This window comes from Periplaneta americana, chromosome 14 (genome assembly GCF_040183065.1).
Source record: "Periplaneta americana isolate PAMFEO1 chromosome 14, P.americana_PAMFEO1_priV1, whole genome shotgun sequence".
Lineage (NCBI taxonomy): Eukaryota > Metazoa > Arthropoda > Insecta > Blattodea > Blattidae > Periplaneta > Periplaneta americana.
In genome coordinates this window covers 149227547-149346354 of record NC_091130.1, presented here as the reverse complement: position 1 = coordinate 149346354, position 118808 = coordinate 149227547, and the positions used below count along the sequence as shown (strand labels likewise).

The window sequence follows — 118808 nt, the reverse complement described above, 5'->3', positions numbered from 1 at the left end:
CTAATCTACCTAAATATTATCATGAAATGCAAAAGTTTAAATCATTCATTTTAAACCAATATGTATGGAAACTTAAACACAAATAGCTAGCGGTACATTTTTTAAGTGATAACTTAATTACGCTATGCTTATCACTGAATAATCAGAAAGTTTCAAATTGTGATTTAGATTAATTTGCATTCCTGTTTCATAATGTCATGTTTAATTTATTAATCTCTTAGGAGAATTAATACTTTATTTCCATTTGTGTAATTTCCTTTATAATTGGATACAACACTTTACTACTACTACTGTACGTGCATATAACATTTTCCCTTAAATAAATATGGAATGCAGAATGAGAGTTAAAGGAAGTATGTAGGCCTAGTCTTGTTTAAAATCATTTCCTCTTCAACATTATATAACGAGACATAAATTACCTCAAAAAAAGAAAGATTTGGTCTCCCACAACAGTCTGTCAACAGTACAACCTTCTTTAATATCTATGTAAGTGACTTAATCTATAGACTTAAGAATATAAAAGTATGTTATATGCAACTCTGTTCAGTACAGGTGTATGTTAAATATTAGACAATAATTTTTAATATTTACAGTAGTTATAAATCTCTAAGATGTAAAAAACTGACGAAACTATGGAAAATTGTGTTCCTTGTAAATAAATTGTTTACCTATCCAAGATGGGCAACCAGACTTCTAACGACTTCTAACTGTACATCTGAATAAACCCCTACTGTACATGTATTATTATTTGGTTGTCTCACCCATTAAATTGAAAAGACTGGAATGGGCTGGACACATCCACAGGATGGAAGAGCAAATCAGTTGGAACACCCAAGAACAGGTGAATGGATGTAATGACAACTGACTCCAGAAATTTCCTGGGAACTGCAGCCTGGAGGAGAATGGCACTTGACAGATAGAAATGGAGGAAGAAGATAGAGGAGGCTAGGGCCCAACATTGGGCTGTTACGCCATTGTAGTAATGGTAGTAGTATTTGAGCCTCAAAAGTGTCATAGAGGATCCAACCAGTATGAAATGTGGGAATGGATGTTGAGTCATCACCTCACAATCTGCTGAATTGTCCAGGTTTAAGCCATATCAGGCATCGATATCTCCGGAAACATATGTCATCTCCTGAGGGAATTCAGGAAATCAAACTCAGCAGCATTGTGAAGCTGATAACCCGGTGCGGTGTTCTGGGATGATTTCAGTTCAAGGACACACAATGGCTATTTGTGCTTCTGTAGCTATCTATGCTCTCAGTTAAGAAGAAGAAGAAGACGAAGAAGAAGAAGAACAACAACAACAACAACAAGAATACTACCTACCTACAGTATCTATGTAAATCATTGTCATTATTTAATGGACCATCATAACTCATACAAATAAAATGGCTTACTTGTATTATTTTATTAATTTGTTATTACAATTATTTTTATTTTTTTTAAATATTTACCCTGGAAGGTCACAACTTTCAATTACTTGTACTAATTTATATTTTGAATGTTAAATGTTATGTTTTATTTAACGACGCTCGCAACTGCAGAGGTTATATCAGCGTCGCTGGATGTGCCGGAATTTTGTCCCGCAGGAGTTCTTTTACATGCCAGTAAATCTACTGACATGAGCCTGTCGGATTTAAGCACACTTAAATGCCATCGACCTGGCCCAGGATTGAACCCGCAACCTTGGGCATAGAAGGCCACCGCTATACCAACTCGCCAACCAGGTCAACTTATATTTTGAAATTATATGTAGAGTAATAATTGTGTTATTGTTATTGTTGTTTATTCAACTGTCTGAAGACAGGTCTGAACCTCTCAAGTGATACCACTTATGAGACGACTAGGCCAGGAGATAATGGAGTAGGGTGGCCAGTTCCTTTCCCCCTCCATTGCATACATCGCCGACTAGCTACATATTACACTAGTCAGACTTCAGATGTATACAAACAATAATTGTTCTTTCTCTGACACATATTGTCAAGTGAGATGTACTGTCTGATAATAGCTGATGTACATATCAGCTAGAGCCAGAACCTCAATCAAAGGATAATTATTTTGTAGTCAACTGTAATTGACTTTCGAATTTTGTAAAGTTGAAGTCGTCACTTGCGATTGTGAGTAACATGCAATATTTAAAGTAAAATTTTTATCCGACTCCTTTTTTCAGTAGCTACCACTATGTTCATATCTTTGGCTATTATTTTTCACCAAAAATTGTTATCTTGTAAAACCTTGACTTGTTCCACATCTTAAAGCTTCAATGCTAATGTAAGATCTATGGAATACAATAAATGAAATGGAATGAAGATGAAATAAGGCACAGACCACAAAGGACATTTATTTTTCATATTGTTTATGAGTTATGACTAAAATAATGTATTACTTGTACAATTTCCTACAAGGGCATGACATATGTTCGGTATTATAGTCTTTAAAGTGTTGGAGATATTCTTTATTACACCAAAGATCCTTGAGAGAGAAAGATTTGCTAAATCAACTATTCAGTGAGAATAACTACAAGGATCCTGCTTACAGAATAGCTATTACGTTTTTAAAAGTCATAAATTAATAAAAAAAAAAAAAATAGGATTTGGAATTCAGTTGATGCCAAATTGCCATATGAACAAAATTATTTTTCTTGAAAAATAATATAAGGGAGATGATCTGGAAAGGGATGGCTGCCCTATAACAAGTGGTCTCATTTGGTTACAGCCATGTAATTAAGTGCTTTAAATAGGATACAAAAAAATATTTCTATATAGTTGAGTTTTTATCTTTTTTTTTCCTTTGTTCTTTAACAGCTATCCCTATAACCGATTTGTTTATTTATTTATTTTAAAAACTGTACAAATGGTGAGTTACAATTTCACAAAGAGAAATTAAAAATTCAGCCACTCAACCATCTGAAGTGAACGAAGAGAAAAAGAAAATCTACGAGCCCACGATTCAGTACCTATCGGCGAAATACAACATAGAAAAAATCACAGTTACCGGTCTCTTCTTCGGAGCGAGAGGCACCATCCCGAAAGCCTTTGTAAAGTGGAGGGAAAAATACAAGCTGACGAGAGATCTTCAAGATGCCATCGTCACCACCATAATAAAATTTTCTGTAGCGATATTTCGTCAGCATCTTTATGGCGTACATTCAATTTAAATTACACTTGGTTCTATTTTTTTTTCTTATGTCTTATTCACTTTTGTCTGAAACCTATTTATATAATTTTTCATTTTAAATTTTATTGTGAGCTATTCTGTGTAGCAGGGCAAACCCAGAATATTGGGTCAGACTACTAAATTAAAATATCCTGGAGATTTGTTGTTATTGTTGTTGTTTAGTCAACTACCCGAACACAGATCTGAACCTCATAAGTGACACCAATAAGGCATCAATCAAGAGGCAACTAAACCAGGAGATAATAGGGTAGGGTGGCCAGTTCCTTTCCCCTTCCATTGCATACATCGCTGACTAGATATATATTACACTGATCAGACGAGTTTTGATGTATCAATATGAAATCTGTGAGAAAAAATTACACAAAATTTTGAAATAGTTCCTTGTGGCCCAAACAATAAACCCAATCACCTCCCAGCGATTTTCAAGGTACTATGTTGTATTTTCTTTTAGATATTTGAAGCCTCCTTTTTTCCACGATCTACTTCTTTGCTCTGTGTATCTCTTTTTTTTTTTCAAAACATACTGTTGGGTCGATAACAAAGCTAATGTTCATCTTCCTGTCGATTGCAATGATATCAGCATGTTTGTTGGAATTTTCGGCTGAGATACACGTATTTCTTCATAGATTTCAAAATTTTCTAAGCCATTTGGCAATGTTACTCCTCACCGTGCCGTGTCTGTTATTTCTTAATAGTGGATAATGTATAAGGAGTCCGTAAGAATACGATGTTTTGTATTCCCAAGCCTTTGAATTTTTATTTCAATAATAGTTGGCAGATAGTCTATAGAAGGGAACTTCTTGCTCTAAATAACATACTTGTACTTGGGAGTTTGCAGTTGTACAACGTTCAGTGGTTCATCAGTGTGACGTAATTGTGTACGTGCCAAAGAGCTGTGACGTCATGACGTGCGCGATTTAATAGGCGGGAACATTAAAAGCGTACCACATTTTGTACTATATCTTTAGTTTATCCTTTTTGAAAAGTGCTTAATTTGTGTGATTTATAAAGCTTGTGCCGTCGGGCGTGTGTGTGAGTGTTAGTAGAATGTGTTATTCGTTTTAAAGTTTCATAAAGAACCATTATTATTTTCATTTTTATCCAAGAGGGTTATGATGCCCGTATATTTAGGCCTACTATTGACTGTTATGTCTCTATGGATAATCAAGATCGATAACGACTGTGTTCTTCCAAGATTTAAAGTAATCCTGTCCTCTGACTTCTCTAACAAGATAAATCCAGGTAATAGTAGCTTCTTTCTACCACTGATTACAGGGAAGTCTATGGATAAAATAATACTCTGTAAACCCAACATTAAGTATAGCATCGCTCAGTACTGCAAAAATAAAAACTAAATAAATAAAAAAAAATACATTCTCAGACAGTATTTTAATCCTTTGTTGTTTTGGAGAGCGTAAAAACATAGTAATGGACTATATACCATCCCATCTGATCAGTGGCCGATCCAGATTCCCTAAAAGAAGGGGGACTATTTTTTTTTTCCTACTATTGTCGCCTCTCGCCAGTCCAGGCAAGGACTAGTCCACTTGTTAATATTCAAGGGGTGTACGCTCACCCCTAGCAAATGTTTGACGTATGTACGTATGTAAGGCAGAAATAAAAGTGTTGGGTTTCATTTCATCAAAGTAAAATAACTCCGTAAACTAAAATATAACTATCGTTAAATAGGCTCAAGGGGGTACCGGTATGTGGCTAAAGTCCTCCTTAGCCCCTCTGTATAGCTGCCTAGCATCTGACTTAGGAAATCTGTAAAAATCCATTATCATTTCTTCCATATGTGTCTAGGCTTGCCTTATCTTTTGTATGAAGTAATACGTTATAAATAAAGTCGTAATTGTTATTTTTAAGATTGAAGTTAAAACGTTGTATAAATAAGATATTTTACGAAAACTTTTTTTAATTCATTGCGTAGGCCTATTTTATTAACATGTTCCATGCACCTACAGGTATCCTATTTATACAAACATAAAATTACACTATTTCTGTTGTTACATTATCAGAAGTTCGACAGCAGTAATAAAACATTATCTTTTTAAAAATGATGGGAAATAGCAAAGTTCACAAGCACATCTGCATTCATGTGACCATATATGATTTGAGATTTTCACTAGGATCAACGTTAAATTATTGATGCTATATCCAGAGTGCACCTCATATGATGAATCTTTATTACATTCATAACAAATGAAGATTATGATGGACAATTGTCGGGATATCACAGGGGAACCAGAATACCCGTGTGTTGCCTGGACCATGGGCTTGTCCAACACAAGTTATAATTCAGGATAGAGAGGGATTTGAACCCGGGCCCCTGGCTTATAAGTCCAGCCCTCTAGCATTGAGTCACCATGACTGTATTGTTACAACTATATTCTGCAGAGATACTTTGTTAAAAACACACACACACTGGGTAACCATCATTGTAGAGCTTCAATTTGAACCCACTTAACAAGATGCTGACCCTCTATTACCTGTGATTAACACTGATTCAGTGGTTTCCGTTTAAAAATCAGATGCTTTTTTAGTTTATGTATATCAGAAATTTAAAAATCCTCTAGACATAGAGAATGTTTTGATTATGTAGAATGCTTAGGCCTACTGGATAGAACTCTACATGAATAAATTAGATAAAAATCTCTTACTGGTACCTCTAATGAAGACCAAGTGAAAAAGAAATTACAATGGGATCTAGCTTCTTGAAGAGAAACATTGCTAAAAGACGAAGCAAAATACCAGCTTGAAGACATTGAGGTGATTGGTCTTCTTATTGGAGCTCATGGTGTGATTCCCAAGTTCTTTGAAAGCTTCAGGAGGACTTTTGAACTACCACAGATACTTACTGCTGACATCATAACTTCAGTTTTGAAACGCTCTTGCCAAATTCTGAGTCATCATATTCACTCTGTTTAATTTTTTTTTCTTCACTTTATAATTCATATATGTTTATTTTAATTTTCTTTCTACAAAATTTATGTAAACATTTAATATTGTAAAATTCATGTACGAGAGTATACTGAGTCCTTCTGGGCTACCTCAATGGGAGGCAGTTATTATCTTATCTTATGGATTGTACACTAATGGTCTTACTAATAAAAACTCTTTATACAGATGTTTAACTGTCTTATACTTATACAACGAGTAGCTCATTTATACGTCGTGTGTAAATTCCTTACTAATAATCACTCCATACATCGTGTATAACAGTATAACTGTTACACAGCTACGTCATAGTTTCGTCATTACTTCGTTACGAAAGGTAATAGAATATTTGAGGTTCTCTACTGGATCCGGTAGAGCGCTCTAGTGTGGCGTATTAAATATCGATAGTACAACTGGCTCTAATCGATTACCACACTACATTTTGGTCAAAGAGTACAAGCTACAGCAATATTATTCTAATAATTCTATGATCTTTGGTTTGTTCTTCTGTGGTTACAAGGTAAACATCATCATAAAATCACAGTCGATACGAACAGCTGTTAAAGGGGCGGCCATTTTTTTCCTATATACAACGCTTAAACAAGGGGTTTCGTGTATATAACTACTGCAAAGCAATTCCCATTGTATAATTATAGCCTGTTTATACGTCCATAGCTTATTCACGGTTTATTAGTAACGTTTTCTGTCTCAACTCTGCATAAGTCTCGTATAAAAACTATACACGGTTTATTAGTAAGACTGTAAAAGGAAAGGTAGATTTGTCAGTGATAAAGAATCTAAGAAGACCATCTCTGCCAATTGTTGGTTGTGTTCGAAATTTTTTTTCTACTGAAAAGAGCAGATTTTGTGCTTGAATATTCGTCCCTTGCAGGCACAAAGACATAGAAGTCACAAATTTGCTCACTTGTTACTGAGAAAGGAAAGGAAATGAGTTGCTGGCAGTTAAAAGAAAAAGAGCAAATCTCAGGGTGCATGAATTTTTTTTAACATTTTTATAATATACGTATATGCCCAAGTATAACATCAAACCTGTCCCAGCATTTGTATACAGAACTAACTTATATTCAAGAACTACAGTATGCCTAAGAAGGATCAGTAGCTTACTCAGGATGCAAACAGTAGGACCTATTGCAGTGCTGCAGATAAAATACTGCTGGCGAGCGAATGGAAAGCTCATAAAGTAAGCTTTTGTGAATTAGTATTCAACAAAATGAAAGAAGGCAGTGACATTTGACATAGGGCAACAACTTTTGATCTGCAAGCAATATTGTCTGTTGTATTTGCAGATGATGCTCAAATTTGTTATAGAAGGAAGCTACTTAAGTTTAATTGTAACATATGTATTTTATGATTCCTGCCAAGAAGAAAGGGACGATGGACACTGCTATGTCTGGGATGGAACAAATAGTGGTAAAAAGTCGTCAGAGAGAGAAACATTTGGACTACTTATTCTACTAACGTATGCTAGCTATAACTGCTGGGGGGGGGGGGATCATCATGCTAACCACACGATACCTCCATTCTGGTTGGATGATCGTCCACCTCTGCTTTGGCATGTGGGCATGAGGCCAGCAGCCGGCTGGTCGGTCTAGGCCCTTCACGGGCTGTAGCGCCACGGATTATTATTATTCTACTAACGTGTCTGAAAGTGTCACACATTTTTCCATTTTCTCTGACACCTGCGGTGGACAAAATATAAATCAGTCCACTTCTGCAGTTTTACTTTATGCTGTGAACAAGAGTGAAGAAGAGTCGAAATTTACAAGTGTTTGGCAGCCTATTAAATTCATGGTAAGTGTAAGTTCCTGCCTGAAAGCAGACGGAATGCATGTAGTAAAGAAATAAAAAATTATTTACACGACCAGAGTATGAGGTTTTCTTATTCAGGTGATATTATAATGTGGTGCACTTGAAGTGTAATGATATCAATGATTTGTAGACATTTGCCTCTGGAATAGTGTTCAATACAAAAACAGATGGTGAAGACAATATTCTCAGTTTTTCAAGATCAGGTGGCTGAGATTTGCAAAGGGCCACATATTCACAATTAAATTTAAATATAATCTTTACGATCTCAATTTTAAGGAAATTAAACTCCCACAAAACAGGATAAAAGAGGAAATAATTTCAAGGGACACCATCAATTTTACCACAAAACATTCAAAGAGGCTGTGTCTCTGAGAGCAAGAAAAAGGTTTGGTCTATCTACTTGAAAATGGAGTCATTTCTTCTGAATGTAAGCACTTCATTAACCTTCTACACTTATCTGAGGTCTTTTCTGACACCACACCATATTTTATGGTTAATATACTACATCCATATACTCCGAAACATTCCAGTAAGCTAGATATGCTTTCCTTGGTTATTTTAGTTTTCTTTACAATTAAAATTATTATTTCATAAATATTCTTTTTTTTTCATGTTTATTGCTTGGGTTCGTGAAGACCCCAGCTATAGAATACGTCTTTATTTTCTAGTTAGAATTATTTTGCAGTGATAGAGTTTTTTTGTAAACAAAGTGAACATGTACTTTGAAAAATGAACAAATGAAATAAATACAGCATAAACTGGCATGTAGGCTATGGGTAAAATGTTGTAGGTTCAAGAGTAATGATTTGTATTTGTAAATTTAGCTTCTTGTTCTTTCTACTGCAGGAGATGATGAGACTAAATTAATTAATGAGGAATAAATTATTCTCGTATTTTATGAGAGGTTGAAACATACTGTACAATGTTTGGCACTAACATGTGTACGAAAATTTACAAGCACAGACATTGTATTTGCAAGAGAAGTTAGTTTTAACATTCATGCATCATTGATTAATGCCTTTCAATAATTCCTCAGTTACATTACAGGTTATGAATCAGTAAGTAAATTTAGCCCAATAACAATCTTGAATTATTAAGTTATCAATAGTACACATTACAATGTTTTTTAATATAAACACACATGATACAATGACATTGTCTTCAGCCCTCTCCTTCCTTATCAACATCTATTGACTTCTTAGCAGGAGAATGTCTTTAACCCTCGCAAATTAGCTGGTCTAGAATTTCATGCTACTTATCTCGGGTTTCTTTTGACTCTAAGAATATTTGTTGTTAATAATTAGGATATTTGATAGATTAATACATTTTTGTAAATAGTGTAAGCAAATTGAAAGTTTTTTATGGCACTTATGTTTAAACAATCAATGAATTAATTTATTTAATTACTTCGGAATTTCTATGATAATAACTTTCTTGTGTTAAATATTATTAACGTACCTTGTTAACATGTTTCGACCTATTTTTCGGTCATCTTCGGAACTGGTCGTTGTTGGTCTTGGCGCCTCTTGTTTCCTGTGTGGGTGCGTTCGTAGTGTAGAGTCAAAGAATGTATGTGTTTTGAAATTGAGTTGTGTGTTGAGAATATCGTTGGGGTGTGTTTCCGTGTGTCTGTATATTTCATATTGTTCTAGTGTGTTGAGTTTCTGGCTTTTTGGTTGGATGTGCAGTATTTCCATGTCTGTGTTGATGTCTCTATAGGTGTGGTTAGCATTTGTGATGTGTTCTGCATATGTGAAGGTGTTTTGCAATTTTGTTGTGGCTGTGATGTGTTCTTTGTATCGTGTTTGAAATGATTTGCCTGTCTGTCCTATGTAGAAGTTGTTGCAGGTATTGCATTTGAGTTTGTATATGCCTGTGTGGTTGTATTTGTTTGTTTGTGTTGTTTGTGTGTTGAGATGTTTTTATAGAGTGTTATTAAGTTCTGTATGCGATGTTATAGTTTAATTTCTTGAAAACCCAGGTTCAAATCCCGGCGCCGGAGGGAATTTTTCTCCATTCCATTACTCTTTCATCGTTCTTGAATGAGGTTGCAATTTTATGTGTGTTTTTGTTCTCGTGTGTTAGTGTGATGTATTTTTTGTGTTCTTGTGTTTGTGTTGTATTCTTCTGTTTTTTGTGGTTTTGTCTTGTCTTATGTATTATGTTGTCTATTATGTTGGGGTTGTATCCGTTTTCTTGTGCTATGTATTTGATTGTGTTTAGTTCTTCGTTATAATCCTGTTGGTTCATTGGTATGTTGAGTAGTCTGTGTACCATTGTTCGGAATGCAGCTTATTTGTGTTGTGTGGCGTGGTTGGATGTGTTGTGTATGTATGTTGTTGTGTGTGTTTATCTAATGCTCTGGATTTAACAATGAAGTCATCATCCTTCTTGCTTCCCAATATTTTGATGGAAGGTCCACAAATGTCCTAAGAGTTTCACAATTAGCCAGGTGCTCCATCTCCAATGTGTGTGTTGTTGTTGTTGTTGTTGTGGGTTTTCTGTATACTTTGAATGTGTGTTTGTTGTCTACTTTTGTTATTGTGATGTCTAGAAAATTTATGGATTTGTTGTTTTCAATTTCTAATGTGTAGTGTAGCTTTGGGTGTATTTTGTTTATATGTTGATGCAGGTTTGGATCTGTCTTTTGTTTCCTTTGTGTAGTATTAGTATGTCATCTACGTATCTGTTCCAATATATGATGTTGACTGCGTGTTTGTTGTTGTCTATGTTTAGTATGTATGTCTGTTCTATGTGGTGTAAGAATATTTCTGCTAGTATGCTGGAAATGGGTGATCCCATGGGTAGGGCTTTGGTTTGTGTGTAATATTTGTTATTGTATGTGAAGTAGTTTTGTTTTGTGATGATGTCTGTGGTGTGGTGTGTTAAAAGTTGTGTAATCAAGATATATTATTTAATTAGTTTAAAGGCAGACTTATTCTCTATCTGTGCTTTTATTTTTTCAGTTATCAGAGAACACATTCACTTTCCATGAAATATAATACAAAACGAAAATTCTTATTCTATCAAGTGTTAATTATTATTATTATTATTATTATTATTATTATTATATTTAGACATAACATTATGTTATGTGGGCAGAAAAAAATGTTAATAATAATAATAATAATAATAATAATAATAATAATCATCATCATCATCATTAGCATGACGATCAATGTCACAATCACCACCAGCATCGTCACCATCACCATGACCACTACTTTATCATCAACATTATCACTACATCATCATCAACAACAATAACGTGACCAACGTTTCTCTTGTACAGAAGTAGGGTAAATTAGGGTCGACAGTAGGGCATGTTGGACACTTTGTAGCCCCACTCGTGGCTACTTCCGTCATTGACTTCTAGCAGACTGTGGTGTCCACAAGTGGCGAGGTAACACGTTAAAGTACAAAGTGTCCAACATGCCCGACTGTCCAACAGATCCTAATTTACCCTATAGTGAAAGCACCGACAATGCAAAAATCTAAACACATGGTTCTGGTGTTTAATTTTTAATAAACTGTATAGAACACACTTTAAAAGCATTAACTGAAAACATTAAGACCAAACACTTGCTTCTCTTCCTATCTGTAAAGGATTAATGAAAGTGCGAAACCTTCAATTTAAATGGTAAACTGTAAACTATGGGCCTAATACGAAATCAAGAATGTTAATACTGTTTAAATTCGATATCACCCCATATATTACGGTATTTTATTTATTTAAAAATTTGATTTTTCGGTGAATTAAAGTGCAATATTTATTATTATTATTATTGTTGTTATAATAATAATAATAATAATAATAATAATAATAATAATAATTATTATTATTATTATTATTATTATTATTATTATCGTCATAATTAAATTACATAAGTTAGGTCAGATGCAACAGTGTTCATGAGTAGAATAGTTATATACAATAAAAGTAATTTGATACAGTTGTATACAAATGTATCAAATTACTTTTATTGTATATAACTATCGTCATAATCATTATCATTATTAATCGGTTAATAGAAAGAGCTTTGGAAGGAATTGTCCCCTCATTTATCTAAAGAAACTGTTGTAAGAAAAACCACGAAAATTTCAGTCTAGATAGACGACCACTGAAATCGAATTCTGATCTTAATTGTGAAGATTACGTACATTGTTTTATCTTTATATAATAATTATTTCCAATGTGGTTGTGAGGTCAATTTAATGCCAACTTAGTGAACCTGTGTCCCATCAATCGGGGAATTGGACCAGAAAATAGGATAGGGCTGCTTTGTCATAGCTTAATATAGCCTGACGAAAAACTACTATTAAAACAGAAAATTGTGGATAACAAATCTTACTGTCTTATAATGTTTTGGGGTCTATTTTTGTGTGCTAACTTGTCAACCAAAATAGGATTTTACGGAGAAAAGGAATGACAATAAAGTTTGATTCTAGTGTTGTTACAGTTTCAATATCTGCCGCCAGATAGCAGAATATACTTTGATATTGGATGAAGTTTTATCTGTTTGGTTGCCAGATGGCGGCACAAACTTGGTGGAAACTTCTGTGAAGAACAATTTTCTCACACATGTAGTCCTACCGTATATACTGGTAGAAGATGACATTGTATTTTTATTTTGTCTCGTTTGTAACATTATTCAGATGTGGTCCCATTACGAGGGGTATGACAGACTAAAAAGAATGTTAATGGAAGTTCCCCCACTGCGTTGAAAGAAGTGTGTGATCCTGACCTTAGAAGAAAGTCAAGGTCGTGTTATTTACAGAACCTTTTTCACACATGACTTGTGAGATTTATTGCTATGTGTAGATTCCATCGAAATACAGAAGTTGAAAAGAAATAATAATTGTAAAAGACTGTTATTTTAATAAGCCAACATCGCTATACGAACCGGAAAAATTATTCCATTCGTTTTAATTCGGCATTTAAATCATTATAACCTTTGGGGAGGCCGAGACTTAGATGAGAGGATAATATTAAAATGGATTTGAGGGAGGTGGGATATGATGATAGGGACTGGATTAATCTTGCTCAGGACAGGAACCGATGGTGGGCTTATGTGAGGGCGGCAATGAACCTGCAGGTTCCTTAAAAGCCATTTGTAAGTATATAAGTAAGTAATTTAAATCATTATATGCAGGGCCATGTTTTTCGGTGAAAACTTTTAAACTTCTTCGTGAAAAAAAAATAGGCCTCTATCGTACATCTGGTTGAAAATATGACAGTAATCACGTGTTTATTTTTTTTTCGCCGTGTAATGTCATACACTTATACACAACCTTAAGCAATAATCTTTTAGACGGCATTATATTTGCAACATTCATGGCGAAACAAAGTTGTTAATAATAATAATAATAATAATAATAATAATAATAATAATAATAATAATAATTTTTAATTTATACATAGGCCTAGATTTCTAATGTTTACACATCTTTCTGTGCCTAAAGTCTCAATAATAATAATAATAATAATAATAATAATAATAATAATAATAATAATAATAATAATAATAATAATAATATATTATCAGAGCTTGAGGTCAAACCTGTACTTGACAAACTGTATCTCTATAGGAAGAACTGGAGATCAAATATGGGAAGAATGAAGGGAGCTAGACTACCAAATTTAATTTCAAAACATCAACCAACAGGTCGTTCGCTTTGAAGATTCTAGATGAACAATGATATCGGAACACACCACTGGACCTAAATCTTCGATTTGTTTGATGATGATGATGATGATGATGATGATGATGATGATGATAATGAGTGCACTCTTTGTAAATCAGCCTTAATTAACTCAGTTTTACACATAAGCTTTGGAAATCGTCAGCTCCTTTTAATATTTGGGAACCATTATCAACAATAATAATGAAGAACCTAAGAAAATTAAAGCCAGAATAATGGCTGCTAATAAGGGAAAGCATTTTTAAGAATAAAATCTTATTTTCTAAAATAAAGATAAGAATTTATAAATTACCAGTGAAGCAGTCTTATATGGAAGCGAGTCTTGGACGATGAATTACACTGAATACAGAAGAAAGGTTATGTGATTGTTTGAAAGGAAAACTCTCAGAAAAATCTACGAACCGATAAATAGAAATGGAACATGACGATGGTGTATCAGACATAATGAATAATTATCTCTTTCTTATCAGGATTTTTCTACAATACAGTAATTATCCTTTACCCAAATAAATGTTCCTCCTCACAAATCTTTATCCTCAGCATCTTATTCAGTAAGATCTCTTCTAGACTCCTTCTGACGTCATCCATCCATTGTTTTGGTTTTTCTCTTCTCCTTCTCTACGCACTCCACTCCAGCAACATCTTCGGTATTCTTCCATTTTTCATTCTCTTCATGTACCCAAACCATTTCAGTCTTCTGTCTTCAATAACGTTCTTTTATACCTCCATAATTTCTCCAATTCTTTGATTTCTAATTTTTTCCCGTCTTGATTTTCTTGCTGCTCTCCGCCAGAAGTCCATTTCCGTAGCCAATAATTTGTTTTCATGTGTGACCGCAGAAACATCTGAATCAAATACATTAATCTCAACACCAGAGTACAGAATTTTCTGGACTTACATTGAATGATCACTGAAATTTTATGTCATTTTTTCCTGAATCACTGATACGTGCTTCTCTCTTCCGGCTAAAAATCATATTACTGACTTGATTGAATATGCTCCTGAAGAAATCTGACATAAAATATCTCAGAATTGGATATGTAGGGACTTACACTGATTGGCTTCTTTATAATGGACGATTTTTAAAATTGCGTAACCTTTTTTCACATTTATTTCTCTTCAAAGGACGCCGAAAATTGTGCATTTTGTAAGATGTTTGTGTGATATCGTTACCGTATTCTGTTTCATTTATTGTTTGTTGTTTATTTATTGTTGTCTGTGATTAAAATGTCGTACATACTGCCTCAGGTATTTCTAGAGAAACAATAATGGCGGTTAAACCCCATCGTTGCCACACAAATGACATTTCAGAGAGAATACTGGGTGCGCATTCCTCATGAGAGAGAAACAATACTGGCCAAGTAAGGAAATAGGAAACAACAGGATCTTCGTTGAACGAAACTGGCAAGCAAACTGTCTGCTAAAATATGCACTAGAAGAAATAGTGAACGGGTGAACTTGGGCAGAAAACTATGAATGAATTATTTTTGGAATATCTATCTATCTATCTATCTATCTATCTATCTATCTATCTATCTATCTATCTATCTATCTATCTATCTATCTATCTATCTATCTATCTATCTATCTATCTATCTATCTATCTATCTATCTATCTATCTATCTATCCACCTATCTATCTATCTATCTATCTATCTATCTATCTATCTATCTATCTATCTATCTATCTATCTATCTATCTATCTATCTATCTATCTATCTATCTATCTATCTATCTATCTGTCTATCTGTCTGTCTGTCTGTCTGTCTGTCTGTCTGTCCGTCCGTCCGTCCATCCATCCATCTATTATTATTATTATTATTATTATTATTATTATTATTATTATTATTATTATTATATGGTGTTCTCAACACAAGCAATATTTTTAATATTTTTAGTAGATGTAAAGACAAAAAACGGAATCCACTCATGATCTCAGCCATCTGTGAATACAGAAGTCCAGACAGTGCAAGACGTTACGCATTTGTCACTTCCTCAGTGCGTTGCCTTGTACCCTATCGTATTTGTACATAAGGTTGATCATGATGATGAATTATATGTATAATACAGCCTTACTGGTACTGAAAGTATGGTCTCTTCAGGAAAACAACTTTGCCGTACTGCTCTTTTTATTGCAAGATCATCTCCGCACCCTTGAATTCATTAGATTCGTAATAGCATTATGTCATCGTCGATGACTGCATTCTTCGCTAGAAATACAGTTTCTGGTAATGGTCAATCATCTGAAATTGCGTGGCGTAAGATGACACTGTAAAAGCGTGCATTAATTTTGATTAATTCAACCAAATTTGCTTTTTGATACAGAAACAGAATTCAATTAACGGCGCCAAATTATATCAGCTGCGAAAGCGTTATGCTGAAGATCTCAAGGTCCTTGTTCAATTCCGGGTTTCGGCAGGTTAATTTTCTTCTGTTTTGTAATGAAATAGAATAAGGGAAAAGCTACTCGTGGAAACAACAACGGAGCCGAAATAGCTCAGTTGGGAGAGCGTTAGACTGAAGATCTAAAGGTCCCTGGTTCAATCCCGGGTTTCGGTAGGTTAGTTTTCTTGTATTTTGTAATGAAATAGAAAAACGGAAAAGCTACTCGCGGAAGCAAGAATGGCGCCGAAATAGCTCAGTTGGGAGAGCGTCAGACTGAAGATCTGAAGGTCCCTGGTTCAATCCCGGGCTTCGGCAGGTTAATTTTCTTGTATTTTGTAATGAAATAGAATAAGGGAAAAGCTACTCGTGGAAAGAACAACGGCGCCGATATAGCTGAGTTGGGAGAGCGTTAGACTGAAGATCTAAAGATCCCTGGTTCAATCCCGGGTTTCGGCAGGTTAATTTTCTTGTATTTTGTAAAGAAATAGAATAAGGGAAAAGCTACTCGTGGAAGCAAGAATGGCGCCGAAATAGCTCAGTTGGGAGAGCGTTAGACTGAAGATCTAAAGGTCCCTGGTTCAATCCCGGGTTTCGGCATGTTAATTTTCTTCTGTTTTCTAACGAAATAGAATAAGGAAAAAGCTACTCGTAGAAACAACAACGGCGCCGAAATAGCTCAGTTGGGAGAGCGTTAGACTAAAGGTCCCTGGTTCAATCCAGGGTTTCGGCATGTTAATTTTCTTGTATTTTGTAAAGAAATATAATAAGGGAAAAGCTACTCGTGGAAACAACAACGGCGCCGAAATAGCTCAGTTGGGAGAGCGAGATCTAAAGGTCCCTGGTTCAATCCCGGGTTTCGGCAGGTTAATTTTCTTGTATTTTGTAATGAAATAGAATAAGGGAAAAGCTACTCGTGGAAGCAAGAATGGCGCCGAAATAGCTCAGTTGGGAGAGCGTTAGACTGAAGATCTAAAGGTCCCTGGTTCAATCCCCGGTTTCGGCAGGTTAATTTTCTTGTATTTTGTAAAGAAATAGAATAAGGGAAAAGCTACTCGTAGAAACAACAACGGCGCCGAAATAGCTTAGTTGGGAGAGCGTTAGACTGAAGATCTAAAGGTCCCTGGTTCAATCCCGGGTTTCGGCAGGTTAATTTTCTTGTATTTTGTAATGAAATAGAAAAACGGAAAAGCTACTCGCCGAAGCAAGAATGGCGCCGAAATAGCTCAGTTGGGAGAGCGTCAGACTGAAGATCTAAAGGTCCCTAGTTCAATCCCGAGTTTCGGCAGGTTAATTTTCTTGTATTTTGTAATGAAATAGAATAAGGGAAAAGCTACTCCTAGAAACAACAACGGCGCCGAAATAGCTCAGTTGGGAGAGCGTTAGACTGAAGATCTAAAGGTCCCTGGTTCAATCCCGGGTTTCGGCAGGTTAATTTTCTTGTATTTTGTAATGAAATAGAATAACGGAAAAGCTACTCGCGGAAGCAAGAATGGTTCCGAAATAGCTCAGTTGGGAGAGCGTTAGACTGAAGATCTAAAGGTCCCTGGTTCAATCCCGGGTTTCGGCAGGTTTATTTTCTTCTGTTTTCTAACGAAATAGAATAAGGGAAAAGCTACTCGCGGAAACAACAACGGCGCCGGAATAGCTCAGTTGGGAGAGCGTTATACTGAAGATCTAAAGGTCCCTGGTTCAATCCAGGGTTTCGGCAGGTTAATTTTCTTGTATTTTGTAATGAAATAGAAAAACGGAAAAGCTACTCGCCGAAGCAAGAATGGCGCCGAAATAGCTCAGTTGGGAGAGCGTCAGACTGAAGATCTAAAGGTCCCTAGTTCAATCCCGAGTTTCGGCAGGTTAATTTTCTTGTATTTTGTAATGAAATAGAATAAGGGAAAAGCTACTCCTAGAAACAACAACGGCGCCGAAATAGCTCAGTTGGGAGAGCGTTAGACTGAAGATCTAAAGGTCCCTGGTTCAATCCCGGGTTTCGGCAGGTTAATTTTCTTGTATTTTGTAATGAAATAGAATAACGGAAAAGCTACTCGCGGAAGCAAGAATGGTTCCGAAATAGCTCAGTTGGGAGAGCGTTAGACTGAAGATCTAAAGGTCCCTGGTTCAATCCCGGGTTTCGGCAGGTTTATTTTCTTCTGTTTTCTAACGAAATAGAATAAGGGAAAAGCTACTCGCGGAAACAACAACGGCGCCGGAATAGCTCAGTTGGGAGAGCGTTATACTGAAGATCTAAAGGTCCCTGGTTCAATCCAGGGTTTCGGCATGTTAATTTTTTTGTATGTTGTAATGAAATAGAAAAACGGAAAAGCTACTCGCGGAAGCAAGAATGGCGCCGAAATAGCTCAGTTGGGAGAGCGTTAGACTAAAGGTCCCTGGTTCAATCCAGGGTTTCGGCAGGTTAATTTTCTTGTATTTTTTTCTAATGAAATAGAATAACGGAAAATCTACTCGTGGAAGCAAGAATGGCGCCGAAATAGCTCAGTTGGGAGAGCGTTAGACTGAAGATCTAAAGGGCCCTGGTTCAATCCCGGGTTTCAGCAGGTTAATTTTCTTGTATTTTGTGAAGAAATAGAATAAGGGAAAAGCTACTCGTAGAAACAACAACGGCGCCCAAATAGCTCAGTTGGGAGAGCGTTAGACTGAAGATGTAAAGGTCCCTGGTTCAATCCCGGGTTTCGGCATGTTAATTTTCTTCTGTTTTCTAACGAAATAGAATAAGGAAAAAGCTACTTGTAGAAACAACAACGGCGCCGAAATAGCTCAGTTGGGAGAGCGTTAGACTAAAGGTCCCTGGTTCAATCCAGGGTTTCGGCATGTTAATTTTCTTGTATTTTGTAAAGAAATATAATAAGGGAAAAGCTACTCGTGGAAACAACAACGGCGCCGAAATAGCTCAGTTGGGAGAGCGAGATCTAAAGGTCCCTGGTTCAATCCCGGGTTTCGGCAGGTTAATTTTCTTGTATTTTGTAATGAAATAGAATAAGGGAAAAGCTACTCGTGGAAGCAAGAATGGCGCCGAAGTAGCTCAGTTGGGAGAGCGTTAGACTGAAGATCTAAAGGTCCCTGGTTCAATCCCCGGTTTCGGCAGGTTAATTTTCTTGTATTTTGTAAAGAAATAGAATAAGGGAAAAGCTACTCGTGGAAAGAACAACGGCGCCGATATAGCTCAGTTGGGAGAGCGTTAGACTGAAGATCTAAAGGTCCTTGGTTCAATCCCGGGTTTCGGCAGGTTAATTTTCTTGTATTTTGTAAAGAAATAGAATAAGGGAAAAGCTACTCGTGGAAATAACAACTGTGCCGAAACAGCTCAGTTGGGAGATCGTTAGACTGAAGATCTAAAGGTCCGTGGTTCAATCCTGGGTTGCGGCAGGTTAATTTTCTTGTATTTTGTAAAGAAATATAATAAGGGAATAGCTACTCGTGGAAACAACAACGGCGCCAAAATAGCTCAGTTGGGAGAGCATTAGACTGAAGATCTAAAGGTTCCTGGTTCAATCCCGGGTTTCGGAAAGTTAATTTTCTTGTATTTTGTAAAGAAATAGAATAAGGGAAAAGCTACTGGTGGAAATAACAACGGCGCCGAAATAGCTCAGTTGGGAGAGCGTTAGACTGAAGATCTAAAGGTCCCTGGTTCAATCCCGGGTTTTGGCAGGTTAGTTTTCTTCTGTTTTGTAATGAAGTAGAATAAGGGAAATCTACTCGTGGAAAGAACAACGGCGCCGAAATAGTTCAGTTGGGAGAGCGTTAGACTGAAGATCTAAAGGTCCCTGGTTCAATCCCGGGTTTCGGCAGGATAATTTTCTTGTATTTTGTAAGGAAATAGAATAAGGGAAAAGCTAGTCGTGGAAACAACAACGGCGCCGAAATAGCTCAGTTGGGAGAGCGTTAGACTAAAGGTCCCTGGTTCAATCCCGGGTTTCGGCAGTTAAATTTTCTTGTATTTTGTAATGAAATAGAAAAAGGGAAAAGCTACTCGTAGAAATAGTAACGGCGCCGAAATAGCTCAGTTGGGAGAGCGTTAGACGTAAGATAGAATGCCGGATTTAGGCAGGTGTAATATTTACTCGTATATGCTTTAAAATTTGGAATGACTTTTCAATGACCTGATACGTTGTGTTGAAGGACACGTGTACCGTAATGGTTAATGCGCTACGGTACAAAGCCGAAGGTTGCGGATTCGTTTCTCGACTGAATAGTGCATTTTCCAATTGATTTAATCCTTTTTGACTGCACTATGGCCTAGGAAACGAGTCAACCTTTAACAGAAATAAGTACCATGGTGTTTGCTTGGGGATAAATGCGGCAAACATGTAGAACTGACATCGCTACAGCTACTAATATCTGTAAAGTTGCAAGGTATCCTATGTATCTCCATGGTCTATAATAGGGGTGGAACACAAGCCCTTCTGAGATCCCCTTAAGGGGAATCTGTACTGCCTATCCCAGCAATGTAAATTTCATCTAATTTAGGTGCACTTTTCTCAGGACTTACATAAGATACACATTTGAAATTTTTAGGGGTTATTCTTCAAGTATTATTGTATGTAACAGACTAAAATTACGGTCTTCATCTTTTATTAAAACACATTTTCAATTTTTTTTTTCAGAGTACAGACTCCCCTTAATATGGAAATGTAATTTGAAAAGCCCCTGCGTAAAAATGCATATCTTGCTTTCAATTGATGATTTCTTGAAAGTAAAATATACTTTCCAGTAAAAAATGTGTGTAATTTTAATATGTTTCTGCATTTAGATTGAATGAAATGTAATAAAAGTAACTTATTATCAAGGCTGAAGTGCGTTTAAATTTTTATGCTGAATTTCAATTAATATAGGCCTATACTTCGAGCCTTTCTGAAAATCACCTGAAGTATTACACAAAAATATTTTATCTTTTACACATCAGAACGTAGGCAACGAGACATTCCCTAAAATCTCTTTGGTGCAACAATAATATATTAATTTAATTCATGTGAGAAGTGAAGACAGCCTTATCCTGAAATAAGAAAATGGCTATCGCGTGATACACGCAATGAAAAGTTATCCGTTATGACATGAGTAATTCTGACAACTTACTTCCTGTATCCGATCAGGAGGAGATTACGCTGTGAGTAATGCTGTGACACACGAGCAGAAACAATTTTTAATGTCATTATAGATTTCCTTAATTTTGATCTGAAAATAGTTCATTGCACAAGTCATTGTTACGAGGTTACGTGGAAGTCTGCAAGCAAGATTATCGGAGCTAGAACCCAGAGCATTGTACTAGTCCATTGCTTTCCGTGCTATCTTAGCTTAGCTGTTCAATATTAAAAGTATTTATTTCAGTCACTGACTTCACAGCATGTATTTAAGATGTTAAACCTTTGCATTAAATGTTTAAAAGACGTATGAACGTTTTCGTTGGACTACGCCAAGATCATCAGATACGACGTACATTTCAGCAATATCAATAATCTCTAGATAATCTCTACAAATACAAAACATATTTAGTGGCATGCAAAATAAAATATACTAAAACCAACATGGTTATGATACGCATTGACATTCTTGTATGACTGCCCTTATTGTCAAATTAATTAAAATGGGTTTTGGGCAAAGCTTTTAGGGTTGGTATTGAAGGATTCATGTTTATATGTTTATTAACTTCTGATTCTGGAATGATATGTGATGCTGACTTTAATGCTGTTCTAATTTGTTTTTGGTAAGAGCCCGTTGGGTCCTGTTTTATTTCTTCAATTTTGGATTTTACTAGAAAGTCTGTAGTTTTCTCATTATATTGTTCTTTAGTCATAATTACAATTGCGTTATTTTAACTGCCTTTACGTGGATCAAATTACTTTCTTTTAATTTCCGCTTTAATTTTGTTATCTTGCTTTTCAGCTTCTTTGGACCCAACGGACTCTTACCAAAAACAAATTAGAACAGCATTAAAGTCAGCATCACATATCATTCCAGAATCAGAAGTTAATAAATATATAAACATGAATCCTTCAATACCAATCCTAAAAGCTTTGCCCAAAACCCATTTTAATTAATTTGACAATGAGGGCAGTCATACAAGAATGTCACTGCGTATCATAACCATGTTGGTTTTTAGTATATTTTATTTTGCATGCCACTAAATATGTTTTGTATTTGTAGAGATTATCTAGAGATTATTGATATTGTTAAAATGTACGTCGTATCTGATGATGTTGGCGTAGTCCAACGAAAACGTTCATACGTCTTTTAAACATGTAATGCAAAGGTTTAACATCTTAAACACATGCTGTGAAGTCAGTGACTGAAATAAATACTTTTAATATACAATACAGACTTCTCTGAAAACTATAAAAATGAATTGCAAAATATTAGCTGTTCAAGGTACTTTCAAAAGTGTAACAGGTTGCTGTAATGTCCTCAACCTGGTTAAAGAAATAATTATGTGAAGCATTCTCTTGCAAAAGGTTGTCTTTCTTTCATCAAATACAACTTGATAATAATCATTAAATTATGCTGTAAGGACGTTTGGGATTTGAAATAAAATTGCAATGAATAATGTCATTATAGACAATATTGGATTCATTTGGAAATTAGTACAGCAGTTTAAGACCTTAGAATTAGACTATATTTTAGCGTCGATGGAATTGATGATAATGAAATGGTATTGGGCGAGGTGAAGCCGAGGATTCACCATACGACTACCTGACATTCGCTTTACAGTTGTGGAACCAGGTAATCAGACAAAGCGAGAATCGAACCCACGCCCGAGGTCATCTCCGGATCAGTAGACAAATACGCTACCACCTGAGCTACGCTGGTGACTAGACTATGTTAAATGAGTTATTTCTGTCTCTACATTCCCAGCATTTATTGATTCCTCCGCTTGTGTACGAAGACTAATTTTCATTAAATTAAAATTAAGTTGAATATATTTTTATGTTTACTATACATATTTATAGTCTGATCGAAACAGTGCAGCTCTTATCGCTTGCATGATTTAGCGCACTTTGATGACGTCACCTTATTGATAGAAAGTGTGACCAGATTTATCGAATGTCAAACTCATAAACGTTTCGAGTGAAACATGAAGGAACTTTAGGTAAATAAGTATAAGCATATATGTAACAGATAACTCATCGCTATGTTAAAATCGGCAGCATTTTGAAGCGAACAACCGCCAGGATCGCCACCCGTCCGCCGTAAACGAACACGAGATGGCAGTACATTCGCTAATGCAATTCAAATGGGAATTATGACGTGACTCCTTATGTAACAACTAGATGACAGCGTAGTAAATCTGACAAAAGTTGTTAACGTCAAAGCCTATAAGTATTAGTATCATCAATGTGAATGTTATAGAAAATCGAAAATGATAAGAGAGTAGTTTATTTTGTATGACGATTCGCTAAGCAAACATATAAACTGAAGACTTGTATCGTTATAATAACTCTGATTTTCAAGATGTTATACTAAGACACTATCTTTTAAAATGAACGTAAGCCATTATATGACAGTATGTTAAAAATAAGAGTTTAAAATGTTACGTCAGAACTGACAATTGAAGACTTCGGGGGGTAAATAATGGTAACCCACATATTCAAATTGCATAGGTACATTTTTTAATTTTTACTGCTAACACAAGAGGATTGCCATATTTTTCAAGCAGCGTAATCCAATCATTTTTAGCATATTTACATAATTATTTAACCAAAATAAAGATAATGTGGCCTATAGGCTGTTAACAACCAGAAAACTCTCAATCTCAATTATGAGGGTTATTACTTTTACCCCAGAGGTTTTCAATTTACTAAAGGAATGACTAACATTCATTTTCCCCTGCTTTTAAAAAATTCCGAGAGGATGGAGAATAAATGTTTCCCAAAGACGGAAATTCCATTCAACCGTCCCTTTGAATTCATAACAGGGTATAAGTAACAAAAGGGGATCTATAGTCTGTTGGTGAGTCAGTATCAAAGGGTACGTCACTTTCTGATCAAGTATTCTACTTGAAGGTGGAGATAGAATTCGACATTCCTTTGAATAATTCATATTACATTATTTAGCCAAAGTCCAGTACACAACAAACAGTAAGCAGAATTATGCCGAGTTCGTGTCTGATATCACGGAATAGCTGACTCGGAGAATAGCTTAGTGGTGTTTCCGGCAAACGTGTTCTCTTTCACGAACTCCAGTTTTAAGAGTAAATCAGGTCGAGACGGCAGGACTTTCTCTTTCCGTGTTGAGCTCTGTGAACATCGCATGAAGCCCTGTATTAACCATACGACTACACTACTAGCACTGCTTCAGTATTTGTGCATGAAATATGCAAATGTAGGGTTCAGAGCCATAGTGGGCCAAGCGCTATTTATTAAAAACGGAGAAAGAAAGGGTTAAAGTTTAGTAAATACCATAGTTTAATGAAAGTTGACATATCATTTAGTTTTAATGTATATACTCTACATTACTTGATGTATGTTTCCATGGAATTATGGTAATAATTTCATTTTAACCCTTGTTTCCTACGGTGTTAATAAATGGCGCTTGGCCCACTATGGTTCTGAACCCTTCAAATATTCTGCATTACTATTTTCATTTCCCATTAAAATGAATGTTTTATTTATAATCATTAACCAATTCATTGACCAATTTAAAGGGGATGGTATGACGCGTAGATAACAAGGCCCAACACTAGTTCTTTGTAATCGTCAGAACTTGTAAAAGTAAGACAGTTTCCTTTGGAGTATATAATTATTTCACAAAGAACTGGGTTATCTGGGTTCTTTCCAGAGGCGTCATTTAGGGGGAGAGTAGCGTAGGGCAGTTGCTCTCCTCCCTTTGAGTATGAGATTAAAAAAATAATAATTCAGTAGTACTACTAAACAAAAAAATGTGAAAACTGTATCTTTAATATTAAAATATTCCACTTCATTTATTCTAATCCAGAAATATAAATGATCACAAGGGTCCTGAAATTAAAATACATGAATAGTATATTGAGGTAGAGCATTCCAGAGGAGTTTAGTTATGGGTAATGTAATGCTGCAGTTATACTATCATATTTTCAGCTACGTTATACATACACATTAAACATAAATTCCTTCTGAATGCTTGCTTATTTTCGCTCTTTGGAGATATTCTGAGTATTTACTTACGAAAATATCATTTACTGTTCGTTCATTTAGTTTATTTTTATTTGCAAAGCTCATTGGACACTCTTATAATGTGTCTTTCCTTTTGTTTCAGGTAAGAATCTACATCAAGAAGTGGTCAGAAGAGGGCTAATAGGTGGAAGAAACCGAAAATTAAGTACATTTTTATGTTATGCATTTAAAAGTAAACGAAGGTATCGTGTTTCAAAATAACGATAATACTTTCATATGTGGCTGTTGTGTGTAAAGTGAAATAAGTGAAGGAATTTTGCTATTACTCTTGAACATACCGGTACTGTAAATGTCTGTGACGTATTACATTATGGGGTAATACTCTGCTACTATCAATGAATGACGTAATTGAATAAGGCAATGATAATAGATAAAGTCAAAATTGAAATATCCGCCTAATGCTCGGTCCCTGTGATTACGTGGTTTGCATGCACTTCCTTTAAGAGCGTCTTGTCGGGATTTTACAATAAGAGGATAGAAAAGTAATGCACAACAAATTTTTGTGGTAACGTATGTAATAGGTAAGCAAAACGAAATAATGCAGAAAAAAGCTACGGGTTTTACCTATTTTTCAATACAGGAACCAAATCTCTCGACACATTTCCCTCATCGTGACACCAGATTCAGTACACTTCGTTAATAAAATTCCGTTTTCTGGGCGTATAACCACCTGCGCACGACTGATTTCACTTCTCATCCGAACCAAAGCGTTGGCACCTTAAGAATTTTTTCATTGGTTCGAAGAGGTGAAACTCAGACGGTGCGAGGTCTGGACTGTAGGGCGGATGACTGCCGCCTCAATGCCTCTGACATTGGGTGGTGTTGCAGCGGTCACTGGTCGGTCGGAACGTGCTTCGTCGGTAAGATTTACTCGGCCCTCTTCGAAGAACCTCCACCACCTGGAGATGTTACTACGGTCCAGACAATCAGCACCATACACCTCCAACATTTCTCTGTGGATTTCACTCGGACTTTTTTGTTTTGCTCAGAAAAAACGGACTACACCTCGCAGCTCTTCACAAGTACCTGTAGACGATGCTAGCACACGTTCCATCTTTATTCAGCAGTTACCGCTCGTTCCGCCAGGGTGACACCTAATCGAGCCATTGCTGTCTGTAGCGCAAGATTCAAACCAACCCCGGGCCATAAGCTTGAAACGGTGGAACCAAAAAGGTGTACTAGTATGGCCGTCAAATCACCCATAGTTCATATCTTTTTTCTGGTGTGTTTATCAGCTCTTTTGTTCATATTATTACGATTAAAAATTGTTTCGTGTTGTGAATATTTCAAAAGTGTAGTCAAGTTCAGCAGGTGTTATTCTTTTATAAATAAGCTAATATTCTGTTCGGCTCAACTGTAGAATATGTCCGTTGATATGTCCCCCTATGCTTTAACATATGAAGGAATGCCAACATCCTTCTTGATAAGAGAAAGAATGTGGAAATGAAGTGTTCAGTCCATGTCACAACCATAACACTTTTAATAAATATATAGTGAAACATACATTGATATAATAATCTGCTAGTAATCCTGTTACCTCGAGATCCATTCTGATCCGTTTACGTATGACCAAAACCGATAGCAGCAATTTAATATTTGGCAATTGGCGGTATTTCGCGGTGGATTATAGGGCGTAAAGAGTATAGGTTGACGTCATATCCGTCGCACCGATTTCAAGCGTATTTGCCTTTAAGTACTCACTCCTTTCTTTTTATCCTCTCAGATTCAAACTATCTGCCAACTCTGAACGTCTTAACCAAAATAGTACACCGTACCGTAAATAAATTGTTGTGCTTTACTTTCCGATCCTCCCTTATAATAATAATAATAATAATAATAATAATAATAATAATAATAATAATAATAATAATAATAATAATAATCTATACTAATAATAAATCTGTAGCCAAAATTTTTCTGGTAATTTTCGATTTTCCAAAAATAATTGGTGTTTACATGTATAATTAACCATCCTGAAACCGAAAATCGCTTTTTTGAAATTTTTGTTTGTATGTCTGTCTGTCTGTCTGTCTGTCTGGATTTTTGTTACCTTTTCATGCGATAATGGCTGAACCGATTTATATGAAAATTGGAATATAAATTAAGTTCGTTGTAACTTAGATTTTAGGCTATATGGCATTCAAAATACTTCATTTAAAAGGGGGGTTATAAGGGGGCCTGAATTAAATCGAAATATCTCGCTTATTATTGACTTTCATGAAAAATATTACATAATAAAAGTTTCTTTAAAAATAATTTCCGATAAGTTTTATTCTACACAAAAGTTTAATAGGACTGGTATTTAATGAGATAAATGGGTTTTAAAATTACAATAACAACGCCATCTAAGGCGCTGTACTGAAATAAAAACAAATGACTTCGTCTATAAGGGGCCTAGGACAACAACAATCGAAAGCTATTAAACGTAGCCTAAGGGAATGTTTCTGTGTTTGTATGAAGTAATATCGGAAGCTAATTAATTGTTTAATTATTATTTCACCATTGGAAAGTGTAGTTTCTCTAGATGGACATAATTCTACAATGTTATTACAGTAACTTCTGAAACATATAGCAAGTAATATAAAGTATACACATTAAAACTAAATGATATGTCATTCTTCATTAAACTATGGTTGCATGTAATAACAATTAAGAAACATGTTAAAGGAATTGTCATTGCACCAAATGATTGATCTCTGGACCAAAATGACCGCATTTTAATTATTTAAATACATTTTAAATTAAGTAACATATTAAACGATTTATCCTTCTATCAAACACGAATGTTCCCTGGATCAAACGTCCTATTTTAATTATGTAATTACTTTATATTTATTACTAACGGGTGCAGCGGAGCGCACGGGTACGGCTAGTAATAATAATAATAATAATAATAATAATAATAATAATAATAATAATAATAATAATAAACTTTTCGCGAAGCGTCCTGTTACTATTTTATTTTATTTACGGGTCAAGGTGTCTTTTGTGTACGTAACTGTATTGCTCGTAGCCAATATTTTTTTACTTTCTCATTCGTTTGGAGCAGCATTTTCCGCTTAAGATGCATCGCCTTCAGCGGGATTGAACTCGCTCATCTCGCACCCGGAGTGAAGTGCGCCATGCGGTGACTACTAGATCAGAATTGTGATACAGTACTCACCATTAAACACTCTTGTAAATGATGTAACGGTAACAGCTAAGCTAAGCTTCTATAGAAGGAAACGGAGGTATCGACAACATTGAAGACCCCATTCCGGAAACGGCCTAAAATGCAAGAAGCTTGTTTGACACTTCCGACCTATACCGAGGTCGCTTCCCTTTGAGGATCAGCAGCGGCCACACACAGTCCACCAGGGGTGACCAGGCAAAGCATCCGGGTTCATCTTTCGACACGGAAGTCTCGAGACCGTTGAGGAATTACAGTTGATTCTTAAAAGACGGTAGCGGAACTTGAACTAGAGTAGGCCTAACAGTACATTCGTGTTTATGTGTCATTGTCACTCGAGTTGACGTGTACTAGTAGTGTCCTTAAATGTACGAACTTGAGAGAGGCAAGACATTACAAACTTCGTCTCATTTCATATTAAAACTAATCGCAAGATAAGTGCTCAAATCCTTAAGCGGTTTAAAATAGTGTCCTGCAATGTTTGAACATGAAGGCAACTAAGACATAACAAACTTCATCTCATTTCATATTAAAACTAATCGCAAGATATGTGTTCAAATCCTTAAGCGGTTTAAAATAGTGTCCTGCAATGTTTGAACATGAAGGCAACTAAGACATAACAAACTTCATCTCATTTCATATTAAAACTAATCGCAAGATATGTGTTCAAATCCTTAAGCGGTTTAAAATAGTGTCCTGCAATGTTTGAACATGAAGGCAACTAAGACATAACAAACTTCATCTCATTTCATATTAAAACTAATCGCAAGATTAATCTTATTTTAATATATTTTATTAATTTGTCCTACAGAATTTATCTGTAATATTGACAATTAATATTTTAGGAGAAAAATTCGCTCCGGCGCCGGGGATCGAACCCGGGTCCTTGGTTCTATGTACCAAGCGCTCTGACCACTGAGTTTCGCCGAATTCAAACCACAGCACCGGATCGAACTTTCCTCCTTCGATGTTTCCCTTTGTGGCCTGACTCCAAGTTAGGCATATATGTTGACGTGTATCCAATGTCAACTGCCTTTATACTAGGAGCGCACTCAGATGACTGACTTGTTGGCCGGGAATCCGCAGTTATTATGCACTGCTAGCTGAGAGAATATTTCATTAATTTGTCCTACAGAATTTATCTGTAATATTTCATATTAAAACTAATATCGATCCGGTACTGTGGATTGAATTCGGCGTCGGGGCGAATTTTTCTCCTAAAATATTAAATTATCTTAACATGTTTTGATCGAGAAAATTTAAGGGGAAATTTCCAGCTTAATTAGAATGAAAACTACGTAAATGTATTTTTTCATTTTTTCAAGTCTCCTTTATTGAATTAAGATTAACATTTACGAGGTTATTATTCACATCTTCATTTACAGGAGTCACTACTTAATTTTAAAAAAATCCATAGGCCTATTTTAAATTTTCGAAATGTTGGCAATTTTCTAATACAACGAATAACCGTTTCCCTTTTAGCTCCACGATTTTAAAATTGTTATAATCCCTTTTGTCTCGCCTATTCCAAAAGGTTGTGGCAACAACGTGAATCAATATCATTAAATTATTTGCAGCGTAAGTAGTAGGCCTAATTCCCCCCCCCCCTGAAAATTTTGACTCAGAGATAATTTATATATATTTTCTGTTAATAAGTCAATAAGACAAATATGTTTTTATTTCACATTGTATATCATGACATAGTCTATACAATAACCATGCAAAATTCCATACAATATTACCTTTAATAATTTTTTAGTTCTGAGAGGAAATGTTTTGAAAATTTTAAATTTTGGAAAACGAGCGACAAACTTACCATTACGCAGTGCTGTCTATACTCTCCTGGTGCATATTTTAAGCCATAAGTTGGAAACTAATCCAGATATTTAGAATTTTTTCACAGATAAAAAGGGGAAATTCTATACCTTCTCCGGATTTCAGACAAAATAAAAAATCTACTTTTTTTGGACCAGTTGAGCTGTATGTTCCCACTTAAATGATTCAACACTATGTGTAGAACGCTTTTACATAATGTTATCTATTTTATTTGCATTTTCACTGCAATAATAATTAATAGTGTCCTGCGCCGTAGCGTCGTGGTCTAAGATATAATGCGTTACGGATGAGCGCTGGTTCAAGTCCTCCTGGAGAAGGAATTTTTTCATGCAATTTCGGTCAGTTTATGGAACCGGTGTCCACCCAGCATCATGATGAATTTGGGGAGCTGCGATAGGTAGATGAGGGGGTCATCGTGCTGAGCACACGTTACTCCCATTCTAGTTGGATGATCGTTCAGCTCTGGTGAGGCAAGTGAACGTGAGGCCAGTGGGCCCTGGCTCTTCATGGGCTATCACGCCACGGATTCTTAACAATTAGGCCTATTATTGTAATAAAGGTGATTGACTGTCGAAGAGATTTTCTTGCAACTATCTTGCGGGCCGCACAAAGGGAACAGGCAGCGCAACTGCGGACAATTTAGCTTGCAGAATGTCACTTACTGTTAGCAGGAAGGAAATAAAACTGGCGTACTGTAATCTATAAGCATTTAAAATAGAACAATTTTAACGTCATTTAATGTTCGGCATTTAATTGGAGAGGATGGTATAATTTGAGTTTTTTTTCCTAATTGACGCACTTTTTTTTGTATATAGAAGTACCACTGCTGCAACAACTTCAATTTGAATTCATTTTTTTATATTTTGGGGCCCAAATTTTGAAAAAGAAAGAAAGTAAGGAAGACTATCAGGATACAGCAATTAATTGAAATTGTTATATCTCAGCCATTTGTGAAGATAAATTCAAAGTTTTTATAACATTTTACTTCCAAAAGTAGATTCTTTAAAATGTATGTAGCACAATTCTGATATTCGCTTCCCTAATTTTAAGATAAAAATTGCATTTAAAATATAATAATAATAATAATAATAATAATAATAATAATAATAATAATAATAATAATGGTTTATTTTAACTGGCAGAGTTAAGGCCATTCGGCCTTCTCTTCCACTCAACCAGTATGATAGAAAATTACTACATTGCTATGAATATAACATAATTAATACAATACAATACAGTACAATACAATTGAATACAATACTACAATACAAGACAATTTAATACATAATTAATATAATATAATGACAATTCTTTTTATCTTCACAACACCAATAAAATAATTATGTAATAATAATAATAATAATAATAATAATAATAATAATAATAATAATGATAATAATAGTAATAGTAATAATAGTCATACCTAAATTAAATTAAATTATTAAACTCGATCACAATTATAACTTCAATTTGACTGCGCCCGTAAGAAATCGTTTAGCCTTTTCTCGAAAGTGGTTATTGTCTGGCAGCCGCTAATCTTCTGACGCAGAGAATTCCATTCACGGGGGACTGAGACAGTAAAAGAGGATGAATAGTAGGATAGCTATCCTAAGAATGAATTTTAGAGATACTTTTACAGAAATATGGACACATATTTTTCAAGTGCAACAAAATAACACATTTATCTTACTGAGAGAATTTTCCTAACAGCCTAAAGAATGCGTTTCAAATATCAAGCATTTAGTAGTAATAGTGCCGAAGATAACTTTCTGTATGAGAATAAAGCAAAAGATTAAAGTTATGGCAAATTGCAACCAAAGTTTAGTGCCATTTAAACAGTTTTCATACCAGAGCTTCAAAAATTTGCATAACAGCAACTAACAAGACCATAAATGTGCATAAAATGTTATGTACTTAAATATTATTTTAAAGCATTTTTTTTAATTTACTGGTTTACCACTATATTTAACCCTCATTTCTCCTTAAAACCCTGTGCACCAGAGCCTTTAAAATGGAGTCGAGGCAGGTGACAAGGCCATAAGTGCGTATTAAATTACATGTAACCTATTTTGCACATATCAAAGTATATTTCAAGGCAATTTTTTTTTAATTCACTTGTTTTACACCAGATAAAAACCATCTCCTCCTCTTGAAGTTGAAAAAACTTAATACTCTGCTAAAATGTACAGAACTCGGAATTTAACCAATAAGAAACATGTGTTGCGGCTTCTTTGAAACGACTTAAAAATAATCGTCTGAAGGCGACCTCCGTGAAGGTTTGTTAACGAAGTGCACGTGCCTTTACAGACCTTCTTTGTAAGAACTGCCTCGTTGAGAGCTGTGAGGTATGCAGGGCACATAATTGAAAGCAGACCGTTCACAGATTACAATTATCTACATTTGAAAGCAACGTAGTTATGCAATCTTAGCGAATAATAGTTGCACTATTTCTAAAAAAAATACTAGTTAAATACAAATTCTGGAACAAGGAAAGTTGCTACGGAATAAATTTAGGTTTACATATGAAGAGTTCGCGGGAAAAACGATGAATGTCACAATTTTGTTCAGGTTGATGTCATTATCTAATTCAATGGATCACTTACTTACTTACTGGCTTTTAAGGAACCCGGGGGTTCATTGCCGCCCTCACATAAGCCCGCCATTGGTCCCTATCCTGAGCAATATTAATCCAGTCTCTATCATCATATCCTACCTCCCTAAAATCCATTTTAATATTATCTTCCCATCTACGTCTCGGCCTCCCCAAAGGTCTTTTGCCCTCCGGCCTTCCAACTAACACTCTATATGCATTTCTGGATTCGCCCATACGTGCTACATGTCCTGCCCATCTTAAACGTCTGGATTTTAAGTTCCTAATTATGTCAGGTGAAGAATACAATGCGTGCAGCTCTGTGTTGTGTAACTTTCTCCATTCTCCTGTAACTTCATCCCTCTTAGCCCCAAATATTTTTCTAAGAACCTTATTCTCAAACACCCTTAATCTCTGTTCCTCTCTCAAAGTGAGAGTCCAAGTTTCACAGCCATACAGAACAACCGGTAATATAACTGTTTTATAAATTCTAACTTTCAGATTTTTTGACAGAACTAGATGAGAAAAGCTTCTCAACCGAATAATAACAGGCATTTCCCATATTTATTCTGCGTTTAATTTCCTCCCGAGTGCCATTTATGTTTGTTACTGTTGATCCAAGATATGGATCACTACGAAATTTAATGTTGTTCTTATGGAAAATGGTAAAAAGGAGAATTATCACCACGAATACAGTAATCCTTTCCTTTTTATTCTATAGAAACAGCACTACAGTCCATGAGGATTTACTTGTCTAGTCCCTTTTAGAAAGAGAAAGAATACTCACCATCTCTCTCTACCCTCATTTATGGTGACGGCGGTATGGTCGACACTCCTTCCAGCGACCAGGAGTTAGCAGCGGCGGCACTCTCTTCCTCTTCAAATTCTGACTCCTCTCCGCCAGAAAGTTCCTCGTCCGTGTCCGTGTCATCCAAATTTATTACGAATCGATCGCTAATTTCGTCTACTAGTCCGTCCTTCTCCCAATAAAATTGTTCGACTTTTTCCACGTGTTCACAGGCCTTTCTCCAATTATCTTCCGTCACTTTTGCAAGAGCGCTCTCAAACAACAATTTCACATCTTTACTTTTGAACGAAATATTACGCTTCGCAACGTCATTTTTAACCTGCCCCCATATTAATTCTATCGCGTTTAAATCACAATGGTATGGTGGCTGTCTCACTACAGTATGGGAGTGCATTGTCGCAATTTGGTCGATTTCGTATGTTTTGAAATTATCTTTTTTAGTTTTTACAAGTTCATATAATACAGGTTTCGTGGATCGTAAATCAAATTCAATGTTATTGTTACGAAGCCAGGACTGCATTTCAGATTTCGGTGTTGATGAAATTGGTGCCTTATTGAGTTCTGTTGAATGATAGGGGGCATTGTCCATTACAATGATGCTATTGAGAGGAATGTTTGGTAATAATTGATTAATGAACCAGTTCTTAAATACAGTGCTGTCCATCTCCTCGTGGTAGTCTTTAGTTGATTTAGATTTGAAAGTTAGAAGCGCGTTTGGAATGAAACCTGTCGAACATCCGGCGTGTAAAATAATAAACCGTTGACCTTTTCCTATTGGGGTTTGAAGTGGGAAGTCAATTTCGTGATCATCGCTTTTCCAAACTTTGCTTTTCGTATGGTTCACATTAACCCAAGTTTCGTCTAGATAAACAACGGCGCGTCCAGTGGCGCGTAATTCTTTCATTTTTCTTAAGAATTTAAATCTCTTTAAAATAACATCTGACCTTTCCATTAAAAATTTTCTGCCTTGAGTATTTTTAACATACCTAAATTTCATTTTTTTAAGAATTTCTCTCAAACTCCATATGCTTCCAGTGAATAAGCTTTCCTTAATTAATGCGTCATTTATATCCTTCAAACTAGGCAAAAAATCAGTCCGATACAAAGAATAAATTACTCGTCTTATAGCGGCGGCAGAAAATGAGTCAATTGCAGTTTTCTGAGGGGTCCTGTTTGGGCGTTTCTTTCCTGGAGTTCGCAGAACACTTCCACTTTCTAGTGCCTCCCTTTGTTTTTTTAAAATCCTGCTAACACTACGAGACGATATACCTGTCGCTGTAGCAGTTCTTTCGATAACACTCGACACAGATATTGTTTGCTTTCCGCGTTTCAGTGCCTCATATTCTTCAGTAAAGAATTTGTGTACATTAATAACCATGTTCATACTGTCCGACTTCAAGGCTTTCCCGCGTTTTCCCATATTGCCTACCATGATTATTAAAAACAAGAGCACAACACACATTACAATGTTTAAGATAACAGGGAAACCATGCAATTCCGAAAACATTTTGTTTAAATTGTGAATTATTGTATATTATATTATATTATATTATATTATATTATAGTATATTATATTAAATTGACACAACGAGACACACACTTACTTCACTATTCACTAAACACTACTGAATAAATGAACTCGAACAACGCCAAGACGCCACTGAGAGACCCACTAATTGGATTTGCAAAAGTGTGTTCTAGAAGGGCCAAGGGAGAAGGAGGGAAGGGAATTCCAAGAATTCTACAAAAGAAAACCTTTCCCCCCTTACATCTGTTGACAGTCGATAGACAAGGACCGCAGACAAGGATAGTAGAAATCACGCCAACTTAACCCTCATGCACTGTACATCTTGCAGTTATAGACTCAATTAGATCATTATCTAATCCTTAACAGAAATGTGACATTCATCGTTTTTCCCGCGAACTCTTCATAACGAAACTGTTGTTTAAAAATTGTTTCGTTAATGCGTTTCCGCTTTCAGTAAATACAGGTAGACTAATTCGGAAAAAAAAATCATCGGTTACCGCACATATTACAATGTACTTAACGAGATGGTCTTTTGATTCTATTTTCAGCATTCGTAATGCTAAAAAAGAGACTTTCGGCATACCACTATATGCCAGTTTTATACAGCCTTATTCGTAAAACTGCAATGAAAGAATTTTCATAATATAGGGCCTAGATGTTCCGACTACGAGAACGAAACAGCTGACCAGAATAAACCAAGGAGAAAAACAAAACTGAGGCAGATAGAAGATACTGCTGACGAAGGATTATGGAAACAGCTGGAAGTGTCTGAGGCCAGGAACATAGACAAGACTAACGGAAGAAATGAAAGAGAAGACATGATAAGAACGAGCAAAGGAACGAAGCAACTACCAGATAGGCTTACTCTAACAATGACGCTATCCCTAGTTCTTCCAAGATGTATTATCTTTAAGCTCCCATTTTCAGTAACCAGCAGTCCGTCCCATTAACTCATTTCTGATGTGTGTGTGTGTTTCTTTGTAGGGCGTGCAATTGGCCAAAGCAAGCCTAAGTGCAAAGATAAGCAAAAAAAATAGAACCTGTCGAAACGTATGACTGCACAATAAATATTCTAGATCTACCAACTGAGCTATTTCGGCTTGTTTGTGAATAGGCTATTTTCGTCTTCTTATTCTATTGTGAAATAAAAACTGCCGAAACCCGGGATCGAACCAGTGACCTTTAGATCTTCAGTATAACGTTCTGCCAGCTGAGCTATTTCGGCTCGTTGATTTCAAACTGCAATGTATTTCCTCTGTTACTGTGATGTAATATAGAATTGAAATAAAAACTGCCGAGAACAGGGATTGAACCAGGGACCTTTACATCTTCAGTCTAACGCTCTCCCAACTGAGCTATTTCGGCTTGCTGGTTTGTAGTTGCAATGCATTTCCTCTGTTACTGTGATGTAATGTAGAAATTAAATAAAAACTGCCGAACCCCAGGGACCTTTAGATCTTCAGTCTAACGCTCTCCCAACTGAGCTATTTCGACTTGTTGATTTGTAACTGCAATGTATTTCCTCTGTTACTGTGATGTAATATAGAAATGAAATAAAAACTGCCGAAACCCGGGATTGAACCAGGGACCTTTAGATCTTCAGTCTAACGCTCTCCCAACTGAGCTATTTCGGCTTGTTGACTTCTAATTGCAATGTATTTCCTCTATTACTGTGATGCAATATAGAAATTAAATAAAAATTGCCGAAACCCGGGATTGAACCAGGGACCTTTAGATCTTCAGTCTAACGCTCTCCCAACTGAGCTATTTCGGCTTGTTGACTTCTAATTGCAATGTATTTCCTCTATTACTGTAATGCAATATAGAAATTAAATAAAAATTGCCGAAACCCGGGATTGAACCAGGGACCTTTAGATCTTCAGTCTAACGCTCTCCCAACTGAGCTATTTCGGCTTGTTGATTTCTAACTGCAAAGTATTTCCTCTGTTACTGTGATGTAATATAGAAATGAAATAAAAACTGCCGAAACCCGGGAGTGAACCAGGGACCTTTAGATCTTCAGTCTAACGCTATCCCAACTGAGCTATTTCGGCTTGTTGATTTCTAATTCCAGTGTATTTCCTCTGTTACTGTGATGTAATATAGAAATAAAATAAAAACTGCCGAAACCCGGGATTGAACCAGGGTCCTTTAGATCTTCAGTTTAACGCTCTCCCAGCTGAGCTATTTCAGCTTGCTGGTTTGTAGTTGCAATGCATTTCCTCTGTTACTGTGATGTAATATAGAAATGAAATAAAAACTGCCGAAACCCGGGACCTTTAGATCTTCTGTCTAACGCTCTCCCAAATGAGCTATTTTGGCTTATTGATTTTTAATTCCAATGTATTTCCTCTGTTACTGTGATGCAATATTGAAATGAAATAAAAGCTGCAGAAACCCGGGATTGAACCAGGGACTTTTAGATCTTCAGTTTAACGCTCTCCCAAATGAGCTATTTCGGTTTGTCGATTTGTAATTCCAATGTATTTCCTCTGTTACTGTGATATAATATAGAAATGAAATAAAAACTGCCGAAACCCGGGATTGAACCAGGGACCTTTAGATCTTCAGTCTAACGCTCTCCCAACTGAGCTATTTCGGCTTGTTGATTTCTAACTGCAATGTATTTCCTCTGTTACTGTGATGTAATATAGAAATGAAATAAAAATTGCAGAATTCCGGGATTGAACCAGGGACCTTTAGATCTTCAGTCTAACGCTCTCCCAAATGAGCTATTTCGGCTTGTTGGTTTCCAACTGCAATGTATTTCCTCTGTTACTGTGATGTAATATAGAAATGAAATAAAAACTGCCGAAACCCGGGACCTTTAGATCTTCAATCTAACGCTCTCCCAACTGAGCTATTTCGGCTTGTTGATTTCTAATTCCAGTGTATTTCCTCTGTTACTGTGATGTAATATAGAAATAAAATAAAAACTGCCGAAACCCGGGATTGAACCAGGGACCTTTAGATCTTCAGTCTAACGCCCTCCCAACTGAGCTATTTCGGCTTGTTGAATTCTAACTGCAATGCATTTCGTCTGTTACTGTGATGTAATATAGAAATGAAATAAAAACTGCCGAAACCCGGGGCCCTTAGATCTTCAGTCTAACGTTTTTCCAACTGCGCAATTTCGGCCTGTTTATTTGTAGCTGCAATGTACTATCTGTTACTGTGATATAATATAGAAGTGGAATATATTATGTACTTCGGTACATCATAGACCCTAGTAATATCAGCCTTACCAAATTTTGTATAGAATAAAAGTTATCGGAAATCGTTTTTAAAGAAACTTTTGTTATGTAACATTTGTCAAAAAATTAGTAATAAGCGAGATATTTCAATTTATTTAATTCAGGCCCCCTTATAAACTTCCTTTTAAATAAAGTATTTTGAATGACATATAGCCTAAAATCTAAGTTACAACGAACTTAATTTATATTACAATTTTCATCGAAATCCGGTTAGCTATTATCGCGTGAAAAGGTAACAAACATCAAGACAGACAGACAGACAGACAGACAGACAGACATGCAAACAAAAATTCCAAAAAAGCGATTTTTGGTTTAAGGATGATTAATTATACATGTTTACACCAATTATTTTTGGAAAAGCGAAAATTACAGAAAAAGTTCGGTTACAGATTTATTATTAGTATAGATTATTATTAAATAAAATACGCTGTAGTGCAATGTTAAACAAAGTAAATTTCATTTAGTGTTCTGCTTAAGGGCAGGCGTTTCACTGCAAACCCAGCTTTCTCGAAACTTTCCTATTGTCTGTCTTCCTCTTTGTCTCCTCATATGTCTTAATGTCGTTTATCATCTGATATCTTCTTCTGCCCCGAACTCTTCTCCCGTTCACCATTCCTTCCAGTGCGTCCTTCAGTAGGCAGTTTCTTCTCAGCCAGTGACCCAACCAATTGCTTTTGCTCTTCCTGATCAGTTTCAGCATCATTCTTTCTTCACCCACTCTTTTCAACAAAGCTTCATTTCTTATTCTGTCTCTCCACTTCACACGTTTCATTCTTCTCCATATCTACATTTCAAATGCTTCTATTCGCTTCTCTTCTCTTCTTCGTAATGTCCATGTTTCTGCTCCATACAATGCCACACTCCATATAAAGCACTTCACTAGTCTCTTCCTTAGTTCTTTTTCCAGAGGCCCGCAGAAGATGCTCCTTTTTCTATTAATAGCTTCCTTTGCCATTGCTATCCTCCTTTCCTAGCAGCAGCTCATGTTCTGAAGCTGTCCATTTGCTCTATTGCCTCATTTAGAATTCGCAAGTTTACCTTCTTTATTTTTCTTCTTATGACCATGGTCTTCGTCTTATTTGCATTTATCTTCATCCCTTGCATTTTATTGCTTTAAGTGGAGTATAGACATTTCACTCTCCATTCATTCATTCATTCATTCATTCATTCATTCATTCATTCATTCATTTATTATATTCCGTAGATCTCACATGAGCAATGAAGCTTTAAGATGTGAAACAAATCAAAATTTTAAAATACCGTATTACAAGTACAATTTTTTTCAAATATTTACAATATTTTACAATTTTTACAATATTTTACAATTTTTACAGTTTTACAATTTCGTAATTTTCTACAATTTTTTTAAAATAATTTTATGCAATTTTTTAACAATATTTTGGCGAGATGTAGTGACATGAGGTGAGGTCCGAGGATTCGCCAAAAGATTACCCGGCATTTGGCTTTTGGTTTGGGGAAAACCTCGGAAAAAACCTAACCAGGTAATCAGATCAAAGGGGTGAAATGAAGTGATGCCAATAACTCGCCATAGACCATCCGGCTTCAGCCCCATGGCTGGGGATTTCCTTAAATATCCTGTCACTGTTTTCTCTTACATAATTGTGATAATATTTCCAAGAACTCTCCCATATTTCCTTCTGTGATGCAATTATAAGCAGACTTCACTGACTAGATTTCTTTGTAGTACATTCGCTGATCCAGTTTCAAAGGAAGGTCTACAACTATACAGCTTAAAAGGAAAATTGTTGTATCTCATAAACTTTTTTCAAGGATCGAACTCGATTACATTAATTTCAAAGAACAAGTAACTCAGGGAGGAACAGAGATTAAGGTTGTTTGAGAATAAGGTGCTTAGAAAAATATTTGGGGCTAAGAGGGATAAAGTTACAGGAGAATGGAGAAAGTTACACAACACAGAACTGCACGCATTGTATTATTCACCTGACATAATTAGGAACATTAAATCCAGACATTTGAGATGGGCAGGGCATGAAGCACGTGTGGGCGAATCCAGAAATGCATATAGACTGTTAGTTGGGAGACCGGAGGGAAAAAGATCTTTAGGGAGGCCGAGACGTAGATGGGAAGATAATATTAAAATGGATTTGAGAGAGGTGGGATATGATGATAGAGAATGGATTAATCTTGCTCGGGATAGGGACCGATGGCGGGCTTATGTGAGAGCGGCAATGAACCTCCGGGTTCCTTAAAAGCCAGTAAGTAAGTAAGTAAGCAAGTAACTCAGGACTCCCTAGGGTTGATTTTAAATATTCGAAGCATTCTTTTGTGGTATCATACAAGCAAGAAGCAGTGTCAGGGAAGCGCAAATAGTATGTGCTGCATTTTATAAATAATTTGGTGATTTTCTCTTTTTGGTCACTCCTGCCACACAGCAATAAATTCATTGCAAGAACTTACAGCTTGACGGTTTGCTTTGCATATTACCTTCGACGTATTCCCATACCCTTCCCTTGTAATCTAACTGCAGATCTGGTTCTTTGTGAACACAGAAAGCTACTCGAAGAAGTCTCTCATACTTCCCTTCTGTGGTGCAATTGTGAGTCGAACGACTACATTATTCTCAGACTTCACCGACAGGATTTCTTTGTACATTCACTGATCCAGTTTCAAAGGAAGGTCTACTTTTTATGCTGAATGAAATTCACTCGCATATACTAGCTTCGGTAGGATTGGTATAGCCTCTGTACTATAGCGAAATAGTATTTTGGCCGGGAGAGTCCGATAATTCTACCTGAGATTACCTGATATTTGACTTACGATTGAGGAAAGCCTCGGAAAAATCCGAGCTAGATAGCAACTCAAACCTGGTTCCGTTTCGGTGAAGTTTAGACAGAACAGTAGACCTAAAAACAGCATGAAGTACAGACACTGTTTCTACAGTCGCTGAGTAGAATGCGTTCACACTTACTTACTTACTTACTTACTTACTTACTTACTTACTTACTTACTTACTTACTGGCTTTTAAGGAACCCGGAGGTTCATTGCCGCCCTCACATAAGCCAGCCATAGGTCCCTATCCTGAGCAAGATTAATCCATTCTCTATCATCATATCCCACCTCCCTCCATTTTAATATTATCTTCCCATCTACGTCTCGGCCTCCCTAAAGGTTTTTTTCCCTCCGGCCTCCCACCTAACACTCTATATGCATTTCTGGATTCGTCCATACGTGCTACATGCCCTGCCCATCTCAAACGTCTGGATTTAATGTTCCTAATTATGTCAGGTGAAGAATACAATGCGTGCAGTTCTGTGTTGTGTAACTTTCTCCATTCTCCTGTAACGTCATCCCTCTTAGCCCCAAATATTGTCCTAAGCACCTTATTCTCAAATACCCTTAACCTATGTTCCTCTCTCGAAGTGAGAGTCCAACTTTCACAAACATAAAGAACAACCGGTAATATAACTGTTTTATAAATTCTAACTTTCAGATTTTTTGACAGCAGACTGGATGATAAAAGCTTCTCAACCGAATAACAACAGGCATTTCCCATATTTATTCTGTGTTTAATTTCCTCCCGAGTATCATTTATATTTGTTACTGTTGCTCCCAGATATTTGAACTTCTCCACCTCTTCAAAAGATAAATTTCCAATTTTTATATTTCCATTTCGTACAATATTCTCGTCACGAGACATAATCATATACTTTGTCTTTTCGGGATTTACTTCCAAACCTATCTCTTTACTTGCTTCCAGTAAAATTACCGTGTTTTCCCCAATCGTTTGTGGATTTTCTCCTAACATATATCCGCATAGACAAGCAGCTGATGTAACCCGTTCAATTCCAAACCCTCTCTGTTATCCTGGACTTTCCTAATGGCATACTCTAAAGCAAAGTAAAAAAGTAAAGGTGATAGTGCATCTCCTTGTTTTAGCCCACAGTGAATTGGAAACGCATCTGACAGAAACTGAATTATCATTTCCCTGCTTATTTCAAAACACAGAAAACGAAACATATAACGAAATACATAAAGCAAAATCATAATAGCATTTCGTTGCGGAGATAATGTAAATATATTGCTTTATAATTTGAAAAGACAAATTGAAATAAAGTAATTAAATATTGTTGTCAAAAAATGTATAAAGCAAAATATTTTGTTGTTTAGGTAATGTAAATATATTATAAATACAACTTTCTAGTTTTAAAACACATACTATTGAAATAAAGTGATAAAATATTCCTGTCAATCTCACTAGGACAGTGGTTCTTGATCTTTTTTGAAGCACGGACCCCTTCGAAAGTCTGGTGAAAGCTGTAGACCCCTTCCTAGAAAAATGTAAAAAAGTGAGAAACAATTTTAGATACACTTCTGCTTTTTACGTTGAAATAATATATTGAATATACATATTAATTTTTATGTGGCTTTCACGGATCCCTTGTAGCCCATCCAAGGACTTACAACGGGTCCATGGACCCCAGGTTAAGAACACTTTCACGAGGAGATTAGCGATTGAGTGGCCGCCACTGTACTCCTTGCCTGCTCGATGGGTGCCCACCTCGCACAGGGCACGCCGATTCCTGGCCACCGTGAGCACCTCTGTTGTATATAAACGTCAGATCAGTATAACTTATTATAGTTAAACCTAATTTTGGTCCTTTTGTTAGAAAATGAAAAAAAAATTGTAACTAAATTTTAGTAGTGTAAAAATTCAGCAGAATTTGATAAATACTACAGCTCAGGTTTGAATAATGGTCGTGACAGATAAATGCGAGCATATAAAAATAACTTTTGCTTAAAATATTTTAATAAAAAAAAAAGTCTCCCCGGCGGGGAATCGAACCCCGGTCTCCCGCGTGACAGGCGGGGATACTGACCACTATACTACCGAGGACTACGGAGTCTCGTTTGAAATTAGGTGGTAGCCTTGGAACTTATCACTGTATATACTAAAATGCTATTGGAGTTTGCAATCTATTATTGCCAGTGGATTAATGTGTGAGGAAAAGCAGCCAAAGACTTTTTATCAATTTTAACTGAGTGTACTTGCTGGAGGTGACAGGAATAACCGCCATGGTGCAGCTTCTCGCTTCTGAACTGGAGATAGCAGTTTGATTTCTGTGTGACCCGAGATACGGATTACATTGTCTGTAGGTGGATTACAGATTTTAGACACTTCTACCAATTATGTCATCAGTGTACTGTAAATTGAAGACAGAAATGAACGACGTAGAAATTCCGTCACGGCGGTGAGATAATGCAGCATTCGTTTGTGCCTCACGTCTCAGCGATATTTCTGTATTGTGACAAGTTGGGGAAGATTTAATTAGTCGGTTGCCAACTGTTCAATCTCACGACGTAGAGGAACGTAACACGAGAAATATATTAAAACAGTTTGTACCTGGAATACATGATCATAGTCATAAGATTCACTAGTATCGAATTTTGCTTACGAATAATATTACTTACTTACTTACTTACTTACTTACTTACTTACTTACTTACTTACTTACTTACTTACTTACTTACTTACTTACTGGCTTTTAAGGAACCCGGAGATTCATTGCCGCCCTCACATAAGCCCGCCATTGGTCCCTATCCTGAGCAAGATTAATCTAGTCTCTACCATCATATATCCCACCTCCCTCAAATCCATTTTAATATTATCTTCCCATCTACGTCTCGGCCTCCCCAAAGGTCTTTTCCCCTCTGGCCTCCCAACTAACACTCTATATGCATTTACGAATAATATTATGTACTGAAACTATTTTTGTAGACTAGACGAGATGCATAGGCGAATTCACAGTGTTGTACATCTCAAAATGTGTAATAAATGACTAGAGCTCGAAAGTAGATGACATAAAAATCACAAAAAAAATACTATAAAATTACGTTAAATTTCTGAAAATATATTAAAATTTTAAATAACCCTAGATATTATTATTATTATTATTATTATTATTATTATTATTATTATTATTATTATTATTATTATTATTATTGAATGTCTCCGAATTCATGTTAATGCATTTGAAGAATCGCCGATTACTTTACTTTCTGCACTTTTACAACTTCACTTGTGAGATACAATACGCTAACTGCGGACACTGCGGTTGCAGTATTTGTTCTGTTGCGTTGAATTAGGGGAAGCACGTAACACACGTGATCAGGAGTCAAAACTGATGCAATCATAAGGAAAATTACTGTATGATGCAATCGAATTGCGTAAGAAATCTGTAGTAGATTCTCGAATATAGACTGCAATTACACCGTAAAAAAATCCGTTCATAAGCAGAAAATGTAAAAAATCTAACAAAAAGTATAATATGCAAATATAACTTTCAGGTAAAGCTCTCTGGGTATCGAACCCAGAACCTTTGCTTGAACGCATCAACGCTCTACCGACTGAGCTACCCAGGAACTTCACACGACACCTTCTCAATTTTTCCATTTATATCCACATACCTCGAGTGGGCTGACAAGACTCCAGAAACCTATATCGAGTGCACACAAACCTAACCTAACCTTTATTCAAGTCTGCTTCACAGGAAGCTTTACCAGAAAAAGCTAGATTTGCATAATATATACATTACTGTAGGTATGTTAACAGAAAACCACAATTCCAGTTACGCAGAGTTTGTGTGCCTCAATGTGGGTTTCTGCCATCTTGTCAGCCCACTCGAGGTATATGTATATAAAGAGAAAAATTGAAACGGTGTCGGATGAAGTTCTTGAGTAGCTCAGTCGGTAGAGTGTTGGTGCGTTCAGCCGAAGGTCCCGTGATTGATACCCAGCCCAGGAACAATTTTTCCCTTGAAATTAAAAAGTATAATATTTCCTAAAAATGACCAATATGTAATAAAAGACCGAAACATGCAAAATAAAAGCAGGCTATATTGATTCGTGTTGAAGTGAAACAAGTTTACATTGCATACTGCATTGTCTATGATGTCTCAGAAAAAAGATGATATATCATCAACTTTAGAGTCCTAGTAATAAGTACATACTGTAGCTGTTCGGAATCGAACCCATATTCATATATAAGCTTTTATCAGTGCCTCGTTTTTAGAGTGATGTTATAAATAAAGATAAATTAGCTAATGATCGCTTATTTATGAATGAAATAGCATTCTGCCTTGTGCACGATAAATTTTATATACCGACGTAGACACTATGCAGTGAACGAAATCGACAACCGGACTGTCAAGGCTGAAGTAGTGTGTGAAAGTTATGAGGTCTTATTCCTTTCAACACTAAAAGAACTTTGCTTGTAAACAAAGTAGACATTTAATTTACAACCCTTTCAAAGATACTACTGTGCATTAAGGTGACCAGATTTTCAAATTCCAAAATTAGGACACTTCGCAGAGTGGGAATAGTAAATGAATATGAATTTTTTATTCAAATTTACGCGATGAATACAAATACGCAATAAAAATAAACAGAATCATGATAAAACACATACAGTCATTCATAGTGTTATGCCCAAGATAAGTCTTCTACCAGCTCTCGCCAATCTTGTCTATTTTCTGCCTTCCTCTTTGTATCCGGATATGATCCATTTATCTTAATGTCGTCTATCATCTGATAGCTTCTTTTGCCTCGAACTCTTCTGCCGTTCACCACTCCTTCCAGTGCATCCTTCAGTAGGCAGTTTCTTCTCAGCCAGTGTCCCAACTAATTCCTTTTTCTCTTCCTCATAAGTTTCAGCATCATACTTTTTTCACTCACTCTTTTCAACACAGCTTCATTTCTTATTCTGCCTGGCCATTTCACACGCTCTATTCTTCACCATACCGAAATTTCAAATGCTTCTAGTTGTTTCTCTTCACTTCGTCGTAGAGTCCATGTTTCTGACCCATATAATACCACATTCCACACAAAGCACTTTACTAATCTCTTCCTTAGTTCTTTTTCCAGAGGTCCTCAGAGGATGCTCATTTTTCTATTAAAAGCTTCCTTTGCCATTGTTATCCCCCTTTTGATTTCCTGGCAGCAGCTCATGTTACTGCTTACATACACCCCAAGTATTTGAAGCTGTCCACATGCTCTACTACCTCATTAGTAATTCGCAAGTTTACCTTTAATTTTTTCTTATGACTATGGTCTTTGTCTTGTTGGCATTTATCTTTATTCCATACTGCTCACAGCTGTCACTTAGCACCAGTAGCATATACTTACTTTCTTACTGGCTTTAAGGAACCCGGAGGTTCATTGCCGCCCTCACATAAGCCCGCTATTGGTTCCTATCCTGAGCAAGATTAATCCATTCTCTATCATCATATTCCACCTCCCTCAAATCCATTTTAATATTATCTTCCCATCTACGTCTCGGCCTCCCTAAAGGTCTTTTTCCCTCCGGCCTCCCAAATAACTGGATTCGCCCATACGTGCTACATGCCCTGCCCATCTCAAACGTCTGGATTTAATATTCCTAATTATGTCAGGTGAAGAATACAATGCGTGCAGTTCTGTGTTGTGTAACTTTCTCCATTCTCCTGTAACTTCATCCCTCTTAGCCTCAAATATTTTCCTAAGAACCTTATTCTCAAACACCCTTCACCTATGTTCCTCTCCCAAAGTGAGAGTCCAAGTTTCACAACCATAAAGAACAACCGGTAATATAACTGTTTTATAAATTCTAACTTTCAGATTTTTTGACAGCAGACTGGATGATAAAAGCTTCTCAACCGAATAATAACAGGCATTTCCCATATTTATTCTGTGTTTAATTTTCTCCCGAGTATTATTTATATTTGTTACTGTTGCTCCAAGATATTTGAACTTCTCCACCTCTTCAAAAGATAAATTTCCAATTTTTATAGTTCCATTTCGTACAATATTCTCGTCACGAGACATAATCATATACTTTGTCTTTTCGGGATTTACTTCCAAACCTATCTCTTTACTTGCTTCCAGTAAAATTCCCCTGTTTTCCCTAATCGCTTGTGGATTTTCTCCTAACATATTCACGTCACCCGCATAGACAAGCAGCTGATGTAACCCGATCAATTCCAAGCCCTCTCTGTTATCCTGAACTTTCCTAATGGCATACTGTAGAGCAAAGTTAAAAAGTAACATATTCCTTAGTATAATCCCCTCTTCTGTTAACAACGTCATATCATCAGCAAATCTTATGCACTTTATTCTCCTCCCTCTTACTATCACTCATCGCACGGTCTGAAAACATTTCTTCACTAAATCCTTCAAAACAACACATTGCAATACATTAATATAATAAAATAAAAACCAAAAATAACATATTTTATACATTAAAATCGATTGCAGATGTTGAATAGATCGGTTCAGAAAGGAGTCGATTAATCTGCTGTCCTTGAGATTTTCATTACAAATTCCATCCGGTCCTGTTGCTTTCTTATCTTTTACCTTCCACTATGCTTATCAGCTCTACGTCATATGAGATAGAGCTTTGATTTGGTATGCAGCGGTTAGGTTCCTCTGTTGAGGAGAAGACAGTTGCTCTTCCCATGAGTCTCACTGTTCGTAGCACTCAGCATCAAACCAAGGTTTTGCTGTCCTTTGCTTTGGGAGATGAGTGACTATTTTATATATGCCCCTTTTAAGGAAAGCTGAAGTTAAATCAGTTGCGTGTTTTTCGGTTCCTTTGTGTTTCCTCTAGCTCAGGAGTCATCAGTACACTGCACTATCGGGATAGCGTCTCTTACCCGCGGATAAGAGACTGCACCATGGTGCATCCGTGGCTGCTGGCGGGTATGCTCTCTCCCTCCCTGCCTGCTGCATGACGGGGCATATTACGTTGCTCTGAATACCCATTACCCATTTCAGCGAGTGCTGACGACCTCTGCTCTAGCTTTCTTGAGACTATGAGAACTTTACTGTTTTTTTTTTTCTGTTTTTTAGAACGGCGCTGATGAGAAAGGGAGTATTTATTCTTTGTCATACGAGTTGTATGAAAATGCAAGCCTGTAGCATCAGACTACTTCGCAACGTCTCTCCCAGTCCAATCGCAGCACGTTGGAACCTTATTCTCAAACACCCTTAACCTCTGTTCCTCTCTCAAAGTGAGAGTCCAAGTTTCACAACCCTACAGAGCAACCGGTAATATAATTATTTTATAAATTCTAACTTTCAGATTTTTTGACAGCAAACTAGATGACAAAAGTTTCTCAACCGAATAATAACAGGCATTTCCCATATTTATTCTGCATTTAATTTCCTCCCGAGTATTATTTATATTTGTTACTGTTGCTCCAAGATATTTGAATTTTTCCACCTCTTCGAAGGATAAATCTCCAATTTTTATATTTCCATTTCGTACAATATTCTGGTCACGAGACATAATCGTATACTTTGTCTTTTCGGGATTTACTTCCAAACCAATGGCTTTACTTGTTTGAGAATAAGGTGTTTAGGAAAATATTTGGGGCTAAGAGGGATGAAGTTACAGGAGAATGGAGAAAGTTACACAACACAAAACTGCACGCATTGTATTCTGCACCTGACATAATTAGGAACATTAAATCCAGACATTTGAGATGGGCAGGGCATGTAGCACGTATGGGCGAATCCAGAAATGCATATAGAGTGTTAGTTGTGAGGCCGAAAGGAATAAGACCTTTGGGGAGACCGAGACGTAGATGGGAAGATAATATTAAAATGTATTTGAGGGAGGTGGGATATAATGGTAGGGACTGGATTAATGTTGCTCAGGATAGGGACCGATGGCGGGCTTATGTGAGGGCGGCAATGAACCTCCGGGTTCCTTAAAAGCCAAAAGTAAGTATTATTATTATTATTATTATTATTATTATTATTATTATTATTATTGGGTTATTTTACGACGCTGTACCACCATCTCAGGTTATTTAGCGTCTGATTGAAATGAAGATGATAATGCCGATGAAATGAGTACGGGGTCCAGCGCCGAAAGTTAACCAGGATTTGCTCGTATTGGGTTGAGGAAAAAACCCGGAAAAAATTCGAACCCGGGCCACCTGGTTTCGCGATCAGATGTACTAACCGTTACTCCACAGGTGTGGACAAGAGATAGATGGTGGTAGTGATGATGATGATGATGATGATGATGATGATGATGATGATGATGATCTGAATGTGATTATAACGAGCGCTGCATTCTCAATAGCTTTGGAGACATTTTTTATTTCATAATACGGTAGAGTATTATTAAGTTCACATTTTATTTGCGCGCAGTTCTCTGTACTGCCAGACGTCACGAACACTACTAGCAAGTGGGGGAGTCACAACTTGGAATCCCACATTACAAGTTACAATGTGGATGTTGGAAGGGATCGGTTTACGCCCATCTATTAGAAGGCTCGTCTAACAAATTCGATGTAAGAGAGTGCGCGGGAACAAATTGAAGGGGTAAGAATGAGATAGTCCAAAGCCACACTTTTAACAAAAATAGCTTTCTTGTGCGAGTTCATTATTAACACATAATGTGGAAAAACTACTAGTAAAATAAAGTTTACTCAACAAATAACATAAGTATGCCCTCTGCTGTGAAATTTTATCTTTGTGGCTTAGGACTATACCATTCTCACCCCTTCAGTCGTAATCTAATGGGGTTAGAAGAAAAGAAGAGGTTTCTGGGTATAGCTTGCAATAAAAATGCTTGTCCAAAGGATGCAATGCACTGGGCAAGAGAATTTTCGAGAAAGAGAATCCAGGTTATTTCGTAAATTTCTCTTCTTTATTTCCTTTTTTCGGTTACCTGTATGTCTTTCTTCTATTTATTTATTTTCTTTGGCGTCTTTTTCTTCTTTTCTCCAGTCTTTTTTTCGTTTTTCTACTTTCTTTCTCCGCGCCTGGGTAGCGCTGGTCCCGTTTCCTTGTCGTGTTGACTGAAGTGTTGGTGATGTCATAGCAACCGTGATCGGCATGTAATTCAAGTGTCGTGGCGAGCATATAAATTAATCATTTGTGTGAACGACTCTGCAACTGCATTATAATCAGTATTAAATTTCTCATAGGAATCTTATTCTTCTTTTCTCAGAAAGTTTTTCTGTAGCATTATTCATATCAGTATCTTTTCCTTAAAACAGCGTGACACTTGACTGGTTGCGGTTACCCATTATTTCAGTTACGAATTCAGTGTTGCCGCGACCTACTCACGAAAATCAGGAAAAAAAAATAATGGAAAAAACAGGAGATAACAGTAGATTAATTAACGATTAATTTCCTCATTCTATTATATTAATTACAAAACAATGTACAGTATACTATAAAAATGTGATACTGTTGTATTACTACACAATACATCCCCACTACTAAAATGAACAATTTTGCTAATGTAACTACAGCCATCTCTAGTCATTTTATGTAACTAAGTCCGTCAACATGTGCAACAATACACAGAATGTTTGGTTGAACTTCTGTCTGTGGATTCATCGGCAATTTGCATTATCTTTCTGTGTTTTCCACTTATATTTTTGACACCAGCTGTAGTTTTTGTACGCGCGCAAGTTACCTTTGTCGCAATTTCTGAATCTGGACAAATAGACTTAATTAATGCTGGTAAGTGCTCCATAATATTGATCAACAAATTATGTTCTACTACAAAAACAGATTGGTCTCACTTCTGCTTCTCTCGCCTGAGTATTTATTATTTTTTCTCGCCATAGTGTTTATTTTTGTAAAATCACTCGTAAAACCTGGTTTTTTGTCCTAAAGTGTCTGATCTTTTCAAATACTTTGTGTTTCTGCATGTATTTCCAAACCTATTTTTCCTCTTACGGTTGGAAAAGGATCGATGCACCCAAATTTAAGAGGTGATTCTACATGTTACATATAGCCTATCAAGACTTCTAATACAATTTTTCTTCGATGAAGCACCTTTAAGCAGGAAAAAAATAGTCTTTGTCCAATGTTTACAGCGCTCTATTGCGGTAACGGCCTGGGAGAAATGACTGCTATACAAGTAGATACGTAAAAATAATCTTAACAGTAACGTGCGTTATTGATTCCTTTTTTTTCCAACCGTTTAGTCATGAATTAAATGGAATGATTGCGAAAATCGTTAAAATAAATCTTTGAACTCAGCGGACTACCGCTTGTCACTGAGTACAGCTGAGGAGGAGGGGAAGGTAAGGAGTGCAGGCCGTGCTTCTTAGAGTTATTGCAATAGCCGTGATGTTGTTAGAGTTATTCCAATAGCCGTGATGTTGTTAGAGTTATTGCAATAGCCGTGATGTTGTTAGAGTTATTGCAATAGCCGTGATGTTGTTAGAGTTATTGCAATAGCCGTGATGTTGTTAGAGTTATTCCAATAGCCGTGATGTTGTTAGAGTTATTGCAATAGCCGTTATGTTGTTAGAGTTATTCCAATAGCCGTGATGTTGTTAGAATTATTGCAATAGCCGTGATGTTGTTAGAGTTATTGCAATAGCCGTTATGTTGTTAGAGTTATTGCAATAGCCGTGATGTTGTTAGAGTTATTGCAATAGCCGTTATGTTGTTAGAGTTATTCCAATAGCCGTGATGTTGTTAGAGTTATTCCAATAGCCGTGATGTTGTTAGAGTTATTGCAATAGCCGTTATGTTGTTAGAGTTATTCCAATAGCCGTGATGTTGTTAGAGTTATTCCAATAGCCGTTATGTTGTTAGAGTTATTCCAATAGCCGTGATGTTGTTAGAGTTATTCCAATAGCCGTGATGTTGTTAGAGTTATTTCAATAGCCGTGATGTTGTTAGAGTTATTCCAATAGCCGTGATGTTGTTAGAGTTATTCCAATAGCCGTGATGTTGTTAGAGTTATTCCAATAGCCGTTATGTTGTTAGAGTTATTGCAATAGCCGTGATGTTGTTAGAGTTATTCCAATAGCCGTGATGTTGTTAGAGTTATTCCAATAGCCGTTATGTTGTTAGAGTTATTCCAATAGCCGTGATGTTGTTAGAGTTATTCCAATAGCCGTGATGTTGTTAGAGTTATTCCAATAGCCGTGATGTTGTTAGAGTTATTCCAATAGCCGTGATGTTGTTAGAGTTATTCCAATAGCCGTGATGTTGTTAGAGTTATTTCAATAGCCGTGATGTTGTTAGAGTTATTCCAATAGCCGTGATGTTGCCAAGTGTTTCATAGAAACATAACGATTTCGTCTAAAATGGTGAATGTTCGAGAAAAAACTTATTTAGATTTTTCACCAGTTTCATTTTGGTGCAGTGGTTACCTTCCACTCTGTATACTGAGAGAGAGAGAGAGAGAGAGAGAGTGAGTGTTTGTGTAGTTGTGTAGTATTGAAAATCCGAGCATAATAATAATAATAATAATAATAATAATAATAATAATAATAATAATGATTTATTTTAGCTGGCAGAGTTAAGGCCGTAAGGCCTTCTCTTCCACTCAACCAGCAAAAAGTGTATATACATATGCATGAACTTACAAAGAATCCAACAATTTGATTTAGATGAGAGTTACATGTATACAAGAGTTATTTACGAATTAAACAACAAAATACTATGAACTATTAATTAAACACTGAAATAAACTGTGTAGCAGAATTAAACTAAAATACATAGAATGTTAATATATTTCAAATAATATTAGATAATAGAAAGAGATTATTACGAGACAATTAAAATACAGCACAATCAGGATGATGTCTAAAGAAAAAAGTAACAATGTAGTCAGTGATAGTTTAAATCAGTATGATTGGAGTGAAATGCTAATAAGGTTATCTTTTAAGCTGTTCTTAAAGGTGTTTATTGTCTTGCAGCCCCTAATACTTTGTGACAAGGAATTCCATTGACGCGAGGTGGATATTGTAAAAGATGATGAATAACAAGATGTTCTATGAAGAGGTATACTTAGCGTGCCACAGATAAGTGATCTGGTATTTACGTCGTGGTTAGAGTATAGATAAGAGAAACGAGACGAAAGGTAATTTGGTGTTGAAGTGTGCAGAATTCGAAAGAGTAAAGACAAAGAGTGTAAGGTTCTGCGTTCTTTAAGTCGGAGCCACGAGAGACTTGCGAAGGACGGAGCATAGTAGCACTGGTGACTTTAGCATGCCCAAAAGGCAGGAGAAATTCGGACTTTTGACAAAGAAATCAGTAGAGCAGTAGAGTCCATGGAAAAACAGGAAATCTCCTGCTAAATATGGCAACACTGGTTACGATACACAGAATTAGTGTTGCCAACACATAAATTGTATCTTCGTCAGTTTAACACCTGGAAATCGGTCAGAATGCGTCAAAATTAAAAAAAAAATAATAATAATAAGACTCACTCAATATATCTATATTAATAGAAATAAAAAGCAAATTTTAACATAACTTACTTACCGATCTTAATTAAAATATTAATTCGTCAACCTTTGACTTGATCACTACGAGAAAATCTGAAACAGGGGATTCTTTAACATGTTACGACACAATTCAATGAAAAAGTAAAATCCCCCAAAATTAAACACATAAAATGACACCAGCTAAAAAAGTAAAAAACGATGTACAGTAAATCGTAATTTCCGCCAGAAAATCCGTCACCCATCAAAGCATTCTTTTCCGTCAGTTTTGACGGAATTTACATCCGGTTGGTAACACTGCAGAGAATGCTTTCGAAGTTGTATTTCTATCAAAGAACTCCCGTTCCTCCTACCTCGAGGACCAGTAAAAAAAAACCCACTTTTAATAACAGGGTCCATCTTTTTTTTTTCTGTCACCGTCTAATCACCCTAAAGCTTCGGACTCTTTTTCCGTAATCTAATTTCCCCTCCCCCTACCCCAATGCTAGAAGGACGCTACACAGTCAAATGATGCGTGCTTTTCTCAACTAAGCGCTCCATGGTTCGATTACCGGCGTGGGCGGAGGTTTGCCTTCGTTCCATGTCTTTTACTTGTCCTATACTGTCTCCATGGTGCCCTTGCAACATGCTGACCGCATTCTCAGAGAGGTTTACCATGTGAGAGTCTATTTAAAGATATATGCTCCCTTATGTCGTCTTGGTAATTTATATAAGTTGGTGCGAATGGAAGAGGTAAATAAAACAAAGATACAAGAATAGTAAGAAAGAAAAAGTCAAACGATTGAACAAAAAACGAGAAAAAAAATAAGGGAGAAAGAGAGTGAAAGAAGAGAATATAAAGTCAGAAAGGAAGAAAGAAATTAACAAAACTAAATTAAACAAGACATGTAAATGAAGTAAGTAGGCAATAAAAGAAAGAAAGAAAAACGAAAAGAATGAAAGATAAAGGAAAGAAGAAGTAAGTAAAGAAAGAGAAAACAAAGAAAAAGAAATACAAGAAAAGATAAAATAGCCTAACTGAAGAGAAGATTGTTTGATAAGAGAAGAGCGATAGAGTTCAAAAGAACGAAGGGATGGAGGAGAGAAAGGAACGTCTTTCGGTTAGTCGATTAATACAGAAGACAGTTCAAACACGTGTAGACGAACATAATAGAGATATCTTCCTACTTAATTGAACTCTAATGTAACGGCTGGCGGCATACTCAGAGTTGCCATCTCGTCTAGTCAAATGTCACCAAATAATACTGTAGTACAAAATCACTAGAAAATCACCAAAATATACATTCTATTAATTTTATTTCTGTGAGAGCATTTGCGTTAAAATACAAATATAAGATACGTACCATTATTCAGACTTAGAACATCTTCTCTTCTCCCTCTTCCTCAAAGACGACATCCTCCTCTAGAGAAGTTGTCGCTGGGGACGTATATGACTACATACATACGTAGCCTAAGTGTTCTGCTCATGGGCAGGTCTTTCACTGAAAACTCAGCATTCTCCAATCTTTCCTATTTTCTGCCTTCAGTCTCCGCAGACGATCCACGTATCTTAATGCCGTCTGTCATCTGAGATCTTCTCCTGTTCACCATTTCTTCCAGTGCATCCTTCAGTAGGCAGTTTCTTCTCAGCCAGTGACCAACCAATTCCTTTTTTCTCTTCCCGATCAGTTTCAACATCATTCTTTCTTCACCCACTCTTTCCAACACAGCTTCATTTCTTATTCTGTCTACTTCACACGTTCCATTCTTCTCCATATCCACATTTCAAATGCTTCTATTCGTTTCTCTTCATTTCGTCGTAATGTCCATGTTTCTGCCACATACAATGTTACTCTAAACAAAGCACTTCACTAGTCTCTTCTTTAGTTATTTTTCCAGAGGTCCGCAGAAGATGTTCCTTTTTCTATCAAATGCTTTTTCGGCCATTGCTATCCTCCTTTTGACTTCTTGGCTTCAGCTCATGTTTTTAAACAGCAACATTTAAAAATCCTTCAAGCTGTAGCTATACTCTTTACATGGAAAACTGCAGATCGGAAGGAAGTGTAGATGTAAATTACTAAACAAATTCAAAAGTTGGGATAGAAAAGATATTAAACAATTTCGAATGTTATTCCCATGTTACAACATCTTAAAAATTACAGAACAAAGAACTGAATATGTTAACATAATAATTGAAAATTCAAGATTACCGAAACAAATTTTATTCTAGCTTATCGCCTGTGGATCATAAGCGTCAATTTGAGGGAGGCAAGATTCCACAGGCCTAAGCGTCCCTGCAATTTGGGAAAACAGACATTAGAACATTTAACTATGAGACAGACTCATAGAAATAATTCTAATTGAGGTTCTGGCTGATGTGTACATCTATTATCAGGCAATACATCTCACTTGATGATATGTATCAGAGGAAGAACAATTTGTTTGTATACATCTAAAATCTGATTATATAGTCAGCGATGTATGTAATGGAGGAGGAAAGGAACTGGCCACCATACTCCATTATCCCCTGGCTTAGTTTCCTCTTCAGTGATGCCTTATTTTTGTCACTTGTGAGGTTCAAACCTGTCGTCGGACTAAACAATCAACTCATAGAAAGACAAAGAAGAACTTTGAAACGGTAGACTAAATAATGGATTGTGGGAGAACATGGCCAGTTGTCTTAAATCCAGCAGAGTTTCAGTTTTAAAATGGGAAAATTTGATATGATACCTCTGATTGAAGTTGTTATGTGACAAGTGTTCAGTTTATTCACTGAATTATACTAGCTGATTTTTGTAGCTTGTGTTAGCTTAGTGTTATGATATAAAGGCACAGCTACTTCCAGAAATAACGATCTCAGCAAAATGCCTTAGAATCATTTGCAAAATAGTTTTTACTCACTCTTTGTTGGCCTTCTGCCGTGACATGACGTACGTGTAACAAGTGTTTTTCGCGAGACTTTTATGATGATGATGATGATGATGATGATGATGATGATGGTATTTCATATTTTTTAATGCCAGTTGTATTTATTGGTAATAATGTTTTATGCATTGATCAGGAAGAGAAAAATGAATTGGTGGGTCACTGGCTGAGAAGAAACTGTCTGCTGAAGCATGCATTGGAAGGAATGATGAACGGGAGAAGAGTTTGGGGCAGAAGAACATATCAGATGATAGACGACATTGAGATATATGGATCATATGAGGAGACTAAGAGGAAGACAAAAATATAAAAGATTGGAGAATGCTAGGTTTGCAGTGAAAGACCTGGCCTTGAGCAGAAAATTATGAAATGTTTTAAGCGTAGTGGATTTGGGAATATGATCCTAGCGAAATTTCTTAGAATCATACTCGTACAGTATTATAGAAACACAACTTTTTCCTCACTCTTGCCAGACTTCTATCACAACGTATGTAACACTTGTAACATGACAACTGTTTGCTTCTCTGCTGTGAAAACTCTCTGACACCATCCCAACCGTGACGACAGTGTCTTTTGACAGCAACATCGGTTCACTGAAGACGACACATGTGTTGTGAGCCGGCCGTTCTGTACACTTGTCTAATTACTTTTCACGCTCAAGTGATTCACACAATCACACCATCACCAATCCTTCATCAATGTTGCCAACTGGCTAGGCTATCATTGAATCCCGCTAGACGGAACTTAAATATAAGCTATTTTCGAGAGGAAAAAAAGCTAAATTTTCATAAAATAGCTACTTCAAAACGAAATAATTCAAAATTCCATTTATAGATACTGTTATAATTATCATATGTTTTAACTCTGAATAATTGAAACTGATTTAAAAAGAGATTTCCTCAGGATCATCAGGGCAATATTTCTGCTATCAGATGTATGTGAAGTTCTCGGTGAGTCGTCACATGATCGCTTCTTGTATGCTGCCACGGTCCCTACTTTACGTTTCACATCTATTGGCAATATGTAATCTTTACAACTGCCCAACTTTCTTGATGAAGAAAATGCACTGGATGATGTAATGTGTTTTGGTTTTGCTATGTTTCCATGATATATGGCTCACATGAGTCAAGTCACCTCAGCAAGAAAGGGTAAGATTTGAGAGGGAAGGATGATAAGCAATATGATCTGCTGTTCTTGCATGATGAAACATGTTTCAACTCGTCTCTGCATTACAACATATTATTACGTGCTTAACATAAACAGTTTGAGATTTATATTAATACAATATTAAATAAATTTATCTAAAATTGGATTAAATCAACGATGCTTCTCGCCTGTTAAGCGAAGGAAATACGTTAGATTCCCCGCTAATTGAGATGGATTTTTTTTGCAGCTAAGCTAAATATAAAAAAAAACCTAGATTTGGTGTCAAAAATGTAATTTAGCGTAATGTCGAAATTCTGATGATTTTAAAGTAAGTCTGGTGATAAATCTGTGGTATTGAACGCACAAAATTAATATTGGATTTATTCTGGTTTTTCAATTAATTAACTTCAAATCCTAATTGACTGGAAAAAGGTTGGCGTTTCAAAATAATGTATAACGTTTCTACGTGGGGATTCCTCTCCCTATCATCATTCTACCAACTCAGAGATGAAGCGGGTCGGCCTTCGTCGTCGTTGTGGTTCCAGAATCTGCGACGGTCGTCGGTCGTCGTCGTTGTTGTTGCCCACGACGCCTTTCCTTGCCCTCGGCTGCCAGCTCCGTCGTATGTGGAAAGTATCTCAAGGAGGCACGTCGATGTCAATAATTAACTATGTACACTGATTAATTTGGGCGCCAGCCTCCTCGAGATTACTCCGGTAGAGGTATGAGATTCCCAGGTCAGCTGCAAAAACGGTCGGGACATGGGGTTTGGGAGACGTGCTCGTAGGTTGAAATGATGTAGGCGCACACCAGAAGTTGTTGGTAAGAACTATGAAAACGTTTATTATTATTATTATTATTAAGTGTTCGTTTCAGATTAGCAGAAATGCGCGTCCAAGTGTATAATATCTCGCTCTCACTTCCCGCAAGTTGGTAGACTAATTTCTGAGCTCACGTAATTATATATTTTGTACTATAAAACACCAGTAATATAACGGGGAGTTGATAACTTGATGACAATTTATTCCGAATGTAATAATAATGATGAGAAAAGAATTCAGGCTTATAATAATGATACAACACACGACTTCTTACTAAACCCACTGAAAAATTCTAAGTCCGTAAATTGTTATCCTTCAGAGTTAGGTACGCCGAGAATATGTGGAGTGCAACCTCTCCGTACGCGTACTATATGCCTTCTGTCTATCTGCCAAATCTATCCTCTACTTTCAACCACCAAACATACAATTTCGCCCTCCTATCTATTAATCACGTGTCTCTATTAAGAATCCTGATTGGCCACGATTACACTTACGTCACTTAAGACGCGTTCTTCAAAAATTGTTCGTTAACTAGAACATCCCCTTACTTCCGGCGTCCTGACAATTCTCTGACATATACCAGATCATCTCTTTTGGAACCTGGCTTGGTGTCATCTTACTGACCACCCGCAGGCAAAGTCCATACATTCCCTCATCAGTCAACTCCACGCCTGGACACATGTTTCCTGTCAGCGTAGCGTCGCTTCGGCCTTCCTGTCCACCTGTTACTTCCGCCTCACATTCTGAAACTTACTTACACGTCCGCGCATCCTATCCATATAAGAATATTAACACGAAATACTAATCTAATCAAAACCTCCTTATCCTATACGAGGAACCGTCTCAGAGAATAGGAGTTACGAGGTCATGAGCATGAGGAAATGAAGATAAGGAACGAACAGGTAGGCCTACAGAAGTCAGTGCATCTTTGTTTTGTTTCATTACCAGTTCGCCTTGTTAATAAATTAGTTTGAGATGGAATGAAGATACATTACTGCAAACAAGACGAAGACCATGATTGTCGCAAAAAAAATAAAGAAGGTGAACTTGCGAATTCTAAATAAGGCAGTAGAGAAGTCAACAGCTTCTAATACTTGGGGTGTACTACAAGCTGTTTCAGAGTCCATGCTTCACTTCCAAATAAAATAATATACATTGTAGAGTCATATTCTATTTTTATTAACCATTGTAGATTTAAAATAACTTATTATTTATAAACCCTGTTACTTTTAGAAATTTTGATCTTATTTTTATTACATCATTTTCAAATTCATAAGGTAAAGTACAGCCCAGATATTTAAAGGTAGGCCTATTTACTTGTTCTAAAAGCTATTATTAATTGCTGTTTTTCTGCTAATGTCATATTCACTTTAAAATGCTATGAATTTTGTTTTATCTATAGGGTTGAAGGTTAAATTGTCCAATGCAAAATGCCCATATGCAGAAATGTCCACACATGAAAATGTCCACACTATATTAATGTCCACTAAATTAAATGCCCACTGGAAAGAATGCCCAACTTCTTCTATGTTATCTAATTTTATTACATAAATGTCCAGTGTAAAAAAAGGTTCAATACGTTTTTCATAATTACTCAACCTCTTCGTCCTGTGCCTCCTGCTGTATTTTATACGAATTTTTAAGCTCATTGACATAGCACGCAATAGTAACATGCGTTACAAGAGCGGTATGTTGAAGTTTTCATATTCGAGGAAAAGTTTGAAAAAGCGAAACGTAGTTGAGCTTTTTTAATTTCCGAGAACATGAAAACAAACATACCGCTCGTGTATCGTACATTATTTTGTGCGAAGATCGTTTATTACATACCTGAAAGACGAAGTTCTAATTAGTTGCAATGAAATCTCCATCTTGGTTTCTGTTCAATGGCGGCAAATTTGCAAAACAAAAATATCTATCTTCAACATTGTTGCTTTAAAATGTTTTCTGTGTTTACTATACTCCAGCAGGCCGTGATATACGTCTGTCTTTCCCCCCCCCCCGTCTATAAATTCGAACTTAAAACAAACGGTAAGGTTATGTAATGATTTATTTTTCATTTTAATATTTTAACAATATTATTTATATAACATATTGCAGTAATAACATCGGCATCTGGAATCTTGTTGATTTTTTCACGGCTTCCTTAATGTTACTTGCATCACGAATGCAGTAACTTTAGTGGAGTTGTAGAGTTTACTTAATTTTTGCAAATATTTAAAAACAATAATTAACATTGCAATTTAGGTGAAATTGCAGTGGTAAGTTTCCAATTTATAATTATTACTATATTGAACGTCTCTAAAAATAATATGTTAAAAGCCTAAAGCAGTAAAATCAATATGTCACTTAAGCGGTAAGAAGAGGGAAATTGTTATGTGTTAGGTTGGGAATACTGAATGTGGAATTTTAGACTTTCCGCGGATTGGTTTTGTGCGGAAACTAAGCAAATACGCACGATCTCGCACAAATGATATTTAACGTCCTTGTTGTTTTTATACTCATTGTACCTCCTTTCTACGTTTTCTGTTCTCCTTTGGTTGGTAATATTTCTGTCCTGTTTGTAGGAGGTCTAATGTTTACGTGGCCTGCTTGGGTTTGAGTAATTTTGTTCTCATATTGTTTTTCTCTTATCTGCTGCAGAAACCTCCAGATACTGACGTAGTGACTATAGTTACTTTACTACCTATGGAACACTTCGACTGCGTTATTGGTTCTTTAGTGCCCATGCAATATAAATATGTGTTTCAAATTGTGAGTGGATACTTCGTGTGACTTTCCTGCAGCCCTTTTCCTTAGTGTCGCACTGACTCGTAGGATTTCAACTACAGCAGGACCTGCCTCATGCAGATGTTGTCTTCGTCGATATTTTAACAAAGTTATGTTATCCAGATCTGAATTGCTTATACATCTTGCATTACAGGTTTTTCTTTCCACACACCGCCAATACAATTTATTGCCATCTCTACTTCTCGAGTAATGGCACATGTATCAATCTTTTATTATTTTTTTCGAACGAAAGATTTGGGGCAGTATATTAATTAAAGTTTTTAACACAAAATTTAATAATTTTAATTTGTTTTGTAACGGCTATAATACAGCACAATACACTAAACAAAGAAATAGGACATTTTTGTTCATGGACATTCAGCAGTGGACATTTTCCTGATTGGACATATTTTCCCAAGGACATTTTTCTTTGGACACTTTGCACGGGATATTTTTGCATGTGGACGTCTTTCCCTTTGGACGTTTTGGACTGGACATTTTAACCTATATCTATATATCTATAGATAGGGTAAATTAGGGTCTGTTGGACAATTGGGCATGTTGGACACTTTGTACTTTAACGTGTGGGCACCACATTCTGCTAGAAGTCAATGACGGAAGTAGCCACATCTCACTACATCTCGCCAAAATATTGTAAAAAATTGCACAAAATTGTAAAAATTGTAGAAAATTACTAAATTGTAAAACTATAAAAATTTGTAAAAATTGTAATTGTAATATTGTAAAATTTTGACTTGTTCCACATCTTAAAGCTTCATTGCTTATGTAAGATCTAAGGAATAAAATAAATGAATGAATCAATCAATCAATCAATGGATGAATGAATTGACTTCTAGCAGAATGTGGTGCCCACAAGTGGCGAGGTAATACGTTAAAGTACAAAGTGCCCAACATGCCCAACTGTCCAACAGAACCTAATTTACCCTATATTCATTTCAAAATTCTTAGGTATAGGCTATCATTGAAAGTTTTAATTGATTTCTGTATATCTCATTCAGATGTTGCTACCTCTGCAAAGCGCAGGAATAGAAAATTGTTGCGAATTAAGTCAAGACCACTCGAGAAGAGTCGATCACTTCAATGGTGCAGTGCTAGCCACTGGAACCAACTAATATAGCCTATATTGTAGCATTCAGTACCAAGTGGACAAGATGTCGAAGCGGACTGTACCCTCTGTAGGAAGTGTAAGATGATGGTTACCGAGGTTGTTGGCCTCTTCCCCCTCTAAGCAAGATCCAGAAACAGGTTTTCGTTGAACCGTGGTTATTCTACCGCAGTATTTCATTTGTTTTTCTGTTCAGTACACACTGACCTTACTAATTAACTGGAGTCATTACGTTTGTCAGAAATAATAACATTAGTTTCCACATCACAGATGTCAGGTACAATAGAAACAGACTGCCCTCCCAGGTGCTGACTCCAAACTGACTCCGATCTCGTGACCTATATTCGATATTCGCAGTTCGCTCGAGACAACTCTGTCGGTAGGACGGACTTGAAGGGCGTGGTTCGTTCTCGGGCAGCTAAAATATATGTATTTTTTTTATTCGCCATATCTTCCACAACGATTTTAGAAGCTCGTCTATGTTTCCTTGCATGGTGCCATAGTCAAACATTCAGGGGTCGCGATGGCGCCATTCCCAAGGACTATTATTGTTTCTTGTTTCCATGAAATGTTCGCTTTATGGATACCGTGGAATTAATCTCCTTGGAAAGAAGATATGATACAGTAAAATCAAAGATTATACAGAGTGATGCACGAGGATTTACCGCCACCTACGGAGCTTTTTCCGAAGACATTCTGTGTAAAAAAAATGTTATATAAATATGTGTCCTAATATCAATATTTTTACAGTTACATTAATTTAAAGTTGTTAGTAAAATACCTTTTTTCTTTAGTTTTAAGGGTAAAAGAATATTACAAATAGAGAACGAACTATTCAGAAGTGTCATTTCTTTAGTGTTCTGAAGCTAAAAATGTGTTGTTAATTGCTTTGTACAGATTTTGTTTTTAAATTTTTAAATGAAAATTACATTATTCTTACGCACTTATCACAAAAATTGTTACAAATCATACGACTTTAGCAATTTAATCTTTACAATTTAATTAATGCATCTTAATATACAGTCTTGAAGAATTTACAAGAGTGACGTGATTTGTAACAATTGTTGTGATAAATGCGTAATAAAAATGTAATTTTGTAATTGAAAATCGAAAAAAAAAAAAATTCTGTACGAAGCAACTATGGAATTCACAACAAATTTTTAGCTTCAGAATACTAGCTAATTAAAGAAATTATACTCCTGAATAGTTCATTCTGATCTGTAATATTCTTTTATCCTTAAAACTCAAGAATAATGATATTTTACGAACAGTTTCAAATTAATGTAACTCTGAAAATATTGAGATTAGGACACATGTTTATATGACATTTTTTGCTGAGAATGTCTTCGGAAATAAGCTCCGTTAGTGACGGTAAATCCTCGCGAATCACCCTGTAGATACAGAATAAACCGTAAGTAATGTAATTAATTTAGGGAGTTATTCTTTTAACATTTCAAACTAACAAGTTTAATAATTTTTTGCACGTCTGTACTTCCTTTTAGAGTTAAAAATTGTTTTATAAGAAACATTTCACAGCGTGTTTTGGGAAAGCCATTGATTGAATTCCCAATATGCTCAGTAAATTTAAGAGAGCAGTATATTATGATAATATATGAATGAAAGAATTTCAGTTTTGTCCTTAATGTGCAGAAATTTGATCTGAACAAATGTAACTTTTCATTGTGGAGAAGAATTTTACCAATGTTACATTTGTTTGGATCAAATTTCTGCACATTTAAAGGAGGGCCTAAACTTCTTCCATTCATTTATTATCAAAATACTCTGCTCTCTTAAACTGACTGAGCATATTGGGAATTCAATCAATGCCTTTCCCAAAACATGCTATGAAATTTCTCATACAAAGCAATTTCTATCTCCAAAAGAAAAGAAAAACAAGCAAAATTTTACTGAACCTTTTTTTGTTTGAAATATCTAAAAAAAATAACCCCCGAAATGAATGGAATTACATAGGTTGGATAAAAAGTTATGGCAACACTGCTGTCACGTGACGATAGTGCGTTCGAGAGCTGCCAGCTGTGTGGACATGAACAAGGACTGTTAGATGAGTTAGTGCAACCAGCGGCGACAGTACTCTGTCAATCTACTGCAGTGTGTAGAACGTTGACTTTCATAGGGATAGTGCGAGCGCCCTAAGACCACGTTTACAAAACTAGAGCAACTAGAGCAAAATTGAAGTGACACGAGGTCGTAGTGCATAAGAATGTTTTCAGGGACTGCGTGAAGCATGTGCCGATGCAGCGTTGCCATATCGCACAGTGGCACGATGGGTTAAAGCGTTCCGGGAAGACAGGGATGCCGTTCAGGACAACCTCCGTACAGGACGACCCCGCGTGGAGGACAACACAGTTCAACTCCTTGCTTCCCTGTTGGATGCTGATCGCCGATGGACTGCGCGTGAGTTAGCAGCGGAAGTCGGAGTATGTCACAAAACTGTACTCCACATTCTGCAAGACATTCTGAAAAATTATAGGGTGTTGGATACCCCATGAAATTTCCGAGGTTTAACAATGGCACCGCTATGCAGTCGCACAGGCCTTGTTGGACCGGTACCAAAGGAAAGATGACGACTTTCTTGGATGAATCGTCGCTATGGACGAAACTCGGGCTCGCTCATACGAACCAACCAAACTTGAAACGTCAATCAAATGAATGGAAGCATCCAGGTTCTTCTCGTCCGAAGAAAGTGGGCCCTACACAAAGTGCTGTTCACTGTGGCGTATGACATTGATGGGGTAATACTGCACCACGCTGTACCTCCAAGGCAGACGGCAAACGCGGACTACTACTGCAGGTTCCTGCAGCACCACCTTCTTCCAGCCCTCAGGAGAAAACGACGACACTTGGTGGTACAGAACCCCATCATTCTTCATGACAATGCAAGGAGTCACACCGCTGCTGCTGTCAAGGACCTCTTGCGCCGCTGCCAATGGGAGATTCTGGAACATCCACCGTACTCACCTGATATGAGTCCATGCGATTACGATCTTTTCACCAAAGTGAAAGAACCACTGCGAGGGACCCGGTACAATTCCAGAGATGTACTTATCCGTGCTATAGGGCGGTCAATACGGAACATCAACACAGATGGACGCTCTGATGGTGTACGACGCCTTCCAAACATTTGGCAAAAGGTAATAAATAAGGGGGCGACTATATAGAAGGTACGTAAATGTTGTACCCCTGTGAATAAAGCCATGTCAGAAACATCGAACTGTTGCCATTACTTTTTATCCAGCCCTAGTATTTACTGTTTACTCTGTATATCCTATATCAGCGGTCATCAGCATAGAGCACCCTGGGGCTAGCGTCTCTTACCCACGGAGAAGACATTGCACTATGGTGCACTCGTAGCTGCTAGCGGGTATGCTCTCTACCTCTTCCTGCTGCACGACGGGGCACACGGGACGGCTCCGCTTACTCTTTACCCATTTCAGCGAGTGCTGACGACCACTGTCCTATATCGTAGACCCGTCCGCTTTGCAACTCTGATATACTGCAATATATTAATAAAGTCCGACAAGTTATATTTTCAATCTGTTTTTATATTTTCTTCCTCCTAAGTTTTTGTTTTAATATTTTTCTTGTTTACCAAGATATTTGTTTAAATTTACTTAAGTTTTTATTATCTTGTAAGCTTGTATTGGCTTGGCTTTTCGGTAGCTTGACCCAGAACGATAAACGAAAGTAGGATACTTAAAATAATACCAGTTTTTCAATTTAGTAGTGCATATTATATTGGTTTGCTATTTTAGTGCATATATCCGAAATTTTAAGGGCATAAGTGCATGCATATTTTACCACTACCTAAGGAATATGATTACGTACACTAGTCATGGGAGTTTTTCTAGGGGTCCTCGCATTTTTCCTTCTTCATTCCACCTACGCTTTCTCCAACTCCCCTTTCATTATTATCTCCGTTTCGAAAAACTGGGCACCTACATGTTTATTCGGCTCCGTATCGACCGTGTCAAGTGTTCCTTGTGTTTTGTAGATGGCAGTGGTGATGGATTCTAGACCAGTCAGTGATCTATGTACAGACAAACGAGAGTCCCGAATTCAGAGCGGGAAATCGATTATGGAACACATAAAACAAGTAAACACACCCGAACCTGGTATCAAACCCTGGACCCTTAGTTTAAAAATCTAATGCTCTACCACTGAGCTATCAGGGCTCAACGCTTAATGCGCAGATTGCTACACGTTATTAAATATATATTTAACTGAAATTGATTATGCAACATGTAAAACAATAAATAAATACACCCGAACAGGGTATCGAACCCTGGACCCTTAGGTTAAAAGCCTAATGCTTTACCACTGAGCTATCCAGGCTCTACACTTACTCTGTAGATTGCTACAGGTTATCAAATATATATTTAACTGAAATTGATTATGCAAAATAATAAGTAAATACCCCCGAACAGGGTATCGAACCCTGGACCCTTAGGTTAAAAGCCTAATGCTCTACCACTGAGCTATCCGGGTCTACACTTACTCTGTAGATTGCTACAGGTTATCAAATATATATTTAACTGAAATTGATTATGCAACACGTAAAACAAAAAGGAAACACGCCCGAACAGGGTATCGAACCCTGGACCCTTAGGTTAAAAGCCTAATGCTCTACCACTGAGCTATCCGGGCTCTACACTTATTCTGTAGATTGCTACACGTTATTAAATATATATTTAACTGAAATTGATTACGCGACACATAAAACAAAAATTAAACACGCCCGGACAAGGTATCGAAAGCTGGACTTAGAGGTTAAAAGCCTAATGCTCTACCACTGAGCTACCCGAGCCCCACACTGATTCTGTAGATTGCTACACGTTATTAAATATATATTTAACTGAAATTGATTATGCAACACGTAAAACAAGAAATAAACACGCCCGAACAAGGTATCGAACCCTGGACCCTTAGGTTAAAAAGCCTAATGCTCTACCACTGAGCTATCCGGGCTCTACACTTATTTTGTAGATTGCTACACGTTATTAAATATATATTTAACTGAAATTGATTACGCGACACATAAAACAAAAATTAAACACTCCCGGACAAGGTATCGAAAGCTGGACTTAGAGGTTAAAAAGCCTAATCCTCTACCACTGAGCTATCCGGGCTATACACTTATTGTGTAGATTGCTACACGTTATTAAATATATATTTAACTGAAATTGATTATGCAACACGTAAAACAAGAAACAAACACGCCCGAACAGGGTATCGAACCCTGGACCCTTAGGTTAAAAGCCTAATGCTCTACCACTGAGCTATCCGGGCTCTACACATATTCTGTAGATTACTACACGTTATTAAATATATATTTAACTGAAATTTATTATGCAAGACATAAAACAATAATTAAACACGACCGGACAAGGTATCGAAAGCTGGACGTAGAGATTAAAAAGCCTAATGCTCTACCACTGAGCTATCCGGGCTATACACTTGTTGTGTAGATTGCTACACGTTATTAAATATATATTTAACTGAAATTGATTATGCAACACGTAAAACAAGAAATAAACACGCCCGAACAGGGTATCGAACCCTGGACCCTTAGGTTAAAAAGCCTAATGCTCTACCACTGAGCTATCCGGGCTCTACACAGATTCTGTAGATTACTACACGTTATTAAATATATATTTAACTGAAATTTATTATGCAACACATAAAACAATAATTAAACACGCCCGAACAGGGTATCGAACCCTGGACCCTTAGGTTAAAAGCCTAATGCTCTACCACTGAGCTATCCGGGCTCTACGCCTATTCTGTAGATTGGTACACTTTATTAAATATATATTTAACTGAAATTGATCATGCAAAATGTAAAACAATAAGTAAATACGCCTGAACAGGGTGTCGAACCCTGGACCCTTAGGTTAAAAGCCTAATGCTCTACTACTGAGCTATCCGGGCTCTACACTTATTGTGTAGATTGCTACACGTTATTAAATATATATTTAACTGAAATTGATCAAGCAAAATGTAAAACCATAAGTAAATACACCCGAACAGGGTATCGAACCCTGGACCCTTAGATTAAAAGCCTAATGCTCTACCACTGAGCTATCCGGGCTCTACACTTATTGTGTAGATTGCTACACGTTATTAAATATATATTTAACTGAAATTGATCATGCAAAATGTAAAACAATAAGTAAATACGCCCGAACAGGGTATCGAACCCTGGACCCTTAGGTTAAAAGCCTAATGCTCTACCACTGAGCTATCCGGGCTCTACACTTATTGTGTAGATTGCTACACGTTATTAAATATATATTTAACTGAAATTGATCATGCAAAATGTAAAACAATAAGTAAATACGCCCGAACAGGGTATCGAACCCTGGACCCTTAGGTTAAAAGCCTAATGCTCTACCACTGAGCTATCCGGGCTCTACACTTATTGTGTAGATTGCTACACGTTATTAAATATATATTTAACTGAAATTGATCATGCAAAATGTAAAACAATAAGTAAATACGCCCGAACAGGGTATCGAACCCTGGACCCTTAGGTTAAAAGCCTAATGCTCTACCACTGATCTATCCGGGCTATACACTTATCGCCTTAATTACTTTAACTGAAATTGATTATGCTACACGTAAACAAGAAATAAACACACCTAAACAGGATAACGAACCCTGAACTCTTAGGACAAGAAGCCTAATATGTTATGACTGAGTTATCCGGTGTCGGGTATTTTGGAGGAGATTGCTATGTCATTAAGGGTGCTTTACTCAAGTTACTTTGGCAACGTATAAATAACAAATCAACATGTTCGAAAAGGATGTCGAACCCTGGATTATCAGGTTAAAAAATTGATATTCTACAATTATTTGAGCTATCTCGGTTTCAGACATTCGAATCAGTCATCTATATAATTATGTTATTGATTGATGAATTGCATATATAGGTCTGTGCTTAAATTCAGTAGGCAACATATCTGCTTATCAATCTTTAAAAAGTAATGCAAATGCATTAACTTTCTAACCTTAGTAATGATAATAAAACACTGCCTTGCTCACCGCTTGGCTTTCCGACTATTTTGTTGCAATACTTTGTGAGTAGACTACTGGGTGTTCATTTCAAAGTGTGTCATGACGTCACTGTTGTGAGTCAGCGATTTGAAGCGAGTTTCAGCTTTTATGTCAGAGAAGTTGCCTATTAATCAAGGCGTTCAATCTGAACTTGAGAACGTGTACGGTATAACTTGAACGTCGTAGCAACAGATGGCGGTCTGTACGGTCTGTGTGCTACCGTAACCTCTTTCGAACTGTGTTTTGCGCGGGCAAGTCGTCGCAGGGTATTTGTTATCGATTGCGTACGGCAACATTCCACAACACAAATCAAATGCTCCGTGTCCATGTTGACCGTCAAAGTCTTTTTTCTTTAATGTATCACATCACATTATTGTACAGGGACATCATTTTATTTTTACTTCAATTTTTATTGTACCTGAGTTTTTGAATGTACTTCACTCCCACCCCTTCTACTAATGAAGTTCCAACTCCACACAGAACCAAGACCGCAGATAGTAAGCAGTACTGAATGAGTATAGTACGTTCCAGAAATATGTTCGCGTTTTCCAGTGACGAAAGAGCTTTCAATATTGAATCATATTTTCGCACAGGTACTGTCGTCCGTTTGCCTACGTCGCATCCCGATTTCTCCCACCTGCTTCTGCTCGCCCCTCTGTAATAGCTGGGCTGTCTTAGCTCTTTTCTGAAAACATTAATTTCTGTTTGGAATTGGACCTTCACGTAATATTATACAGCTGTTTAATTTAACTTAAATAAAAGGGCCTCGTTAAGTAATTAACTGTCACGTGATTTCCCCCCTTTCTACAATCCTGCGGCATAACCACTTGGACGGACAGTAGATAGCATGTCTGAGTAATTTTATATTTTCGGGTCCGGCAGAAGTGAAGATTGAATTTACAGTATGTAGAGTAGGTACAGAATTATTCCAACATGAGTTACTAGTACGAAGGACGAAACTGGCAATTGGAATTAGATGCAGTAGTCTATAGTGCGATAATATGCACAAAAGAACTGAAGCCTGTATCGAAATGAACGGCCACCATTTTCATACTTGTGTTTAAATATCCATATTATGATTATTTTTCAATTTAACTTCTTTCTCTATATTGTACGCTAATGTGCTGTAGGCAGTATATAATACACTGCATAATGAATACGTCCACATGGATAACTCAGTTCATGAGTAAAAACACTTATTCTTAATACTGTACTGTACTTTGATTAAACAAAAACCTAATGAAAATTATGAAACTCAAAATTGCGACATTTCCTAGTTTACGTAAATGGATGAACTACTTTTCTTCCTTCCTATACCTAGTAGAGTGATTTGTTTGTGTTTTACGCCAGTATCATCGAACTACAGTCGTGGAAGGGAGTAGCAAACTGTGTTTCCGGTTCTCTAAAGGTATAGACAGGTTAATATTAAAACTGTTAGTAAAAATAAAATGATGTCCCTGTACATGTTTATTGTATTCAGGACCCTTGTGGTCACTCAAAATTCTTTGAGCTGATGTCTATAATTTAGAAATTTATTATTTATCAACAAATACCCTCTCCCCATATCCCGACAGTAAGAAAAAACTCACCTCAGTACATGTTTCCAAACAGTTCACATTCCTGCCACTACCCGGCGTTACCGTACGCATCGGTAAGTACTCTTCACAATGAACGCCGTACTTGCTAGGCAATTTCTCTGACATATAGGTAATACGCCTCTGCGGAAGTATAGGAAGATTGAATTCTCTAGGCTCATCGGCTAGCCACATTACGACATACAGCGAGCCATGACACACTTTGAACTGAACACCCAGTAGTTTTAATAGGTTAGTTAACTACAGTGTATTAACTGTGTTGTCGCCTGGTATCCGTGGAAATGTTGGTATTTTGCGAAATGAGTCCCATGATTGGCTATATAATTACCTGTCATTAGACTTACAGTTTGAGAAAATTTCGGAAAAACCTAACCAGATTCGCAGTGCAAGTGGGATTCGAACCAACGTCAGTTTACTTTTGAACATCTGTATAATATATACAGATTTGCTGTGTTGAATAATAATTCATTTTGGTAAAAATTGAGGTAAACCACCTAATCTATACTAATAATAAATCTGTAGCCGAAATTTTTCTGGTAATTTTCGATTTTCCAAAAATAATTGGTCCTAACATATATAATTAACCACCCTGAAACCGAAAATCGCTTTTTGAAATTTTTGTTTGTATGTCTGTCTGTCTGTCTGTCTGTCTGTATGTATGTTTGTTACCTTTTCACGCGATAATGGCTGAACGGATTTCGTTGAAAATTGGAATATAAATTAAGTTCGTTGTAACTTAGATTTTAGGCTATATGATATTCAAAATACATTATTTAAAAGGGGGGTTATAAGGAGGCCTGAATTAAATAAATCGAAATAACTCGCTTATTATTGATTTTTGTGAAAAATGTTACATAACAAAAGTTTCTTTAAAAATAATTTCCGATACGTTTTATTCCTCGAAAAATTTTGATAGGACTGATATTTAATGAGATAAATGAGTTTTAAAATTAAAATAACTGCCATCTAAGGCCGTGTAATGAATTAAAAAACAAATGACTTGGTCTATAAGGGGCCTTGGACAGCAACAATCGAAAGCTATGAAAGATAGCCTACAGAGAATGTTTCTGTGTTTGTATGAAGTAATACCGGAAGCTAAATTAACCGATTTGTATAATTAATTATTATTTCACCATTGGAAAGTGTAGTTTCTCTAGATGGACATAATGCTATAATGTTATTACAGTAACTTCTGATATAATATAATATAATATAATATAATATAATATAATATAATATAATATAATATAATATAATATAATATAATATAATATGTAATATTATATAATATAATTTAAGTTATTTGAAGGGTTCACAACCATAATGGGCCAAGCGCCATTTACTGAATACGTAGAAAACAAGGGTTAAAATTAAGTTATTACCATAATTCAATGGAAACCTATAACAAGTAAAATAAAGTATACACATTAAATCTAAATTATGTCAATCTTCATTAAACTATGGTTGCATGTAATAAAAATTAAGAAACATGTTAAAGAAATTGTCATTGCACCAAATGAGTGGTCTTTGGGCCAAAATGATCGCATTTTAATTATTTGGATGCAATTTAAATTAAGTAACATATTAAACGATTTATCCTTCTATCAAACACGAATGTTCCCTGGATCAAATGTCCTATTTTAATTATGTAATTACTTTATATGTATTTCTAACGGGTGCAGCGGAGCGCACGGGTACGGCTAGTAATAATAATAATAATAATAATAATAATAATAATAATAATAATAATAATAATGTCGTAAATATTACAAATTTAATTGTGGATATTTAATTTCTTATTAAAAATATTTGGTTAATAAATGAAATTTAATCGCCAGGGAGCTAATGTGTCAGCTTTCAACCTAAAGCAGCAGGAAATTTATTAGCGGTAGTTATAATGAATATAAAAGAGACAGCGTGCTTTGGGAAGTCGACATTCAGGCGCTGAACCAACAATATAGGAAAGTTCTCACAACAGCATCGAGAACTGTAATTAATGATCGATGGGAAAGCAACACACAGAAGGAAACGAAATAGCTATTGGCGAAATAGACGGAATCACACTTGAGAGAGGAAAATCGCATTTTTAATCCACATTTCCGTCGATATTAGGGACACTGACACCGGTCCTTGCGACTTTCACTAGCAAATCAACTGTGACGTGTCGAATAGATTTTGAGATAAAGAAAATAACATTAAGGCTTGAAATATTCAGTTGTTGCCTTATTTATCTCGTTATAAAATTAGAAGAGGAAACTCAATTTTCTTAAACTTCAGAACACAATACAGAGTGTCCCAAAATTCGAGCACACAGACTACATCGTTCAGCTATTCATCGACTTCCAACAAGCTTATGATTCCATCGACAGATATAAGCTAGTGGAGATCCTAAGAGAATTCAAGATACCAGAGAAATTGGTGCGGCTTGTGTAACTAACTATGAGGAATACAATGACAGGAGTGAAAGTACAGGCTGAAGTAGGTAGTTTCTTTGAAGTGAAGCAGGGGCTGGCACCACTCCTGTTTAACCTAGCATTAGGAAACTAAGGGTGGATACCAGAGGAACACTCCTATATAAAACAGCTCAATTAGTTGGATATGCAGATGATATTAATTTGATGGGAAGAACAGTACGGACAGTTAAAGAAACATTTGAAGATCTGAGTAGAGAAGGTAAGGAGATTGGTCTTAAAATCAATGAACAAAAGACGAAGGCAATGGTACAGGCTCGGAGAAGGAAATATACAGAACAGCTCGTTCCGGAAGGATCCAAAGAAGAGATAGTGAAGGAATTTAAATATCTTGGCATACATCTAACCAACAGAAATGAGGAAATGGTAGAAATAAAAGCAAGCATACAGACTGCCAATAAAGCATATTTCTCAGTACTTCCCATCTTCAGAAACAGGGATTAAACAGAGATTAAAGATAATGCTATATAAAACACTCATTCGGAGTATATTGATGTATGGAAGTGAAACATGGACCCTCTCTAAGAAAGCCGTGGAAAAGATCGATTCTTTCGAAAGGAAAATCCTGAGGAGAATCTACGGACCTGTATGCGTGCAAGAGAAATGGAGAATTAGATATAATAACGAACTATACTCTTTGTATGGAGAATTTCCCTTGTCGCATGTTATTCGGATTAAGAGACTCAAATTGACAGGTCATCTAATTAAGATGGAAGAACATCGAGTCCCAAAGAAGGTATTTTCAGGAGATTTCGGAGGAGGAAGGCCGGTGGGAAGACCACGTAACAGATGGGAAGATGGCGTATGTCAGCATGCACCACAAATCCTCAAAATCCGGAATTGCAGAGTCGCAGCACAAGATCGACAAGTTTGGTGGAGTGCAACTGGGGAGGCCATGACCTGAAAACGGGCCGACGCGCCATAGAAGAAGAAGAAGATTACATCGTGAGAATCCTGAATGAAAATAGCGACGAAAATGTCAGTGTCAAAATTTTGAACTAAGAAATTGTAATTACATCATTGAGCAACACTGCACAACAAAGTATATTTAGTAATCTACTGTAACGTAATGTTTACTGTATAACTAACTATTGCTAAGTAATAGATATATAGACTAATTTATTACAAAGTTAAGAAGGAATATCTAGTATAGGCTAACTCAGATATAATTTATATATTCATTCAATCACATGCAATCATAGTTTTCTGCCCAATGACAGCTCTTTTGCTGCTAACCCAGCATTCTCCAAACTTTCCTCTTTCTCAAATTCCTCTTAGTCCCCTATTACCTAAATGTTGTATATCATCTGCCCCTAACTCTTTTCCCATTCACCATTCCTTCCAGTGTATTCTTCAGAAAGCAGTTTCTTCTTAGCCAGTGACCCCCTGAACACTTTTAGCATTAGTCTATCCTTTCTTCACTTACTGTTAATAGCACCGTTTTATTTCTTATTCTATTTGTCCATTTCACACGCTCCATTCTTCTCCATGTACACATTTCAAATGCTTCTAGTCACTTCTCTTCACTTCCTCATAATTTCCATGTTTCTGCCCCATATAATGCCACATTTCACACAAAGCACTTCGCCAGTCTCTTTCTTAGTTCTTTCTCCAAGAAGATGCTATTTCCTAGCAAAATACTGCTGTAACAATATGTGAAAAAAATAGTTACCAAAACCTTTGATAATTTGCTATTTTATTATTAAAATTTCATACCTCCAACTAGTAAAACAGAGTTGGAAATAACTTACGAAAGTAATAGGGCCTATGTTATTTTCGACATAATACAGTATTTTACTGTGTATGCGGTAGGAGCTGCTGCATTTTATTCTGTTTTTGCGTTTCAAAATACTCTAAGCTGGAATCTCGTGATCGTAAGACAAACCCGTTATACATTATGCCACAAGGCCACCTGACTTGTTTCTTTCTTAATGTGTCAGCAGCTGTACTTTGTTCTGTTTTTGTGTTTCAAAATACTTGGTCCTGCCAGGACTCAAACCTGGAATCTTCTGATCCGAAGTCAGACGCGTTATCCATTACGCCACAGGCTCTTTTGATTCATTTCTTTCTTATCGTGTCAGCTACTGTACTTTATTCTGTTTTTATGTTTCAAAATACTCGACCCTCCCAGGACTCGAACCTGGAATCTTCTGAACCGAAGTCACACGCGTTTTCCATTACGCCACAGGGTCTTGTGATTCAATTCTTTCTTATCGTGTCAGCAAACTGTACTTTGTTCTGTTTTTATGTTTCAAAATAATCGACCCTGCCAGGACTCGAACCTGGAATCTTCTGATCCGAAGTCAGACGCGTTATCCATTACGGCACAGGGTCTTCTGACTCACTTCTTTCTTATCGTGTCAGCTGCTGTACTTTGTTCTGTTTTTATGTTTCAAAATACTCAACCCTGCCAGGACTCGAACCTGGAGTCTTCTGATCCGAAGTCAGACGCGTTATCCATTACGCCACAGGGTCTTCTGACTCGTTTCTATCTTAAAGCGTCAGCTACTGTACTTTGTTCTGGTTTTATGTTTCAAAATACTCGACCCTTCCAGGACTCGAACCTGGAGTCTTCTGATCCGAAATCAGACGCGTTATCCATTACGCCACAGGGTCTGCTGACTCGGTTCTTTCTTATCGCGTCAGCTACAGTACTTTGTTTTTTTTATATTTCAAAATACTCGACCCTTCCAGGATTCGAACCTGGAGTTTTCTGATCCGTAGTTAGCCAAGTTATCCATTACGCCACAGGGTCTTCTGATTCATTTGTTTCTTATCGTGTTAACTACTGTACTTTGTTCTTTCTTAACGCGTCAGCTACTGTACTTTGTTCTGTTTTTTGTTTCAAAATACTCGACCCTGCCAGAATTCCAACCTAAAATTTCCTGATCCGAAGTTAGACGCTTTATCCGTTACGCCAGCGATTCATCGAACTTATTGCTGTATTATTGTATCGGGTCCTGTACTTCATTCTGTTTTTGTGTTTTAAAATACTAGATCCTGCCAGGACTCGAACCGGGAAATTTCTGATCTGAAGTCAGACGCGGTAGCCATTGCGCGACAGATACTTCTGTAGTTGTATGCTGTTATAGTGTGAGTTTTTTTTTTATATTTTTGTGTTTGAAATATTTTATTCTGTCAGAATTCGAACCTGGATTCGTAGACAGACGAGTTATCAGCTACGGCTCCGCTCCTTCTTCGTCTTCTTTTTCTGGCTTTGTTAACATTACATTTCGCGCATTCCATTTTAAGTATCATAAAATAGGCCTACTCCACGCTGCCAAAATTGGAACCCTGAATGCCTTGATCCATTGTGCTGGATTCTTATTTTTGCTGTCTACCATATTTTCCCACGAAAAACAGGACTAAATCTCGCTGCCTTCTTTCTAATTAATAAAAGATAAAATACTTTTGTGCGAGATCGTGCGTATTTGCTTGGTTTCCGCACAAAACCAATCCGCGGAAAGTCTAAAATTCCACATTCAGTATTCCCACCCGAACACACATAACAATTTCCCTCTTCTTACCGCTTAAGTGACATATTGATTTTACTGCTTTAGGCTTCTAACGTATTATTTTTAGAGACGTTCAATATAGTAATAATTATAAATTGGAAACTTACCACTGCAATTTCACCTAAATTGCACTGTTAATTATTGTTTTTAAATATTTGCAAAAACTAAGTAAACTCTACAACTCCACTAAAGTTACTTCATTCGTGATGCAAGTAACATTAAGGAAGCCGTGAAAAAATCAACAAGAATCCAGACTCATCATGGCGGCTACTTTGAACGAAGGAGTTGTGCAATATGTTATATAAATAATATTGTTAAAATATTAAGATGAAAAATAAATAATTACATAACCTTACCGTTTGTTTTAAGTTCGCATTTATAGACTGGGGGGGGGGGGAAGACAGACGTATATCACGGCCTGCTGGAATATAGTAAACACAGAAAACATTTTATAGCAACAATGTTGAAGAGAGATATTTTAGTTTTTAAAAGTTGTCGTCATTGAACAGAAAACAAGATGGAGATTTCATTGCAACTAATTAGAAATTCCTCTTTCAGGTATGTAATAAACGATCTTCGCACAAAATAATGTACGATACACGAGCGGTATGTTTGTTTTCATGTTCTCGGAAATTAAAAAAGTTCAACTACGTTTCGCTTTTTCAGTCTTTTCCTCGAACATGAAAACATCAACATACCGCTCTTGTAACGCATATTACTATTGTGTAATACTTCACGTGATTTTCAGTAGAGCTTGAAGTATAGGCCTATACATACATACATACATACATACATACATACATACATACATACATACATACATACATACATACATACATACATACATACATACATACAAGTCGTTTGTGCTGATTTAAAGAAAGTTGGTGAAACCGGCCATCAGTCTCAATTCTGTCTCTAGTCTCGAAGGTTCGTTTGCGGAATATAAAAAAGAAGCGAGCTGTTCCATTTAACCTGAGCAAGGCTTACCAGAGTCGGTCCGTGACAACCTCTGCAGTAACAAGTAGTCTGTGAAGGTGACCTTAGAGTCATGATCACTGGTAGCAGATGCTGTTTCTTTTGTTGAGGCTCCATCGCAGTCTAGATTGAGATAGTCGTGACATCTGCCAGAGTGTAGACAAGTTCTGCTTAAGCCTAGCCGTCCATCTTTCGATTGCAGCGATATTTTACTACTTAATTAACTTAATCCCAGAACACGAATTTTACCAGCAATCGAAAAGTATTGGCAATAAATTTGAATAAGGAACATAAAAAGTTTCCTTTCCCGGCAGGATGCGAACCACGAATGTCTTAGTTACCAGTCTATCGTGCTCTAGAGTGAACAAGGCTCTGAAATCAGTTTCAAGGGTCGGTCCGGTTTTTTTTTTTTTTTTGCCACTACTGTACATAACTGGAGCAACAGTAACAAATATAAATGATACTCGGGAGGAAATTAAACACAGAATAAATATGAGAAATGCGTGTTATTATTCGGTTGAGAAGCGTTTATCATCCAGTCTGCTGTCAAAAAATCTGAAAGTTAGAATTTATAGAACTGTTATATTCCCGGTTGTTCTTTATGGTTGTGAAACTTGCACTCTCACTTTGAGAGAGGAACATAGGTTACGGGTGTTTGGGAATAAGGTGCTTAGGAAAATATTTGGGGCTAAGAGGGATGAAGTTATAGGAGAATGGAGAAAGTTACATAACACAGAACTGCACGCATTGTATTCTTCACCTGACATAATTAGGAACATTAAATCCAGACGTTTGAGATGGGCAGGGCATGTAGCACGTATGGGCGAATCCAGAAATGCATATAGAGTGTTAGTTGGGAGGCCGGAGGGAAAAAGACCTTTAGGGAGGCCGAGACGTAGATGGGAAGATAATATTAAAATGGATTTGAGGGAGATGGGATATGATGATAGAGAATGGATTAATCTTGCTCAGGATAGGGCTTATGTGAGGGCGACAATGAACCTCCGGGTTCCTTAAAAGCCAGTAAGTAAGTAACTGTACATAAATGTGTAACTAAAAACCTCAATAAATACGTATTATCAAAATTGCACAGGGAATTAAATATTGTTGGCATTGAACAAATAATTTCATTTTGATTAAAGATAAATAAAAAGATCAATTTCATACAAATTACACATTTATACATGCCACGATATAGTTTTTGGAGCAATTCTAAAGTTAATCAAGGTATGAAACACAATATGTCACAACATGTTTTCCCGTATTTTCAAGACTTAATTCAAGTTGCGTCTGCGATCGGACAGCATGTTCTTATACACCAGGGGTCGGCAGCACAGAGCACGCTGGGGCTAGAGTCTCTTACCCGCAGAAAACGCAGTGCACTAGGGTGCACTCCGTAGCTGCTAGCGGGTATGCTCTCTATCTCTCCCTGTTGCACGACGGTGCGCACCGGAGAGCACCGCGTACCCATTGCACATTTCAGCGAGTGCTGACGACCACTGTTATATACCGAAAACGATCTCTCTACATCGCATGAGGTTATTGGAGCATATTTAAATAAATGGATGTTGTTGACAGCAATGTCTTCTGGAGGGTTCACGTTTCTCCGCTGAGTGACGTGAGCCGTGATATTGCTAGACTTGTCAATCACCTAGGATGTTTTAGAACCAAATGCAAGATAGCATAATTAGCAGAGAAATACCAGCTCATACCTGAGTGGTTGTCCTGTTCTGAATGCTGATATATGTATCCGATTATCTAGTGACAACTTTGAGTTTAAAACTGTATAAATATTTGTATGATTTCGTTCTATTTTATGCTCAAATATTGACAATTTTCTTTACAAGGCAATAATTAAATGTCAGTTGGCATGGATGTTAACTTTATGTAAAAATATGTAATTATCTTAGAAATATGTAGTATTGTGCGAAATATTTAAAAATATTCATTCATTCATTTAATGTTCTGCCCAAGGGCAGGTCTTTCACTGCAAACCCAGCTTTCTCCAATCTTTCCTAATTTCTGCCTTCCACTTAGTCTCCTCATATGATCCATATATCTTAATGTCGTCTATGATCTGATATCTTCTTCTACCTCGAACTCTTCTCCCGTTCACAATTCCTTCCTTCATAGGCACTTTCTTCTCAGCCAGTGACCCAACCAATTCCTTTTTCTCTTCCTGATCAGTTTCAGCATCATTCTTTCTTCATCCACTATTTCCAACAGAGCTTCATTTCTTATTCTGTCTGTCCACTTCGCACGTTCCATTCTTCTCCATGTCCACATTTCAAATGCTTCTATTTGCTTCTCTTTACTTCGTTGTAATGTCCATGTTTCTGCCCCATAGAATAATAATAATAATAATAATAATGATAATAATAATAATAATAATAATAATAATAATAATAATAATAATGGTTTATTTAACCTGACAGAGTTAAGGCCATACGGCCTTCTCTAACACTGAACCTGGAGTAAAACTGCAATACAAGAAACACTACAAATTTACAAAGTACACTACAATTTTACACATAAAACTGAAGTAGATAATAATATAATGTAAACAACAAGTCATTAGAAATCAGACTTAATATATAACATATAGAAAGAAAGGAAAATGCATAATAATGCCACACTCTATACAAAGCACTTCACAGTCTCTTCCTTAGTTCTTTTTCCAGAGGTCCGCAGATGATGCTCCTTTTTCTATTAAAAGCTTCCTTGGCCATTATTATCCTTCTTTTGACTTCTTAGCTGCAGCTCATGTTACTGCTTATAGTACACCCCAAGTATTTGAAGCTGTCCACTTGCTCTACTTCCTCATTTAGAATTCGCAAGTTTTTCTTCTGTATTTTTCTCCCTATGACCATGCTCTCCGTCTTATTTGCATTTATCTTCATTCCATACTGTTCACAGCTGTCATTTAGCTTCAGTAGCATATCCTTTAATATCATTTCCTCTTCTGCTAACAACGCCATATCATCAGCAAATCTTATGCACTTTATTCTTCCTCCTCCTATCACTCCTCTCATGTTCTGAAAACAGTTCTTCACTAAATTCTCCAAGTAGATGTTGAACAGGGTAGGTGGTAAAAGTCATCCTTGACGTACTCCTCTCCCAATTTCACTTCCTTCTGACATTTCTTCTCCTATCCTGACTTTGACTCGTTGTTTCATATAAAGATTACTGAACAATCTTCTCTCTTTCCAATCCATACCAATTTTCTTTAGGATCCCCATCAGTTTATTCCAATCCACTCTGTCAAAAGCCTTTTCTAGGTCCGACAGAAACAGTACATACTAAGGAAAAAACATGTAATTACATAAAAATCCGGACTCATTAGATTGTATGGTCTTGAATCACCTTTCAGCGAGATTTGTTATCCCGCGACGGTACGTGGCGAATTCGGTGATACCCATTTCATCGGCTTCCAAGTTTTAGAAATTTCTTCCACGCAGGAAGTGGACCATGGATCGAAACAGACGGTAATCTGAAGGCGCAAGACCATGGCTACATGCCGGGTGTGGTAGCAGTTTGATCTCTCCCAATTCTCGGATTTTTTCAGCGGTTGTTCGAGCGGTATGGGGTCTCAAATTTGTCCTGTTACAAGATAATTCTATTTGATTAAATAATGCCGGGTACCTCTCTCTCAAAACTTCGTGAACTCGTTCCCTAGCTGTTGAGATTAAAAATCGACTGCACATCTGTGTGGAACAATCTTCCAGTGAATCTTAATCTTTAAAATACCACCACGACGACTTTGGCCGGCTGACGGGGATCTACCCACTGTTTTGCGGTAATATACCCATTTTTCATCACGTGTGACAATTCTTCTGATAAATCTATCATCCACAGTATTAGCGATAAGCTGACGACATACCTATCCACTCCGCGTTAAGCCTGTTCACGGGGTAGAAATTACAAATTCTGTATTATTTTCTGAGCGTCTTAATGTGGCAAGCATTGTATCTTTTGAAGCATCAAGTTCTTCTGACAGCCTACGAATACATTTTTGTGGATTTTCTTCCAAAACTATGCTCGTATTCTCAGTACTTCATACATTAGGCTTTCCAAGACGTTGTAAGCTTTTAATTATTGAAACGCTGTAAAGGCTGGTTCACAATAAACCGGGAACGAGAGCGAGAATGAAAACGAGAAGCAGAGGACGTGAATATGAAAATTTTTGATTCACAATAAACCGAGAACGTAGACGACTATGCATATCAATATGCATGTCAATAACGATATGTAAAGTCGATATTACACATTCTGATATTATTTGTGTATAATTGACCAATGGCGTTCTCTCATGAGTACAAGGCAGCCAACATAAACACAGGTTAGCCAACTTCGAAATTTCAACTGAAACATTTCATTAGGTACGGTACTATAAATATGCCCATGCATCTTTATTATCACACAACCTATTTTAAGTCTACCATAACGTAAAATAATTAGAGAAGAAACATTTGTAACAGAACAAAAATGAACACAACAGTAGTTATTGAATTGAAGCATGAATATGTAGTGTGTAATACAAGCAATACAGTAATAAAATATGATTCGCTTCCGATCGGTGTTCAAAGATGCAGCTATTGAAAACCACGTATTCTCCTCCATTTTCTCATCTTTATACGAAGCGCGCCGCTTATCGTAAACGTGAGGATTTTCCTCAACACTCAATATTAGAATCTCATCAAATAAAACTTGCTCCATGATGCACAGCACAGAACAAAATAATGCATAGGTTATGTCACAGTCTTCTTGCTACAAAATATACGACGACAAAAAGCTTTTAGATGGCAATAGAATGAATCTAGTGGGCTGTGATCAGAAACGTGAACGGCAAAGTTGAAACTTGGCCAACTCTCCGTTCCCGATCCCGGGCTCCGGCAAGCTTTTCGTTAATTGTGAATGCTCACATTTAAATGTATACATTTTAACAATTTTACCTTTTTCGTTTTCGTTCCGATTCTCGTTTCCGGTTTATTGTGAACCAGCCTTAACAGTCGTTGTGCTACACTCTCACTAACAACACCACCACCCTCGACTTCACATATTCTTCCATCTGTGCCTTAAAATAATAAATAAAAAAATGCAGTACGTAGGAAATGGAGAAAAGATAATGATCTTGACAAATATGTTCAGTGCATCTGATATCATGGTTTAAATCTCTTTTTTTTTTTTTTTTTACGGCTAAGTTTACCTCACCGGTCAATTTTAGCCCAGTATGAGGTATGGAAAATAGTTTATTTCAGAGAAAATAAGAAAGGAATACGCCATTACATTATAAAGTGTTCCCTAAAATAAATCTTGTCCCTTAAAGCAAAAACTGAAATGACGCTCTTTTTAAGGGTATATGTATGTGAATGACCACAAATATTATAAGAAAATTTTATAAGATAATGAACTCAGAATTTGGTAAAATTACAAGGTACCACAACAAGACTTATTAGAACTTAAATATCTGATAAAATTATAAAAAATGTTACTAACAATATTTTTCAAACCCGTTTTATCAGAGTATGAAAAGAAAAAAACAAAACAAAAAAATCTGCAGTTACATCATTTGGTAACCATAACATTGTTATGGCCTCTCTGACATCTTTAATATTTTTCCCGCATGCAATAAACACTTATTTCTGAAAAGTAGACTACTCTCAGACATGAAGAGTTGTTTATTTTAATACAATTAATTCTTTATTTGTTCTATATAAAATACATTAAAATTTACATAATGTTTTGTGATCAAATTTTTCTATTTTCAAAGAAATGGGTATTATTGTAGTCTACGTTTTGCATAAATATATGTTAAATCAGTGTACAAAATTTCAGAATTCTATCTCTAATGGTTGTGGAGTTATGAAATAATATGTGTGAAAATTTTCAAATTTTGGAAAATTTAATTTCAAGTAAAAAGTGAATTCTTAAAAATATTATTTAGTAACCTTTTTTATACATTTATCAGATATTTAAGTTGTAATAAGTTTTGTTGTGGTACCTTGTAATTTTTGTCCAATTGTGAGTTCATTTTTTTATAACATTTTAGAAATTTAGAGCCTGCATTTTCTGATAATATTTGTGCTCGTTCACATACATATACCCTTAATGGAGCAATGGTGGAATGTAGGTAGGGAGGACGGGAGTGCCTAGCGAAAACCTCCAATCAAGAACCGTCTTTGTCCACTAGAAATTTCACTTGGACCAACCGGGATTCGAACCTGTGGGTAGCCGACTCTGGCCGTTCGACTAATGGTGCGCCAATTTCATTTCATACGAAAACGAAAATAATTTGATCGATTGTGTTTACTCATTAAGACGTAGTTTCCCCGACTCAATAAAATTGAAACTGGTCCATATCGCCCCATTCGTAACGCACTTTACAGTCCCTGTCAGTACATATCAACCTAAGCCTACCAGATGGCATCTTAATTTATTCCTACAGATCGCAATGTGACCGACCAATGAAAGCAATCAAGTCCTCGTCATTCCTGTGCCTCGACACTATCCTCAGTTCTGTGGCTAAGGTCAATAGGTCTGGTTTTCGCCTGCGTGAGCCACCTTTAATGTTTAATGGGCTATTGACACGACTGTAATAAAACGCTATGGTCTGAGACCCCGAGGTCAAAAAGGGTTCCTGTTTATGGCCTCATTTGTTAGCGCTAATTCTACTACAAGTTCCAGACAGCTTCTCTCCGTTCTCTCTTTCCATTTATTTTTATTGTTGTTTTTTGTTTACAAAGCCTCTTTCCTTTCCTTTTCATTTTTGTTTACAAAGAATATCTATGTGAGTTTTTCAACGCCGTAAATAATGACAACGGTAACTCTAAAGCTGGGTCTTGCATGCTATTGTACAGCCGGAAATATATAGGCTACATGAATTGTGAAAGGAAAAACTAGAAGAGGGTTCGAGATTAAGTTCTGTGTAGTGAGAATACTATAAGGAATGAATGATTTGTACTGGAAAACCTCAACATTGCGGGTACCACAACAAGAAAATGCAGACTAAAAATGAAAGAAGTCTTAGAAATATGAAATTCCAATATCATTTATAAGAAAGAGAAATGTACCGTACTTTCTTAAAACATGTAGAAAGAATGGATAACATTCGATATCAAAAACACTACACTCTTAGCCAACAGATCCTACATACAAATAAAAACAAATCCATTGCGCGATAGCCCATGGAGGGCAAAGCCTGCTAGCCGACTGCTGGCCTGAAGTTTACATGTCAGCAGATGTGAACAATCATCCAACCGTACGAGGTAACGTGCTTGTCTCGGTATATTTAACTGAGATAGTTTATTGACAATTCTGGCTTTGAGCCAGAGGCCGTTCTAGGGTCTTATACGCGCAGGACACATATGAGACTATGTCTGGCATAAAGGGCCAGTAGGTGTCAGATTCGAAAGAGCGATATCTGAATTAGTAAAGAGGAGCAGTTTACCTAGGCCCTGTTTTTGCGTCCTCAACTATCATAATTAAAAAAATTACTCCGGAGCGGATTTGAACCAACCGCCTATGGACTACTCACATGTTTCACACCTACAGTCCAGCGCTCTATCAGCTGAACTACCAGAGTAGTTATGTGTAGTTACTTTCTCTCCATCTGTTATAATTAGGGCTCGGAAGTTGATGATCTAAAAATCACAGGAATGATTTATAAAATGACCTTAAATTTGTGAAAATATGACATCAAAATTTAAGTAAATGACCAAGCTTTTAATAATAATAATAATAATAATAATAATAATAATAATAATAATAATAATAATAATAATAATAGCAATAATGATTCGTAAGATCTTGAGTTTGAAAGATCGCCGGTTGTCTTGAAAGACATTCCTGTATATTGAAAGACTCTTCTCAACTGACGCCATAGGCACAAACTTGAAGTGACCAAGGTCAGCTAGTGAAAAACCTTTATCAAAAACACTGAAGTCAATGTTTTCTCCTTGCACAACTTTTTAGACTTCAGACAATGACTGGTACCAAATATTGTTTTCCAATATCTTTTTTTTAATTTTCTCTCTAACTTCGTGTCCAATTTTTCCTACTCGAAACCTCTAAGTTTTTTGACACTGAATGAATGCTCTTTTTTCTCTAATCAAGTTATTGTTGCTGCCAAAATTGAAAAGTTACCATTTATATATGATAAATACTCCTTAATTTGAGGATCAGCCAGCAAGCCTTGAGAAACTGCTATAGAAGCAGCACTTTCCCTATCAATACTGTCTTTATTTTAAGATAAAATATGCAGACTGCGAGCACTGCGACTGCAGTATTTGTACTGTTGCGTTGAATGGAGCAAGCACGTTACACACGTGATCAGGAGTTAAGGTTGTTGCAATCATAAAGCAAATTCCTGCATGGCACAACCTGCAGTTGATACTCAAATATAGACTGAGATTACAATTAAAAAAAAATTCCTTTCAAAAGACGAAAAGGGCAATAATTAAACAAAAAGTAGAAAATTTCCTAAAAAAATAACCAGTAAACAATAACAGACCATAAAATGCAAATAAATGTAAAATAAAGGGGACTATATTGGTTCGTGATGAAGTGAAACGAGCTTATGCTGTATCCTGCATTGTCTGCGTTGTCTCAGAAAAAAGATTATATATCATCAACTTCCGAGCCCTATTTATAATAGAGTAACCACAGTATAAACACAAACAATATAAAAGTCATCCTCCGGGCCGAATTTGAACCAGCGGCCTGTAGGTTACTGATATATTCTACACCTACTACAGTCCACCGCTCTACCAACTGAGCTACCAGAGGAGTTGAAAATACAGACTTTCTCTCTATCTGTTATAATACAATGATCACAGCATAAAAAGAAACAATACAAAAATCATCATCGGGGCCGGATTTGAACCAGCGACCTATGGATTACCGACATATTTCACACTTACTCCAGTCCACCGCTCTACCAACTGAGCTACCAGAAGAGTTACATAGACTGTGGCTTTCTCTCCATCTGTTATAATACAATAATCACAGCATAAAAAGAAACAATATAAAAATCATCCCCCGGGCCGGATTCGAACCAGCGACCTATGGATTACTGATATATTTCACACCTACTACAGTCCACCGCTCTACCAACTGAGCTACCAGAGGAGTTACGGAGGCCGTGGCTTTCTCATCTGTTATAATACAATAATCACAGTATAAAAAGAAACAATATAAAAATCATCCTCCGGGCCGGATTTGAACCAGCGACCTATGGAATACTGACATATTTTACACCTACTACAGTCCACCGCTCTACCAACTGAGCTACCAGAGGAGTTACATAGATCGGGGCTTTCTCTCCATCTGTTATAATACAATAATCACAGCATAAAAAACAATATAAAAATCATCCTCCAGGCCGGATTTGAACCAGCGACCTATGGATTACCGACATATTTCACAACTACTACAGTCCACCGCTCTACCAACTGAGCTACCAGAGGAGTTACGTAGGCCGTGGCTTTCTCATCTGTTATAATACAATAATCACAGCATAAAAAGAAACAATATAAAAATCATCCTCCGGGCCGGATTTGAACCAGCGACCTATGGATTACCGACATATTTCACACCTATTACAGTCCACCGCTTTACCAACTGAGCTACCAGAGGAGTTACGTAGGCCGTGGCTTTCTCATCTGTTATAATACAATAATCACAGCATAAAAAGAAACAATATAAAAATCATCCTCCGGGCCGGATTTGAACCAGCGACCTATGGATTACCGACATATTTTACACCTACTACAGTCCACCGCTCTACCAACTGAGCTACCAGAGAAGTTATATATATATGATGACTTTCTCTCCTCTGTTATAATACAATAATCACAGTATAAAAAGAAACAATATAAACATCATCCTCCGGGCCGGATTTGAACCAGCGACCTATGGATTACCAACATATTTCACACTTACTCCAGTCCACCGCTCTACCAACTGAGCTACCAGAAGAGTTACATAGACTGTGGCTTTCTCTCCATCTGTTATAATACAATAATCACAGCATAAAAAGAAACAATATAAAAATCATCCCCCGGGCCGGATTCGAACCAGCGACCTATGGATTACTGATATATTTCACACCTACTACAGTCCACCGCTCTACCAACTGAGCTACCAGAGGAGTTACGGAGGCCGTGGCTTTCTCATCTGTTATAATACAATAATCACAGTATAAAAAGAAACAATATAAAAATTATCCTCCGGGCCGGATTTGAACCAGCGACCTATGGAATACTGACATATTTTACACCTACTACAGTCCACCGCTCTACCAACTGAGCTACCAGAGGAGTTACATAGATCGGGGCTTTCTCTCCATCTGTTATAATACAATAATCACAGCATAAAAAACAATATAAAAATCATCCTCCAGGCCGGATTTGAACCAGCGACCTATGGATTACCGACATATTTCACAACTACTACAGTCCACCGCTCTACCAACTGAGCTACCAGAGGAGTTACGTAGGCCGTGGCTTTCTCATCTGTTATAATACAATAATCACAGCATAAAAAGAAACAATATAAAAATCATCCTCCGGGCCGGATTTGAACCAGCGACCTATGGATTACCGACATATTTCACACCTATTACAGTCCACCGCTTTACCAACTGAGCTACCAGAGGAGTTACGTAGGCCGTGGCTTTCTCATCTGTTATAATACAATAATCACAGCATAAAAAGAAACAATATAAAAATCATCCTCCGGGCCGGATTTGAACCAGCGACCTATGGATTACCGACATATTTTACACCTACTACAGTCCACCGCTCTACCAACTGAGCTACCAGAGAAGTTATATATATATGATGACTTTCTCTCCTCTGTTATAATACAATAATCACAGTATAAAAAGAAACAATATAAACATCATCCTCCGGGCCGGATTTGAACCAGCGACCTATGGATTACTGATATATTTCACAGCTACTACAGTCCACCGCTCTACCAACTGAGCTACCAGAGGAGTTATATATATGATGACTTTCTCTCCTCTGTTATAATACAATAATCACAGCATAAAAAGAAACAATATAAAAATCATCCTCCGGGCCGGATTTGAACCAGCGCCCTATGGAATACTGACATATTTTACACCTACTACAGTCCACCGCTCTACCAACTGAGCTACCAGAGGAGTTACATAGATCGGGGCTTTCTCTCCATCTGTTATAATACAATAATCACAGCATAAAAAACAATATAAAAATCATCCTCCGGGCCGGATTTGAACCAGCGACCTATGGATTACTGATATATTTCACACCTACTACAGTCCACCGCTCTACCAACTGAGCTACCAGAGGAGTTACGTAGGCCGTGGCTTTCTCATCTGTTATAATACAATAATTACAGTATAAAAAGAAACAATATAAAAATCATCCTCCGGGCCTTATTTGAACCAGTGACCTATTGAATACTGATATATTTCATATCTACTACAGTCAACCAGAAGAAGTCGAAGTACTGTTTACCTTAAATAGTATTTCTTTAATAGGTTTAGAGTTAGAATGTTCGTGACCTAAAAACTCCTGTGCATGAAATATGCCCTTAGAATGAGCAAAATATGCCCCAAACATGCACTAAAAAGTCATTACAAATAGCAATGGATGTATATGAACTTACATTTAATATTGAACACTGGATGTGCTTGACTCTGCATATTAATGGGAGAAGATAGTGAAATTCGGATTTTCCCCTCTAATTCTTGCATATATATATATATTTTTTTTTTTTGTGTACGTGTGTGCGTGTGTGTGTGTAGAAATACTGCTTCAACTGATATTCGATTAGTTTTTGAAAAAATGTGTCGGAACGTGATTACCAGCCTAAATTATACAAAACCTTTTTGGTCCGCCAAAATGAAATATTAGCTTCAAAGAGTCTGGGACACTCAAAAAGTCGGGAATGGTGAATTAGGAAGTTTTGCCTGTCTAGCCGTGAGAGTATCATCTCGATACCAGGTCATACCATGAAATGAAAAACAATAGTGTCTGCATCTGTATGTAGCGAGAGCAGGAATAAATTAGTTATTTGTCTTCAAATAGTCGTGACAGAAGAAACTGCTGAAAACTGCGAAAAGATTGGCTCGCCTAACTGAAAGGACCGGTCCTTAGTCCGACCCTCGAAAAGCCAAGTCAGTAAAATTCTAGGCCTACTAGAATGAAACACATTCTGTGTCTGCTACGACACTGATGTCGATGTGTAAGTTTGCTGTATATTGTATTGTATTGTATTGTATTTATTCATTCCCTGTATAATCTATTACAGATTATAGGTTCGTCGGTTCGTCATTAGATACAAACACAAAATACAAACGCAAAAAATACACACACAAATAAGATTTCTAGTATGAATTTAATCGATTTCTAGTATGAATTTAATTTTAACACTCTTAAGTTTTCAAAGAATACTAAAACTACCAAAAGTCACAATAAATAACAAGATATATAATACATTTTCCGTTTACAAGACATTAAAGAAATTAATTAACAGAGATTAGGTAAAAACAAGATAGTCCTACATTATTATTAATATTGTTTGGTGAAAAAAATTAAAATTTTGTGCAATAGTAATGAAGGTAAGTATTTTGCTTTACAGCTTTAATGCAAGAAATCAGTGATTTTGAACAGCATGGACTGGAGCAGAATAGTTTTTACCCTAGTTTTGAAACCTTCATAATTTAAATGTTTAATATCCCCAGGTATCTTGTTATATAATAAGATACCTGTATGAGAAGTACTGTTGAGACTTTTGGTAATAGTATGACAGTTTATATGCAAGTTGTTGGCAGTTCTTGTGTTATGGTTGTGAGTTTCAGAGTTCCTTTTAAAATAGTTAAGATTCTTATGTATAAAGCAAACAGTTTCTAGGATGTAGATGCAAGGGATATGCAGGGGATGTAGATAGCATATTTGTACGAAATAAAATGTAATTGTAGCTTTGTGATTCGAACACGTGTTTGTGGGAAGACTAGTTTCATTTATCACAGCCTTGCAGCCACGTTACAGTGTGTATAATGTTTGACGTTACAACAAAATTCTATGGCAGCGGTGGGATTCGAACCCACGCCTCCGAAAAGACTGGTGCCTTAAACCAGCGCCTTAGACCGCTCGGCCACGCTACCACACGGGCAAGTGTTTTAATAGCTCTGCTGTACTGCCAAATCCATTAATGACTAAACAACTGTGTGACATTACACAATCCAAGTATTTCTTTCTGCTTGATACGTAGAGTGTGAATAAAGCGTGTTGCGTTTATTAAAGGCAAGGTGGTCTCTTTGATAACCTGATGACTATCCTACTTTACCTTGCATTGTGAATGAGATCTACTTCCTGTACTAGTAGCTCGAAGGTTCTCCGCTTACAACCTGACGACAGTGTGAACGAGGCACGTTTCCTGTGCTTGTAGACTGCAGGTTATGTCATAAGCTGGTGACATTGCCTGCAGTAATTAACAGACCAATGCAGACACATTTCGTTTTTGCATATCTTGTTGTAACAAATGCTGAGCTACAACACGAAATTAATATTGTTAACAAAGAGACATGCAACAATTTTGTTTCCTCTATGTTGCGAATGTTATTAGTTATTACAATCCATAGAGTAGTTCATTTTCTGGAACTGTAGTTCCAGAGATAGCACATAATTGGAATCATACAGAGTGATTCAGGAGAATTATTAAGGGGCGGTATTATGGACTAATCTAAGTGAAAAGTTCATATAAACATAAGTAGCCTACAATTTTCAATGAGTATGGAGGAGGGTCAGTTTCTGGTGACTATTACACTTTTACTACGTCATAGTACTTTTGACCAATAAAATGGTATGGAACGACGTGTTTCAACCATATCATGGTTGTTTATCCTACAATTTTTATCACCTCCCTAGCATTTATTTGTTTTTTATCACCTCCCATTTGTTTCTTTGTTTCCCAACATTGCACTTTCAATAATATCGTACCTTATAAAACGATTTAAGTTTATTTAATCATCTTTAATTAAAACAGTTCTACCATTTGTCTTGTTTATATTATTTAGTTATGTTACAGCTTCTGCTGTACGAGATTATGGATAGTCACGTATCAGAGATTGTTTAATATATATTGATAATTGAAGTGGAATGCAACTGTTTTAATAAATATGAAGCTGAATCAACAAAGCCATCTTGACTACTAATCGTCCATAGAGTTCAATGAAGATTGTGTAGTTGGCACAACTGTTAACAAGAGAACAGCTGATCATAACACACTACTGCCATCTACCGGAATATTTGTAATGATGAGATGGTACAATAATACATTTTCAAACAGTTTAGTATTTTCGTAAGTCAATTAATATTTTATTGTATTAGTGTAGTCTACTTATTTCTTCTAATGATTATATACTTTCTTCTAATCGTGTAATAGTCAATTAAATCACACTCAAGTTTTGATTTTCTCTAGATAAATCAGAGCCTCTAGTGAGATTACTGTAGATAATTTTTCAAATCTTTCGTGCAAAACAAAATAATTAATATCGTACTTTTCATTTAAAATGTGACAGTAATTTCGTGATTTTTTGTCATGTAATGTAATACTCACACACAGTCTTAACCAGCAATAATCTTATACACGGTATTGTATTTACAACATTCATGGCGAAATTAATAATAATAATAATAATAATAATAATAATAAAGGTACCGGTAATTTTTCTCGTTGCCAAACTTTCAGAACGGCCCCGAGGTTCACTCAGCCTCCTATAAAATTGAGTAATGGGTCATTCCCGGGGGTAAAAGGCGGTCAGAGCGTGGTGCCGACCACACCACCTCATTCTAGTGCCGAGGTCATGGAAAGAATGGGGCTCTACCTCCATGCCCCCCAAGTGCCTTCATGGCATGTTACGGGGATACCTTTACCTTTACCTTACCGGTAGTCTGTCTCTTGCAAATCAGCCTTATTATTAGTTATCTCCTTTTTATACGAAAATGAGATTTAAAAATAAAATTGTAGGCCTATACAAAATAATCAATCTCACATTTAATGCCACCTGCACATTTATTTTTACTGCTTCCCACCTCATCTGAATTGTGTTAGGAAAAAAGGAAGGATTTGGAAATTTAAGAATAATTTTTGTTATATTAGCAATTATTGTTTTTTTAGATTTTGTGTAGGATATGGATTATTGCGTGTATTTATAATTTTAATAACTTTTTAAATTTAATTATATTAGAATTTCTATTAGCATCTCAACAAAACAAATTGAATATTAAAATAAAATAATCAAACAAACATAAATATTTATAGTAATAGAATTATATCTTCCAACACTCTTGCAGTTAACAGCTTGCAAACCAATGTCTTTGTTAAATAATTTAAATATTTAAATACATTTCTTTAAAATCATTTTTCCGATTCTATTGCAGAAATGAAGATTTTTCCCAGAAAGAGTCAGTTTTCGCTATTTGACACAAAATAATGTTAATCTCTAATAGGAAGCGAGAACGAACAAAATTGTATTACATTTTTTTGTTTGAAATATCTCAAAGAATAAGCCCCTGAAATTAATTGCATTACTTACGTTTCAAATTGTACATATGTAATACATACGCATGCATATAAAAAACGTCCGGTACCGGGAATCGAACCCGAGCCTCCTGGGTGAAAGCCAGGTATCCTAGCCACTAGACCATACCGGACCTCGAAAGTTTTGCTTTTAAAAGTTGTACTTCAAGAACTTTGTGAACATGAATGCAAGGTTTTCGTATATCTAATCATTACGTTCTACCAGTTCTACCTCTAATATTACTGAAGCGTAGGAAGGAGTCTGAGTAAACACTGAACAAATCCTCATGCTGGGTTAGATAGTCAAAGGAATGGGAAAGAAAGGGGAGGAAACGAAATCAAAAGAAAGAAAGGAAAACAAAGAAATGAAAAGAAAAGAAAGGAAATCGAAGGAATGAAAAGGAAAGAAAGGAAATCGAAGGAATAGAGAGAAAAGAAAGTAAACAGAAGGAATAGAGAAGAGAGAAAGGAAATAGAAGGAATGACAAGGAAAGAAAGAAAATCGAAGGAATAGAGAGGAAAGAAAAAATCGAAGGAATTGAAAGGAAACCGAAGGAATGGAAGGGAAAAAAGAGGAAATCGATGGAATAAAGAGGAAAGAAAGAAACTCTAAGGAATGGAGGGGAAAGATAGGAAATCGAAAGAATGAAAAGGAAAGAAAGAAAATCGAAAGAATGGAAAGGAAATCGAAAGAAAGGAAAGGAAAGAAATGGCATCGAAGGAATGGAGAGGAAAGAAAGAAAATGAAAGAAATGGAGAAGGGGGAAAGGAAATAGAAGGAATAGAGAGGAAAGAAAGGAAATAGGAGGAATAGAGAAGAGAGAAAGGAAATAGAAGGAATGGAAAGGAAAGACAGAAAATCGAATGAATGGAAAAAAAGAAAGGGAATCGAAGAAATGGAGCAATAAGGAAATCGAAGAAATGAAAAAAAAGAAAGGAAATCGAAGGAATAGAGAGGAAAGAAAAAATCGAAGGAATGGAAAAGAAAGAAAGGAAATCGATGGAATGGAAGGGGAAAAGAGAAAATCGAAGAAATGGAAAGGAAAGAAAGAAAATCTAAGAAATGGAGAGGAAAGATAGGAAATCGAAAGAATGGAAAGGAAAGAAAGAAAATCGAAAGAATGGAAAGGAAAGAAAGGAAATCGAAAGAATGGAAAGGAAAGAAAGAAAATCGAAAGAATGGAAAGGAAAGAAAGGGCATCGAAGGAATGGAGAGGAAAGAAAGAAATGGAGACGGGGAAAAGGAAATAGACGGAATAGAGAGGAAAGAAAGGAAATAGAAGGAATAGAAAAGAGAGAAAGGAAATAGAAGGAATGGAAAGGAAAAAAAGAAAATCGAATGAATTGAAAAAAGAAAGGGAATCGAAGAAATGGAGCAATAAGAAAATCGAAGAAATGAAAAAAAAAGAAAGGAAATCGAAGGAATAGAGAGGAAAGAAAAAATCGAAGGAATGGAAAGGAAATCGAAGGAATTGAAGGGGGAAAGACGAAATCGAAGAAATGGAAAGGAAAGAAAGGGCATCGAAGGAATGGAGAGGAAAGGAAGAAATGGAGACGGGGAAAAGGAAATAGACGGAATAGAGAGGAAAGAAAGGAAATAGAAGGAATAGAAAAGAGAGAAAGGAAATAGAAGGAATGGAAAGGAAAAAAAGAAAATCGAATGAATTGAAAAAAGAAAGGGAATCGAAGAAATGGAGCAATAAGGAAATCGAAGAAATGAAAAAAAAAAGAAAGGAAATCGAAGGAATAGAGAGGAAAGAAAAAATCGAAGGAATGGAAAGGAAATCGAAGGAATGGAAGGGGGAAAGACGAAATCGAAGAAATGGAAAGGAAAGAAAGAAAATCGACAGAATAGAAAGGAAAGAAAGGAAATCGAAAGAATAGAAAGGAAACAAAGGGAATTGAAGGAATGGAGAGGAAAGAAAGGAAAAGTAAAGGTAGGAATAAAGAAAAAGAAAGGACATATTCAAAGGAATGTGAAATGGAGGAAGGAGAAGAAAAGAGGGTGAAAGGAAAGGAAAGTAGAGGAAACATACAGTATACTGAATAATTGTGCTTAAGTTGAAACTACTGAGGCCATTGGTTTTAATGTCACGTGATGTACAACTGCACTCCTGCGGTGGCTTAATCGCGTCCAGTTGCTGAAAGCTCCGGCTGGTCGAGTTGCCCTGTAAACTTACCTCTGACCCGCCTAGATGGAGCCTGTCTGGATTCTACGTGCTACTGGACACGCTCACGCAACCCAGCGATCCCCAGGCGCTGCATTTTGAATAATTCATATATAAAATATGGACCTAAGTTCCACTGCTCTAGGGGATTATGTATGCCTTAGCTGCTATACGTATTATTAATGGATGGCACACACTTTTTTTACCTTTTGATATACGTCTCTGTGTGTTAGTTGAGCTGAGTTCACCTCACCTTCAAGAAGGGTAGAACCCCTTCCACACATCCTGTTCTTAGAATCAAAGTGTCTGCTGTATCCTCTTTCGCTACATTCCTCAATTCGCGTTGTAGAAATCTTCGTTCCTCTCAGGGTAAAGTGCTTCAAAATTTCTATTTCAGTAGCAGTAATAGTAGTTGTAGTAGTATTAAAGGTTTTTATAGGAGTAAACTCTCGTGCCTTCGCAGGTAGAAATATATTATTATTATTATTATTATTATTATTATTATTATTATTATTATTGGAGGAAATTAAACGCAGAATAAATATGGGAAATGCGTGTTATTATTCGGTTGAGAAGCTCTTATCATTCAGTCTGCTGTCCAAAAATCTGAAAGTTAGAATTTATAAAACAGTTATATTACCGGTTCTTCTGTATGGTTGTGAAACTTGGACTCTCCCTCTGAGAGAGGAACATAGGTTAAGAGTGTTTGAGAATAAGGTGCTTAGGGAAATATTTGAGGCTAAGCGGGATGAAGTTACAGGAGAATGGAGAAAGTTACACAACACAGAACTGCACGCATTGTATTCTTCTCCTAACATAATTAGGAACTTAAAATCCAGACGTTTGAGATGGGCAGGACATGTAGCACGTATGGGCGAATCCAGAAATGCATATGGAGTGTTAGTTGGGAGACCGGAGGGAAAAAGACCTTTAGGGATGCCGAGACGTAGATGGGAGGATAATATTAAAATGGATTTAAGGCAGGTGGGGTATGATGATAGAGACTGGATTAATCTTGCACAGGATAGGGACTGATGGCGGGCTTATGTGAGGGCGGCAATGAACCTTCGGGTTCCTTAAAAGCCATTTGTAAGTAAGTAAGTAAGTAAGTATTATTATTATGATTATTATTATTATTATTATTATTATTATTATTATTATTATTATTATTATTGGATCACCATTGTTCAGACAAAAGAAACAGGCTTAGTTTGTCTTCGATTAAGGCAATTACGACTTTAACGATTATTTAATAAAAAAGCCGCCCTAAATAAGGGTTCGAATAGATCGGCCTACTAATCAATTCATAAAGAATAATCATGAAAACCAATTGTGTGACAATTTGAAAGGAAAAAGAAAACATTAAGATAAATATGAAAACATAGGTAATAATTTACAATAAAAGTTTGTTGGGTACAAATGATTACTAATTATAGCTAAGGATGATTTTAACACATGAGATCCTATGGCATCAATCGTTGCATCAGAAATTTTAAATTGTTTAAGTTGATTTAAAGTTTCTCGTGGGATCGTGTCACGGGCACCGAACATGAGCCCAAAAACTGTCCAATATGTGATGTGGTATTGTGCTCTAAGATGCTGACAACAAGGCTCATATAAGACTTGTTTTTCACGACACACCTCTTGTGGCTGTTGCTCGTGCATCTCGAAACGGATTGTGGGATCAAGAATGACACCCTTATCTTTCTGCCGATCAATTATGATGATATCAGCACGTCTAGTAGAGCCATCAGAAGAGACGCAACCAACCTCCTCATAAACCTCATAGGAAGCATTCTGACGGATTGAAGATGCGATGAGAGAACGAACCGTATTATGTCTATTGATTCGGAGCAATTCTCCATGATGCCAGAAACCCAAGACGTGAGGAAGCGTTAAAACCTATCCTGTATAAAGTTTTATGGTTTCATTGTAACACACCATAACACATTAAGTTCCGTTAGCAATTTAATAAAAATATAGTTTAAAACCTAATAAATAAAATGCTTATTTTTTCATATTGTAAAAAATATTCTCTGGTTATTTCTACTTGGTTATAAAAATACATGCAAAAGTAACAATGTTTGAATTCTACCTCATCCTCTCCTTTAAATATATTTATGCTCGACCATGCCGAAATGTAGTAATTATACACCTGGTAGCAGATCTTTAATGCATGTAATTAAAGTACACCTACTCATTAAAGGTCAGGTCTTTCAGCCAATGACGACTCAGGTTACAACTGTTCAGCCAATGACAGGTCAGCTTTCTACCGTTATAAAACCGCAAGTATCGATTATTCTCGGACATGCAATCGAAAGAGAATTAGCGAAAAGTCACGGAGGCTGGAAATCCAAAACTGTCGCAGAAGGTTATGTTCTGTTACTACAATAATTAGCGTTAATTGTAAATAATATTCAAATAAATTCAATTTGTCATCTCGTTTTTCAACGTCTAATTTTATTTCATTGTTATCTCTGTAGGTTCTTATGGCCTAGCAAGGTCAATGTGAACATCTGTTCCTCGGAAAAAATCAATACTTTCGCGTCTGCCAACATCTCACAACATACGGGACATTGGTCAAGGTCAGATACAAAGAAAATTAATAATATCAAGTTAGAAATATGGTCGAGCATAAAAAGTCGTATGAAATTCGCCTACATGGTAATTAAGAAGCTCGTATGAAAATTATGAAACTCGCTTGCCCTCGTTTCATAAATATCCATACTCGCTTCTTAATTACCTTCATTATAGGCTCGTTGCATAATGTACTATTATAGATCCATCTATTTGTCCTATTTAGAATTGTAATTATTTTTCGTCGATACTGAAATTATTTTTCGGAAGCTAGCTTACTTTTAGTTGAACTGAACAAAACTGAAATTTGCTTGGAAGTAATTACCAAAAAAGAAAATTATTTCCAATTTCGTAATATTACAAAGAACTAAGTAGCTTACTATAAGGTATAGATTTTTTCTGAAACTAAAATGTAGTACTACAGTATCCAGTAATCGTTTATAGTATGAGTAATTTTCACGACTTGTTTGAAGCAAGAGACACTATACCGATTAAACTTTATTTAATAGGCCTATATCACAGATAAATATGTTTATAACTTATGTTAAGCAAGAAAATTGACTGAAGTTACATGGAAATACACAAATGAAAAGTAAACGAAAATAATTAAATTGTTCTAAATGTAGAGTACACTTTTTGATGTAGGTCTACTCGTTTGTAGTTTTAAAATAGAATAAACTTGTATGCACACACTTAAAAATGCTGGTAAAAGTATGTACGCGTCCTATTTTACAATAGATTAATTTTATTCTTAAACCATAGTCAATTTTTCATTCCTCTCTACGGGATTAATGTTGCTATAATCTGTGAAGGAAAAGTCTGTATTCTGCACTGAGCATGAATGTCCAGAACTGTGTCGTGGTAACTCTTTGAAATGCAATGTTAAGTGGCATTTATGCACCGTATCTAAGTGATAATTCTTAGATTCGCCACTGCTAGCAAAACATGTTAGAGACTTTCATACGTCAGTGCAACACAAACGTTTTGGCAACTGTCGGCCATAGCCCTCCACAGCGACTGGGTTGCACTGCAGAGCTTCAGCTAACAAAGCATAAAGCTTTCAATAAAGTTAATGAATCGTGGTAATCTTTGACGCGTTTGGGCTACACAGCAGGACCACTCGGAAACTCTGCCCAGCGATTGCGCATGGAAGGCAGTGAATGTTTTATAATGACACTGAATTAGTAGGTTCGTTCCAACAACAGTCAGGAACCGTCCGTAACCATCGTGAGCATGCGCAGTACAGAAAAAGCGTTCCAACACAATCCGAACCAGTCCTGAACCGGAAACATGTACTGCAGTCGGACGTTCCAACAAGCTTTTGACACGGGTTCGGAACGGTCAGAAATAGTCCGCGGATTGAGGCATGTACGGAAGAGTACGCGAGACGCGCAGGCGCATAAGCTCACCAACGTCTCCTGGATACTGAAGAAAGACATGTTTGACTGTTCACATCAATGAGGTTAAAGATGTAAAGTGCAGACGAATAATAAAACTAGAGATTTAATTTAAATTTTCGCCAAAAAGAAAGGGAATGGAAGTTATTTGGGTATTGAAATAGTTAATTACAATTTCAACATGCAGCTTTGATTAAAAGTACAATAAATAACGTACATACATTAATAATTAAAAAAAAAAACTATTTTAAATGAGAGTTCCCAGTACACGACATTGAATTGGCGGAATTCTTGCCTTCCATATTTCTTGTCATCTTTTTATAGAAAATGATCGAAATTCTATTTTCTGCAATTAGAATTAGCTGCGAAACGATAATAATTAATCATCCCGTTCTTAGCAAAGATCATCACAGTTATAGCATCTCTGGATTTAGTACATAACGTTCCGTTAAAGCGTTCCAACAGCGTCCAGTCCAGTTTCAATCCCATAGCAGATGCTCAACTAGCGCATGCGCATAAGATGGTACAGGAACCGTACATGAACTGATCCATGAACCGCTTGTTGGAACGAACCTAGTTATGTGAGCTTGAACTGTCCAGAATGTTCCCCAGTAGCTCCAGAACACCCCTTTTAAACGTTCTCTTTTGACTGGAGTTCATTTCCTTCATGTCGGGTAGAATGCTCAGAAGAAACTTTTGGTCTGCGCATTCCACGTCACTTCTTTTCTCTTCGAAATCTTGTTCTGTCTCACTCGCCTTTCTCTTGGGGGTTTGCTGGCACACGATTTCGCCTACTATGTCTGCTTGTTCTTCGGACGGTCCGGGCCTGTCGAAACTCGATGTATCTGACACAGAATTGTGCGTTTCGGGAAGCACAGAGTCGACCTCCTGCATCCAGCTGTCATCGACGTCCTCAGCTATTATTGGATACTCTTGCTCCATTTTGACAGATGTCGTCAAAGTCTCGTTTTGTTTCTTGTTGCCTTTTAAAAACGGCAAGAGAAACTGCATGGCTTCCTGCAAATAATACCGTCTTGCCCACGCTGCAGGTTGATCACCGTCTTGCTTAAGATGACGCATAAACACGGTCCTGATATTCTTCCAACGCTCCCTGCAGTGTTGTGCTGTAACATAAAGAAATAATAATTAGTGTAATATAAAATACAAATAGGCCTATGTTCTCATTATAATAGGTGGGTCATTTTCAGCAAACTATTTTCAAATTGTGACACAACTTTCTATGCAGTGAATCAAATATGTATTTAATCAACGTAGTAATAACTTATTTACATAAGGACAAGTAATTAAATAACAGAAATTTTATTCTAAATTTTATGGAGATTGAAGCACAACGAAAATTTGTTTGTTTTTTTTTATACAAATGGTTTCTTATCAATACGCGATAAAGGTGTGACGATCGAGCAGTATGCGCCTGCGCAGTGTAGCTCGTACAACATTGTAGTAGAGCAACAAAGCGTTATTTTTTTTTTTTTTTTTTGGCCATACTACTAAGATTTCAAATCATCCCTCCTCAAGCGAGGTTGACCACTGGGATCCGGAATTAACAAAATATAAAAGATAAAGGGAAATGAAACGAGCAAAATACTGAGTCGGTTTGTACATTAAAACAAAAATTTACGTTTTAACATGTAGATGATAGTGTAACATTTGAAGAGAGGCCTTCAGAATTTCCATTACAATCTTCTGAACCTCATAAAAGGGAATTTTAAAGGATTTAAGGATATTACATGTAAATTTTGGTAAACAACCCCTCGCTCCAAATAGTAACCCTACAACATCCCAGTTGTAAAGCGAAATTCCATATTTTTCACTGAGGTATGGAAGACAAGGTAAATATTTAGCTCGCTTGTCATCATTTATCTGCAGTGCTTGATTCGTGTCTTGTTCAAAGCAAATCGTAGAGTCAAAGACCATCGCTTTCTGGGTTCTTCTATTGATGGCAATCATATCGACTCTTCTATGAGAATCATCTTCAGACACACAATGAATCTCCTCATGTACTTCCCAACCTCTGTTTCTTAGCAGGTTGGCAATTGCTGTACGGACACGATGGTGTCTGTTGTTACGCAGTAGCTCTCCCTTCTTACAGAACCCCAGTACGTGACCAAGTGTTTCAGTCTCGCTGCAGCCGGGATGGCGACAACGGGTAGTACTGAAGGTTCTGCCAGGGACATCTCACTGCGGTGACGTTGCAAGATATCTTGATGGCATTGATGTATTCCGAGGACGAAAGACACTTTTTAGAGGAGATCCAGGAGTTGGCTTTGGGGCATTCTTCAAATGTACAAACACGAGTCCTGGGTGCACCATTATACATCAGAGAGTAAGAGACAATCAATGACGTGGAAGCACACGTGTCGTCTCCGGTCAAGAAAAATTCAAGACAAAGGCATCCGCTGGGAAGTTCATGTTTACGATCTATTGAGATGTCAATGACCCTATATTGGTGCACTACCATAAAAAAGCCAAACTATGAATAGTGCTCGATACAGTGAAATCTTGGTAGCCAAGTCCGTGGATTTCTCTCAAAAGGATTACTGCTTCACAACAATGCCCGCCCCCAAGTGACGTGAAGTGCTTTGTGTAGAGTGTGGCATTGTACGGGGCAGAAACATGGGCATTACGACGAAATGAAGCATTTGAAATGTGGATATGGAGAAGAATAGAGCGTGTGAAATGGACAGACAGAATAAGAAATGGAGCTTGCTAGAAAGAGTCAGTGAAGAAAGAATAATTTTGAAACAGATCAGGAAGAGAAAAAGGAATTGGCTGGGTCACTGTCTGAGAAGAAGTGACTTCTGAAGGATGCACTGGAAGGAATGGTGAACGGGAGAAGAGTTCGAGGTAGAAGAAGATATCAGATGATAGACGACATTAAGATAAATGGATCGCATACGGATTAAGAGAAGGTAGAAAAGAGGAGAGATTGGAGAATTCGAGTTTGTAGTGAATACCTGCCCTTGGGCAGAAACTATGAATAAATGGATGAGTGAACATGCTACTGTAGCAAATCAGATGATTACAGTCGACTGTAAAGAAGGCATATTTTGAATTTTGCGAATTCGCAGAACGTCCTTCAGCTGCTATCAGCTGAGATTTTCTTCATCTAGTTTATATTTGTATGCAATATTTGTAAAGTTTGTTTTTAGAATAATACTTAATAGTAACATATACAGGGTGATTCAGGAGGAAAGGATCATACTTTGAGGGATGATACCATAGGCGATTCTAATGCAGAAACATAATACAGGGTGTAAGGGGTATAAGTGCCGTCCTTTTCACAGTCGTCGGGGACGGTCTACAGGATCAAAAAAATGTCCATACATCATAGGATCAAAACTTCATAGTTTTTCCAAAAAAAAAATATTTCTTCTCTTATTTTATTCGCGTTATGCTGCTTATATCGTTAGCAAAATTATGAAAACAATTTTATTACGTCATTAGGTATATCTAGCAAAGAGTTAATATTAATTTAAAAAAATGTTTGTGTGTTCTATTACGTTTTCGTGAAATTAAATAAAATTGCATGCTTAAATTTGTTAATATTCTGGCGTGAGAGACGTTGCAACTTATTCAGCAGGCAGTACTCTCCACAGGTCTACTGCCGAGCAGATGACAGTTCGATAGGCTATCAGGTATTCGATAAACAACTTACAATGTCATTCACAGTTTAGGAATATCATATGTTATTAATGTATGGAGAAAGTCCTCGTAATTCAAGTGAGGCAAGAAGATGTACCGTCAATGTTTTCCGGAATGAAGGTTACCTAATGAGCGAACTTTTGTAGCGGTTTCTCAGCGATTTATTAGAAACCTCTTACCTCGTTTCAAAAATCACACAAACAGAAAAATTTATTTAAAAATGGTGCTCCTTTGTGGAAGCGAGAGAGATTAAAATATTGCATTTTAAAAAAGGTTCGTGTGATTTTGTGCTGTAGACGATTACTGTTTATTTTTTAGACGTACAATAAAAAATGGACCAATATTGCCAATATTGTTAAATAAAATTGGAAATTTACCACAAAAATTCTATTAATGAGACTGATAGTTTGTATTTGCTATTCGTTTTATGTAAACAACGGTCCGCCCCTGCATTAGAAAAGAGCATTTGTTTTGTGCCGGTACGTCTGTATCCGCTTGAGCTGCACTGTGTACTTCTAAACTCCCTCCTCCCCATCCAGGAACGTTGCCAAACGTCTAATATTATAAACTTTAATAATTAGTTAAATATTGGAATTAGAAAAAAAATTGTGAGTACATTTTTTTCTTCCTTAAGACACGATCAATCATCAGTTAAAAACATAATGGCACTTAAACCCCCTACATTCTGTATAAACAACCCACCTGTTCTTCTGAGATATCTAGATATCTGATCTCTGCTTGTTTAATTTTGGTTAGTCCTGTGTGGAGATGCCAAAATTTGTTATACTTATAATTCTTGTTGTTGTCAATTTCTCAAGCTTCACAACTTTACAGAACAAGGGCGAGGCTACTTTACAATGTAATGTACTACATTTTATCATGTGGTGTTGAAGCCCAATTAGAGGTCCAAGAACAAGGAACATCGATACCGTCGTATAGGTACCCGCATAGTTATAATACGGGCTGACGTAACTGATACAACTAGTATTATGTTAAAAACGGAAGAGGCTACTGCTCTGAAATAAAGCGGTGATAATTTAATTACTATAGCGTACGTACCAGCAAGGACGGCTCCTGCTTTCTCATTATATGAAATACATATAAGAAAAACGTACCGTGATGCTGAAAAAACAGCAGTGGCTCACTAGTGAAGTGAGCTGGAGAGTTTATGGGTACTTACTTATGGCTTTTAGAGAACCCGGAGGTTCATTGCCATCGGTCCCTATCCTGAGTAAGATTAATCCATTCTCTACCATCATCCCTCAAATCCATATTAATATTATCCTCCCATCTACGTCTCGGCCTCCAAACTAACACCCTATATGCATTTCTTGATTCGCCCATACGTACTACATGCCCTGCCCATCTCAAACGTCTGAATTTAATGCTTCCAACTACGTCAGGTGAAGAATAAAATGAGTGCAGTTCTGCGTTGTGTAACATTCTCCATTCACCTGTAACTCAATCCCTCCTAGCCCCAAATATTTTCCTAAGCCCTTATTCTCAAACACTTTAACCTCTGTTATTCTCTCAAAGTAAGAGTCCAAGTTTCACAATCTTACAGACAAAAGCTTCTCAACCGAATAATAACAGGCACAACAGAATGTTGGTCTACGTCATACCCGCGATGAAATGAGATGATGATGGAGATTTCTTGGGATGTTACCGGGGAATCCGAGCTGCCGCAGAAAACCTCTGTGTTGCCTGGACCGTGGAATTGCACAGCTCAAGTTATAAATCGGGAGTATAACGGGGATCGAACCGGGGTCAACAGGATTTTAAGACCAGTGCTCTAGCCACTAGATCACCGTGGAGGGTTTTTACTTTTTGAAAGTTGAGGATCCAATTACCCCGTTTTAAAATGGTCGGCGGAATGCAGTTTTCGAGGCAGGTTTGCCACACCAGTTTCGTCGGCCATGAGCAACCTAGCAGTTTTGTTTGGATGTTTACGGTTACCAGACTCCTTTGTCTACACGGTTGTATACTTTTCGTTTAGCTATGTTTATTCGTTTAAAAATTGTAAGCTACTGTATTTTAATACATTTTTTTTACAATGGTGCAGAGAGGTTGGCGACCTATCGTGACGTATATAAAGACTTTTTATGCTCGACCATGCCGAAATGTACTAATTATACATCTGGTACCAGTCCTTTAATGCATGTCATTAAAGTACACCTACTCATTAAAGTACAGGTCTTCAGCGAATGATAACTCAGCTTACATGTGTTCAGCCAATGACAAGTCAGCTTTGTACCGTTATAAAACCGCAAGTATAGATTATTTTCGGATATGCAATCGAAAGAGAATTAACGAAAAGTCACGGAGGCTGGAAATCCAATACTGTCGCAGAAGGTTATGTTCTGTTACTATAATAATTAGCGTTAATTGTAAATAATATTCAAATAAATTCAATTTGTCATCTCGTTTTTCAATGTCGAATTCAATAATCAAGGTTATAATATTATCAAGTTTAACGGGACTACGTCAAGGTCAATGACTTTATTGTTCCTCGGAAAAAAATCAATACTTTCGCGTCTGCGCACATCTCACAATTCACGACCTAGAACAAGGTCACTTCCGATCTTGTCAGTTACAAATAAAATGTATACATCTGAATACCGGTAATTTCAAGTTAGAAATATGGTCGAGCATAAAAAGTCGTATGAAACTCGCCTATAATGGTAATTAAGAAGCTTGTACGAAAATTATGAAACTCGCTTGCGCTCGTTTCATAAATATCCATACTCGATTCTTAATTACTATCATTATAGGCTCGTTGCATAATGTACTATTTTACGTCAAAAACAATTTGAGATCTTCGCAGAAATGCAAGTTTTCAGCTATCGTGATGTGATTTTCGGCATGCCGTTTGTCTGTCAGATCTATCTCTTCACGTATAATATTTACTAAAAATAATTTCTGTCAAAAAAAATATATATATAAATTTCATTACTCTAATTAGCTTATAACGATATATTTTTACACAACGTGTTCAAAAAGTATGTAATATGACTCATAACTTCTTACATTTTAATTTTACAAAGAAAAGTTTTATACAAAAACTGTTGGAGATAAATCATACAATATGATACTAGTGCTCGAACAGAGTTAGTTATTCAGCCATACAGGATGTGCCAGTATACTTTATTTTTAAATAGTACGCTATATTAAGATTTACAAACTCAGAAGTATGGAAGATAACAAATCAGAAAGAAATCACAATTGAAATCAAAAGACGAAAGTGGAATTGGATAGGACACACAATCAGGAAAGAAGATGGAGCAGTAGAAAGAATGGCTTTGGATTGGAACCCCCAGGGTAGTAGAACAAGAGGAAGGCCAAAAAATTCATGGAAGAGAACAGTTTTGGAGGAAATTGCTAGGGAAGGAAAAACATGGAGCGAAGTGAAGAAGTTGGCTACAAATAGGGTCCGATGGAGGCGCTTTGTGAATGCCCTATGCTCCTCATGAGGAGATACAGGAGTTTGATTGATTGATTTATATTAAGGTTTACATATTCGTAAACCCCATTAAATTTTACGTATGAATGTGTAGAAATTTTACCCATTCACCCGTTTCGTGTTTTTTTAAACCGTTTATTAAACTTGTTTCATGGACTTCAAACTTGAGACAAATAAGTATGTACAATCATGTTGAGTAGGTCATAAAAGTAAACAAAACACTATGACTAACCAAACTTTACCACAGATGCTCAAAACAACTAAACAAAATGTCCCAGTCTATCACAAAAACAGTGTCTTGTAGATTTGAGATGGAACAGATTAGTCATGTAACTGTGAGAAAAACATTGGAAGTTTGGCAACGAGAAAATAGCAGTGCGCACCCACTGAGCTAGCCAGCCGCCCATAGATATCTGTTCGCCGTAAAATTTATATCTCTAATTCTATGCATAAATCGTTATTTTATGTTGTTTTTCAAATGAAGGTAATTAATATTCTAGTAAAAGTGGTTATAGCCGATTACAACACCTTTGAAGAAGTACATGGTCTCTCCGTCACTGGCAGTACACGGTGCATAGATATAATAGCTTTCAAGGAATCTACAAGATCTGGATTCATAATTGATCCCAATGTGCGTTTCGAAACGAATGAGGAACAGCCAGCAGAAGTGGATAAGGAAAAAAGAATATCTACAATCCTACTATTCCATATTACCTCCAAAAGTACCAGCTAGAAGAACTTGAAGTAATCGGACTTCTGGTTTGGAGCAAGAGGTACCGCTACTCTCTTCGTGAAAGATGTGTTTAAGAGGCTTGGAATACCTACATCTATTATTCCGATTGTAACTTTAGCTGCATTGAAAGGATCAATTGCTCTCCTGAAGCATCACCTATATTCGAAATGAAACCAAGTTCATTAGCATTCTTTACTTTTTTGTAACACTTGCCTCTCTAAAACTAGGTATATTTCCACAATCACAAAATGTATTTGCAGCTATGTACTTGTAGAAGTTTCATTGTCAAAACAAAATTAATGGTTCACTGAACTTGTAAAGATTTATATGTCTAAGTATTCTTTGTCCCTTGTGGCAGCTCACGAATAGTGAGAAGATTTCTAAATTCTATTCATGAGCAGTATTTCTATAGGAAATGATTTATAAATACTGAATATGAACAGACTCTGCACAACAGTTTAGCTGAAATCGCAGACAGATAGCATGACGATGCTGAAAACATGTTTGCGTGCGAATGTCGAAACAACCTTTGCAACATCACACTCACTATTTATACTTATACTTCCGTGTAATGAAAGGTACGAAAGATAAAAGTGAAATTCAGGACGGAAATTAATTTTACGAAGCATCGAAGGATATAATGTAATGGTCTATGGCGAGTCCTTGGCATCAACCCCTTTGATTTGATTAACCCCCTTTGATTTGACTACCTGGTTGGGTTTTTCCGAGGTTTTCCCCAACCAAAAGGCAAATGCCGGGTAATATTTTGGCGAATCCTCGGAACTCACCTCATCTCACTACATCTCGCCAAAATATTGTAAAAAATTGCACAGAATTGTAAAAATTGTAGAAAATTACTAAATTGTAAAACTGTAAAAATTTGTAAAAATTGTAATTGTAATATTGTAAAATTTTGACTTGTTCCACATCTTAAAGCTTCATTGCTCATGTAAGATCTATGGAATAAAATAAATGAATGAATGAATGGATTAGAAATCAAAGCACCCCAAAAATATGAGTAGAACTTCGCTAATACGAATTAGTTGGGGCCCGAATTTATTAGGATTAATTTTATTAGCAAATTTTTTAATTATCCAAACTTATTTTCCCCGATGTATTACTTTATGTTATGTTCCCTCAATACACCGCGTATTGTTCCTTTTTATTCTAATTCAACATCCTGTTGAGATTATTAAACAGAATTGTGTCTAATTACTTGTAATTTCTTCAAAATAATCTATGAGAAATTTCGACCCAAGTGTCATGAAAATTTTAAACTTACGAGCATTTTTAATGCTTTCTTTGACGTTTCAAGGTCTGATTAGAAATTTGATGAAATTTGATAAAATGTTCGTTAGGTCTTTTTGTTCCAATTTTTTTTTACCGAAATTTCGGACTACTAAAGTTCGAATAGGCGAGGTTCCACAGTAAATGGTTGTAAGTCCATCTGGATGCGAGCAATCTGTGGTGATTTCGTAAAGGGAATTTCTTCAAAATAATTATGAAAAATTTCGATCCGAGTGTCATGGGAATTTTAAACGTACGAGTATTTTTAACGCTTTCTTTGACGTTTCAAGGACTGATTAGAAATTTGACGAAATTGGATAAAATGTTCGTTAGGTCTTTTTGTTCCAATTTTTTTACCGAAATTTCGGACTACTAGAGTTCGAATTGGCGAGGTTCCACAGTAAATGGTTGTAAGTCCATCTGGATGCGAGCGATCTCTGGTGATTTCGTAAAGGGAATTTCTTCAAAATAATAATTATGAAACATTTCGATCCGAGTGTCATGAGAATTTTAAACTTACGAGTATTTTTAACGCTTTCTTTGACGTTTCAAGGTCTGATTAGAAATTTTATGAAATTGGATAAAATGTTCGTTAGGTCTTTTTGTTCCAATTTTTAACCGAAATTTCGGACTACTGAAGTTCGAATTGGCGAGGTTCCACAGTAAATGGTTATAAGTCCATCTGGATGCGAGAGATCTCTGATGATTTCGTAAAGGGAATTTCTTCAAAATAATTATGAAAAATTTCGATCCGGGTGTAATGAGAATTTTAAACTTACGAGTATTTTTAATGCTTTCTTTGACGTTTCAAGGTCTGATAGAAATTTGACGAAATTGGATAAAATGTCCGTTCCTATTTTTAGCCGAAATTTCAGACTACTGGGATTCATATTGGCGAGATTCCACAATACACTGATGTAAGTCTATCCGGTCGCGAGCGACCCCTGATGATGCTGTAAAGGGCTATTCACAGCGGATTTTTGGTAGGGTACGCCAGTCCGCTCCTAACACTTAATCTATCTAAATCTAACTTAATATGACACGAAATTGCCTATTTCGACAATGTTAAATTATGTCTTATATAACTTAAGGAACTTTGTATTAAACATTGTTGAAATTACTCGTAGATAGCTGATGTTTTTACAGCTCATGAGCACATAACTTGACTTTATGCTGAAGCAGTAGTTTTTTTATATTTATTTCGTTACTGAGAAATAATTTTCCCCATTAATACATTTTTTCAACGATTTTCAGTATATTACCTCCAGTAACATACCCAAGTGAAACGTACAGCAGAGTTCGTATAGGTCAGTTTCTGTCAGATGCGTTTCCAATTCACTGTGGGCTAAAGCAAGGAGATGCACTATCACCTTTACTTTTTAACTTTGCTCTAGAGTATGCCATTAGGAAAGTGCAGGATAACAGAGAGGGTTTGGTATTGAACGGGTTACATCAGCTGCTTGTCTATGCGGATGACGTGAATATCTTAGGAGAAAATCCACAAACGATTAGGGAAAACACGGGAATTTTACTGGAAGCAAGTAAAGAGATAGGTTTGGAAGTAAAACCCGAAAAGACAAAGTATATGATATGTCTGGTGACGAGAATATTGTACGAAATGGAAATATAAAAATTGGAAATGTAGCTTTTGAAGAGGTGGAGAAGTTCAAATATCTTGGAGAAACAGTAACAAATATAAATTACACTCGGGAGGAAATTAAACACAGAATAAATATGGGAAATGCCTGTTATTATTCGGGTGGAAGCTTTTATCATCCAGTCTGCTGTCAAAAAATCTGAAAGTGAGAATTTATAAAACAGTTATATTACCGGTTCTTTATGGTTGTGAAACTTGGACTCTCTTTTTGAGAGAGGAACATAGGTTAAGGGTGTTTGAGAATAAGGTACTTAGGAAAATATTTGGGGCTAAGAGGGATGAAATTACAGGAGAATGGAGAAAGTTACACAACACAGAACTGCACGCATTGTATTATTCACCTGACATAATGATGAACATTAAATCCAGACGTTTGAGATGGGCAGGGCATGTAACACGTATGGGCGAATCCAGAAATGCATATAGAGTGTTAGTTGGGAGGCCGGAGGGAAAAAGACCTTTGCGGAGGCCGAGACGTAGGTGGGAAGATAATATTAAAATGGATTTGAGGGAGGTGGGATATGATGATAGAGAATGGATTAATCTTGCTCAGGATAGGGACCAATGGCGGACTTATGTGAGGGCGGCAATGAACCTCCGGGTTCCTCAAAAGCCAGTAAGTAAGTAACATACCCAAAATTTAACAAATTTCAAAAACATTTTTCAGCACATGTAAAATATCCAAATAAACAATTTCTGAAAATTCCAGCTTTCTAGATTAAATAAAAGCTGAGAAAGGGTTCGTTTTGTGTGGAAGAACTAAGCTTACCGGTACTGAAAATAAGCGTTAAAATAAGGCATATAGATACACTATACCCACTCCTCAGAAAAACTAAAGTTAACATGGGTATAATTTTAATATAATCATATGTGATAGCGTATATGAGCCCTGTAGATTAAAAATCCCCTGTATCCACTTTTACAAATTAAAGGATTTTGACATTAACTGGTGGAAAATAGAGCGACTTTTCAACCTAACAGTGATTTTAACGAACTTTTTGCTCCGAATTTAGTGGTTTTTTGAATTCAAACTACATAAATCATTAGAATTATTTCTTAGCAAGCAATATGTGAGTATAACACAATTCTGAACAAAATGGTCCGTAGGGGGTTTTGAATCCAGAGGATTCATATAATTTTAAAGAGGAAAAATCAAAGAATAAGTTGGAAAAATAAAAAGATGTATAATTTCCCTCCCAAAATCCCTAAATTTATGAACAATGAGTGTGAAATTAAAACTTGTATACGCCTTCTCAGAAAATCGAAACATTAAAATGGATACAATTTGAGTACCGGTATAGTCAAATGTGATATAGACCTACCATTTTTAAAGATGGAAAACCAAATTATATATTGGGAAAATAAAAAATAAATCAGAAGTTTCAGCGAAAATCCAATCCCTTTCCCCCTTTAATTTGAGCAGACTAAGGACATACATACCAAGGAACAACTTGGCAGAGTCGGTAATCAAACCCAAAGCTTCTGGTTAGGAGCCAGCGTCGCTAACCATTAGACCAAGCTGCTGATCTCCGCAGTACATACTGTACTCCGAGTTAGAAAGGAATTTCAGACCAAATATAAGAAACATAGACGATGGGAAGACGAATTCTGAGAGCGGAACGGGCCGATGGCCTACCATGAAATGTTAAATGTTGTTTTATTTAACGACGCTCGCAACTGCTGAGGTAATATCAGCGTCGCTGGATGTGCCGGCACACTTAAATGCCATCGACCTGGCCCGGGATCGAAGCCGCAACCTTGGGCATAGAAGGCCAGCTCCCTACCATGAAGAAGAAGAAGAAGATAATATAAGAAACATCAGCAGTACTTAAATCGAATAACTGTGGGAGCAATTTCAAAAGAAATATTGAAGTATCGCCGTAGCCGTAGAGGATTTAGAAAACCTGGACGCTCTTAAAATATTGACTCTTTATAAAACGGAAGAGCCATACATTTTATTTTTTTCATAAGTCAAATTAATAAGGGACGATATTATAATAGTTTAATATTTTTCCTTCTCTAATATTTTATAGGAAAAGCAGAAAGAGAAAGCAAATGGAAGGTCATAAAGGCACTAGGCATTAGACATTATTAATTGAAATGTGATAAATTACAGTAAATAAGAAAGAATAGAAATTATCGAAAGCTAATAAACCGCATTATAGCACTGCAGTTACTGTTTCACAGCCACGTGTTCGAAATCGCCGTGCATTACGAGACAGTACCGTACGGTTGGCGACACTGACTCGGGTGCTCCTTCCCCCCAGTAATATTCCGTGATCACATCATTTCGTACTCACCAGATTCGCCTGTTATCTTGGAAACGTCCTGCCACGCTTTTTCCTTGATGTCCGTGCGATTGTAGCTGGGCATAGTGACGTCGTATATACACGGATATAACTGAATTGCTTTGACCAAGCTCAAGTTTTTCTCCTGCTTGTTCGCTGGCATCTTGAAGCAACTAGAAAGCGACTGACTGAAGCAGTTGCCTTGCTCCGTTCGGCTATGTTCGGCCAGTGTCGCGGTCTCTCGGCGAGAACACGTCTGTGCAGTTACAGGGGGCCTTGCGTCGTTTTCCAGTCGTTACTGTCTCGTTTCAGCTGCAGTCGGCGTTGCCAACAGAAGCATAGTACAGCACCTCTGCGTGCAACAGTGTTTTAGAAGCAACCTAAAAAAAAGTGGGAATCAGACGACACACTCACTATCATCACATGGAAATGTTTCTTTCTTTACTCCTGTAGTCTTCCCACCTACTATGTACAATAGGTTTACAGGGTAGAAATTCCTTTTTCAAATACAGTGAAACTTTTCAACAGCGGACACCTTACTTACTTACTGGCTTTTAAGGAATCCGGAGGTTCATTGCCGCCCTCACATAAGCCCGCCATTGGTCCCTATCCTGTGCAAGATTAATCCAGTCTCTATCATCATATCCCACCTCCCTAAAATCCATTTTAATATTATCTTCCCACCTACGTCTCGGCCTCCCCAAAGGTCTTTTTCCCTCCGGCCTCCCAACTAACACTCTATAAGCATTTCTGGATTCGCCCATACGTGCTACATGTCCTGCCCATCTCAAATGTCTGGATTTTATGTTCCTAATTACGTCAGGTGAAGAATACAATGCGTGCAGCTCTGCGTGTAACTTTCTCCATTCTCCTGTAACTTCATCCCTCTTAGCTCCAAATATTTTCCTAAGAACCTTATTCTCAAACACCCTTAATCTCTGTTCCTCTCTCAAAGTGAGAGTCCAAGTTTCACAACCTTACAAAACAACCGGTAATATAACCAACAGCGGACACCGCCGGGGAAAAATTGAATGTCCGTTATTGAGAAGTTCCGCTATTTAGAAAATCGGTAGTATGTATACAGTACATTAAAATGTCTCATACATATTCAACACTATATTTTACAGTACAGTACAGCAGACAGTGAGATTGTTTACAGTATTCATCCAGAGAGAAATTGTACCAGTAAATGTTTTGTAAATGAAATAAACATCACTAACCTGAGTTTTCCCTACATTAAACTTTGTGGCCAGCTCACGAACACTTAATTTCTCCTCCTCACTATGCTTTACAATATCCACTTTCTTTTTTAGTGACGAACGTTTACGTTTTAGTGACATTTTTAATGTGACTATACTTCCGAACACTCAACTTGACAAACTAAGAAAGTACGGACTGCTCACGTACAGCATCACAACTAACAACTGTGCTGCTTACCTTCAATAAAGGACAAGAACGTTCAAATGCACGATAATGATTGTTGCAAAGAATTCCGTTTAATTTACAACCGTCTTTTTCTTTTTTTTTCTTTCGCGCTGTCCGTTATTTGGAAGTTTTAATTGTTGTTGGGAGATACATTTCAGTGTCCGCGTCCGTTATTGGGAATGTCCGTTATTTGGAAGAATTTTATCATAAGGGCCAATGTTATTTTACAGGGCAATTTTAAAATGTCCGCTATTGGGAAGTATCCGATAAGGGAAGTTTCACTGTACCTTCGTAAATGTTATTATCATGTTTACTGTTCAAAGCAATTATTATTTTATTTGTAGTTACTTTTATGTATGCTTAATTGCAGCTTGTATCCTTGCTGTCAATAATTATTCATACAATTTCTACTCATATTAACCAGAAAAGCTATTTCTGTAGAAAATTTCAAATTTTTATATCTTTTCTAATGTGTGCAGAATAATAAGGCCTAGGGTCCAACTGCCTGTCTATAATTGAACTCATGTTCTCTATATATCGGGCTTTCATCTCTAAACTTCCTAGCCTAAATAACTATTTCAATTAAATTTAATTAAACAATTCACACGTCAATTTATATATCTAGGGGAAGTTTAAAACCAGTGTTGATTGCATTTTAGGTTTCATCCCCTCACTTCCCCCATCTCCCTTTCAAATTTCAAATGGCACCTCTATATTGTTGTTTAGTCAACTGTCCGAAGACAGGTCTGAACCTCACAAGTGATACCAACATGGCACCACTTATGAGGCAATTGGCCAGGAGATAATGGGGTAGGGTGGCCAGTTCATTTTCCCCTCCATTGCATACATCGCTGATTAGCTACATATTAGACTAATCAGACTTCAGATGCATACAAACAATTGTTCTTCCTCTGACACATATCGTCAAGTGAGATGTACTGCCTGATAATAGATGTACATATCAGCAAATACCTCAATCAGAGGAAATCTCTATATTATGATATTTAAATTTGAAAGGATATTCAATTGTTTGTACACCTTATTCGTTTTGGCATCTTTTGTTTTCTATCGTCGTCTGGCAACCTGGATTGTTCTTATTTTTTATTAGAGCTGAAGAAATAAAACTACAATGACTATTGTCATTACAGGTTATTTCAGGCAGTAACACGAACTAATATTAAGGAATATTATGGTTGTGTATTATAAATCTATTTTTTGAAAGTGTCAAACAGGGTAAAGGATAATATCTGTAGTGCTCGGAAAAAGTTGCACAAGTCAAAAATGTTAATTTTACAGGAGAAGGAAAAAAACTGTCTTCACACTGGTTTATGTCGATTTAATTTTCTTCTGTATGAATTATTGTAATGGGAGAAATACTTATGTCTCTTTTCCCAAGCGAGCAGATGTTCCGTAAGTTGTCAATAAATTAATAAAAAATGTTTGTGGAAACTGACTTATGCCACTTTTCCCAAGCATCGAAGTGTCCACATCTGTCGAGTAAGCGAGTCTGGCCGCGAAATCAAGTGACCCGGGTTCGATTCCCGGTTGGGGCAAGTTACCTGGTTGAGATTTTTTCCGGGGTTTTCCCTCAACCCAATATCAGCAAATGCTGGGTAACTTTCGGTGCTAGACCCCGGACTCATTTCACCGACATTATCACCTACATCTCATTCAGACGCTAAATAACCTAAGATGTTGATAAAGCGTCGTAAAATAGCCTACTATACCGAAGTTTGGATTTATGTTATTTATATATGGTTTTGATACTATGGCAATGCTATGTAGAGGAGTTCCAAAATAGGCTGTATCAGTGTTGAATGGGGAGTAAAATTCCCTCCTCCCGGCTCAAATTATTGTATTCCTACCAAAACCCAGTGATGCCTGTAATCTAATTCAATTTTTGAAGTGTTCACTAGATTTAGTTAGAAAATAATCAATGTGGTAATTCTGATGTAGCCGTGTCATTTTAAGAATGTCACTACAATCGACATGTTGTGTGCTATAATTTATAATAATAAAGAAAATGCGCACATTCATTCAAAGAGAAAGAGTTTTAGGACTTTGCCCAACGGGCACTGTCTTCATCATTATAATGATATTAATTGTGAAATACAACAAGAACTGGGAGGCAAAATAGCCTATGACTGGCTTTATTATGACGTCAACCGAGTCGGCGCATTCCATAAGTGCTGTACTAACTTAAAAAAAACGCTCTTTAACTCACACGACACACTCACTATCTTACTTACTTACTTACTTACTTACTTACTTACTTACTTACTTACTTACTGGCTTTTAAGGAACCCGGAGGTTCATTGCCGCCCTCACATAAGCCCGCCATTGGTCCCTATCCTGAGCAAGATTAATCCATTCTCTATCATCATATCCCACCTCCCTCAAATCCATTTTAATATTATCTTCCCGTCTACATCTCGGCCTCTCTAAAGGTGTTTTTCCCTCCGGCCTCCCAACTAACACTCTAATATGCATTTCTGGATTCGCCCATACGTGCTACACTCACTATCATCACATGGAAATGTTTCTTTACTCCTGCAGTCTTCCCACCTACTATGTACAGTAGATTTACAGGGTAGAATTTTCTACTTCCACTATTTTAATATGCAAATGTGTTGTCTATCTCCTATCTTTGTAAGCACATTTTGTTTCTTCCAGCTTGAAAACGGTTTCTCTTTTAATTCAACAAATAATGACTTCAATGTTCTCGCAGTATGAACAATTGCACACACAATTAGTATGCACTTTTGATTAAACTAACGCTCAACAATGCAGCGCATTCACAGAAGAACAATATAGCTCCGCTTATTATGTACGTATTGAGGCTAGCCATCTTTCTTACGGAGATGTAGTAGCGAATCGATACCCCCACCCCTACTCGGCCTTCTCAGAAGCTTGCGAGTGCCCCTCTAGCACATAATTATAGTGAATTTAATATATGGAAGGATCTGAGTGCAACCAAGTGTTACGATACATTCTTATCACCGAACTTATAATGTTACTAGGAATAATAACTCAAATTTTTTGGGTATGCTAAGCTTCAAAAGCTTCTTAAGAGCTTAAAAATGAATGTGAAAGTGGCATATCGTAGAAAAGAAAAAGGATAATTGTGAAATAGAACAAGAACTGGAAGATAAAATATGACTGGCTTTATTATGACGTCAATCGAGGCGGCGCATTCTGTAAGTGATGTACAAACTTAAAAAAAAATGATGGCAATGCCGTACAAAAGACCAGTGGCAAATTTATCACGATGCCTTTTACAGATTACAGAAAGGCAATGGGTAAAAGTGGCAAGTTGGATACTATAAAACTGTCAGGAGTAGATCTATATGGCAAGACATTATATACATTGAGGCCAATTTTTCTACAGAGAGTCCCAAATTGATGTATACACATTTTGAAGCATTATTTATCAGCAGCGAGATGAGACTGAAATACGATTTTTGCGGTTTTGTATTCCTAAAGCCCGTACATGTTCAAAATGGCCCCCTTCCGTCACAGTACACTCCCCACAACGACTTACAACAGAGCGACATACCAACTGGATTGTGGCTAATGGAATATCATTACAGGCATGTTCAATCTGAACTGTCAGTTCCTCCAGTGTTCATGGTTCTGTGGCGTACATTGTGTCCTTTAGAGCTCCCCATAGGTAGAAGTCTGGAGGGGTTAAATCCGCAGCACTTCCTCTTCGTCCTATCCATCTCTGGGTCGCCCTCATTTAGTGCGTGGACAAGTCTCGGAATGTAAGGCTTCCATTCTTTGAGCTCTCAAAATTCTATGAACACTGGATTTGCTGATACCAATCTCACGAGAGAATATTGTCTCATTGACTTCTTTGGGAATTGTGCAAAAGCCTGCATGACTGCATCAATATTCTCGTTCTTCGCTTTCTTCCGGACCGCTCTTTCAACACATCTTGCACCGTTCCATCGTCTTCAAACTTGTCTCGGATTCTTGGTGGTGGTTGTGTTCCAAATTCAACCCTTCCTCGTTGAACCTCAACAACATTCTCCACTTCCAATAACATTTCATTATCCACTTACGTTCATCGAACGATAATTTCACTGCGATGTTTGTTTATAAACAGATGAACATATTTCCGTGCTTTCCACTGGCTTCTGAATCATAAACCGCAAAAATCGTATTTCTATCTCATTTCTTTGCTGTGAAATAGCATTTCAAAGAGTGTATACGTCAGTTTGGGAACTTGCATCACCAAGTTTAAGGAGAAAGGAAAGTCCCATCAGCTATCAGTGAGAATAAAATTGAAAATGTGAGACAGAAATTGGGTTATAAGATAAGTAGGATAGTGTGTTGAAGAAAAATCCTGGTTTATCAGTGCTGATGCGTGTGAGGCCTACGCGGAAAGGTGAATGAATTCTGTAGGCTGAAGGAATGTTCGGGGGCGGCCTTCAGAAGAATCTGTAGTGCGTGGCCCGTGTTCGATTCCCGGTGGGGGAAGTTACCTGATTGAGGTTTTTTCCGGGGTTTTCCCTATATGAGAAAATGCTGGGTAACTTTCGGTGCTTGACCCCAGACTCATTTCACTGACA

General features: G+C 36.6%; 1 protein-coding gene and 63 non-coding genes across 64 annotated transcripts; 21 read left to right on the top strand and 43 right to left on the bottom strand.

Annotated features, from left to right (window-relative positions):
- Positions 1 to 16140: 16140 nt before the first annotated feature.
- TRNAF-GAA (transfer RNA phenylalanine (anticodon GAA)) lies at positions 16141 to 16213 on the top strand. The gene has a single exon. It is a non-coding gene; the product is annotated as a tRNA-Phe (tRNA).
- A 68-nt stretch (positions 16214 to 16281) lies between these two features.
- On the top strand, positions 16282 to 16354 carry TRNAF-GAA (transfer RNA phenylalanine (anticodon GAA)). Its single transcript has one exon. It is a non-coding gene; the product is annotated as a tRNA-Phe (tRNA).
- Positions 16355 to 16422: 68 nt separating this feature from the next.
- TRNAF-GAA (transfer RNA phenylalanine (anticodon GAA)) lies at positions 16423 to 16495 on the top strand. Its single transcript has one exon. It is a non-coding gene; the product is annotated as a tRNA-Phe (tRNA).
- A 68-nt stretch (positions 16496 to 16563) lies between these two features.
- TRNAF-GAA (transfer RNA phenylalanine (anticodon GAA)) lies at positions 16564 to 16636 on the top strand. The gene has a single exon. It is a non-coding gene; the product is annotated as a tRNA-Phe (tRNA).
- Positions 16637 to 16969: 333 nt separating this feature from the next.
- Positions 16970 to 17042, top strand: TRNAF-GAA (transfer RNA phenylalanine (anticodon GAA)). The gene has a single exon. It is a non-coding gene; the product is annotated as a tRNA-Phe (tRNA).
- A 68-nt stretch (positions 17043 to 17110) lies between these two features.
- Positions 17111 to 17183, top strand: TRNAF-GAA (transfer RNA phenylalanine (anticodon GAA)). The gene has a single exon. It is a non-coding gene; the product is annotated as a tRNA-Phe (tRNA).
- Positions 17184 to 17251: 68 nt separating this feature from the next.
- On the top strand, positions 17252 to 17324 carry TRNAF-GAA (transfer RNA phenylalanine (anticodon GAA)). The gene has a single exon. It is a non-coding gene; the product is annotated as a tRNA-Phe (tRNA).
- Positions 17325 to 17392: 68 nt separating this feature from the next.
- TRNAF-GAA (transfer RNA phenylalanine (anticodon GAA)) lies at positions 17393 to 17465 on the top strand. Its single transcript has one exon. It is a non-coding gene; the product is annotated as a tRNA-Phe (tRNA).
- A 68-nt stretch (positions 17466 to 17533) lies between these two features.
- On the top strand, positions 17534 to 17606 carry TRNAF-GAA (transfer RNA phenylalanine (anticodon GAA)). The gene has a single exon. It is a non-coding gene; the product is annotated as a tRNA-Phe (tRNA).
- A 68-nt stretch (positions 17607 to 17674) lies between these two features.
- Positions 17675 to 17747, top strand: TRNAF-GAA (transfer RNA phenylalanine (anticodon GAA)). Its single transcript has one exon. It is a non-coding gene; the product is annotated as a tRNA-Phe (tRNA).
- Positions 17748 to 17815: 68 nt separating this feature from the next.
- On the top strand, positions 17816 to 17888 carry TRNAF-GAA (transfer RNA phenylalanine (anticodon GAA)). The gene has a single exon. It is a non-coding gene; the product is annotated as a tRNA-Phe (tRNA).
- A 68-nt stretch (positions 17889 to 17956) lies between these two features.
- Positions 17957 to 18029, top strand: TRNAF-GAA (transfer RNA phenylalanine (anticodon GAA)). The gene has a single exon. It is a non-coding gene; the product is annotated as a tRNA-Phe (tRNA).
- Positions 18030 to 18097: 68 nt separating this feature from the next.
- TRNAF-GAA (transfer RNA phenylalanine (anticodon GAA)) lies at positions 18098 to 18170 on the top strand. The gene has a single exon. It is a non-coding gene; the product is annotated as a tRNA-Phe (tRNA).
- A 68-nt stretch (positions 18171 to 18238) lies between these two features.
- On the top strand, positions 18239 to 18311 carry TRNAF-GAA (transfer RNA phenylalanine (anticodon GAA)). Its single transcript has one exon. It is a non-coding gene; the product is annotated as a tRNA-Phe (tRNA).
- A 204-nt stretch (positions 18312 to 18515) lies between these two features.
- TRNAF-GAA (transfer RNA phenylalanine (anticodon GAA)) lies at positions 18516 to 18588 on the top strand. Its single transcript has one exon. It is a non-coding gene; the product is annotated as a tRNA-Phe (tRNA).
- Positions 18589 to 18656: 68 nt separating this feature from the next.
- On the top strand, positions 18657 to 18729 carry TRNAF-GAA (transfer RNA phenylalanine (anticodon GAA)). Its single transcript has one exon. It is a non-coding gene; the product is annotated as a tRNA-Phe (tRNA).
- A 333-nt stretch (positions 18730 to 19062) lies between these two features.
- Positions 19063 to 19135, top strand: TRNAF-GAA (transfer RNA phenylalanine (anticodon GAA)). The gene has a single exon. It is a non-coding gene; the product is annotated as a tRNA-Phe (tRNA).
- Positions 19136 to 19203: 68 nt separating this feature from the next.
- Positions 19204 to 19276, top strand: TRNAF-GAA (transfer RNA phenylalanine (anticodon GAA)). The gene has a single exon. It is a non-coding gene; the product is annotated as a tRNA-Phe (tRNA).
- A 209-nt stretch (positions 19277 to 19485) lies between these two features.
- Positions 19486 to 19558, top strand: TRNAF-GAA (transfer RNA phenylalanine (anticodon GAA)). Its single transcript has one exon. It is a non-coding gene; the product is annotated as a tRNA-Phe (tRNA).
- A 68-nt stretch (positions 19559 to 19626) lies between these two features.
- TRNAF-GAA (transfer RNA phenylalanine (anticodon GAA)) lies at positions 19627 to 19699 on the top strand. Its single transcript has one exon. It is a non-coding gene; the product is annotated as a tRNA-Phe (tRNA).
- Positions 19700 to 19766: 67 nt separating this feature from the next.
- Positions 19767 to 19839, top strand: TRNAF-GAA (transfer RNA phenylalanine (anticodon GAA)). The gene has a single exon. It is a non-coding gene; the product is annotated as a tRNA-Phe (tRNA).
- A 16438-nt stretch (positions 19840 to 36277) lies between these two features.
- Positions 36278 to 36350, bottom strand: TRNAF-GAA (transfer RNA phenylalanine (anticodon GAA)). The gene has a single exon. It is a non-coding gene; the product is annotated as a tRNA-Phe (tRNA).
- A 67-nt stretch (positions 36351 to 36417) lies between these two features.
- On the bottom strand, positions 36418 to 36490 carry TRNAF-GAA (transfer RNA phenylalanine (anticodon GAA)). Its single transcript has one exon. It is a non-coding gene; the product is annotated as a tRNA-Phe (tRNA).
- A 196-nt stretch (positions 36491 to 36686) lies between these two features.
- On the bottom strand, positions 36687 to 36759 carry TRNAF-GAA (transfer RNA phenylalanine (anticodon GAA)). Its single transcript has one exon. It is a non-coding gene; the product is annotated as a tRNA-Phe (tRNA).
- A 67-nt stretch (positions 36760 to 36826) lies between these two features.
- On the bottom strand, positions 36827 to 36899 carry TRNAF-GAA (transfer RNA phenylalanine (anticodon GAA)). The gene has a single exon. It is a non-coding gene; the product is annotated as a tRNA-Phe (tRNA).
- A 67-nt stretch (positions 36900 to 36966) lies between these two features.
- TRNAF-GAA (transfer RNA phenylalanine (anticodon GAA)) lies at positions 36967 to 37039 on the bottom strand. The gene has a single exon. It is a non-coding gene; the product is annotated as a tRNA-Phe (tRNA).
- A 67-nt stretch (positions 37040 to 37106) lies between these two features.
- On the bottom strand, positions 37107 to 37179 carry TRNAF-GAA (transfer RNA phenylalanine (anticodon GAA)). Its single transcript has one exon. It is a non-coding gene; the product is annotated as a tRNA-Phe (tRNA).
- A 67-nt stretch (positions 37180 to 37246) lies between these two features.
- TRNAF-GAA (transfer RNA phenylalanine (anticodon GAA)) lies at positions 37247 to 37319 on the bottom strand. The gene has a single exon. It is a non-coding gene; the product is annotated as a tRNA-Phe (tRNA).
- A 335-nt stretch (positions 37320 to 37654) lies between these two features.
- Positions 37655 to 37727, bottom strand: TRNAF-GAA (transfer RNA phenylalanine (anticodon GAA)). Its single transcript has one exon. It is a non-coding gene; the product is annotated as a tRNA-Phe (tRNA).
- A 335-nt stretch (positions 37728 to 38062) lies between these two features.
- TRNAF-GAA (transfer RNA phenylalanine (anticodon GAA)) lies at positions 38063 to 38135 on the bottom strand. Its single transcript has one exon. It is a non-coding gene; the product is annotated as a tRNA-Phe (tRNA).
- Positions 38136 to 43184: 5049 nt separating this feature from the next.
- On the bottom strand, positions 43185 to 43256 carry TRNAD-GUC (transfer RNA aspartic acid (anticodon GUC)). The gene has a single exon. It is a non-coding gene; the product is annotated as a tRNA-Asp (tRNA).
- A 23398-nt stretch (positions 43257 to 66654) lies between these two features.
- TRNAK-UUU (transfer RNA lysine (anticodon UUU)) lies at positions 66655 to 66726 on the bottom strand. The gene has a single exon. It is a non-coding gene; the product is annotated as a tRNA-Lys (tRNA).
- Positions 66727 to 66807: 81 nt separating this feature from the next.
- Positions 66808 to 66879, bottom strand: TRNAK-UUU (transfer RNA lysine (anticodon UUU)). The gene has a single exon. It is a non-coding gene; the product is annotated as a tRNA-Lys (tRNA).
- Positions 66880 to 66966: 87 nt separating this feature from the next.
- Positions 66967 to 67038, bottom strand: TRNAK-UUU (transfer RNA lysine (anticodon UUU)). Its single transcript has one exon. It is a non-coding gene; the product is annotated as a tRNA-Lys (tRNA).
- Positions 67039 to 67608: 570 nt separating this feature from the next.
- On the bottom strand, positions 67609 to 67680 carry TRNAK-UUU (transfer RNA lysine (anticodon UUU)). The gene has a single exon. It is a non-coding gene; the product is annotated as a tRNA-Lys (tRNA).
- A 410-nt stretch (positions 67681 to 68090) lies between these two features.
- Positions 68091 to 68162, bottom strand: TRNAK-UUU (transfer RNA lysine (anticodon UUU)). The gene has a single exon. It is a non-coding gene; the product is annotated as a tRNA-Lys (tRNA).
- Positions 68163 to 68250: 88 nt separating this feature from the next.
- TRNAK-UUU (transfer RNA lysine (anticodon UUU)) lies at positions 68251 to 68322 on the bottom strand. The gene has a single exon. It is a non-coding gene; the product is annotated as a tRNA-Lys (tRNA).
- An 88-nt stretch (positions 68323 to 68410) lies between these two features.
- On the bottom strand, positions 68411 to 68482 carry TRNAK-UUU (transfer RNA lysine (anticodon UUU)). Its single transcript has one exon. It is a non-coding gene; the product is annotated as a tRNA-Lys (tRNA).
- Positions 68483 to 68570: 88 nt separating this feature from the next.
- Positions 68571 to 68642, bottom strand: TRNAK-UUU (transfer RNA lysine (anticodon UUU)). Its single transcript has one exon. It is a non-coding gene; the product is annotated as a tRNA-Lys (tRNA).
- An 88-nt stretch (positions 68643 to 68730) lies between these two features.
- TRNAK-UUU (transfer RNA lysine (anticodon UUU)) lies at positions 68731 to 68802 on the bottom strand. Its single transcript has one exon. It is a non-coding gene; the product is annotated as a tRNA-Lys (tRNA).
- An 88-nt stretch (positions 68803 to 68890) lies between these two features.
- TRNAK-UUU (transfer RNA lysine (anticodon UUU)) lies at positions 68891 to 68962 on the bottom strand. Its single transcript has one exon. It is a non-coding gene; the product is annotated as a tRNA-Lys (tRNA).
- A 6529-nt stretch (positions 68963 to 75491) lies between these two features.
- TRNAR-UCG (transfer RNA arginine (anticodon UCG)) lies at positions 75492 to 75562 on the bottom strand. The gene has a single exon. It is a non-coding gene; the product is annotated as a tRNA-Arg (tRNA).
- A 70-nt stretch (positions 75563 to 75632) lies between these two features.
- On the bottom strand, positions 75633 to 75705 carry TRNAR-UCG (transfer RNA arginine (anticodon UCG)). Its single transcript has one exon. It is a non-coding gene; the product is annotated as a tRNA-Arg (tRNA).
- Positions 75706 to 75774: 69 nt separating this feature from the next.
- Positions 75775 to 75847, bottom strand: TRNAR-UCG (transfer RNA arginine (anticodon UCG)). The gene has a single exon. It is a non-coding gene; the product is annotated as a tRNA-Arg (tRNA).
- A 68-nt stretch (positions 75848 to 75915) lies between these two features.
- Positions 75916 to 75988, bottom strand: TRNAR-UCG (transfer RNA arginine (anticodon UCG)). Its single transcript has one exon. It is a non-coding gene; the product is annotated as a tRNA-Arg (tRNA).
- Positions 75989 to 76056: 68 nt separating this feature from the next.
- On the bottom strand, positions 76057 to 76129 carry TRNAR-UCG (transfer RNA arginine (anticodon UCG)). The gene has a single exon. It is a non-coding gene; the product is annotated as a tRNA-Arg (tRNA).
- A 10736-nt stretch (positions 76130 to 86865) lies between these two features.
- On the bottom strand, positions 86866 to 86961 carry TRNAS-GGA (transfer RNA serine (anticodon GGA)). The gene is made up of 2 exons: positions 86924 to 86961; positions 86866 to 86902 (listed from the first exon to the last, which is right to left on the bottom strand). It is a non-coding gene; the product is annotated as a tRNA-Ser (tRNA).
- Positions 86962 to 87038: 77 nt separating this feature from the next.
- TRNAY-GUA (transfer RNA tyrosine (anticodon GUA)) lies at positions 87039 to 87132 on the bottom strand. Its single transcript has 2 exons — positions 87096 to 87132; positions 87039 to 87074 (listed from the first exon to the last, which is right to left on the bottom strand). It is a non-coding gene; the product is annotated as a tRNA-Tyr (tRNA).
- A 75-nt stretch (positions 87133 to 87207) lies between these two features.
- TRNAY-GUA (transfer RNA tyrosine (anticodon GUA)) lies at positions 87208 to 87301 on the bottom strand. The gene is made up of 2 exons: positions 87265 to 87301; positions 87208 to 87243 (listed from the first exon to the last, which is right to left on the bottom strand). It is a non-coding gene; the product is annotated as a tRNA-Tyr (tRNA).
- A 75-nt stretch (positions 87302 to 87376) lies between these two features.
- TRNAY-GUA (transfer RNA tyrosine (anticodon GUA)) lies at positions 87377 to 87470 on the bottom strand. The gene is made up of 2 exons: positions 87434 to 87470; positions 87377 to 87412 (listed from the first exon to the last, which is right to left on the bottom strand). It is a non-coding gene; the product is annotated as a tRNA-Tyr (tRNA).
- Positions 87471 to 87545: 75 nt separating this feature from the next.
- On the bottom strand, positions 87546 to 87639 carry TRNAY-GUA (transfer RNA tyrosine (anticodon GUA)). Its single transcript has 2 exons — positions 87603 to 87639; positions 87546 to 87581 (listed from the first exon to the last, which is right to left on the bottom strand). It is a non-coding gene; the product is annotated as a tRNA-Tyr (tRNA).
- Positions 87640 to 87714: 75 nt separating this feature from the next.
- TRNAY-GUA (transfer RNA tyrosine (anticodon GUA)) lies at positions 87715 to 87808 on the bottom strand. Its single transcript has 2 exons — positions 87772 to 87808; positions 87715 to 87750 (listed from the first exon to the last, which is right to left on the bottom strand). It is a non-coding gene; the product is annotated as a tRNA-Tyr (tRNA).
- Positions 87809 to 87887: 79 nt separating this feature from the next.
- Positions 87888 to 87981, bottom strand: TRNAS-GGA (transfer RNA serine (anticodon GGA)). The gene is made up of 2 exons: positions 87945 to 87981; positions 87888 to 87923 (listed from the first exon to the last, which is right to left on the bottom strand). It is a non-coding gene; the product is annotated as a tRNA-Ser (tRNA).
- Positions 87982 to 88059: 78 nt separating this feature from the next.
- TRNAY-GUA (transfer RNA tyrosine (anticodon GUA)) lies at positions 88060 to 88153 on the bottom strand. Its single transcript has 2 exons — positions 88117 to 88153; positions 88060 to 88095 (listed from the first exon to the last, which is right to left on the bottom strand). It is a non-coding gene; the product is annotated as a tRNA-Tyr (tRNA).
- Positions 88154 to 88228: 75 nt separating this feature from the next.
- Positions 88229 to 88322, bottom strand: TRNAY-GUA (transfer RNA tyrosine (anticodon GUA)). Its single transcript has 2 exons — positions 88286 to 88322; positions 88229 to 88264 (listed from the first exon to the last, which is right to left on the bottom strand). It is a non-coding gene; the product is annotated as a tRNA-Tyr (tRNA).
- A 75-nt stretch (positions 88323 to 88397) lies between these two features.
- TRNAY-GUA (transfer RNA tyrosine (anticodon GUA)) lies at positions 88398 to 88491 on the bottom strand. Its single transcript has 2 exons — positions 88455 to 88491; positions 88398 to 88433 (listed from the first exon to the last, which is right to left on the bottom strand). It is a non-coding gene; the product is annotated as a tRNA-Tyr (tRNA).
- A 75-nt stretch (positions 88492 to 88566) lies between these two features.
- TRNAY-GUA (transfer RNA tyrosine (anticodon GUA)) lies at positions 88567 to 88660 on the bottom strand. Its single transcript has 2 exons — positions 88624 to 88660; positions 88567 to 88602 (listed from the first exon to the last, which is right to left on the bottom strand). It is a non-coding gene; the product is annotated as a tRNA-Tyr (tRNA).
- A 75-nt stretch (positions 88661 to 88735) lies between these two features.
- Positions 88736 to 88829, bottom strand: TRNAY-GUA (transfer RNA tyrosine (anticodon GUA)). Its single transcript has 2 exons — positions 88793 to 88829; positions 88736 to 88771 (listed from the first exon to the last, which is right to left on the bottom strand). It is a non-coding gene; the product is annotated as a tRNA-Tyr (tRNA).
- Positions 88830 to 88908: 79 nt separating this feature from the next.
- On the bottom strand, positions 88909 to 89002 carry TRNAY-GUA (transfer RNA tyrosine (anticodon GUA)). The gene is made up of 2 exons: positions 88966 to 89002; positions 88909 to 88944 (listed from the first exon to the last, which is right to left on the bottom strand). It is a non-coding gene; the product is annotated as a tRNA-Tyr (tRNA).
- Positions 89003 to 89079: 77 nt separating this feature from the next.
- TRNAY-GUA (transfer RNA tyrosine (anticodon GUA)) lies at positions 89080 to 89173 on the bottom strand. The gene is made up of 2 exons: positions 89137 to 89173; positions 89080 to 89115 (listed from the first exon to the last, which is right to left on the bottom strand). It is a non-coding gene; the product is annotated as a tRNA-Tyr (tRNA).
- Positions 89174 to 89248: 75 nt separating this feature from the next.
- TRNAY-GUA (transfer RNA tyrosine (anticodon GUA)) lies at positions 89249 to 89342 on the bottom strand. The gene is made up of 2 exons: positions 89306 to 89342; positions 89249 to 89284 (listed from the first exon to the last, which is right to left on the bottom strand). It is a non-coding gene; the product is annotated as a tRNA-Tyr (tRNA).
- Positions 89343 to 91080: 1738 nt separating this feature from the next.
- Positions 91081 to 91162, bottom strand: TRNAL-AAG (transfer RNA leucine (anticodon AAG)). Its single transcript has one exon. It is a non-coding gene; the product is annotated as a tRNA-Leu (tRNA).
- Positions 91163 to 93641: 2479 nt separating this feature from the next.
- On the bottom strand, positions 93642 to 93713 carry TRNAE-UUC (transfer RNA glutamic acid (anticodon UUC)). Its single transcript has one exon. It is a non-coding gene; the product is annotated as a tRNA-Glu (tRNA).
- A 5110-nt stretch (positions 93714 to 98823) lies between these two features.
- On the bottom strand, positions 98824 to 113070 carry LOC138713834 (transcription factor Adf-1-like). The gene is made up of 2 exons (XM_069846276.1): positions 112822 to 113070; positions 98824 to 100845 (listed from the first exon to the last, which is right to left on the bottom strand). The coding sequence occupies exons 1-2, from the start codon at positions 112970 to 112972 to the stop codon at positions 100295 to 100297; spliced, it is 702 nt and encodes a 233-aa protein (XP_069702377.1). The 5' UTR covers positions 112973 to 113070; the 3' UTR covers positions 98824 to 100294.
- Positions 113071 to 118808: the final 5738 nt, after the last annotated feature.

Coding starts and splice junctions, on each gene's coding strand:
- LOC138713834 (XM_069846276.1), bottom strand. CDS start 112,972: ATGCCAGCGAACAAGCAGGAGAAAAACTTGAGCTTGGTCAAAGCAATT. Junction 100,846..112,821: donor CAAGATAACAGGCGAATCTG/GTGAGTACGAAA, acceptor TTTATGTTACAG/CACAACACTGCAGGGAGCGT.